This window comes from Puma concolor, chromosome D2 (genome assembly GCF_028749965.1).
Source record: "Puma concolor isolate L17-30 chromosome D2, mPumCon1.1.hap2, whole genome shotgun sequence".
Taxonomy (NCBI): domain Eukaryota; kingdom Metazoa; phylum Chordata; class Mammalia; order Carnivora; family Felidae; genus Puma; species Puma concolor.
Genome location: NC_141677.1, coordinates 54,670,670 through 54,813,573, shown reverse-complemented (window position 1 = coordinate 54,813,573; position 142,904 = coordinate 54,670,670). Strand labels below are relative to the sequence as shown.

The window sequence follows — 142,904 nt, the reverse complement described above, 5'->3', positions numbered from 1 at the left end:
ATGTGAGTAAATACTTTCCTGACACTTATCAACAGTTATGAATTATTGGTTATCATAATACCTCCCTCCCCCCCATATGTAAGCCATCCTCTCCTTCCCCAATGAGGTGTGGAGATGGCAGTGTGGACTGCCTCTGTGCATAATCCACTTTCCTCATTTCTCACTCCCCCTGTGTTAGTAGTGGAACCAGAAGCCTGAAAGAGCTCCCTGCCAGCAGGAGGCAGCCAACTTTGGCTTCTCAGGGCCCTGAAAAGATCCTGGTTTAGCCCAGGAGGCTCAGACAGGGTGGAGGAAGCACTGGACTAAGAGCCGGAGACCTGGTGTTGAGGTCCCAGTTCTGCCACAAACTAGCTGATATTATCCCTGCATCTGTTCCCCTGCCTGTGAAATGAGGATGGTCGCCAAGGTGTTCCATAAATATTATGAACATTAAATCAAAACGGTAGGCTACGTTACTGTCACATTTGATGGAAAAGAGAAATGTACCCTTGGAATAGGAAATTAATTTAAAGAAGAAAAAAAAACACAACAGTCCTTGACATTGGGATAGGGCGGTATAGTCCAAGAGGGTGGGAAGACACTTAGCTTGGAGGACACGTTGGAAAATAAACTGTGGGTCCTCTTACCATGCTGAAGTCGGCTATCCCTAGAGCTGGCACAGCTGGCCAGGGGATGTCAGTCTGCAATCCTTTCTCCTGCTCAGCTTCTTAGCGGAGAAATGTTCTTAGGAACATTTGAGCAAAGGTGTGATTATGACATAAACTCAACCTCTATGGGAGCTTGATGCATTGTCAGTTTACCCAGCCCCCCTTTCCCTCGCATCACATGCTCATGCCTATCACTTGTTTAATCTCTATAAACTCTGGAGGCGGGAGGAGGGGGGGGAGGGGGGGAGGGGGGGGTGGGCGGAGCAGCAAAGGCATGTTCATTCTTGTAGCTGATTTCGGTCTGTTTACCCAGAAGACCGTAAGCTTCATGAAGGGAGGCACCCTGCAGTGAACCCAGTGCCTGGACAGCGTTGTGCACGCAGTGTGCAAAAAGTAAGCCTTCTAGAGCCACAACGGAGCAGAGAAGCTATTCATGGTCAGGACATGCTCATCCAAAGAAATGTCACATCACATCTCAGAGTTACAATAGAGGGATCTGATCTCATCAAGGGAGTCTGGGGACAGTTCCCTGAAGAAGTAATGATTAAACTGAGTTCCCAGGTAAGGGGGAATGAAAGAGAGAGTGGGAGCATTCTAGGTAGGGCAAACAGACACAAGGGCCTGGCCTCCCCCAAGGGAGCAGTGGACACCCCTCCAGTGTTTTAGGAGTGATTTAATCTGGTTTTTGCTTCAAAAGGACCAGTAGATTATTATCATTCAGCCAGTTTTTGAGGGTATATAAATATGTTGCATTTTTACAGAAAAGGAAAAAAAAAACCTCAATCCAAGATAAGTAATGATTTTAGAATAGATTCTACTAATGTTTCACTGTCAAAGTCTCTGTAGGGAGGGAGGGAGGGAGGGAGGGAGGGAGGGAGGGAGGGAGGGAGTATATGAGAGTGTTTTTAGACTGTGACCCACGGGCAAGCCCTACTTGAAATGGTAAAAGTGTCACTTAAAAGTTGGCTGCAAGCCAGATTTTTGTAAATTGCATCCTGCTTCAAGTGCACAGTGGAAATTTGCTCCATAAAAATAATTATGTGGTAAAAATTTTATAGAGGATTGTTTTTATTCTTACCACCCATCCCCTAACTTATCTGACTTGTAAATGATGCATTTTGTAATTATAAAATAAAGACCCGGAGAACTTTCAGGAACCTTGGAGTTCTCAGATTCGATCTCCAAAATGTTATAGATGAGGAAACTGAGTTACTGAGAGGTCATTCGGACGGTTAGGAGCAGAGCCACCACTCTGTATGGGGTGACACCATCACAGATACCTGGTTAAACTGATCGATGCGGTTAAACAGGGTCATTAGCTCCCTGTGTTTCCCCGTCAAATGTATCAAATTATCAAGATTGCTTGATCAGACCTTGGCTTTGTACTCTTTAGACATGGTCAAAGAAAGTGTGAGCAGTCTTTTATTTTTGACTTGAGTAAGCCAGAAGGGCAAATGGATGAGGGAAAGAAATCATATCCATAACTTCACTTTGCCGCTATATGTATCTGGTGGCTAAGTTTGTCAGCTCAAGTGGAAAAAGGACCATGGGGAGGGGAGTGGGGACTCTAAGGACAAATTACAATGGGCATTCTGAAAAGACAGTAACTTTTTCTTTTTCTATGGCATTTAAAGCCCAGACTTGAATTCCCTATTCAATGAAAACACCCACTAACCCACTAAGATCAGGCAAAATGTTAACCCTGTCATGTAGATTGCAATTGCCTTTTAGGAAAGACAAAGTCCTGACTGAAGGATTGGATCTGAGGAGGGGGCTAGGGAGAGCAGTTTACCATGTTGAAGTCTTAGGGGGCCTGGCAAGGGGGCTCTTATTGCTGATGACACGTCCCCCTTCTCCAGGAAGCCCTGGTTGGGCTCAGAGAGTTGTGGGAATCAGGAGGATGGAGGCTTAGGAGTTTCCACAAACTCAGACACCTTTAGATAAGGTTTGATAAGCCACCTGTGGATTGCGGTGGGGACCCTGGGAGATTGGCCTAGAAAGGATGAAAGCAGAGCTGGCAGGAGGCCCAGGGGGTCTGGGAGGCCAGGCTGAGGAAGGCTCGATGCCAGGCCCAGCCTGGAGGAGTAGCTGAGTGGGTCCAGGGCTGGCTCTGCGTTTTGCCAGCCGTGTGACTACAGGCTACAATTTAAGCTTTCTAAGCTATAGTTTTCTCCTCTGTAAAATGAGGATAATAATAATATACATCACACAGAATTGTTGGCAGAATTAAATCCAGTAATGTATCCAAAGTGTTTAGTATGGGATACATGGGAAAGATTTGTCATCATCATCATCGTTGCTGCAACAGGACTTGAACTCTGAACATGTGACTCCTGATACCTGGGAAGCAAAGCTCTCAAATAAAAATGGGTTTATCTTAAGTCTGTATTCACTCTAGGAAGCAGGCACTTCTGGGCAGGATGACAGACTGTGGCCTTGCCAAGAGTCTATTTGCATAAAGCAACCAAGGATCCTCCTGGGAAAGAAAGAACTCACCAATTTGGGTGAGACTACGACATCGAAACTCAGTCCAAGGACAAGGTCCAGAGCTGGAGAAAAAGAAGGTGCTTCTAAATACGGGACAAAGATTGTTTTCAGCCTCCTGCCCTTGAACGTGTGTAAGTTAGAAGGGGTAAGAGGAATCTGCTTGGGATCCCTGTCACAGAGGGGGTTCTCTCTAGTTTAGTGGGCATCGCGGCATTGCAGGTGGGTGCTGTGAGGAACTGCAGACAGTGCTGTGGCACTGGAGATACAAGACCAACAGCGTCCCCATGCAAGTGCATAACTCAGGTATCACCAAAGTCACCGGGCTTTCCACCAGGAGCAGCTCAACACTAGTGACCCAGCAGCGGTGACAGCCCCACAGAGGAGTTGGCGGATGATCCCAGCAGGAGCCAGAGCACAGGAGAAGGGAAATGAGGATCTGGTGTGTGTTTGGGAGCATGTGTGTGACTTTCCCTGGGCATCCTCAGAAACTGGACAGGGGCTTTGTGGGGGAGCTGGAGATTCTGGGAGAGCTGATGAAAGCAGAGTGAGAGAGGAACAGCTTGTGCTGGTTCTGATTCCAGCTCTCCCATCCGGCTGGTGTGGCCTAGGAAACACGCATTATGCAAGTAAACAAATCATTATTATGAGCCTTGAAAGATGCAGCTTGGCCCTGCCTCCTTTTACAAACACTCACACATGCAAATGGTGTCAGTTCGTGCGCGCGCACGGTTGTGATGTAAAATGTTTCTTACAGTCTATGACCAAAAAGAAAAAAGAAAAAAGAAAAAGAAAGAAAGAAAGAAAATGAAAATGCTTCATTAGAGAGTGCGTAAGATCTTCACCGCCCCAGGAGTCTGTGAAATGTCGATCTCAATTTCAATAAATTCCACTTACTGATTGAGGGCAGTAAATAGACTAGTTAGAATGCCATTTCTGTTATTCACTAGCTGTGTGACCTTGGGCAAGTTGCTTAGCTTCTCTGTGCCTCACTTTCTACGTTGATAAAGTAGCAAGAATACCATCTTTGCATTGTTGATATTAAGATTAGTGACAATGCACATGGAAGGCATGTCACAAAGAAGGCATTCAGCTACTGATAGTTCTGCCAGAAAGTAGATGAGAAGTAGGCAAGGGCAGTGAGCAGAGGACCAGATTTTGAAGATTGCTTAGAAGGAGTGTGTCACTTAGGACTCTTTGGAGAAAGTGTCAGACATTGACTCTGCCAACCTTAGCATAAAAGGCCCTTATCGCCATGGTGATAGAGTGACTGGCAGAATCCAGGGAAGGGCTGTCCAAGCAGACTTCAGAATGGAGAAACTTGAGGGAGCTTCGGAATCTAGGTAGAAGGAGGTAAGGGACAAGGTCCTCAGGTGCATGCACTCTAACCAGTTCTTATCCCCATGTTCCTCCCTGAAGGAGAGAGCCCGGTGGGCTGATCTGGGGTCAGGTACCCACCCACTTGCCACAGGAAAGCAGGACACATTGGCAGCAACCCCACTCCCACCAAGAGTGGACACAGTGGCAGGGGGGTGGCACCCCAAACGAAACTTTGGTACTACTACCAGGAGCAGAGAGGATGGCTGCTGGGTAGGCAAAACCCAGGAATACTCACTACGGATGGGATGTGTGCCAGTATCTGTCTGCTAATATCATTTCCCTTGGCCCCAGCTTATCACCCCAGCCGAACTCATGATTTTTAAGAGAATGACCAGAGGACAATTCAGACAAACAGGGATAATTTCTCAAAAGACAGCTAAACTCTTGTGTCCTGACTGTGGAATTGGGGCATTTTCGATTCCTGCAGTCCATCTTTGGACAAACGGGGAGATGGAAGGCAAGAATAATGAAAGCTGACACTTAACAGAATGCATATTGTGTGCCATCTGCTGTTCAAAGCCCTTTATGTATATTAATTCATTTAATCCTCATAACAATCCAATGGGTTAGATCTTTATTAGTGTTGTTATTTCTGTTGTTATTTCCTCTCTACTTACAGATAAGGAAACTTAGGGCCAGGAGGTGAAGTAGCTTGCCCCGGGTCCTGCAGCTGGTGAGGAGTGGCACTGGGATCTGACTCTGATACCCACGGTGTTAGCCACTATCAGGTGCTGCGTCCCCAAAGGATCAGTGGGATGTGAGACACTGGGTGCTGCTTTGGAGGCCCATAGTGCCTCACTGGCTGGGTGCTTCTCCTGGACTACAGTTCCCAGCATGCAATTGGGCTATCACATTAACCCCTTCTTCACCAAAAATTCCTCACTGTCTTCGGTAAAAAAAAAAAAAAAAAAAAAAAAAAAAAAAAAAATTAATGGCAAATGTGGCAAAATCTGGTCTCCCTAAAGGATAATTATGCAATTGAGGCATGAATGCAGATGTAAGTGGGAATGACAGAGGAGAGGGTAAAATTCTAGTTTAAAATACACTCTTCATTTTTTTTTAATGTTCAAAGGAAGACACTGAAAATTACTGTGGGAAGGATCGTTTTTTAACTGAGAAATGTGTACTGCGACAATATCAATAAGGGTATTTTAAAGCACCCATTCTCAAACTTTGTTGCACTTTGCAATCACTTGGAGAATTTTTTTTAATGTTTATTTATTTATTTTCAGAGAGAGAGAGAGTGAGAGTGTAAATAGGGGAGGGGCAGAGAGAGAAGGAAAGAGAATACCACGCAGACTCCACATGGTCAATGCAGAGCCCAACACGGGGCTCGATCCCACGGATCACAAGATCATGACCTGAGCCGAAATCAAGAGTCAGATGCTCAACCAAATGAGCCACACAGGCACCTCTACTTTGAGAATTCTTTTTTTTTTTTTTTAATGTTTATTTACTTTTGAGAGAGACAGAGACAGAATGCGAGTGGGTTAGGGGCAGAGAGAGAGGGAGACACAGAATCTGAAGCAGGCTCCAGGCTCTGAGCTGTCAGCACAGAGCCCGATGCAGGGCTCAAACTCACAAACCATGAGATCATGACCAGAGCCGAAGTTGGACGCTCAATCGACTGAGCCACCCAGGTGCCCCATTCACTTTGAGAATTCTTAAAAATACTTAATGCTGGGGTCACATCCCTAGAGGTTCTTATTTAATTGGTCTGGTGTATGACCTGGACATTGAGACTTTTAAAGATCACATGAAATTCTAAAGTGCAGCAAAATTTGAGAACCTTGGTTTTGAAGATGGGAAATATTCAGGTGGGGTCATAAAGATAAATCAACATGTGACCAGCTCAAGGAAACTTGTAAGATAAAAGACAGGGAGACAGAATAGGCTCTCAAGCAGTGGTTTTTAATCCTGGCTGCATATTAGGATCATCTGGGAAATGTTTAAAAAAAAATACAGGTGGGGCGCCTGGGTGGCGCAGTCGGTTAAGCGTCCGACTTCAGCCAGGTCACGATCTCGCGGTCCGTGAGTTCGAGCCCCGCGTCAGGCTCTGGGCTGATGGCTCAGAGCCTGGAGCCTGCTTCCGATTCTGTGTCTCCCTCTCTCTCTGCTCCTCCCCCGTTCATGCTCTGTCTCTCTCTGTCCCAAAAATAAATAAACGTTAAAAAAAAAAAAAAAAAAAAAAGATTTAAAAAAAAAAAAAAATACAGGTGCCTTGGCCTTACCCCAGACTAACTGAATTAAAATCTCTGGGGATGTATTCTGGTTCCCGGGACTGTGGTTCTTAAAGTGTTCCCAGACCAGCAGCATTGGTATCACCTGAGAACTTATTAGAGATACAGATTCTCAGGCCCCACCCCAGACAAATGGAAACAGAAACTCTGGGGTGGGGCCCAGCAATTTGTGTTTTCACAAAGCTTCCAAGTGATTCCGATTCACTCTTAAGTTTTGATAACCACTGCCCTAGGATGCAGGCCCATGGAGACAGGAATCTGGTCTGACGTTTTACCGATGATCCTAACACAATGTTAGGCACAGAGAATGTGCTTTGCTTTCCATAGTCTGTTACATTAATGGCCCTCAATGAACCAGGCCTCCCAGTATTCATGCCCTTGTGCCCTCTCCTCTGGGAGCAGGACTGTCCAACAAAATCTGCAGAAGTGACACAATCGATGCCAGTTCCTGGCCAGAGTCTTAAGAACTGGCAGCTTCTGCTTTTGCACTTTTAGGAGTGCTGAGGTGCCATGTAAGTCAGGCTCCTTGTGAAGAGGTCACGTAGAGTTAGAAACCCTGAGTCTCCATAGAGAAGGAGACCCAGCCACTCCAGCATCTAGGCTGAGTTCAGCTCCCAACGGATCTGCCAGATGAATGCAGCCACAAGAGTGACTGCTGGCAAGGCCAATGGAAGAAACTCCCAGTTGAGCCTACACCAGATCAAAGAGCTGTCAGCAAATCAAATGATTTTAAGCTAGTAAGTTTTGGGTGGTTTGTTAATGCAGCAACATGAAAAATGAAACAATGCTTAAGAAACACCTGTTGAATTAACGGTGAAAGTGCTACAGGGACATGGAGCTAGAACACAGCCTCTCGCTTTTGTCAAAGGGGGAAAAACAGGAGTTAGATAGAAAGCAGGGACATAACTAGCCAGTTGGTGAAAAGGATGGCTAAGGAGGGAATTCTGAGCAGAAGTCATTAACACTGCACCCACAGCCCAGACAGCAAAGCCCGCAGGGCCTAGCCAAGAGCAGAAGAATCAAAGGTACTCAGGAGCCTGAGTGGCTCAGTCAGTTAAGCATCCAACTCTTGATAATGGCTCAGGTCGTGATCTAATGGTGGGGAGATAGAGCTCTGTGTCAGGCTCCTCGCTGGACACAGAGCCTGCTTGAGATTCTCTCTCTCTCCCTCTCTCTCTGTCCCTCCTCTGCTAGCATGCGCTCTCTCTCAAAATAAGTAAATAAACTTAAAAAAGAAAAGGTGCTAACTCTTGCTACCACACTGAATACTGATTATATAATATAATATATATATGCCACCTACTGGCTGTGGGATCATGGTTAAATCACGCAACCTCTCTCTGTCTCAGTATCTTTGTGTGAAATGAGATTAATGTTGCTTCACAGGCTTTTGCCAATGGCTGGATGAAATTGTGTCTATGAAAGCATTTCAACTCTAGTCTTTCACAAGTGTGTGGGTCTATTATGCTGCTCTAGTCATGTTTACTAAGTTGAATTCTACCCTTCCTCCCCACCTGGCTTTTATCTATTATGGCATATAGATAAAACATCTCTCCAATATTAATGCCCAGCAACAAATATTACATATTTAAAGTTACATATAACTTATATAATAATATTCTATATAACTGTATTATATATATTTGAATTATATATTAATTCTTCTCAACAGATTTGCATTAATACTATTATTACCCCATCTTACAGATAAGGAAATGTAAGATCAAATGGGTTAAGTCATTTGCCCAAAGTCATGCAGCTACTATTAAATGGAACTCAACCCATATTTGTCTAATTCCGAAATTCAAGTTTTTAAGCACACAGTAGGGCCAAACTATTCAGGAAAACTGAATAGTGACCCTGTGGGTACTCAAAGAAGAGTAACCATCTGCCATTGGTTGTAAATAAAATGTGCTATGTTAGCACATGAATGCGTCTCCCATTTTAGGATAGAAGTCCATGGAAAAATACATCTCATATTATAGCTAAAGTTGACAGGTTACATCTATTCGGTAAAACAAAGGAAACCAGTAGTTAATCTTAGGGCCAGCAATCTGTGAGGACGAGTAGTCAGAATTTAGGCATTTTGAGAAACTTAAACTAAACTTTTTAGTCCCGGAAGTGAGTTTCCTAAGTAGTCAGTTGCTTAAGAAAAAACAAGCCCAGATACAAGCCATGCCAGAACAGCTTCTTTGGCCTCTAAGTCTCCAAAATTATAGAAAAAGGGTGGGTCGTTTTTTGTTGTTGTTGTTGTTCTTGTTTTTTGAACTACTTCTTTTAAAATTCTTCTGACAGAAGCTCCAGTGTCTTCTGTAGGAAGTATCTTAAAATCACCTTTGTCAATACCAATGCTACATTGGTGTGTCAGAACCAAGGATAAGAGAGGGAGGGTCAGTGGGTTCCTAAGGTGCTTGGAACTGTTTATTGCCCCCTTTCAGTTGCTCTTCATTTATTAGTTCAATGTATACTTCTGAATATTATGCACAAGGTGTTGGGGAATGTAACGACATACAAGTCTCTGTTCTCAGCAAATCGAATGATTACCCAGACTGTAAGATGGTAGACAGCTCATTCTCCATTCTTATTCTCTCTCTGCTTCTTTGAGAGGCAGCAATAGTATTGTAGAAACTGATAGATCTGAGTTCAAATTCTGACATTGCCACCTACTGGCTGTGGGATCATGGTTAAGTCATGCAACCTCTCTCTGTCTCAGTATCTTTGTGTGAAATGAGATTAACGTTGACTTCACAGGCTTTTGCCACTGGCTGGATTAAATTGTGTCTATGACAGCATTTCATCAACTCTAGTCTTTTACAAGTGTGAGAGGTCACTATGCTGTTCTAGTCATGTTTACTACCCTTCCTCCCCAACTGGCTCTTATCTCTGAATCTTTTTCCATTTTATTTCCCTTTATTGTAAGGGTAGCCAAGATTTGTTTGAATCAGGTCTGGTAAAACAGGCAAGCATGGAAATGACTACCATGAAGGAAAGAGTTGCTATACTCACAGAAGTTGCTGTACCAACCTTGGAGTGTAAAGTACGAGGTGTGGCACACTATGTAGGGAGGCTACATGGGGAAGCACTGGGGTCAGTCAGGAGGCAGAAGGAGTGAAGGAAAATGTAGACAAGAGCCTTTATTGTGCTAGTTTGAATAATCTCAGTGGGCTTTGGGACATAGGAGCTGTCCCTGATTATCGGGTACCTGTTTCTGGGATGATTAGGGCAGGTGGATAGTGGCTCAGAGTAAGAGAGCCCAAGAGAGGAGATGGCTGGGGAGATGGATTCTGCATTAGTTGGTTTGCAGATGAAAGATATTCTTACAGATGTGTCGTTTACTACCTCTAGGAATTGGTTAACCTTGCAGGGGCAGTCCCTCCAGGGTCAGGAAGTCCCCAGATGTCAAAGCATCAGAATATAGAAGATAAAAAGACATACTTACTGTACCTTTCCAATGGCTCCTCAATAGGAAGCAACTGACTGAACTCTAAGGGATCTGAGAACACTGTGGAAGCCTGGGGAAGCTATTAGGAGTGGTGATCTGCAAGGAAGGGAGTAGGAGGGTCAGTGAATCCAGTAGGATTTTCGCCCTGGCCCTATTCAGTTTACCAAGATTCCAAACCCATCACAGAGTGAAGCCCGGGTGAATGGGATGAAAGGCAGCAAGTTGTACTGCTTAAAAAAATCCTCCTTGAAGGTGCGATCTGCAGTTTTATTTATCTTTCTATTCCCTTGATTGAATGATCATTACCTAGGAGAAACCGCTAAAATGGGCTTGTAAAGGAGAAAATGTAGTTTAGATGTGTGGGCTTGTACTTACTTTTTGCTCTTAAAAAAATGAACTCAGTTTTGTTTAATTTTTATTACCACAGTTAAGTATGCCAAGTTTATACATTTTCATAACTGTCTTCAATGTTGAGTAGAAACTGAATTAGGCATGGACTGGAGACCATTGCTTGCAGCCCCAAAGAAAGAGACCCCCTGACTCATGCTGGTGGCAGAAACCGGCCCTGCTTTCTTTCCTTGGTTAAATTTTCAGGGGAGGAAAGTTGATGTAATTGATGAGGAAGAAGAAAATGATGGTGGTGGTGATGTTGCTGACAAATAACACTGGCACCTGTTTATAATGTGCAGGCGCTGTTGTAGATGCCTTGGAACTATTGCCCAATGAGGAAACTGAGGCACAGAGGCTAGGCAGCTCACCCACATACAATAAGAAGTCCATCTGGCTTAAAACTGAGACATTCCACACTCTTGATCACTCCACAGCACTGTTGCTGTGAAGCTGTGAAGCACTTCTTGCTTCAGCATGGTTTCCTGGAACAAGGGTTGTCTCACTGTAGTCACAAGAGCAGGCAGGGACTGTGGGAGTGCAGAACCCCTGTGAGGTGATGGGTATTCAGCCCCTGTGCTCCTCTGGGTGTGTACCTGGGGCTGATCCTGGCAAAAGATGTGGCATTTGGGAAGTTTGTCTCTAAGCCGTGGTAGAAAGAGAAGAGGCCAGGATCTGGTTCTGTCTGGGATGAGCTGTATGACTTTGTGCATAGCTCTTGACATCCTGGCTCTGGTTTTCAAAGGAAGTGCTTGGTCTGGATGATCTCTAAGGATCCCGTACGTGTGAACTGCCTCTGTCAGAAAGCCTTCTGGAGGGAAGATTATCAGAAAGGCAGGGAGAGCGTTGAGCAGCTTCTTGCATGGACAGTAGTAAGTTACTCCTAGCTATTTGGTGCCCTGAGGAGTGAAAACATTGGCCTAGTTGCCTCTTGCTTCACCCTGGCTGCAACTGTTGGACGGGAGATGCCAACATCCTGAAACTCTTGGAACCTCCACACACAACGAAGAATTGTCCTGCCCCAAAGCTCCTAGCGTTCCCACTGAGAAGGAATAAAAGGAGTTCTCATAGTGGGAACATAAAAAACTTCTTTGTGCATTTTTCTGAACATTAATCAATAATCCATTAACTCAGGGACACTGAATGCTCTACATACAGAATCCAAAACAAACTGACAGATACCCTCCGGCAAGAACTGAGGAGAGGCTGTGTGGCCTTGGACAGGCATTTCGTTTCCTCATTTCCTCAGGACTCAGTTTCTCCATCTTTCTAGCACTGACATTCTATAACTTCCAAATTTCTCTCCTCAGGCAGGAGCAATACCTTGTCAAAACAGGGGCTTGAAAAGACTTTGTTTTCCTCACTTTATGTCTGGCAGATGCATATCCTTCAGTTAACCAAAATGCACATGGCGAAGTTTAAATCAAAATACAATAGCATTCTTTATGGACTATATTGACTGTAGCTAACAATGCCATATTGCATATTTGATCTTGTTCTCGTCACAAGAAACAAAAAATTTTTTGTAGCTCTATATGGTGATGGATGTTAACTAGATTTATTGTGGTGATCATTTTGCAAAACTACATACAAAGATCTCATCATTATGTTGAATACCAGAAGTTAATGTAATATAGGTCAACTGTACCTCAATTCAAAATAAAAGTATACAGAAGCTAATGATCCAAGAATATTTTTGATAAACTAGGATGTTAGCTATTTAGCATTTTCTCTAGAAATATATTGGAATTTTTCAGAGCCAAACACCAAAAACAGGGGAAGGGCATCATGGTAGGCTGCCCTTGCTACCAGCTAGACTTGCATAGCGAAAAAAACAGAAGATTGTTAGTGAATATAATGAGCATGATTCTAAGTCATGGGCAAGGTGAATGTAACTGAGCCAGAAATATGATTTGGGGTGGTACTAAGGGAAAACACTGCCTCTAGGGAGGACTTATTTATTGAAATATAAAGTTGAAAATATGATTATTCTCTCTTCTTCTCCTTCTTCTTTTTCTCCTCTTTTTCTCCTTCTTCTTCTTCATGCCTGAATCACTGCCACAAAAGTTATTAGACATTTTTTTCTTAAAAGAGACACTTCTCTACCTTTTCAAGGAGGCCATTAAGTGTTTTTTTTTGTCTGATGATTTTGGTTTAAGATTCTGAAATTAAAAGAGAAACATACAACCAGACTGCTCAGGCTTTGGAAACTTGAACTTCGTGATGTTGGATTTCAAGCTTGTTGCTTTTGCCTTATCTGTTTAGAAAGGTCCTGTTTTGTTTGGCTTTGAATTCTCATTCTGGAAGAATTATGAGCTTTCCATTGCTGCCCGTGACTTATGGCCTGTGTTACACCCATTAAGTTTGCATAGGAATGATGATACAAGAAGCTTGGAATTTAACCCCAGAAAATGGCAAGGGAATGGTTATGACCATAGGATTAGTGCCCTGCTGGTCTGGGGCAGGGAGGAGCATCAGCAGCAGGAAAGCATCAGGCTCCTGCACCAGCCCCTCTCCTGGCCACATGTGCGTCACTGTCTGTACTGTTCCTGAGGTGGACTGAGGAAGATGGAAGAGCCAATACTTGCTGGGCCAGCTGATCATCTTACCTGCCCTGCATACAAGGCATTGTCATCCTCACCCTGCAGAAGAGGAAGCACAGCTCACAGAGGCTAAGTGACTTGCCCAGGGCCACATAGTTTGGCTTCAAACTGACTTCTGTCTATTTCCAAAATGTTTATCATGTGATTCCCTATTTTTGATGTATATGAAATTATGGGCAGTTCTGGAGGCCTTGTCTATGTGAGGCAAGTGTTGTGTAGGATGTCTGTAGAGTATATGGCATTCGAGGCATGGACACGACTGAGGATGATTCAGCCCTGGCTCGGGAGGCTCTCTGGGGACACGTAGGGGAAGCCTTGGGTCATCCCAAACCAGTAGTGTGGTCTAGTGTGGTGGTTAAGGCTTCACTCCTGGCTCTGCCATTTACCAGCTGAGTAACCTTGGGAAAATTTTGGAACTTTCTTATCCTTTTCTCATCTGTAAAATGGAGATACCAGTACTCCTGTCACAGGATTGCTATGAAGAGGAAATGAGATACTGTAAGAAGGTGCTTAGCACATAGCAAACTATTATTATTCTGATGTCTCCCGCTATCCCAGGTACCCTTATGAGAGCATCCCTCCTGAACCTGTCAGAATGACTGAAGGGAAAAACCAGGCCTGACCCAGGGAGGAGAACAGAGTGGAAAGGCTGCCTTCCCAACACAGACTATACCCTCAAGCCCAGACCTCTGTTACAGTGCCCTCATTCTAGTCTGAGGGTAAATCACAGAACCTTGAAGAAACACAATCCAGAGGTGGCATTTCCTTCCATCCTCAGCCTGAAGAGCAGCCAGATTTCAGAAGGGCTCTCAAATGACAGCATCAGCACCCTGAGATGATTGTTAAGGTCTTTCCAGGAAAACAACACTGAAGTGAGTTGTGACGGACACAAGCCTTGCTTAAGTGGAGTGCCCATCGGCTGACATTTGACTATAATCGTGCCACTCAGATTAGATTGCTGGATTGTTTTTTGTTTTTGTTTTTTTTTACTCTAAACAAATGAATCTCATTTCTTACTCAGCATGTTGTCTAAGTTCACTCATTCAACACATGTGTGCTAAGTGTGTTTTCCATGTGAGGCACAGCACAGCACTGGACATTCAGCACAGGGCAAGCTCCATAGAGCTGCTACCTTTGAGCATCATGTAGTCTAGAGGAGGACACGAGAATTAAACAAGAGGAAGCACAGTGTGGGAGAAGGCTGTGTCAGGGGACAATCAGGTTGGCGGAGCAGCGATAGCAGCACCGAGTCCTGACTAAAGTGTCAGGAAAGTTTAAACTAAACCTGAAAGGCCCCATCTCTATTTCAGCCCACGCTGGCAGCCTCCTCAAGGTCCCCAGATTCCCTGTGGATGTCAGATGGCTCAGTAGTAGAGAGTATCCCACTGTAGTCCTTCTGCTCCCAAAGATCTGGGAAATGTCTTCTCTCCTTTGCCTCTGAATCCTCCCCCAAATGGCGAAGGCTTCTGAGAAATGGTTTCTAGGGTAAACCAGGGAACATTGAATATAATGTGAAACAAGAAAAAAAAAGTACAAGAAGAAAAAGGTTTTATGCCTCTGTAGGGAAGGAAAAACTTTCTCCTCTACTTTCTTATGTTCTGTACCTGAGTCCTGCAAATTAAACTGATGAAAGGCAGATTGACAAGAGATTTTTAAAAACAGGATTTAATTACACACTTGTGCACAAGAGTTCACAAACAGATGTGACTTAAGGAGGTGTAAGAATTTGGGACTTGTATGTCATCTTAACAAAGGGTGATACTGTTGGGGGAGAAAGGGGAGACAAAGGAAGAGGGGCTTGGGGCTTCTGGAATGTGGGTAAATTATGAGAAGGGTCTAGGAAATGTATGGTAAATAAGACTTGGTTTAGTAAGGTTTGTTATGCAGATAAGTTTCTCTCAGGTGATAAGAATTGTCTCAGTAGTTCTTTTCCTGGTACTGGAGAGAAAGGCATGCTCACAAATGAAAATTTACATTACATTTACAAAGGGAAATGTGTGTTTTGCTTTTAGACAAGAAGTGAAAGGGCAAAGGCTAAATGCTTTCAGCTCAAAACAAACCTTATTTCAAAATGGCATTTTTTGGGTGACATACTCTTATCCCTTTCACTGGGCCCTGTGTGAGTATAGAGCATTGTGCTAACAACTATTTATAAATAAACAGTTATTGCTATATCATTTATTTCTGTTTGTAAATAAAGTTATTGTTATATCATTTATTTCTCATTACAACTCTCTGAGGTAGGTGTTGTTATGCCCATTGTTATATCATTTATTTCTGTTTATAAATAAACAGTTATTGTTATATCATTTATTGCTCATTACAACTCTCTGAGGTAGGTGTTGTTATGCCCATTTTTCAAGTAAGGAAACAGGCTAGAGAGGTGAAATAAATAGGTTGTAGAGCGAGCCAACAGCAGAGCTAGGATTTGAGTCCAGGAAAATGATAAAATTAATTGATCCTTTTTTAGTAAAGACAAATTTTTGCAGGAGTGAAGGTGGGAAACACCATTGTTCCTCAAAAGGGGCATTTAAAAAGAATCAAGAAATGGATCCTTGGCAGGAATTGTAAATCCTCCAACACCTTGTGGTGCTGGCCAAGGAGGATCTCGATGAACATGAGCTGAGTAAAGCAGAGGGAAGACATGGAGATGAGAGTAAGAGAACGAGGGAAGCCCCTCAATTAGTATCTCCCAATGCATCAGGACCCACCCAGGCTCTTCTCTCACCAATCCCAGTCACAGGCCAGCTGCCCACACCCTCTTCTCTTGCATTGTCCTGCTCCCAGGAATTTGGAGAGCTTGGTGGCTGGTTTCCATCAGTCTCTCTGGCCCCCAAAATCCTGATTCTCAGAGCACTCGATAAATACAGTACTTTAAAGCATTAGCTTTAAACATCAGTGTTCAAGAAGCACAATAATCTACCAGCAGCAGCAGAAGTCGATTCTCTCCACAGGCAGAGTAAACCTGAAGTTGGTTTTCATCCTTTATTGGTTGCCTTCTCTCCTTCTCTCCTTGCCATACACTGACAGGTCCCTTCATCCTGGGTTTGCTGTTTTATCTCACTGTGTCAGCCAGTAGGAAGTTATCTGATGGGATACAGTGTATGAGTGACACTAAGTGGTTCCTCCAAGGCCATTTGTATCAGAATAGGGGACAGATGCTTTAACCCAGTGGCTTTTAGACTGTACTTCTTGGGCTTTGCATCTACTTCCCTGAGCTTTCTCTCTCCCTGTCTCTCATTCCCATAAATACACTTTGACCAGAACCACTCCACTTATACACTAAGATTCGGGTGAGATTTCATTTGAATGAGAAATTCCTTAGGAGATGCACCGAACCCAAAGAAGCGAAGCTTTAATAATGTCAGAGGCAGTTGTGGTGGGGTCGAAAGAACTCTGAAGCCACTGAGCATATGAAGTGTCCCCTTTCTGCCCTTTACCAGCTGTGTGATCTTGTGCAAATCTCTTGATTTTGTGGAGCCTTGGGGTCCATACTTATACCCCTAACTTGCAGGAGAATTGGGAGCATTAAAGAGATCGTGCAAAGTGACATGTTTGTGAAAGGTTGTTATGAACCACTGGTCAGGCATTGCTGATGCAATGGAGGAGATGTCTGGGGGCCACAGGAGGAACCCCTGGAGCTCCTCAAATCATGCTAAGTGGCCACCTAGTCACACAACTATTGATTTAGTACCCTGAATTCCTTGAAGTCGTCAGAATTCCTTTTGCCACCCATCTGGTTCTCCAGTTTCTAATCACAATCTGGAAGTTTTGTGAAAACTCAGCAGGAACAGTTTTTATGGACTGTTTTCTCCAGTGGAGCAGATTGTGCTGCTTCTCCAGGTTAGCCTTCAAACTATTTGAACTCTCAGCCCGGTAGCCTTCATACGGAAAGGCAGGGAAAGCAGAACGGAGCGGTGATGAATGGTGCCAATTGGACTGCCTCATGCCTCTGACTCATTTCAGAACCATTATCATGTCAACAGAAGCATCTCCTCTATCCTCATAGTTTTTGCAAGGAAATGCTATTAGTAAAGCGAAGTCCAGAAAGAAGTATTGCATTGACATTTTGATCAGGCTTAAAGACAGAGCAGAAATAGACATCCAGATATGCCTTGGTCACTGGCTCAAAGGGAAGAAATAGCATTAGAAAAATGGGAAGGGAAAGTCTACGTACCTAAAGTAGGGTAAATATCACATAATAACAAATAGCTATTACTTACTAAACATTTGCTATGTTCTTGACATTATGCTTGACATTATGCTTGTGAATAAGTTAACTTGTTTGATCTAGGACTGCTGTATAAGTCAGGGTAAGCTAGCCATAACAAACATTCCCTGAAGTTCAGTGACTTCACATATGCAGGTTGACTGCTTATTCATATCCCACCCTCCCCAGGACCTTGGACTCCTCCACTGGACTCTGCCTCCCACCAGCAGACGAAGGGAGAGGGAGAGAGTGCACGTGGGGAGGTTCTCAAGCAAGGTTTCTTCAAGGCTAGGCCTGGATGTGGCATGTAGCCCTTCTGCCCACATTCCATTGGTCAGAATTCAATCACATGTTCCTTCAGCAGAAGAAAAGGGAGATAAGATTTGGTGAATACATAATGTCTGCCAGAATAACCATTGTACCCTTTCTCAAAGATTCTTTAAGACTCCCTTGTTTAATAGCCTCTGCTGTGATATGGCTACAGGGACATCTACCATATTTTAGACTTGGAGACAGCGAATTAAACTCTACACCACTACCTCCATGTCCCACTGAACAGTGGTGGCCCCAGTATGTCACCTGATGCCTCATTTCCCTATTCGGTGTTCCAGGCATGTAGAACTGTGAATATCCCCATAAACTTACCCTGTTCTCCAGGCCTTCCCACTCGTTGCTCCGTAAGCCCAGTTGGGTCTAGAATCACTGGTGTGGGGTCTAGACATTGGGAATTTATTTTAAAGCTCCCTAGGTAGTTCTACTTTACAGCCAGGGAAGAGGACCAATGAAAGGATTGGTCTAAGCCAATCATGGCTAATCACACTCTCTTTGGCCAGATCAACAAATGAATATACTCCTTACCAATCTAGATTGGTAGGATTTTGAGGAGTCCACTCTCATAACCAGGATTATTTCTCTGATTGTCCTAGACTGACTTGGATATCTTTTCAAGGGTCTTTAACACCTTTAAACTATTTCTATCATAGAGCTAATTAGTCCATGTTATGCTTTAGACCGACATGGGCAATGTTACCCCAAATGTTGGGAAGACTGTCTAATCCCAATATGCTGTTGTAGTTCTTTATGGCCTCCCTGGAACCACCACTGATTTTCAGGATGCTGAAATGATGGCGGTAGGTTCTAGTTTTTGCCCCAAGTCTAAAATGTGGTACAAATAGCACCTTTTAAGGTATCTTTGCATTCCAAGGAAAGAATGAATGCTTCTTTAAATCTTGACACTTCTCTATTCCACCCACCCTTGCAATTGAAGAGCCCCAAAATGGCCCTTCCTTTCTATGGCATCTCCTACCTCCCTACCCTTGTATGAATTCTGTGTCCAGACAAATGAAGGTTCCTTGAGGTGGAGACCACCCAGCTCCTCACCAAGGAGAAGGCCCAGACTCCCCGTGGGCAGCCCCTGTGAGGTGCAGGTGCCTAGGCAGCTCCCTGCCATGGCACAATCATGTACATAGGACTCACAGATTTCAAACCTAGCTACCAAACTGGCACCCACTATGATGAACACGTAGAGGAAAGAGATGACAGTGTGAATGGAAAATGCTACTGTGAATTCTGGCCAGGTACAGTGCCTTCATCAAGCCATCAGTTGTGACAGTGGGGGACTTCCCTGAGGAAGACTATGGGCTGGATGAGGTGTGCTGCCCCAAAAAAGGCATCCCCCTGCTCCAGCTCCTAACTTGTGCACTTCTTGCCCCTCCCTGTGTGTGCCCATGGCCCTCTTCCCTGACTTCATTTTTATTTTATTCACCTTGCCCTTGCAAAATGCCATTGCATTTTGAGAGCTGTGCATTAAATTTGCTAGAAACCTGAGGGAAAACAAAAAACAAAAAAAAACGACTCTGTCTTTGGAGATACTGTTTGCTCTCCTAGTATGCCTTTCTCCTCTTTTCCTTTCTATCCTTGATGGTCTGCTCAGCTGTTACCTTCTTGAACTCAGACTCAGGGTTTCCAGGCTCTGCAGGGGAAAGACTAGTCAAGACAGCTGGACCTGCTGATCTGGCCACCCAGGTACCATGGACATGTCTTAGGGACAAACTGGCTGTGTGTGTGTGTGTATGTGTATGTATGTATGTATGTATGTATGTATGTATGTATGTGTAAACCAGCAAGTGATATAACACTGCAATCACTGACTTGTTTGGTGCAGATGTTCCAAGGGTGGGCATTGTCCCAGAGAGAGAGAGACACCATCTCCCCACAGTCCCTAAAAATCTCTCAGGATTGTCAATGGCTGTCTGTCTTGGTAGTGAAGACCACTATATCTTTAAAAAAAAAAAAAAAAAAGGCTCATTCTATACAACTTCCTTTCTTTTGCACCAATGTAAATCTGTTCCAACAGCAGATGGCAGAGCCCTTTAGTAGAATGACCAGACTTTCTGTTTTCTTCTTCAGTGAGGCAATATTAGCTAATTAACAATTAATAGGTTGACCACTTTGGACTATGTACTCCTGGAGCTCTTGCTCTTAGTGATGGGATGAGCACACCAGTAAGACTAGGATGGACCCTTGACCAAGAGTAAGACTTTGGAATCATTATGTTTTTCCTTTATTAAAGTATAATTGCCATATGGCATTGTATTAGTTTCAGGTGCACAATATAATGATTCACTTTGTGCACATTGGGAAATGAATACCATAGTCAGACTAGTTCCATCCGTCACCATGCGGAGCTACGAAATTGTTATGGTCTGAGCCCTAACACAAATGTGAACCAAAGGCAGAGGAAACAAGAGTACCCATACATTGCTGAAATAAAGCACCTTTAATTTGAGACCGTATTTTCTTCCTCACATCTCTGATGTGCTGAACTCATTGAATGAATGTGCCCTGAGGGATTGTTAAGCGCTGGGTACTCCTGCCACCTCTGGGTCCTCCTGGCAGATCCCTGCCCTCAAGGAGCTGCTTGCTTGCAGCTGGAAGTTCTTGTTCCATTCTCAGAATCGCTCTTTTGTGCGTGTCTGGCTATGTTAGAGGGACTTCAAAAGCAGCTTTAACGTTTCCCCCCTGGAGAGCAGAGCACTAGTAATCAGTATGGGAAGAAAGGAATGGACACTTTGGTATCCATGAACTGAAGGGTTAATGTCTTGGTTTCTCCATGTGAAAAGTAGTCAGCTTCCTGATTCCATACTGTTGAGGGTGACCTTTTTTCTCTCTTGGAAACGATTTAATGCGGAGCATCTATTGGTGGGCTGCAAGTACGAAGAATTCTCAGGATCATGTGTTTAATTTCCCCTTGAAATCAATTCACATTTATTAAGTGTTTTTTTATATACGAGGCACGGAGTAAGGTGCTTCGTATACATTATCTCATTTAGTCTCCCGTAAGCCTCCCAATCTCCTGCGAGTGAGACATCATTAGCCAGCTTTTACAGAGAAGATAAAAGGGGAAGAGGAAATGGTAGCTCAGGGCTCTGAAAGGTGCTAATTCACTTCCAGGGGATGAATATGCTTGCTGTCTAGTTTCTATTCGATGGATTTCAATAAGCGTGTTTAATATTAATACCTGCCTCTCATTTGCATAATCTTTTCAACTTTTCAAAGAACTGTCATCTCTTTCATATGTTGTTTGATGCTCTTGCTAGCTCTGCCCTGATAACAGTCTAGAACTACTTGATGGCGTCTCTTTTCAAGCCTGAATCTCTGCAGAGAAACTTGCTTTTGAAGCCAATAGAAACCTTGCTCCCAGAAACCAAATCCACATCTTCATTTGCAGGGTCTCCCTGGGGTGGCATAGTGTGCTGCTTTGTACAAGCAGCATACGTGAGCACTCATACTGGAGCTGATTGCTATGGTTACATCTGCCCCCAACATTCTAAAAAACTCTAGATTTTAGAAATTTAAGTGCCTTTACTACCCTGCCTTTGTCTGGTTCTTCCTGCCACTCGGTTTGCCCCAGTTAATGATAGCCAAAGCAAATAGAAAGAAAGAAAAAGAAGAGAAAAGCACATTTGTGTGCTTGTGCACTGAGGTGCATTTATTCTCAAAAAACCCAGAAACCAGCCTAAATGAAGCCGGGAGGGGATGACGGGAGATGAAACACAAAGCAGGTGCTTGCTTAATTGCTGCAGCTGGTGTCAAGCGTTTGGCATAATTTTTCTCTTCATTTTGTTGGCACTGGTGCTCATTTAACTTTTTAGCTGAAGCATTGGAGAAGAGTCTAGGAACCCACTCTGTTCTTAGTTTTACAGAAAAGCAAGCAAAGCAGTTTTCTGAAGTAAACACAATCCTGAGGACTTTTATTTTATTTTATTTTATTTTGGCTTCAAAACAACTCATTGATTATAGAAAGGGAAATTGGCTTTAATGCAGTTTGACATCTTATTTGATCCTGCCCAATTTGCCATGGGTCAAATTTTTCATTCGTGTCCAAAGACTTGATTCAACTGTTCGGACCCATCTGTACGATATGGATTTCAGAACTTTATGTGTGAGCCCAATGCTTCCTAAGGTGTTTTCTTTGGAAAAACAAGTTGTTAAACTCTCCAGTTAATGTGGCATATTCATTTTGCTGTTTGGCTTTTCTTCTTTCCATGGTGAAGGGACATGTCACAAAAATATTGGCTGCAAGTTTTTTATACACTGTTATTCCACAAATGTTTATAAAGCATAAACGCCATGCCCAAACCCTTTGAAGAATAAACAGTGTGCCAAAAACAATACAAAGAATCATGAGGCATGCAAAGATAAGGTCTTTTCCTTTCAGCAGATTGGGTCACAGAAGGAAAGGGAAACAAGGACAAGGAATAACATAACGCAGTTCCGAGGGAAGTAACAGTCACATGCCAAAGAAAAGCACATGTAGACCAGTTCTTTTTTGTTTTTAAGTTTATTTATTTATTTATTTATTTATTTATTTTGAGAGAGAGAGCATGAGGGGGAGAGAGGCAGAGTGAGAGAATCCCAAGCAGGCTCTGCACTGTCAGAGTCGAGCCCCATGCAGGGCACAAACCCACAAATTGAGATCGTGACCTGAGCGGAAACCAAGAGTCAGACCCCTATCCGACGGAACCACCCAGGCGCCTCTGGACTGGTTACTTCTGATGGCAGGTCTAACTTAAAGGAAGAAATTCTTCATTTTTCTCTTCCTTGAAGCAATTCAACTTAAAGAATGCTATCCAATTACTGCATTTAAGGTGATATTTGGATTTCTACACATTTACCATAACTTTTTCCACCTTCTATTGATTTTAATCTGTATATATACGATGCGTATTTGTATATTTTATGTATAAATACATAATTACATTTTACATAAATGTATTTCTATTACATACCATCTGTCTATATGATTAGTACAGTTTTGAACTGAAAAGTTTTTTTTTTTCTTTTGGAACTTTATTTCTGGTTGCATTTCAGGGATGGGGAAAGACAAGTGGTCGTTCAGAGGGGGCTTTAAGAGACCTGGGTTCAGTCTTGTTTTCTCCTTCGCCACTCAAGTTCTAGGTCCCTGAGGGATTAGCCTGGAAACTTGACCTTTCAGTCCTCATGTTAGCATGACGCCTCCTGTGGTCCTGGACAAAGCCAGCGGCTGTGCATGGAGCGAAGGAGACTGGAAGCTCGAGGGAGCATCAGAGGTGCCAGAAGTGGAAGTGGGAAAGGAAGTGCGGGATTTGGGGGAGACGTTCCAGTGCCTCTCTGCTCTGTCAGCTTCCGCCTTAAGTACGACAGTATTTGTAGAAGGCCACGAGGTCAGGGCCACTTGCAGTTTGTGGTGTGGGTGATTCCTTGTAACTACCAGTGGGTATAGCCCTGGCTCTGGAAGGTGTGGAGCATGGCATAGCAAAAAGTCTCTGAAAGATCTACAGGGTAGCTAACGTCTGTGCTGAGTGGTGTCCAGAAAGCCTTGAAGGCAAATAAAATGAGTTCTGAGGAACGGACAGAAGGAAATTGGGGAAAGTGTGGAGAGAGGAATGCCATGGCTCTCTGTGGTTCTTTCTTAATTTGACAGCCAGCAATCTGTCCAGGCTGTAACTAAACACATGCCTAGAGGTTACTGCTGATCCCTCAGTGATCTCCTTGCTTCAGACTCTTCCTGCCCAGGTCACACGTCACTGCCTTTCCTCAGATGCTCCACTCCCCATGTGCCTTCCTAAGCCATGATTTATCATGTGTCCCTGTTACCTGTCACATCTCGTCTCAACTTTTTAGCTCAGGGTTTGGTATTTTAGCTCAGGAAGCATGGTATTAAAATGGGAGCCTAGCTTTTGCCTCAGCCTTTGCAGCTCTCAAGCTGTCTGACTCTGGACATGTTGTTCAACTTCCCTTGCCTTCATTTACCTTATCTATAAAATGACTGGGGACTGAGGTCTCCAAATATAAATAATTTCCTAGAACTCCTCGTTCAACATGACCGCCCTGGTCTCACACATTTTCCAGGAGTTCCGAGATTCAGATACGCTGGCCCGCACTCCCAATAGAATCTATACTCAGCTATCCCCCATCACTTCTCAGCCTTTTGGCTAAGATCAAGTGTAAAAATGTCATCCCCATCCTATTATTCTCTGTAACATTCCTCTACTACAGACAAGTGGGTGGCCTCAAGGACTCTGACGCAACTTAAATGATTCCATCCTATCTGCTCTGGCTCTGAGTCACTGCTACTGAGGGAAAGCAGCTCCTGGTCCCTGCACCACCCCATGACTGTCAACTCCCAGATTAAAGCCCATCTTATCCAGAGGCCCTCTCTGACTAGTCATACCAATGGCCCAGCTTCTATGGTGGCAAGTTTAATAGCTCTATCTTTGGATCTAGTGGCCTTTGGCAACCTATGTTAAAATTCCAATCATCCCCGCCCCCCCCCCCCCCCCCCCCGCAAAGTGCTTTTTTAAAAAACGTAATTGTCATTATATATATGAACACTATTGTAGGCTTTCCCCCCCCCTTTGTATCATAGATATTTTCTCTCATTTTCTCATAATCTGCACAAGGTGTTAATAAATGCCTTGGGGCTCTGTCAACCCTTCCCCTAATGTTGGGCAATTAAGTGTTTAGTTTTCCCATATTATAAATATGTTGCTTTTGAATATTTTGAATTATTTTTTTAGTCACCTCAGATGTGTTGTTATTGTAGGACAGAAATGTTCTTACCTGCTTATAGCATCTTGTGGTTTGGAAACCCTTGCATATATCTTATCAAATCTTTAGCACCCTCCTATGATAGTTGTCTCAGCCTCCTTCCCTGCTCCTTCAGCCTCCGCTTGTGCCCTCTGCCACCTCCATACTCAGCAGATGGCTTGCACAGGGCACGACATAACTTTGTCTCAAAGATCCCTACCTCTTCAACTCTTGCCTAAGCCAGTGGTTCTCAAGCTTCAGGTACATTGGAATTGCCTGGAGGGCTTGTTAAGGCAAAGATTGCCCCATCCTCCAGAATTTCTGATATAGTAGGTCTGTGATGGAGCAGGAAAACTACATTTCTAACCAGTTCCTGGTGGGACTGATGCTGCTGGACTAGGGTTCACACTTGCTAAACTCCTGTTATAATTCTTTCTTCTGATGTCAGGGGAAATGGTATAGCTTCTCTAACTAGTACCCGCCCAACTACCCATCCTCTGAACCTCCTTCTAATCTTCTCTGAGACTGGGCTCTTCTTCTTGTTTTCTTCTAGTGCCTCCTATATTTGTGCCATTGAACTGTCCTTACCTCATCCTTCAAGCACCCTCCCATCACCACTCTTCCAATAGTAACCTTTCTCTCACCAACATCACCCAGTTCTGACTACCAAGCCAACTGTCTTTCCTTCTGTTGCACATTTATCCGAACTTGAACCTGATCTTCACCTACTACTTCTACTTCTTATCCATGTATTTGCTTTCTAAGTACCAGAAATTTCCCAGGGCACCTGGGTGGCTCAGTTGGTTAAGTGTCTGACTTCGGCTTGGGTCATGATCTCGCAGCTCATGTGTTCAAGCCCTGGGGACTATGTGCTGACAGCTCAGAGCCTGGAGCCTGCTTTGGATTCTGTGTTTCCATCTCTTTCTGCCCCTCCCCCACTCACGCTCTGTCTCTCTGTCTCTCTCAAAAATAAATAAATATTTAAAAAATTAAAAAATTTAAAAGTACCAGAAATTTCCCAAGCTGCTCTATTGAGACTATCTGGAAAATTGAAAATCACCCTTCTTCCCAAATATAGCGGCCTTTCTTTATTAGGTACCCATAGCAGTTGATATTCATTGAATTCCAACGGCATTCCAGGCATTGCGCTAAGCACTGAAATATGTAAGCTATATATATAAATATAATCTCATTGTGAAGATCATCCTCAGATCCACCCTATGAAGCTCGTATTATTTTACAGATTAAAAATACTAGGCTCTGAGGGGTGCTCTGAGAGGTGCTCAGTTGGTAAGCATCCGACTTCAGCTTAGGTCATGATCTCACGGTTCGTGAGTTCAAGCCCCGCATCAGGCTCTGTGCTGACAGCTCAGAGCCTGGAGCCTGCTTCAGATTCTGTGTCTCCCTCTCTCTCTGCTCCTCCCCCACTCACACTCTGTCTGTCTCTCAAAAATAAATAAACATTAAAAAATAAAAAAAAAATACTAGGCTCTGAGAAGTTCAACAACTTGCCCAACAGCTTAAGGGAAGAAACCAGAATCCAACCCAGTTCTGATTCCACATCCCATGTATTACATATTACTCCAGAACATGCATCAGAATCCCCGAGCACCTGTTAAAATGCCAATTCCAGGTTCTAGTGCCAGAGGTTCCAAACAAGGTGTGGCTGAGACCTTAGGAATCTGAATTCTTAATCATGCCCCAAATGATTCTGATATGAGTGTTCCCAGAACCACATACATTTTGAGAAACAGTCCCTCTGTATTGACATAATTGGCCACTTCCTTTCTTTAAACATTTCCTTTGGTTGCTATGATACAACATTTTTTTCTGGTTCTCTGGGCTCTCTGAGTGTGTTGTTCTCCATCTCCTTCTTCCTCTCCTGCCCGGATCAGTGGCCCCAGATTCTGCCCTCCGCCTTCTCCTCCCTCTGCTGTCTGTCCCCATGAGCCCATCCACCTGCAGCACTCCAACTCAGGCAGATGGTTCCCCACCCAGCCATTCTGGTGCCAACATCCTGGTGAGAGTCATGGAGCAGCATGAAATGATTTTGGAACAGCAATGAACTATTGCCCAGGCTCTGGATAAAACTGTGAGGCAGATGATACGTCGATTTGGGTGCCCCATCACCCCACATCACCCTTGGGTCTTTCCTCTTGCCCCTAAGGGCCCTGTGCTTTGCAGGTTTGTAATCCAATCAGTTCAGCAAAAAGCCGATCATGTTACACAGTCACACTAACGTGTTAATTCTGCCGCCTATTTGCATTTTTAAAGTCTTTTATCTTTTTATGTGGGTTCAACCGTTGTTCACAAGTGGAAGACATTTCAGGCTTCACTTAGCAGATGGGGGTAGTTCAGAGGGAAACTGGGTCAGAGGAGGAAGGAGGGCAAGCTGGTTTGGGAGGGACCCTTCTCTTTGGCATTTTTGGAAGCTTAGACTCAAAGGCAGCCAGTAACACCATTGGCTGGGGTGGTGGTGGGGGGTGGGGTGGGGCAGGACTTGGCCTTTCTTGCCTCCTGAACACCCCGGCAGGGATAAGCAATAACTGAGCTGCTTGCAGGCCCATCCCTAGAAGCACAGAGGGTGAAGACAGACTGTAGCGTTGGCTGCTCTGCTGGCTTCCTGCCACCGTCCACACTCGGAGTAGCTGCTCCTCTTCATCTGTCAAGTCTCAGCTTAAATGTTCTCTTCAGAGCGGCCGCCCTGACCGCCCTACTTACCCAGGCCCCGCTTGGTGATTCTGTGTTGGCAGCTATTTTCCTTCATTGCATTTATCAGTTTGTAATTATTTTATTTGTTTATTTACTATTCTTCCTGTTCCCATTTGGATAGTAAGGCTCGAAAGGACTGAGATCAGTCTGCTTGATCCCCACTGTGCTCATAGCATAATGCCGGCTCAGAGTAGATATTAAGTATTTGTAGCAGGAATGGCTGGATAGCTGCACCTTCCCCACCTGGCACCCAGTGAGTAGTCTCTGAGCTCCAATAACTGTCCCCAGTAGCCGTGCCAGGGCTGAAAGACTCGAGGCAAGCTGAGAGCCGCTGGTTCAACATACTGGTGAGATAGTGGTGATAGGGGTGCTCTGAGAGTGGCATCAGGAAAAATTATGAAAGACTTTGAAATAGGCATTAAAAAGTTACTAGGTGCCCTGTCTAGCACCCTATTGAATTACTGGGACTTTCATCGTCTTTGAACTCTTTTACAACTATTTAGGTTGTATAAAACGGATAGCAATACAAATGATTTTTGTCACTAGAGATGCGAATGAATTTTGTCTGGTGGAAGTGCAACTGATTATTGCCCTTGGATATTGACCAGTTTTGCATCTATTCATAAGTTCATTTTAGCTTTCCTGATTGCCTTTATGCATGGATTCTTTGAATTCTTCTTTGAACTGATGGTAAATTCTTGCTGGTTTCCTCATAAAATAGGTAAATAAAATCTCTGATACGTGTTTTTATATTTGTACGAGAGTCATGATTTTGGCTTTTTAGAAAATTATCTTTTTAAATTGGACTTGTCAAAATCACCTTTTGTGGATTAAAGGATACCATCAAGAAAGCAAAAAGACAGTGTATAAAATGGGAGAAAATATGTGTGAATCATACACCTGATAAGAAATTAATATCTGGGGGTGCCTGGGTGGCTCAGTCAGTTAAGCATCTGACTCTTGATTTCGGCTCAGGTCATGATCCTATGGTTTGTGGGATTCAGCTCTGCATCAGACTCTGTGCTGACAGTATAGAAGCTACTTGGGATTCTTTCTCCCTCTCTCCCTGCCCCTCCCCATCTCACACATGTGTGCACACTTGTCTCTCTCTCTCTCAAAATAAATAAATAACCATTGGAAAAAAAGACATTAATATCTGGAATCTATAGAAACTAAAACTCAACAACAGAAAAAACTAAACAACCCAATTCAAAAGTAGGCAAAGGACTTGAATAGACAGTTCTCCAAAGAAGATATAAAAATGCCCAATATGCACATGAAAAGGTGCTCAATATCATTAGTCATTAGAGGGGCGCCTGGGTGGCGCAGTTGGTTAAGTGTCCGACTTCAGCCAGGTCACGATCTCGCGGTCCGTGAGCTCGAGCCCCGCGTCAGGCTCTGGGCTGATGGCTCAGAGCCTGGAGCCTGTTTCCGATTCTGTGTCTCCCTCTCTCTCTGCCCCTCCCCCGTTCATGCTCTGTCTCTCTCTGTCCCAAAAAAATAAATAAACGTTGAAAAAAAAAATTTATAAAAAAAAAAATATCATTAGTCATTAGAGAAATAAAATCAAAACTATAATGAGCTACCTCTTCATGCCCACTAGGATGGCCATCATAATAATTTTCTAAAATAACATGTATTGATGAGGATGTGGAGGAGGTAGGAATGTAAAATGGTTGCTGCTATGGAAAACAGTTTGGTGGTTTCTCAAAAGGCTAAACATAAAACTCCCTTATGACCCAGCAATTCTACTTCTCTATGTATATCAAAAGAATTGAAAGCAGGGACTTGAATAGGTATTCGTACACCAATGTTCATGCCACCCTTATTCACAATAGCCAAAAGGTCTAAACAATCCACATATTGGTCAACAGATGAATGAATGAACAAAACGTAATATATATGCAATGAGTATTATGCAGCCATTAAAAGTATATAAACTGGGCCACATCAGCAAATAGATGGACCTCTGAGCATGGCAGTGTCTGATATTGCAGGTAGTGAAGAACACCCAGCCTTAGCCTCGCAGAACACCAGGAGCCTGAGAAGGCATAGAGTCTGGGGAAGAGGGAAAACAGAGTGTGGTGTTGCAGAAGCCAAGGCAGACTAGCGACCTTACCCTTGACATCTAGTAACTAACTCACTGTCCAGTGACTGGGGGCCACATTGGCCACGGTCTAATTCTTGTCATGTAAGAGGGCATCATCACCCAGTAGAGTAATACGTCTGGTCATAAAGAGAACCTTGTCGGTCACACACTTTATTTTCAGAAATTATGCTAAACAGTATAGCCTGCATAAGGTCATTGTCTAATAGAAAACAAATCAGGATGTAGTTAGGAGAGACTTTTTTTTTTATTCAAAGATTATTACAAAGGAGGAAAGGGACTATTGCAACAGAGAGAACCTGCAAGTGTCTCAGAGGTCAGGGCAAATAAATATCTTTTTTTGAAAGGCATGAACAAGGCTGGAAAGAACTGAGTGTGGGGAAATGGAGTGAAAGGCTGGCATGATCAGATGGTAGATCAGAGACGATTTTATGCTAAAAGGCCAGTCCGTTCTCAGGAGGGGCTCAATGCTGGCTCATGCTGCAGGTGGGCCAAAGTTCAGGGACTTGGAAAAAGGAAAGAAGCTTAACCAAAGTTTGGTTAACAAGCATTGAGTTCTAATTGATCAGTGGAGTAAGCAGTTCAGCTCATCATTTCTGAGGCAAAGAATGGGAATTTGGAAGGTCTGGGTGTAACTTTGTCATAGGTTAAACAGGGGTCATCGGAGGCTTATCTAAGTCATATGGGAAAGAGTCATTCTTTGCAGTAAACTGTTTTCCAGAACACAAAAATGAGGGGATTTCTGGGGCACCTGGGTGGCTCAGTCAATTAAGCATCCAACTCTTGATTTGAGTTCAGGTCATGATCGCAGGTCAGGAGATAGAGCTCCACATGGGACTCCATGCTCAGCGTGGAGCCTGCTTAAGACTCTCTCTTCCTCTCCCTCTGCTCCTCCCCGACTCTCCTTCTCTCTCTCTCTCTCTCTCTCAAAAAAACAAACAAACAAACAAACAAGCCAAAAACAAAAATGAGGGGTTCCTTTAATCATCACTATTTTCTAGGAGCAAAGAGCTCAGGTAAAATTCAACATTGTCAGCATGCTCTGGGATGTGAGTTCCATCTCCCCAATCTGAGGGTCACACTGATCCTCTCAGCCAGCATAGATATTCCTGCTCAGGAATTTAGGGACCACCCTTTGCTGTGGCCCAAGCTGGAACCCCTTCAAGCCCCCTTTCCTGAGTGTTTAGTTAAGGCTTTTGATTCCTCCCTTGAAAGAGTCCTCCTGCTTGACATGCCAGGAACACATCTTATCCCCAAGACTTACCTCCAAGATAGCCTCATAACCTTTTCTTCCAGACCACTGGCTCCAAAATGCCGTTCTGAGGATAATGGACCACTCCTTGGAAATTTGCTTCCTATGGGCTGAATGCCGTTCACAGAAGTGTTTTGCTCCAAGTGATGTTTTGCTTTGATTTTCAAACTTGAATTCGATGCCAATATTAAAAATCCGAATATTGAATCTAAAAATCCAGATTTCCAACTTCTCAAGAAAAATGGGGTGCTCTAGCAATTCTGGCCTGCATCTCTATTGTATGTTTCCTACAGTATTTAACAGAATTCCTGACAATAAACTGTGCCATTGAAAAAGTTCTATTTATGGATCCAAATATTACTTTGGGTGCTGTTGCTTTTTTTAAAGCCCTAGTCAGGAGAAGCATGAGCTCTCCACTTCCTGTTTACCATTGCTCCTCTGAACCTGTTCAGTCGTTTATATTATTGTGTATGTTTAAGTGTTTCCATTTCCTACCACCAATGATCACTTTCAGTACCAGGACACCCAGTCAAAGAGGTTTTACTTTCAGAGAATATGTTAATTAAGGCATCATTTTGGAAAATTTCTTACTATTTACATATGATTGCCTGCCCACATAATAATGCTGACATGTATCCTTAACCATCCAGTAGACCTACTTCACTGGACATTTCACTTGATGTACTAACATGCTGTCTACATGATCAACTTGTGTCCATACACTGAAATCATACGATTCGATCAACTCGTACTTAGTTCTTGCTTACACCTTACGAAGAGAAAGAGGCTGTTGGGGGTCACTGGTGAATGTGGGAGGTCTAGGAGGACATACTTCCCCTTCTTTTGGATGCAAAGTTAGTCCGATTTGTAGATAGAGTTAAACCTGTGGTTTAAGCATTTGGAACATAAACATCAAGTCCTCTGTCTCCTAAGCATTTCCAGTCTTCCTATTCTTAGGACTAGAGGCCCCTCCCTGGCGCTTCCACAGCCTTTTGGGTTTATTCCTATCACTGCCCACAGCGCTGTACTCTAATGATCTGTTTCTGTGTCTGTGCCTCATGGAGAGCTTGAACCTTGATGGGGGAATTATGTATTTTCCGTGATTATAGGTCCCAGGCCTAGCCAGCTGTTGAGGCAGAATGCAGAGATACGACACCCATCCACCTTCATTATTATAGTGAGTCTCTCCACTTCACACGTTCCTGAGTGAGGCATGAAATCTTTATACCCATAGATATTATATGACAAAAAATAAGTGCACCAGTTTTCCGGTGACATTTAGTGTTCCTGGTGTCTGCTTCTCATCTCGTCTGATCTGGTGTCTCCCTATCTGTTAATCACAAGCCTCCTTATCCACGACTGCCTCAGGGAGGGGTTTTATAGACATCCTGTCTCTGTTCTTGCCTCCTGGGAGCAGGCCTCAAAATGACAATCAATTCATCTGGTAATTGATATATTGCTCAGTCTCTCCGCTTCACTTCCATCCAACCACAGTGTTCATGCTCTGGCAGTTTCCTTCGGGCATTTACACAAGCAAGTGACCGACCTTTGACCAGCTTGCAAAAGATACCTATTGGACTGTGTCTCTGTTCATGGACTGAGCTCTACTTAGGGAGGCTGTACAGCTGCCTTCTGCCAGATCCTGACTTAGAAATGTACGGTAAATACAGGCTGACCTTGCCAAGGGATCTAAGCCTGGGTTCTTTCAGTCCTTTGGGTACTGACTAGAGTCTTTCTCAGCACTTACAAAGCTCCCCCTCCATGATCCACCCCTCTCCCCCAGTTGCTCCCATCTCAGTGCCTAGGAAATCTGTCTTTGACTATCTAGCATTTATATGACATGATTTCTGGGACCCCAGGAAATCCCACCTATCTGCTCCCCAACCTGTTCTATTGTGCCTGACATTGCTTTGATCACCAATACTTGCATTTACCCATTGGAGTCAAAGTTTTTAAAAACCTCTGGGAGTAGTTAAATTTTTTAAATGTAAACTTTTTATTGAAGTATAACATTCATACAGAAAGGTACACAAACCATAGGTGTAAATGAACCACTATGGTTCAAGAATGCAAGGATCAAGAAACAGAATATTGCTGTCTCCCCAGAAGCCCTCCCCACCATGGCCTTGTGTCCCCTTCACCTCCCCTTCACCCACCAGGGAAACCATTATCCTGACTCATAAACAGATTACTTTTGCTTTTGTTCTTTATATAAAGATTGTGTTCTATGTATTCTTTTTGCACAGACTGATGAGGGACACAAAGGCGAAAGAAATGTGCCTTAAATTAAATCTCCTTACAGCTTTGTAGCCCACTGATAGACACCTGAAACAGAAAGCGTGACCTTGCTCAAGGAACTCCTGGTTGTCTTACTGCCTTAATGTTTATGTTTTGTTAAAAACTAAAAGTAACCTTACCTGAACAGCAGCTAGCCCCTCAAGGTCCTGAAAGCCTTGCTTCCAAAATTCCTTAGAAACTTACTTTATCTCTATCTCCCCTCCCTCCACCAACTTAAATATATATAATCAGTCACTCCTCACAACCCCAGTGCAGCTCTTTCTGCCCACGAGTTCTGTCCCCATGCTTTAATAAGATCACCTTTTTGCACCAAAAAGTCTCGCAAACCCCACTTCAAATTTCATCATATACAAAGTTTCTTCTGCTCAGCATTATATTTACGAGATCCACCTAAGCTGTTGTGTATAGTTGTAGTTTATTCACTTGTATTGTTCTGTAGTCTTCCATTGTGGGAATAAACTATAACTTATTGAACTGTTCCATTGCTGAGGGACATTTGGGTTGCTTCCAGTTTTTTCCTTATAAATAGCACTGTTATTTATAACTAGTGTCTTCTAGTTCAGGTCTTTCAATGAACATATGTACACTTTTCTGTTGAAAATACGCTGAGGAATGGAATATATGAGACGTAGGATATATTCATCAGCACTAGATCTGTCTTTTCTGTTTAGCCATTCTGGTGGATGTGGAATGGTATACCTCCTGTTCTTAATTCCCATTTCTCTGATAACTGGTAAAGATGAGCACTTTGTTTGATATGCATTGGCCATTTGGGTATCCGATTTTGTTAATTGTTCAAGTCTTTTTGCTAAATTTTCTATTAGCTTTCTGGCTTTTACTTAACGATTTTTAAAGTTCTTCATATAACCTGATAATTTGTTGACCGTGCATACTGCAATATTTTTTCCCACCCCATGAATCAACTTTTCATTTTAATCATCTTTTAAATGCACAGAAACCTTTGTTTTATTTATTATTAATTGGTTGATTAATTAATTAATTAATTTAAAGTTTATGTATTTTGAGAGAGAGAAAGCACGTGTATGCGTGCAGGGGAGGGGCAGAGAGAGGGAGAAAGAATCCCAAGCAGGCCCTGGGCTGAGTACAGAGCCCCACATGGGGTTTCAATCCCAGGACAGGGAGATCATGACCTGAGCTGATATCAAGAGTCGAACGCTTAACCAACTGAGCCAATCAGGTGCCCCTATTTATTTATTTAGTTTTAAAGATTTATTAAGTAATCTCTATACTCAATGTGGAGCCCGAACCCACAACCCTGAAATTAAGAGTTGCTCACTCCACTGACTGAGCCAGGCAGGCATCCCTAAACAGAAGTCTTTAATTAATTTATTTTTTCCTTAATGGTTAGCCCCTTGTGCGTCCTGTCTAGGAAATTTTTTTCTGCCCTAAGGAAGATATGAAATATCATGAAGTTGTTTTCCTGTTTTCTCTGAAACTGATTTTTTTTTTTTGCCATATTATTCGATTGACCCATTACTACTTATTGAAGAGTCCATACTTAAAACTATGCCATTAATCATGGGATTATATATGTGTGGGTTTGTTTCTGGGCTATCTTCAAGAAGCAGTTAAATGTTAAGCTTATTCTCGAGAAAGAATGCTTGTAATCTGATTGTTTCCCCAAGTAGCATTTATTATGTACTCATTGTGAATTAGACATGATGCTAAGCATGTAGCTGCCTCATTTCATTTTAAACCTCATTAACCCCCTAGGAGATAGCTGCTATTTTAATCTCCATTTGGTAGATGAAGAAATTAAGACTCAGAGATTAAATAATTTGCCCAAGATCTCCCAGCTAGTAAGTGGAAGAAAATCTGGCTGACTCTGAAATGTGGCTCTTTACTACGAGCAGCGTAGAGCGGGGAGGGTAGGCAATAAGAGTATGTATGTTGAGAGTGAAGGGTGATGGTAACGGGGAGGCGTGACACCAACTTCCCTCACTCCACCACATACTTATCATAGTATTTTGTTGCTTTGTTTGACTTACATGGCACTGGTGCACATTTAGATGTTCACATTCATTGAAATAACACATTTTATAGATTAGGAACCATAGGTTTATGCCATTTACTATGTACTTGGCATATGATAGAGTATATTGTTCTTTAAGGATTTTATTTGTTAAGTAATCTCTACACCCAATGTGGGACTCAAGTCACAACCCTGAGATCAAGAGTTACATGCTCTACTGACTGAGCCAGCCAGGCGCCCCCCATAAAATATACTGTTGTCATTACACTATGTATTCTTTCTTGATTAGTAGTCAACCTTTGAGAGGAAGGAGTGACTTTTACATATTTGTAACCCTGTAACTAGAATAGTGCTCTGCCCAGAGCAAACAGTTAATAAATATTTGTGTTTTTAGAGTTGTTGAGCTGTGATTGCAAACTTGAGATTTTCTGTTCAGGGAGGTTTTCTATCCTGTATAAATTGTATTTAGTTCAGATCATGTGTTCTATCCCTAACATATATTTCCTATTTTTTCTCTTTCAATAGCTGTTGCCTCAAAGGGAAAAATGCAAATCTTTGACAGAATGGTCTGGAAGCAACAGTTCTGAAATTCTTAAAATGTTAGAACCAGGAGCTACTTCCCACACAATGAATGAGTTAAAAAGAGAGAGAAACTGACAGAGAAAGACACAGAGACACAGAGAAAATTGAGTCTTGTGGAGAGACAAGCACTCCAAGTTCTAGACCTTCACCAGGTCTGTGGCTTTAAGTTCTGTGCTTTTATTTCTCAGGTGCAAAATGGGGCTTATTTTAAGAATAAAATGAAGCAACAGACAAAATGGACAAAAACATACCAAGAATAGTTGAAAAATGCTATTAAATGTCAAATACTGTGGGCGGGGGGGGGGGGCACCTGGGTGGCTCAGTCGGCTGAGCCTCTGACTTTTGGTTTTGGCTGAGGTCATGATCTCAAGGTTCATTAGCTTGAGCCCTGCATGGGGCTCTGTGCTGAGAGCACAGAGCCTGCTTGGGATCTCTCTCCCTCTCTTTTTGCCCCTCCCCTGTTTGCTTTCTCTCTTTCTCTCTCTGTCTCTCTCATAATGAACAAACATTAAAAATTAAAATAAATGTCAAATATCGGTAGAAAGTAAATTGAATATAAGGTACAGGTGTGCTTGGTTTTAATAATAAAAGAACTAAATATAGATTTTAGATATTTACTAAAAAAGGAACTGCTTGACAAAGTAACTCAATATAGTATAATGTTAAATTGTGAGGCTACCTATTGCTTTACATTTTTTGAATAAATGTTTTTATTGCGGTATAATCTGTATTTTGAAATAATCGAATTTACAGTAATTTAACTTACAGATTTTTGAGATCACATTCACTGCATTGAGTAAAAAAAGATCTACAATTTACTCTCAGGAATAGAAGGGGGCCTTGAATATCATTATCTTCTGTTTAGTGCAAAAGATGTAAAAATGATATGTATGTTAAGTGCCAAGGTTTTCTCTAAAATGGGCCCGCTGTAAAAGTCAGTGGCGTGCCAGTTCGATTCAACAAATATTTAATTAGAGCTTGTGATTTCCAAGGAACTGTGTTGGGTGCTAAGAGGAAGCAAAGATGAAAAGCATCAATCAGTTAGCTGGAGGGAGACAAGACGTGAACCCAGTAACTGGTCTGCAAAGCAGAATGGGGCATCATAACGTAGAAAAGGTAAAACACAGGGAGAACCTGGTGGAGCTCAAATAATTTAAATTTTCCTGCCTACGTTTTTGTCTTTTTCTTCTTTTGAAAAGGAAATATTTTAGATTCCTTTTCACGTGTGCCAGGTGGTTGCGGAGAATCTGCGACCCTGTGAAATCTCCCCTATTCCCTGTTCTTCCTTTGCTCCCATATTCCATGAGCTCCTCTGCCGCCAGTACTGGAATGGCATGTATTGTGTGGGTGGTGAAACGATGGAAAGTTATTTTTGTTTTAATTATGAGAACTGTTTTATGGAGGGAGGAGGAGAGGCAGATCGGAGACAGACGCTTCAGCGGGGATGCTCCGAGGAGGCGTTACTAAGGTTACTAGAAAGAGGACGGCAGGTGATATACAGGCAGGATTTTTTTTCTAAAACAAAATATTTTCAAACGGGCGTGGGCGTAGTGCGAGCAGTACCACACGACATTAAAAGCTGCGCTCGCGAGGGGAAGGAGGCCGAGGAAAAAAACTAACGGTTCCGACTGTGGAAAGTAGATAGCCTTTGCCTACTCTCCCGGCCCTGGTTGCCGCTGCCTTTGTTTCCCGGGGCTGTTCTGGCTGTAGCACGAGGTCGGCGCGCCCGAGGACGGTGTCATTTAAGTGTGACACGCGGCCGAGTCGGACCGGAAGCGGCGCCCAATCGGGACCCGTAGAAAGAGGCGGGGAGCGGGCGGCGGCGGCCTTCGCTGCGGGGAGGCTGCGCGGCGGGGGCGAACCGGACTGGCCCTGCAGCGGCTCGCTCAGGCCGTGCGTAGTCGCTGCAGCCACCGGGAGAGGGGAAGCGATTCCCGCGGGCGTACTTGGCCGAGCAGGGAGGAGCGAAGGGGTGTGTGATAAGGGCCTTGAGTGTATTTGGGGCTGGCTAGAAGGACCTCCAGAATTGTTCCTCATATGCTACTCGTTGATTATCTTTTGGTGGTTTTTTTGGTTCTAGAGAACACCCGGCGTCTGCCGTCTCGAATTTCTCTCGGCCCTTGTCATTTGATTCGTTACCCGAAGTGAGTGAGAGCTTTTCAGTGCAACCACTGATTTGAGATGAGTATGGGATGGATGAAGCCGCCAGAGGGGGGAAAATGGGAGAGGGGGAGCAACGGTAGGAGGCGGTGTCGCGGGCTGTGGGGTCAAGATGACATTAGACTCTGTTCTAAAACTCTTTATATGCTGTACCACATTTAACGTACAGTCCTATGAGATAGGAGACCGGCGCTCTTATTAGCCTCGTTTCATAGAAGGGGGAAAGAGGGAACTGAGGCTCAGAGAGGTTAAGGAACATGCAGAACAAGAGACATGAAAAGTTCAGAGCCAGGATTTGCACTCTGGTAGGTTGATGCCAGAAATACATCTCTAAGCTCCACACAATAGTTGACCCCCATCAAGATGTTTGGAAAATGAGGACATAAAGGGTGAGAAGTTGCTGAGACGTGGTAAGACAGCTGAAGCAAGGAGTTGACATGATAAAGGGTGGGAGATCCAGGTGATGACAGATGTTAAGGGAGGATAGAGTTGGAACTGTGGCCTTCTAACCTTTACCTCCAACCTTGGCTAGCACCTTCCTCTTTAGAATTTTGTGGGACAGAGAAGAGAGGTTTTCACTCACACACCTAAGTTTGAAAATGGAATCATAAAAATTCACAAATATGTAAGATTTAAGGTTTACATGATGTAGACACCTTATTTAGCAGATGAAGCCCAAAGAGATAAAGTAATTTATTCAAGGTAGCCAGGACTAGAAAGGTATCTTGTCTTAGGTCCAGTGCAGTAAAGTTTAGGGAGTTGTTTCCTTTTTGTCCTGCTGCACTTGTAATAGTGAATATTAAAGTTTAAAAATTTCGATATATCATTTGACCTGGACTAATTCCTTGTAGCCATATGAATTGAGTATGACCTCAAAAGTCAAATAATCCACTGATTCCCCATTAATGTGTGTTCCAAATTCAATGTAATGCTGAAACCAGAGGCTTCTTCAAGTACAACTGAGTGACAATTGAGATCTTCCTGGATTTCTAAGAATTTCAGTTAAAAAATGAATTGGAACAAGATAAAGTTTACTAGACCAAAGGGCAAGGTTGTTTACTTTGAAGGAACTAGGAAATCTCAACATATGTTGTAAAAAGGCAAGTTTTAATGAATTGATAGTGTACTCTTCACAAATAGAGTAAGTCTAATGGAATATAATAATCAGTGGTAGCATATTCCGTAAAGGCAAATTGGAGTAGTTGAAATCGTGGGCTTAAGAGTCAAGTAGATCAGCTTAGCCACTTATTTGCTCTGTGACTGATTTACTTAACTTTGTCTTTGATTTCTTCATCTGTAAAGTGGAGATCATAGTTCCTAATTTGTGGAATTAGAAGCAGTGTTTGTTAAGGACCTACCATAATGTCTGGAACAAAGTTGGTGATAAATACACTGAATCAAAGGTGAAGCATCGCTGAATCTTGTGTGCAGTCACATGGCAGGTTCTATAAAAAGAACCTCGTTTTCAGTGAAGAGGTCAAAGAGTAGCTTCCCTGGTTGGCTTAATAGTAATTAAGGTGGAAAATGTTGATTGATTCATTTTCTGAAGGGTAAGTCTGTTACTTCAAAGTGAATGAAAATTTTAGTTGGCTGGTGAACAGTGATATACCCACCATGATCCTTTACAGTTACTACAGCTTTTAAAGATAACTTATTTTTGAACTGTTTCCTGAACTATGAGCAATTTAGGTTCTAGGTAACTGACTTTATACTTCTTTACAGATGCATGGTCATGGGGGCTATGACTCTGATTTTAGTGATGATGAACACTGTGGTGAATCTAACAAAAGGAAAAAAAGGTAAGTAATTTTTTATCGATCTGTGTTTCAGATCCTTTCCAGGTTGAGATGACGTATAAATAATACTGAAAGTTTCTGGATTATGTTTACATGTGAAGACAACAATGCTCTACTCAATGAATTTTTGTTCATTAAACTATAATGAATTGACTCGAGAATTTGAGAACAGTTATGTGAAAAATAAGAAAATGATGTTTATGCTGTGAAGAGATTTATGGAAGTGGAGGTGGGGGAAAAAGGAGACCAAACAAAACTTAGATTTCTCTGTTGCATCTATTTTTCATGCAACTGTTAAGGTCTTTTTACTTGTGAATGTCATAGCTAAGTACGGGCTTAGTTGGAGGTCCCTTTGCAAGTACTTGACCTCAAAATGAAGTTCATGTGGAGGGTGAGACTGTGCAGTTTTATGGTTTTGTGAATGAGCAGACTAAGTGTTTAAGTGAAGGAGCTCATGGAAGTTTTTATTGAATTGGAAGGGACAAGAACTGTCAGCAAATAAAGCCTATGCTTTATGAGGACTCTGCATCCGGTGATATTGCTGTGTTTAGGTGCATTGTTTTCAGCTTTCAGTGGTTAGAAATTGATTTCAACTGTTAACTTAGAAGTGATTGACTGATCTATATTAACCAAACTTATAAAAGTTGTTTTACTATTTCACACCGAGAGCAATATGTAAGGCATAGTGAATGGAACCGAACATTTTTGTTGGGTTCAGTATTCATGGGTGACCAAAAGAATAGAAATGATTATAACAAATTATGTTGTATGGTTCTTTATGTTTTAAAGATTTTTCACTTAAAAGTATTACTTTGTAAGTATAGAACTTGAGCAAATCTAGCTGAATAGTCTGTACTCTTCAGTTATATCTATCTTTATAACTAGGGCTGATCATCTATAGTCTATTATATCATTTATAATCAACCCTTATTCTTTTTTATATTATTGGTTACCAAAAGCATCAGTATCTCTACAAACAGGAAAATTGTGGCGCAAAGAGATTAAGTAGCTTAATCTCATTTAAGATTAAGATGGTGAAAAAAAAAAAGATAGTGAATGACAGAGCCCAAATTTGGATCCACGAATGTAGGTGGTCTAACATCAGAACCCATGCATTTGTTTGTTTCACCTTCTCCATTTTCTAAGTATTAAATAAAGTTAAGATATTAATTAAGTGATTTAAGGAGACCTAAAATGTCTCATTAAAGATCAGTGAGTCATTTTTAAGTTTAGACTTGAAATTTTAAAACATGTTCCAATTAGGAAAATAAAAAGAAACAAGAAACACCCTTTAAGAAAAATGAACTCTTTTAATAATTTTTCTTCTTCATAAACCAGGACAGTTGAAGATGATTTACTGCTCAAAAAGCCATTTCAGAAAGAAAAACATGGAAAGGTGGCCCATAAACAAGTTGCCGCAGAATTGCTGGATAGGTGTGTACTTCAGTGTAATTGTCCTTTTTTGGTTTAAGATGTTTTTGTAAACTCAGGGACTTGGGGGATTTAATTGTATTAATTAGAATATAGAAATTTGAATTTGCTTAAAATTTGTCTTAACAGGGAAGAAGCAAAAAATAGAAGGTTTCATCTGATAGCTATGGATGCTGTATCCTTTTTATACTTCTAGATTTTTATAACAAATAGAATATTTTTAAATCTACTTTTCTATTTCATAAAATCTTGTGAAGTCAGATAGACCTATATTATGTTTTTAAAGGTAAATGTTTATTGATGTGCAATCTTGTCATTTATACTTTTGAGTACAGTTCTCTTTTATTGATACATAAGAAAGATTTAGAGACAAAAATAATAAGACGTATTAGTAATGATCTATAAATAAGTTTATAAAATAGTCCATGAACTTGCAAATATTTTTCCAACCTGTTTTTGTCTGGCTCTCAAAATTTCTCATTTTAATACTGTTCTTATCTTTAATCTCATTTTAACTCTTATTCTCTTACTACCTGGTTCTTGGCTATGGAAGTTCTTTATGTGTCTAAAGGTAGATCTGTCTGTGGACTGTCCTCAGGCCTGTAGTTGCTTCAACTCTTAGGCATGACTTGGGGCTGTCTTTAAGCTCTTTCTTGCTTCCCTATTATAGTCATGTCTCACCTCAACTTTTTGGTAAGACTGTGGCTTATTACACTAACTGCTACCACTATCCATCCATACTACTGTTTGGAATATTGGGAGAATGAAAGAGAGGTCAAGCAAGACCTGAAGTATTTCTGGATGTTTATTACTACGGGCAGGATTAAGAGGAGACCATGGCAATTAGGTACATCCCCTATCTATTGACGTCTCTTTCATTTTGTTATCATTCCTAATCCTTTTCTATAAGTTATAGAAATCCTCTTATCACCGATTTATTTATTCCTCTTATCTTCTAATCCAATATCTCACCTTTCCCATGGATTTATTCTCATCTGCCACTTGTTCCTTTAACATTTCGGCATCTATTATGCCTTCGGTGACACCACTCTTTTGGGGGTATTGGGGCATCTAGTTACAGCCTGGTAAGAGTGAAGGTGTAGGTCCCTTTTTTGGCATTGGTGGAGGTAGGGCCACAGTTATTTCTAGAATTTTTGGCTGGAGTAGAGTAAGCGTTGTCTAAAGCTATCTGTCTTGTTAGGCTTCCTCTCTCTTTGTTATTCAGAGAGAACAGGCTTTTGTTGGGACTTTCCTTGTCTGTGCTTGTTGACATTTCCAGGTTGCCAGCTTCTTCACTTCCAATTCTGAGTTCATGAGGCAAAAAGAAAACCTGGGGAACTTACCGCCGTGTCAAACCATGGGTCTTGAACTCCCTAGCTATTAATGGATTCTCCTCCTCACTTTTAGGGTCTTTTTATATTTGTTTTAGATATAATTTCCAAGGTTTTTAGTTGTTCTTAATGAGAAAAATAGGGAGAAGTACAACTTTGCTCCATCTTCCTGGAAGCAAAGTCCCACTCAGCACCTGTTTTTATAAATAAAGTTTTATTGGCACATACCTGTGTTCTTTCATTGAGGTGCTATCTGTGCCTATTTTCATGCTAAAATGGCAGAGCCAAACAGTTGTGACAAAGACACGTTTACAGGTGACAAAGAGACCATTTACAGAAAAAATTTGAAATAGACCAAAAGCTGGAAAACCCAAATCTCTGGATGTCTGGATTTTCTCTTTTTTCTTTTCTGGAAGGTTAACTGCTTTATTGCCAGTATCATATTCTGATTCAATATTCTATCAGAACACATTGTAATGAATTAGGTCATTATTTATCTTTGATATAATAGGATGTAGTCAGACAGTATTATGAATGAGGTTAATTTTATTTGCATATTCAGCTCTGGAGAAAATACCTTTGAGCTTTTTAAAACAAGTAAAACGGTCATATATCTTGTTATATTGTGTTAAAAATAAACATGACTGAATTCTTTAAATATTAAAATAAATATAAAAAAATAACATTGTTTTTGAAAGCTTAATGTTAGGATTTAATATTACAAAAGTTGTATCTTCTATTTTAGAGGCTTTGTCATTACTGGAATAACTAGATCTTATAGTGATAAGAGTTAAATTGTATTCCATATCTTTAATTTTGGACACTATAATTTATTTTTCATAGTATTCTGTTAAAATAAATATTGATGTGAGGCTGTATGTATTTCAGCAATAGGAACAAGAAGTTTTCCTTCTTCCCAGTTGGAGATAGTATTTTATCACAAGAGTAGTATATGCTTGAAAAATGTTCAAAACAATATAAACAGTATTCAGTAGAAAGCCCTTCTATGCTACAGTGTTGACTCAACAGTTTAATATTTACCCTTTCAGATATTTTTAATTCATAAACATACATAGTATGTATTTACATATTTAAAAAACTAAGTAGATTCATACTGTTTGTCTCTACTTACTAGTATGTCATGGACACAGAACAACTCCTGAACAAATAAAATCCTTAATTTTTTGCATTTCAGTATCAAAGGCATACAAAGTTTGTAAATGACTATATTTTGTACTATGGTGGCAAAAAAGAAGACTTCAGGCGATTGGGGTAAGTGTCATGAAGTTTACATAGAATGGGAGGAAGATATGGATGTCTTTAAAGACCCACAGCTACTGTGTCTTCTGATTCTGCTCTCCATTCCAGTTTCCTTATCATATCCTGAAATGGAGAGGCTATCCATAACTTTGGGCTAAGTAGCTCATCATGAAGCCCATTATCTGGCAATAGGCCTCAGGTAGCCTGCAGAGCCGGATCTGCCTCAAGCAGTAACAGGATATGTGAGGAATACTCCGATGCCTGATTATGCAGTAATTTTTTTTTTTTTTTTGGTAAGGATTTTTGAGGTCATTAACTTTTTAGACCTCAGTGTTTGGGATTGCTTTTTTTTTTTTTTTTTTTTTAATTTTTTTTTTCAACATTTATTTATTTTTGGGACAGAGAGAGACAGAGCATGAATGGGGGAGGGGCGGAGAGAGAGGGAGACACAGAATCAGAAACAGGCTCCAGGCTCTGAGGCATCAGCCCAGAGCCTGACGCAGGGCTGGAACTCACGACCGCGAGATCGTGACCTGGCTGAAGTCGGACGCTTAACCGACTGCGCCACCCAGGCGCCCCGGGATTGCTTTTTAAAAGGTAGCGCAAACAGGAAAAGAAACAAAAACAAAAAGCAACTCCTCCCTGTAGTTGAGGCTCTTCTATCAGAGCCTCTTCATGGTGTGTGTTTTCTTTCTCTGACTTAATAATTTTCTGAGTTTGATAAAGTGCTAAAAAACTTTGTATTATCTCATCTACCTCATATTTATCTCCCCTCTCACTTTAGTCTGTATTCCCCAACAATCCCTTGTTCTGCCCCCAAACTGTTAACACGTTTTTTTTTAAGTTTATTTATTTATTTATTTTGAGAGAGAGAGTGGGGGAGGAGCAGAGAGAGAAAGGAGAGAAAGAATGCCAAGCAGGCTCTGCACCGTCAGCACAGAGCCTAACACAGGGCTCAGTCTCACGAACGTGAGATCATGATCTGAGCCAAAATCAAGAATTGAATGCTTAACTGACTGAGCCACCCAGACACCCCCAAACTGTTAGCATCTTAAAAATATCATCCCCTCTCTTCTGTTCTGCCGTTACTCAGTCTTTCTAGGAAGCTGTAGTAAAATGAGGTATGGAAAACTCTTCCATTTTTTAAATTTGATCTCTGTGGCATGGTGTTACTGATGTTTTAGATTCTAAAACTTACTTTCACTCATTTTTCCTTATCCAATTAGTGTTTATTTAGATTTCTCAAACTATCTTTGGTAATTTAGCACCATTTGTATAATTGAAACCAGTACTAGAGACGGATAAATGCCTTATTCATTTAACTTGTTTGTGTAGCAGCCCTCTTTATCAGTGTCTTTTGAAAAAACTGAAATCATTTTTATAAGTTTATGAACATATATACATATTCACACATAAAACTATCTTTATCTTCATGTATTTGTACTCAGCTATTAAAAAATCTCACAGAACTGTTTAACCTCCTAAATTTGACAAATTTTGTGTTTATATTAAATTGAAATAGTTTTATTTTCCAGGGAAAATGACAAGACAGACATGGATGTTATACGAGAAAATCATAGATTCCTATGGAATGAGGAGGATGAAATGGACATGAATTGGTAATTTTTGCCATCCAACACATAATACATAAACTGCTTTAGTCCTGTCTGTCCTGCTTGCTTCCTGTTTTCTTACCCTGTCACCTGTCCAGGTCATTCAGCCCCTGCGTGCAGGAGTTCTGAGTGGAAGACATAAAAACATGCCTTGGAGTAGTATTATGTTTGGTTTGGTTCTTTTGGTAATTTTTAGCAGTTTTTACTGACTTGTCATTGCTTGACTTTGTCTTGAAAATATAGTTTATTACATTTTTAGTGTATCGTTTGTTGTTCCATAATGTGCTTATTTTTAAAATATCTTGGGAAAAAGTAATACCTGAAATGCAAACATAACAAAAGACAAAAAGTGAGGAGTAAGGCTCCCCTTCTCTGACTGGCAGCCTTGCAGTTGCCCTCCCTGAGAGAGCCACTATAAATAGTTAATATTCAGGTATTCTATGCACATGTAAGGAATAGGCCTCTTTTAAAACATTAATATTTATATCATATGTGTTATTTATTGACATTGCTTCCAAGTAGTAAACTGTGGTTGGATTTCTAAATGCAAAAGATTTATATATTTTTTATGGATCTAGGGAGAAGAAACTTGCAAAGAAATACTATGATAAATTATTCAAGGAATACTGCATAGCAGATCTCAGTAGATACAAAGAAAATAAGGTATGCCTTGCAAGTATTTATAGAAGGTTCTTATTTAAGTACAGTATTATTACTATCATTATTATTATTATTATTGTTATTATCATGCCCCACATTATTCTTTTAAAGGTGCTAATTCAAGTCTAGGTTGAATTAGTCCTGCATCTATGAAGAGTCATTTGGACCGTTTAACCTCTACAGCTATGAAATTTACAAAGGGTCTCTTAGTCAAGGGTCTCTTAGTCAAGCTTTGTGAACTGAGGCATGAATAGTCTAAGATTAAACACAAGTGGCTACTGGATCCTGTTTCATCCTGACTCTGGCCTAGAGCCTCTACTGATTATAATGAATGATTTGACACTGCAGAATGATGTCTTGTCTCACAGATGATGTTTGAAATTGATAGACTTTTTTTTTTCAAATAAATTACCATCTGTAAAGAGGCAGATGCACATCTTCTTTTATATAAATGTCTATTCTAGTAGAATTAAATCTTACCAATGCTAATTAGTAATGGCAGATTTCTGTTCTCACTGCATCTTACTCTAGTTGATATTAAAGTGATTTTTATTCCTATCTCAAATTTCACATTTGTAACTAGAGAAGGTGACCCAGGAACAGATGATGTCAGTTTGAAATGGGTTGGTGGGGGGTGGGGGGGAGGGAATGTTGCATAAATCTGTATGTTTTGGCTAGTGTGCATTTGTATTAAGAAAGATAATCTATTTAAAAAGTTGTTTTAGATTTATTTATTATACGAATTTCTTTTTCATTTAAATAATTAAATCTCAGAATCATGATTGGTTTAATTTTTTTTTTTCAGTAGTGGCTTTAATATGTGAGTTGCTTCACAGTATTCTTATAGCTAATAGTATCTGTTTTTACAAACCCTTGGGTTTTGTTTACAAACCCATGCATGTCATGTATCCCAAAGATTTCCCCAGTTTCTTAGGAACTAGCTCTCCTGTCTGTACTAGTTATTGATCACATTAAATCCAAAAGGCATCACAGCAATTGGAGTTACTCAACTGCAAGTTGAGTATGAAATATAAATCTTTCTAAAAGCACATAATAAAGCAGCTTTTTCAATGCTGACTCATCTGTTGATTGTTTTTCAGTATTTATTAAGGACTGGGCAAGGTGTTGTGGATTAAAATGTGACTGCCCTTCAAAAAAACCTAATTGAGGGGAGAAAGTGTACATAAATCAATGTTAAATATTTGTATTCTCCATTTAAAAAACACAGTATATTACTAGAAATCATGCTTGAAAGAGGATAATCTTGAAATAAATTATATTTTCCTATTAGAACATGATGAGTAGTTAGATATGAGGGTAAATCCAAGTAAGAAATCAGAAATAGGAAATCTGGAGGGAGACAGATGTGTTGTTTTTTTTTAAAGACTTCATTTTTTAGGGGCAGTTTTAAGTTTACAGCAAAATAAAGGGGGAAGGTACAGAGATTTCCCATATACTCCTCACCCCATACACAGGGGGATCTTTTCTAGGAGGAAAGATGACTTTTTTTGGCATACCACATTTGAGGTTCTGGAAAATGTTAAAAGAGTAGTGCCTTTGATTTCCTTACTAGGATGCATTTTCTTATAGTTTTATTTATACAAAGACAGTGTTTTATTGATTTTTAAAAAATCAGCTCCTAGCTCAGTGCCTAATATATATAATAGATGGGGTATTTTTAGTGAACTCTAGCTTTTGTCCCACACACCTATTCCCTTCCTTATTACTTCTTCCCTTTCATCATTGAGAATTTGGTTGGATCATTGCATCAGGATTAGATTCAGCTGGAAGGACTGAAGCACTCCTACATAACACTGGCTTAAATGAGATAGAAGTTTATTTTTCTCCTACATAGGAATCCAAGTGGATGGTCACAGACTTTGTGTTTTCAGGAAGTTAGGATCTGTCTGTCTTATTACTTGCATATGTGATCTCTTTATGCTAGTGGGTAGAGTAAGAGGCAGTGGCTCAGCACCAAATCCTTAATAACTAACTAACTAGTAGGACATACTGTATTTGTTACATTTTTTATCCCCCTATAAGATTGTAACCTTCCTGATGACAGACAGTGTTTTTAAAAAAATTTTTTTAAATGTTTGTTTACTTTTGAGGCAGAGACAGAGTGTGAGTTGGGGAGGGGCAAAGAGAGAGGGAGACAAAGAGTCCGAAGCAGGCTCCAGGCTCTGAGCCATCAGCACAGAGCCCAATGAGGGGCTTGAACTTACAAACCGTGAGGTCATGACCTGAGCTGAAGTCGGACACTGAACCGACCGAGCCACCCAGGCACCCCTGACAGACATTTTAATAATCATTTTATATCTTCAGCAGAGTTCCAGGCCCAGTAAGTAGTTGCTTAATAATTATTGAATAGATTGGGACACCTGGGTGGCTCAGTCGGTTAAGCGTCCAACTTCAGCTCAGGTCATGATCTCACGGTTTGTGAGTTCAAGCCCCATGTCAGGCTCTATGCTGTCAGCTCAGAGCATGGAGCCTGCTTCGGATTGTGTGTCTCCTTCTCTCTCTGCCCCTCCCCCACTTGTGCTCTGTCTTTCTCTGTCTCTCAAAAATAAATAAATGTAAAAAAAATTTTTTTTTTAAATAATTATTGAATAGATTAATGAATGGAAGAAAAAGTTGGGAAACTTATTTTCATTTGACTGTGCTTCAGTGGACATCCTAACATATATGTTTTATGACAAGCAATCCTCACATACATGTATGGACTTAAGAGTAGAATTAAACAGACTTATTTTGAATGCTTTATTTTTTTCCTAGACTGGAGAGATTTTTTTTTTGGGGGGGGATTTTAATGAGAATATTTTCAAATATTTTGAGCTTTCATTTGCATTTAAAATACAAAATTGCCTGATTCAAGTAATAGGTGATTAAAAAAAATAGGCAAAGTTAAACAGGCATTGAACACTTCATCTGAATTATCTTAATACAACAACCTATAATATTGGGGTCTTTATTCATACAAAGGAAATAGACTGAGAAGTTAAGAAACTTTCCAAGGTCACAGAGCTAGTTAGTGAATGGTAGAACTTACATTGGGTCTGTATGATTCTAGAGCTGAGCTTTTAACCATTACAGTAAACTGAATAGAAAACTAAATAATTTACTATAATTTCAGGAAATTAACATGTGAATATGAAAGATCTTAAAAAGGCAGTGGAGAAAAAACATTTTTTAGCTAAAATACAAAGGTATATTTAGGAATCTGGAGGGAAGTTTAATACCTTTCCACTTTAGGGTCCAGAGGGTCCCATTTCTCTTTCTTGTTCATTACTTTGCCATTGCAGTGAGGAAAGAGCCATTCATGAATGAATGGTTGTGGTTGTGTTCTAATAAAACTTTATATGTAAAACAGGCAGCAGGCCTGTGAGCCATAGTTGCTAACCCTTGGGGTAGTATGTACCAGGTACTATTCTAAGTACTTTATGTGTACTATTCCTATTTAAACCTCTTAAAACCAAAGAAGAAAGAACTGTGTTATCTCTGCATTACGTATGAGGAAACTGAGGCACAAGAATATTTAATACCTTGTCCAGTTATAACCTGTTAAGTGGTGGGGCTAAGACCTAAAACCTGGATAATTCAACTCTTTTGCACTATAGTATATTGCTTCTTTACTGTACTATAATCTCTTTTTTTTCTGTCAATGTCATAAAATAATATATATATTTTTTATTAAAGGAGGCATCTTGTGGCCTAGCACCTGTACCTTTTAATAAGTAGTTTAAAAGTAAAGATTGTTCAAGGGGCACCTGGATGGCTTAGTTGATTAAGCATCCGACTTCTGCTCGGGTCATGATCTTGCAGTCTGAGTTCGAGCCCCGCATCGGGCTCTGTGCTGACAGCTTAGAGCCTGGAGCCTGCTTCAAATTCTGTGTCTCCCTGTCTCTCTGCTCCTCCCCAGCTCATGCTCTCTCTCCTTCAAAAACAAATAAAAACATTAAAAAAAATTTTTTTTAAAGTAAAGATTGTTCCTTAGCATTGTTCAAATATATCTTTAAATAACTGGAATCCTATATGGAGAAAAAAAAGCTATCATGTTTAAAATTAAGTTTGCTTTTTTTTAACTCTTTATTTTAATCACTTGTTGCTCATTACAAGTGCACTCCCCATCATATGTTTCATCTACCCACCCCACCTCCCTGCTGGTAACCATCAGTTCTCTATAGTTAAGAGTCTCTTGGTTTCTCTCTCTTTCTCACTTTCTCTCACTCTTTCTCTCTTCCCTTTATCTGTTTTGTTTCTTTTTTTTTTTTTTTTTAATTTTTTTTTTTTTCAACGTTTATTTATTTTTGGGACAGAGAGAGACAGAGCATGAACGGGGGAGGGGCAGAGAGAGAGGGAGACACAGAATCGGAAACAGGCTCCAGGCTCTGAGCCATCAGCCCAGAGCCCGACGCGGGGCTCGAACTCACGGACCGCGAGATCGTGACCTGGCTGAAGTCGGACGCTTAACCGACTGTGCCACCCAGGCGCCCCTGTTTTGTTTCTTAAGTTCCACATGAGTGAAATCATATGGTATTTGTCTTTCTCTGACTGACTTATTTCACTTAGCATAGTAGTCTCTAGCTCCATCCATATCATTGCAAATGGCAAGACTCCATTCTTATTTATGGATGAATAATATTCTATTGTGTGTGTATGTGTGTGTGTGTGTGTGTGTGTGTGTGTGTGTGTGTGTGTACTTTTATATAACACATCTTCTTTATCCATTCATCAATCTATGGACACTTGAGCTGCTTCCATATTTTGGCTGTTGTAAATAGTGGTGCATAGGGGTGCATGTATCCCTTTGAATTAGTGTTTTTGTATCTTTGGGTAAATACCGAGTAGTGTTATTGCTGGATCTTAAGGCTGTTCTATCTTTAACTTTCTGAGGAACCTCCATACTGTTTTCCAGAGTGGCTGCACCAGTTTGCATTCCCACCAACAGTGCAGGAGGGTTCCTTTTTCTCTACATCCTTGCCAACCCTTGTTGTTTCTTATGGTTTTTTATTTTAGCTATATTGATAAGTGCGAGGTAATATCTCATTGTAGTTTTGATTTGCATTTCCCTGATGATAAGTGATGATGAGCATCTTTTCATATGTCTGTTGGCCATCTGTATGTCTTCTTTGGAAAAATATCTGTTCATGTCTTTTGCCCATTTTTAATTGAATTATTTGTTTTTGGAGTGTGGAGTTGTATAAGTTCTTTGTTTTTTGGACTAACCCTTTATTAGATCTGTCGTTTGCAGATATCTTCCCCATTCCACAGATTGCCTTTTAGTTTTGTTGATTGTTTCCTTCACTGTGGAGAAACTTTTTATTCTGATGTACTCCCAATAGTTTTTTGCTTTTGTTTCCTTTGCCTCAAGGGACCTATCAAGAAAAAGTTGTTGTAGCCAATGCCAGAGAAATTATTCCCATTGCTGTTTTCTAGGATTTGTATGGTTTCAGGTCTCACATTTAAGTCTTTAATCCATTTTGAATTTATTCTTGTGTATGGTATAGGAAGTAGTCCAGTTTAATTCTTTTGCTTGTTGCTGTCCAGTTTTCCCAGTACCATTCATTTGTTGAAGAGATTGACTTTTTCCCATTGGGTATTCTTTCCCACTTTGTCAGAGATTAATTGACCTTACAATTGTGGGGTTATTTCTGGATTTTCTATTCTGTTCCATTGATCTATGTGTCTGTTTTTGTGCCAGTACCATAATGTTTTGACTACTACAGCTTTGTAATGTAACTTGAAGTCCAGAGTTGTGATGCCTCCAGGTTTGCTTTTCTTTTTCAAGATTGCTTTGGCTACTCATGGTCTTTGTGGTTCCATACAAATTTTAGTGTTATTTGTTCTAGTTCTGTGAAAAATGTTGTTGGTATTTTGATAGAGATTGCCTTCAGTGTGTAGATTGCTTTGGGTAGTACAGACATTTTGACAATATTTGTTCTTCCAGTCCATGAGTGTGGGATGTCTTTCCACGTCTTTGTGTCCTCTTCAGTTTCTTTCATCAGTGTTTTACGGTTTATGGAGTACAGGTCTTTCACCTGTGTCTATTTGGTTAGGTTTGTTCCTAGGTATCTTATTATTTTTGGTGCAATTGTAAATAAGATAGTTTCTTAATTTCTCTTTCTACTGCTTCATTATTGGTGTACAGAAATACAACTGATTTCTGTACGTTGATTTTGTACTCTGCAACTTTACTGAATTTGTTTATCAGTTCTGGCAGTTCTTTGGTGGAGTCTTTCAGTTTTCTATATGTAGTATCGTGTCATCTGTAAATAGTGAAAGTTTTAATTTTTTTCTTACTGATTTGGGTGCCTTTTATTTCTTTCTGTTGTCTGCGGTACTATGTTGAATAAAAGTAGTGAGAGTGAACACTCTTGTCTTATTCCTGACCTTAGTTAGGGGAAAGGCTCTCAGTTTTTCCCCACTGAGAATGATGTTAGCTTTGGGTTTTTCATATATGGCCCTTACTGTGTTGAGATATGTTCCCTCTAAACCTACTATTTTTGAGGGTTTTTTTATCATGAACGGATGTTATACTTTGTCAAATGCTTTTTCTGCATCTATTGAAATGATCATATAGTTCTTATCCTTTCTCTTATTGATGTGATACATCATGTTGTTTGATTTGCAAATATTGAACCACTATTGACACCCAGGAATAAATCCCACTTGATTGTAGTGAATGATTTTTTAAAATGTATTGTTGGATTTGTTTTGGTAGTATTTTTGTTGAGTATTTTTGCATCAGTGTTCATGAGAGATGTTGGCCTGTAGTTTTCTTTTTTTGGTGGTGTCTTTATCTGGTTTTGGTATCAGGGTAATGCTGACCTTATAGGGTGAATTTGAAAGTGTTCCTTTTTGTATTCTATGCAATAGTTTGAGAAGAGTAGGTATTAACTCTTCTTTAAATGTTTGGTAAAATTCACCTGTGAAGCCATCTGGTCCTGGACTTCTGTTTGTTTGGAGTTTTTTTGATTACTGAATCAATTTCTTTGCTGGTTATCAGTCTGTTCAAATTTTCTATTTCCTTCAGCTTCAGTTTTGGTAATTTATATGTTTCTGGGAATTTATTCATTTTTTCTAGGTTGCCTAGTTTGTTGGCATATAGTTTTTCATCATTATTTGTATTTCTGTGGTGTTGGTTGTTATTTCTCTTCTCTCATTTGTGATTTTATTGATTTGGGTCCTTTCTCTCAGTTTGGCTGGAGATTTATTAATTTTATTGATTTTTTTCCCAAGAACCTGCTCCTGGTTTCATTGATCTGTTCTATTATTTTTTTTAGTTTCTATATCATTTCTGCTCTAATCCTATTATTTCCTTCTTCTGCTAGTTTTATGTTTTATTTGTTATTTTTCTAGCTCCTTTAGGTACAAGGTTAGGTTATTTATTTGAGATTTTTCTTGCTTCTTGAAGTAGGCCTGTATTGCTATAATCTTCCCCCTTCGAACCGCTTTTGCTGCATCACAAAGGTTTTATTTATTTTATTTTTAAATGTTTATTTATTTATTTTGAGAAAGAGCAAGCAAGCAAGGGAGGTGCAGAGAGAGGGGGAGAGAGAGAATCCCAAGCAGGCTCGAACCCACCAACAGTGAGATCATGATCTGAGCTGAAACCAAGAGTAGGACAATTAGCTGACTGAGCCACCCAGGTGCCCCATTTTGTTTTTTTATAAAGGTTTTTAAACTGTTGTGTTTTTATTTCATTTGTTTCCATATACTTTTTTCATTACTTTTATTTCCTGGTTGGCTCATTCATTGTTTAGTAGCATGTTATTTAACTTCCATGTATTTGTGGTCTTTCCAGAATTTTTCTGGTGGTTCACATCTAGTTTCATAGCATTATGGTCAGAAAAGATACATGGTATATGACTTTGATCTTCATGAATTTATTGAAGCTTGTTTTGTGGCGTAATACATGATCTATCCTGGAGAATGTTACACATGCACTTGAAAAGAATATGTTCTGCTATTTTAGGATGCAGTGTTCTGAATATATCTGAATATTTATCTGTCAAATCCATCTGTTCCAATGTGTCATTTGAAGCCATTGTTTCCTTACTGATTTTCTGTTTAGATGATCTGTCCATTGATGTAAGTGGGGTATTAAAGTCTCCTACTGTTACTTATTACTGTATTATTATTGATTAGTTCCTTTATGTTTGTTATTAACTGTTTTATGTATTTGAGTGCTTTCATGTTGGGTGCATAAATATTTACAATTGTCATATCTTCTTCTTGGATTGTCCTCTTTATTCATATATAGTGTCCTTCTTTGTCTGTTGTTACAGTCTTTGTTTAAAATTTTTTTTTTTTAATGTTTATTTTTGAGAGAGACAGAGACAGAATGAGAGTGGGTTAGGGGCAGAGAGAGAGGGAGACACAGAATCCAAAGCAGGCTCCAGGCTCCGAGCTGTCAGCATAGAGCCTGATGTGGGGCTCGAACTGAGGAGCTGTGAGATCATGACCTGAGCTGAAGTCGGACACTCAACTGACTGAGCCACCCAGGTGCCCCAACAGTCTTTGTTTTAAAGTCTGTTTTTTCTGATATAAGTATTGCTACTCCGGCTTTCTTTTGACATCATTTGCATGATAAATGTTTCTCCATCCTCTCACCTCTCACATCCTCTCACATTCTCAAAGCATGTGTCTTTAGGTCTAAAATAGTCTCTTGTAGGCAACATATAGATGGGTCTTGATTTTCTATTCATTCTGTCACCCTATGTCTTTTGATTGGAGTATTTAGTTCATTTACATTCAGTGTAATTATTGATAGATATGTATTTATTGCTATTTTATTACTCATTTTGTGGTTGTTTCTTTTGTCTGATCCTTTCTCATCTTTCATAAATGGTTTGCTGGTTTTCTTTAGTGGGATAGTTGGATTTCTTTCTCTTTATTCTTTGCATATTTAATGGTAGTTTCATTTGTGGTTACCATTAGCTTTATGTATAACATCTTTTATATATTGCGGTCTCTAGTAAGTTCATGGTTTAAGTTTGAATCCATTTTTCACTCCTCTTCTCCCTATGTTTTAGGTATATAGTGTCATATTTTACATAGTTCTTTAAGCCTTCAGGTTGATTTCTGGGGTATTTAGGATAATTGATAGTTATCTAGTAGTATTCATTGGACAAGGTGAGCCTAAGGTCCTCCTATTCCCCTACCATCTTCCCCTCCTGGTGAATTAAATTTGCTTTTTATGTTGGTAAATATCATTATTTCAGTTACTGGCTCTGTGTTTAGATGTACATACAATTTAAATAATGTTTAAATTTATCCTAACATAAATGTAATTCTTTTCTCATTAGTTTGGATTTAGGTGGCGAGTAGAAAAAGAAGTAATTTCAGGAAAAGGTAATTCCTTTTTGAAATTTTACTTTTTAATAGGATGAGGTTATTTTGTTATACTATTGAATTGAAGTCATTTGGTAAGATTATTCCTGATTTATACAATAAATGCTTATCTATAAAAGTAAAATTACAGACCATGTATTTGTGATACATTAGCAAATGTCAAAATATAATGCTTTAAAGATTTTTCCCTCTAGAATTTTTGCTTTTAGAACATTTGATAAGAGTATAAGTAGAAAATGTTTATTTTTTTACAAAACTTTTAAAGTTTATTTATTTTGAGAGATAGAGTGCTTGAGCAGGAAAGAGGCAGAGAGGTGGAGGGGGGGGAGAGAGAGAAAGAGAGAGAGAGAGAGGGAGAGAGAGAATGCCAAGCAGACTCCACACTGTTAGTGCTGTGTCCAATGTGGGGCTCGAACCCATGAACCGTGAGATCGTGACCTGAATTCACATCAAGAGTTGGACACTTAACTGAGCCACCCAGGCACCCCAAAAACGTTTAAAGAGTTAAAGGAAACTAGTAAAGGATGAATACTTGAGTTTTTATTAACTTTTGGAAGAATGATTTGGTATTATTGTATTTCAGTCTAATCACATTTTGAAAGTAGAGATTAACTATCACTTTCAACCTAATGGAATTTTTGGATAGGCTAGTTCTTATTTTGGGATATCATTGAGATTGAGACCAAATATTTAGTCTTACAGCAAAAGATCAAACATTTGGGAGGCAGTTATTAAATGCTTTTTTAATGCATTGTTGTAATCTACTCATAAGTCTCTGAAAAATTAATATCTTTATCCTATTTCATGCTGTAAAGTTACCTCTTTTTTGATAATTGCATTTCAAACTGTTAATGCTTCTGAAAACTGCATAGGAGCATTTAGGAAATCATTTTAAACTAATAACTTAAAAACTTTAAAAATAAAGGTTGCATTTTAGAATGATTAAACTTTGACGCCATCCCTGTGGATCATTTCCATCTTCCATAAATTCAATGTCTGTGTGAAGTGTAAAACTGGATATGCAATAAAACAAAATTAAAGAGTAGGACTTTTTTTTTCTTTAGATAAAGGATCAGCCCTGAAGATACTCTAAAGGAGAAGGAAAAAGAATAAGTTTAAAGCTATTTTTAACTTTTCTTAGTATTACATTTTAGTTTATGTTTTTACCTAAACAATGAGAAATTTTGAAATGTTTCACAGTTTTAAAATTTTGTACTTGTATTAAATGGAATTTTCACGTGATGGTAAGTAATGCTACTTTTAAAAAATTAAAGGGCATTCTCTAAACTAATATAAGTGAAAAAAGGATTGGTTGGTGAGAGAAAGCTATTGCTATGATTTAGAATTATAATTTGGTTGCCATTTTAACAATAGAGCCATTACTAAACATGCATACATTTCATAATGTTTTCACTTGGAATGAGTGAAAAATGCCAATTTAGAAAAGTTACAGGTTCTTTGGACTGATAATTTTCAAAATCCATTTTGATAATTTCTTTTTAATGAAAAGTTTAGATTTGTTCCTGTTGGTGCAGATTATTGAGATATAAATTACTTTTTTACTGTACAAATAAAAGGTTCATTCTGTGAAAGGAAATAGTAGTTGGGTAGTTCCTTTCATTTTTTCCTCTTGGATTGTCAGTATCAGTCCTGTTATGCAGAATGTTTTCATACACAGCAGATATGATGTGTTGATTTTAGAGTCAAGTAACTCTAAAACATAGAACATTATTATTCTGCTTAGTCATTTCATCTCAGAGTGCTACCATCTAAAACGTGCTTTAAATGCCATTTTATGCTGGTATTTAAAGTAGATGGCATAATGTTAGAATTTTAATCAAGTTAAAAATTATTATTAAATATTAAAAGGGATTCGCCAACATATAAATACATGTATTATGGAAAATATATTTATTCTTTTAGGGTATTATTGAGGATACTCTTTTAGTACTTCCATTTTCCAAAGTAGAAGATTCCCTAACAGGGAGTTAGTAAAACTCTGATCTAAACAGTTTATCTGTTGAGCAAGAATTCTGTGACTGATTTTTTTTAAATACTTTCTTTAGCTCTTTGATTTAATACTTATTTACACATTTGTTGAGCATACTATAGTTATTACACTCAGTTATTTTTTAATGCTGACTTGCTAGAACTAGAATATATGTATGTTAAATTTCAGGAGTAATTCCAAATTGATATTAATATTCCAGATTAAAATTGTTTCCAACTATCGTAGCTAATATTCCTTTCTTTTTCACAGGCCAGTTTTTCTGTGGAAATAAATGTTGTGAAGAAAAAGAAGATTTGAAGAGTTGGGAAGTTAATTTTGGTTACATTGAACATGGTGAAAAGAGAAATGCACTTGTTAAATTAAGTAAGTTGATTTTAGGTGTTATATAATTGCTTTCTTCAAAGTTTATCTAATTGCTTAGATTTAAAAATATATAGGCTAATTTAAGGTTTAATTAAAAAATTTTAATGTGTCTTTCTGGAAGTGCTCTTTTTTCTGAGAGCTTCCCAAAGTGATAGATAACTTTTGAGGCTAAAATTTTTATGTGGTCACCATTATGGTGACATTTGGGTGAAACAGTTCTTTTTTTTTAAAATTTTTTTTTTTAAACGTTTATTTATTTTTGAGACAGAGAGAGACAGAGCATGAATAGGGGAAGGGCAGAGAGAGAGGGAGACACAGAATCTGAAACAGGCTCCAGGCTCTGAGCTGTCAGCACAGAGCCCGACACGGGGCTCACACTCACAGACCTCGAGATCATGACCTGAGCCGAAGTCAGACGCTTAACCGACTGAGCCACCCAGGCGCCCCTGGGTGAAACAGTTCTAATGACAGATGTAAACCGATAATTTGTAAAGTTAAGACCTCTTCCCATTAACATGAGTATGTCACCAGTGCACAATGAGATGCAGAGTATCAGAAAAGTCAGCATAAAATCTCATGTTACCTAGTAGCCATATTGTTATGGTGTGGACAATAAATACACTCTCTTTGTGTCAATAAGGAAAAAGATTTAGGTGGGCATAACTGTTTGTGACATCAGTCTTAAAATCTTGAGGTTGTACCCCAGAATACAGCAACCTCTTGTAATATGCATGTTTTAGAATCTTTCTTTCTTTCTCCCTTTTTCTTTCTTTCTTTCTCCCTTTTTCTTTTTTCTTTTCTTTTCTTTTTTCTTTTCTTTTCTTTTCTTTTCTTTTCTTTTCTTTTCTTTTCTTTTCTTTTCTTTTCTTTTCTTTTCTTTTCTTTTCTTTTCTTTTCTTTTCTTTTCTTTCTTACTAAGCTACTCTTCTGTGTCAGCTTCTTCTCCTGTCATGTTAATTACCTTACTTAAGTAAACTCCTGGCAGTTTTCTACCCACTCCATATAGAAGTCAAGAATTTCCTCATGTGCTACTTAATGCTCGCCAGTGCAGAAGTCCCTCCTGGAAGTACTCATGGGGACAATTCAGCTGGTGTGAACTGAAATTAAGTATAAGGCAAAAGAAGAGCCCACAACTGGAACTTTTTGAAATGCTCTTTTCTATTTGAAAACTCTTAGAGCACTTCAGACCAAGTGACTATACCCACACTATTGTTATTAGATACTTTTGATGTGAGACACACATTAATGCTGTGTATGAAACAGAGTTTGCTTTTAGAATAAATTGACAGCAGTTTTTTTTAAAGCAACGTTAGAATATTTTCAATTTCTCAAGCATTCTAATACCATTTTTACTGTGCATAGGCATTTTTTGAAGTGGAGAGAATCAGATTTTTTTTTCAGAGTTTTGTTTCCCCTCTTATAGTAAAGGGATATAAGGAAGAATGAGAATGTATGATATTAAAAGTAGAGTAGCACTACAGTTATTCAAATTCAGCCTTTCAGTGGTGTCACTTTTTTATTTTTATTTTTTAGGATTATGCCAAGAATGTTCCTTTAAATTAAATTTTCATCACAGGTAATATTATCTTTTGAAATGCTGTTGTTATTGTTTAGTAGTCTTGTATAGTCACTTACCTGCACTCAGTGTCAAAATGTAGATTTAAGTGGTTGATGGTTTAATTAATTGATTGTGTAGAATGTCTGGGATAGACTGTATACATATACCAGGGAACTGGAAGTTTGCCATGCCTTACTCTAGCCAAGCAGTTTTATTTTTTTATTTATTTATTTTTTTTAATTTTTTTTTTCCAACGTTTATTTATTTTTGGGACAGAGAGAGACAGAGCATGAACGGGGGAGGGGCAGAGAGAGAGAGAGACACAGAATCGGAAACAGGCTCCAGGCTCTGAGCCATCAGCCCAGAGCCCGACGCGGGGCTCGAACTCACGGACCGCGAGATCGTGACCTGGCTGAAGTCGGACGCTTAACCGACTGCGCCACCCAGGCGCCCCAAGCCAAGCAGTTTTAAATATGAAGGCCTGTGCAGGGTGATAGATATTAGAATTTTTAGTTTGGAGTCAGTGTTCAGATGCCATAATATTCTTGGAACTGTATTATAAAGCAGGTCTTCATAAAGTGATTTCATATGTCTCATTTAAACAGTGTTTTATTTGGAGTTTGTCATTCTTACAAGGGATTATATTCCTCTGTTCTCATTTCAAATGTCAAAATCAGGCTCCTGTTGAGTGAGCTAGAATGTGCCTGTCATATTCAGTGGGGGAGGAGTATCCATGTTCTGCAGTATGCAGTGTATATATAAATAAGATCATGGGCTTGGAAATCAGACTCCTGTGTATTTCTCTCAGCTTCTCCACTTACTAGTTGTCTGTTTTAGGCAAGGTACTTAAGCTCTGGGGGGCACCTGGGTGGCTCAGTTAAGCATTAAGCCTCCAGAATTGATTTTGGCTCATGTCATGATCTTATGGTTTATGAGATTGCACTAACAGTGCAGAGCCTGCTTGGGATTCTCTCTCTCTTGCTTCCCCTTCCTCTCCTCCTCCCCTCTTTCAAAATAAATAAATAAGCATTAGAAAAAAAGGTACTTAACCTCTGTAAGACTCAATTTTATCAACTCTAAAAATGAGGATGCTAAGGATACACTAGTGAAAGTGCATGTAAAGTGCTTGACATGGTGCCTGGCATATGGTAGGTCAAGCATAGAGGGGTCCCTGATATTGAGGATGTTCAGACAAAATTGGTGACCTGCCATTATTGTGATGATCACATTTCAGGGCCTGAATAAGGCCCTGAATAAGTTAAAAGTTTAACAATGAGATTCTGCAACTTTATAAAATATATATGTCAGTATATTAAAAAAAATTTTTGACGTTTATTTATTTTTGAGAGACAGAGCACGAGCAGGGGAGGGTCAGAGAGAGAGGGAGACACAGAATCCAAAGCAGGCTCCAGGCTCTGAGCTGTCAGCACAGAGCCCAATGCAGGGCTCAAACCCACGAACCATGAGATCACGACCTGGGCTAAAGTTGGACGCTTAACCGAATGATCCATCCAGGTGCCCCAGTAGATTAAATTTTAAATCAGCTATGCTATGAATGTGCTGTATCTAGTATTTTAGTTGTTAAAAATAAATATTAAATAATTAATAATTTTTAAATTATTCAAATTAGTAGAATTTCTTAGATTACTTAAATAGCCTAACCTTTATTTCCCCTCTCCATCAGTGATACCAGAGGGGTTTTTTTTACCTTGACTTTCGAGCTTCATTTCAAAATTGAAATGATTCTTATGAAAGGCAGAAAGTGATGATTGCCTTAAAAAGTATTATAGCATTTGGTAGAAGTACCTTAATTTGGAAGGTCTGATGAGTAAATTTCTTGAAACTAATCCCCTGTTGTCTCTTCATTCTCCTTCTCGGTCCTAATTTCAGCATTATCACCTTTTCCTATCTAGTGTTTCCTTTCTTAACCAGTTAAAATCAATTGCTTGCCAGCCATGGTACCAACAGCCTTGTAAACATGGCCTAGAAGAGATAAAGCTACAGCAGTAAAAGGACAAATGGTCTAAAGTAGACATTTGAGTTAAAGTAAGCCCCTCCATCCTCATTCCTTTATGCCTTTACTGTATTCCTTTTCTCTTAGCAGAAGAATTTTCTATTTACAGATGATTTGGAACTGTTAGAGTGTTTCTTCTTGTTTTGTGTGTTTTTTCAAAGTATAGGTAGATAGGAATTATGTGGAGGGAAATGACATTTGTTTTTCTAATTTAAAAAATGGCTAAATGATAGAAAACAAGTAGGAAATGAGGAAACTATGATTTATATTTACTAAGGTTTGTATACAGAACTTACAAAAAATAATTTGTCTTAGAGTTTTAGGCTTCCTTCAAAATTGTCTCAATTAATATACTAGCCTGAAATATTTACAGACTCATTTAAGGGTTCCTTATGTAAATTACATTGTAAAAATATGTACTTTAACTGATTTGACTGTTTTGCTCATTGGTTCTTATTTTTCATAAAGGTCAGTTGAAAAAGTTAACTTTAGTTTTATATTGTTCAACATAAAGGAGAAAAGAAGTCAAGTCAAAAAAAAGAAAGGATAAATCCAAAAAAGATCATGAAGAGTCATCACATAAAAAATCCAGATCATCTTCTGTAGAAGAGACGTCTCAGAAAAAAGCAAAAGGTAAAAGGGAATTCAAATATAATACCTACTCACATTTTTAAACATGAAATGTAATCTGCTGTATGTATCAAATGTAGAATTTAATTGGTGAATGTATTTAGATTTCTGTTTTATAGTGGATGAAAGGAAACTGGTTGGGGAATTTAGATAGGAATTTATAGTAATTTACAGGAGTTTCAAAAACAAGTATGGTTTTAATTCATTTTGGGCAGACAGTAATAATGTTGCAAATAGCATTCTCCTTCCTGACTTTGTCTCTTAGACACCTGTTACCTTGGGCAAGTTCCTGAGCTTTTTGAGTTTTACTTTCCTCATGTAAGTAGGGACGATGTGAATAACGGGCTTCTGTGCTGTTTGAGCTTATTGTGGAGAATCAAATAAGAATGTGAGAGGCACTTTGAACATTGTAAAACAGTACATAATCTATAAGTCAGTATAAAATTATGACACTGTGATTTCAATTACCTTGGCCTGTGTGATTTTCTTACTAGCTTATGAGCTTCTTGAAATCATAGAGCTTGATATATATGTGTCCTCAGAACCTAGCATGGTGCTGTTCACATACACTTAGTAAATAATTGTTAAATTCAAATCCATCAATCACTTACTTCTTCCTCAGTAGTCCTTAGGCTCTCTAAGCCTTAATTTCTTCATGTGTAAAATTGTCATGATGGTAGTACCTAGATTATAGGATTGTTCAGAAGTTCAAATGAGATAATGCATATAAGCTGTTAGCACAGTGCTTGGTGCATAGTTAGCTATTATGAAGGTTATTGCTAGTTTATTTTTCAGTCCATAATAGAGTAAACTGGCTATAACTTAGAGTGAATTGAACTTAAATTATGTGGTTAATGGAAGATTACATTAGATTCAGCCAAATGTTAACATAATACTTGGACAGGAGAGGGCTCCCTTGCTCCAGCTATGAAGATTATTAATAGGTTTCATTCTTACATGTATTTTTTTTCTCATGAATCATAACATTTTCAAGCGTATACTATCACCAACTTACAGAGTTGGTGAAATTGATAGATGGTGAGAAGAAAATACTGTTCTGGGGTTTATTGAGAAATGGTATTTGAAGCAGAATTCCTTTTTGTGTCTATCTCAGTCATTTCCAAACTCCAAAATAAATGTTAATAAATGTGAAAATCCTGTTTGTGTTTAAAAAATTGTTTTAAAAATATTTAATGTATCATACTTGAGTTTTGTTAAATTCATTATTATAGTATATAATATTGTATTCACATCATAGTATGATACCATGTTAATCACTATGTATTCCAAATTAAAGAAGAACTAATCCCTACCTTATAAAAACTTGTTTAGTACATTCAAAGCAGACAGTCAGATAGCTGGATACTCAGGATCAAGTATGGGGTTGGAACGCTCGGATTACACATAGATATGCGTGTGATCTTCCTTACAGATGTTTTTCCTGTAGTGTTCCATGTTTTAGTAGATGACATCTCTGTCAGCCTAAAAACTAGTATCATATCTGGAACTTATCCTTGATGCCTTCTTTCTTCTCATTATTTATGTTTAATTTGTTACCAGATCCTGTCAGTTTTACCCCAAGAGTGTATATTTCTCAAGTTCTCTCTACTCTAGTTCAAACCACCATGTTTTCTCATCTAGACCACTGCTGTATTATCCTCACTAGCTCTGCCACTATCTTGCCATCCCTCCTGCCCTCCCCTTAATCCATTCTCCATAAAGCAGTGATTTCCTATTTTTCTTAGGATATAATCAAAACCTGCATAAAACCCAGAGGCTTTATATGATCCAGCATACAAAACTTGTGGTTCTCACCATGCTTCACCTCACTTTCATACTCCACTTTCACAGCCTTTCAGTTTCTAGACAATGCCAAACTTCTTTCCATTGAGAGGCTACATAGATGCTGCTTCCTCTCTTTCTAACCCCTCCCCCCACCACCAGATGCCATCCTAACTCATCCTCCAGGTCTAAGCTTAAATGTCACTTCCTTAGGGATCCTTTCCTGATTCCATCCCTGACCATGAATTTAAATTAATACTTCTAATTATAATACCATCAACATTATAGACCTGGAACTTTTCTCATTACATATATGACAGTTATATAAAAGCCCCAGAAGGCAAGGGTTCTGTCTGCTGTGTTCATTGCTGTATCCCAGCACCCCACTAGCACATGTAAGGTGTAAGAAAGAAAGAATGAGAAAATGAAAGACTTTGAAGATTGTTTTGGGACAACTTCAGGGAAAGAGAACCAAGGCAGAGTAGAATTGAGAGATGTGTTTCGTATTTAGTCTTTATTCAGAGCCCCTGATAGCATAAAATATAGTTACTTTTTTTCAACCTCTGTGGAATAGAGCAGAAAATTACAGCATTTTAGCAAACTTAGGAAAACCATGTGGAACTCTGCAATATCTTTGTATCTGGGATCATCTGGAACTAGCTTGATTTTTATGTGATACTTTATAGCCAGACCACCTTAATTTGGCCCAAACTTGCATAATAATAAATGCTTAATATCTCAGCCTCATTTTGAACTGTTGACAAAACTTCTTCAAAACAATCTACTTTCTTGATTTTCTTCCTGTCTTTCTGGCCTTTCCTCCACCTCTTGATTATAGGTCCTCCTCAGTCATACCCTTAGGTGTTGGGGTTGCCTAGGGCTCTTACATGATTTATCTTCTTTCTCTATGTTCTCCCTTTGTGGTCCCATTGATTCCCGTAGTGTCAGATTACTATCATACAAAATGTTAAGTAAGTGGATAGATGGATGGATAATTGGATAGCTAGATGGTTGAGTCAATGGATAGAGAAAAAAATCTAAAAGAGATCCATAGCTTGACTTTGAGGACCAGTCTGCTTTGGCAGGTCTGAGCAGAACATGGTACTTAGGTAGAGTGTCTTGGCAGAAAGTTGAAGATATTACCCCTCCCCCACTACCAGTCAATCCCTAAGCTCACTTTCTTGGGAAGGCCTTTCCTGGCACCCTTCACCCCACTCCTCCAAGCAAGGTTAGGTCCCTATTAAACATTTCAGTAGCACCATGCACTTCTCCTTTGGACATACATATCACCCTTGGAATAATGTGTTTTCTGTTAAGGAAGGGGCCATGTAACTTATTTAATTCTTTATCCAATTTCTAAGCACAGTGCTTTCTCCATATACTAGGTGTTCAATAAATGTTAGGGGAGTGAGTAAATCGGTGAAACAGTTCTCAACGTTGAAGGGAACATCAGAGATCCCAGCCCTGGGATCATGAGCAAAAAGATACTCTGTGGTTTTCTTTTCAAAATATGGTCCTTTGGTATTGTCATCTCTTGGGAGCATGTTAGAAATGCACAGTCTCGGACCCTTCCTGATCTCCTGAATTACAAGTACACTTAAGTTCCGGGATGATTCATAGCCGCCATAAAGTTTGAGATGTACTGCTCTATATCAGGTACTTGTTCTGCTTTTACTTTGACACCTTCAGGGAAGAACTGCCCAAAATATTCTTTTACATTTCAGTTAGTTGTAATTGTTAGCAGATTTCTCCTTAACTAATTTAGCCCAAACCTACAATTTCTTACCTTTGGTTCCAGTTATGTCCTTAGGCCTCCAAAGTAAGCTAACCTCTTTTTGTACCTATAGACATTTGGAACCTGGTACTGTGTTCCTCATATGACAGAGAAGAATTATTTCATTTGTCACCAGCTTAGCTATGTTTTTATTTGCTTTCTGATAAGTAGGAAATAGGAGTGAAGAAACAATAACCTAAAAAAGAAAAGAAAAGAAACAATAACCTAAAGTGGTTACCACAGTCCAGGCCTTGGCTTCCTGTGGAGTCTTTACCCTGTGGTTGTGACACCCTCTTCATTGGGCCTGAAAGGGGCTATTTATGCATCAGCTTTGGCTTATGAGATCTTTGATCCAAGGAGGTTAGAGGGATTGTTGCTCTCCATCTGTTATCTGTCATTTTCTGATTTATCAGTCTTCAGAATTATTTCCCCTCTGGTCTTACTGCAAAAGATTCTATAGAGTTATGATTTTTAAAAATTGTGCTAGTAGATTTTTAGTACTTTTTGCTTTCTGTTTCCCTCACTGGATGACTATTGTAGAAATGAAAATGTTTGTTTTATGTAGTAATATTTTGTGTGAATTTTAGTTACTAAGAATTCTCATCTGTATATGAAAAAGTATTGTGAAAACTGAGTATTTGTAAACTGCTTTCAAATGTTGAACATCTCTATTGATAAAATATGATTATGTTGCAGCTAATCTGCGAGGGTTTTTTTTTTTTTTGCAACATGAATTCATGTTTTTTGTTTTTTTTTTTAAAGGTGTTTATTATTTTTTTAAGCTTTGTGCTGTATATTTCAGGCATAAAATACCTCTACCTAAAAGACTCTAACATTTTAATTAGAGAGATAAGTCTGAGAAACATGAAAGATTAGAAGACAGTAAGGTGCTTTTCTGTAAGAGTTTAAAGTAAACCAGGCTCTTGGGAAGAATTCTGGTCACAGGTATAACTGTTACACTGTTGCAGAATGATTTTTAAAAAAGCAATGCTGTTTTCTTTTCAGGGCATTCATCCTCAAAGAAATCAGAAAATTCTGTGAACAGTAAGTATTTAGCACTTCTTTATTTAACACAAATATATAGATTCAAGTGATTTGCAGTTTGGGTTTCCCATCAGTTGTGACTTGCTCATATGTATATTATTTTTTGGTTTTGTACTATGTGAGAAAAATCATAGAAGAAGTGCTAGAAGTGTATGATTTTTCCCCCAGTTTTAAACATTTTAAAGTTTCTTATTTTAAAATGGAAGAGCATAAAATTTTGTTCAGTAAATATAATGGATACACACTTTGATTTCACAGCATGGAATATGAAGGAAGAAAAACAGATGAGGTTGGAATGGAAAAAGAATTGGGAAAGTAGATTAAGACTTAAGAAATGTCACTTATAGGGGCACCTGGGTGGCTCAGTCAGTTAAGCGTTCCACTTTGGCTCAGGTCATGATCTCACGGTTTGTGAATTCAAGCCCTGCGTCAGGCTCTGTGCTGACAGCTCAGAACCTGGAGCCTGCTTCGGGTTCTGTGTCTCCCTCTCTCTCTGCCCCTTTCCCTCTCACGCTCTCTCTCTCTCAAAAATAAACAAACATTAAAAAAAAAAAGTCACTTACATTGTACGAGACTGAATTATCTCCGTTATCTTGTGGTTTTGACTGATCAGGTGAAATGTGTGGTTTGTGTATGGAAAGTAGAATTTGGCAGCTGGTTACTACTGATTCGTTTTTTAATAAGTACAGTGGTTTTCACCAAATTGTATCAAACCAGATTGGATTTCATTGAATATTTGCCACAAATTTTATTGTTCTTTCCCCACAACATTCCAAAAAACATTCAAATGACTTACAGATATATATACAATAAAATAAGATTTTTAAAAGTGATATCAGAATAATGGAAAAACAAGATAGAATAGCAAAATAAAGCTAGACACATGTTTACCAAAAAGCCCTGCATAATTGCAAAGGTAGATCACACATTTGTCACTCTTCTTCCATACAACCAAACCAAATAAGGAAGCCACCAGTAGAATGATTAATTGTACCCATATAATCACACACAGTGTGTTCATCTTTTTCTAGGCTGAGTTCTGAGAGTGAGTAGACTCTCCTATAGATTCATAAAAGGGGCGTCCATCTGTGATGTAACAAACAGTAGACTTGCATCTCAGTAGTAATACAGTGTCAAATTTCTTAAAAGACATTGCAGTAGGGTTAGTGTAGTTCAATAGCATATCTAATTCATTTAGGCCTATTTTATAGAAATTCAGAAATTTGAGACTTGTAGGCTTAGAAATTTATAAACTTAAGAGTTAAGTTTTTTCTGATTTAAAGTAATACATATTACTGTGACAAAATCAGTAAAAGTAATTACTCCAAATCCCGCCTTTCAAATAGAAATATTACTAGTATTTTAATTCTTTTTTTTTTTAAAGTTTATTTCTTTATTTTTGAGAGAGAGAGAGAGAGTGAGCAGCAGAGGGGCAGAGAGGGAGAGAGAGAATTCCAGGTGGGGCTCCACGCTCTCAATGCAGAACCTGACACGGGGCTCGAACTCACAAACTGTGAGATGATGACCTGAGCAGAAATCAAGACTCAGATGCTTGAGTCTTGGCAGGCTGAGCCACCCAGGCACCCCTTAATATAATTCTGAAGGAGAATTTTTTTTTTTTTTTTAAATTTTTTTTTTCAACGTTTTTATTTATTTTTGGGACAGAGAGAGACAGAGCATGAACGGGGGAGGGGCAGAGAGAGAGGGAGACACAGAATCGGAAACAGGCTCCAGGCTCCGAGCCACCAGCCCAGAGCCCGACGCGGGGCTCGAACTCACGGACCGCGAGATCGTGACCTGGCTGAAGTCGGACACTTAACCGACTGCGCCACCCAGGCGCCCCTGAAGGAGAATTTTTAAGTGGCCAGTAATCAGAAATTTTGCACTGGGAAAAATAGAAGATATTTACTGTTTAAACATTTAATGGAGAGGGAAGTGTCAGTGGAGGCATTCCTCTAGTTTAGGAATACAACATACATCTTATAAATTAGTTTGCTGATACCTGTTTTGTTTTCAGCATATTTGAAGTGTCCTAAAGCACTGATCTTTGTTTCTACCCACATAAATCCTCATTGATGTGTAGCCCCTTTTCCTAAATTAGGTAAAGTATAGTAACAGTTTCTAGAACGTAGCCAGGCTTGATACTGAAAGACTTCTGCTATCTGGGGAGGAAGTAGTGTGTATATATCTATATCTATATATCTATATATCTATATCTATATTTATGTATACATATACATGTATATGTCTATATAGAGAGATATATAGATATATGGGACATATATATATCTCTCTATATATAGATATATATAGATTTATACATACACACACACACATATGTATATATACACACACACACACTATCTTTCATTTTCACTTGGATAATGTTTAGTTACTTTTACTGCTATTTAATATATGGATTATTAAAACCAAATCCATGAAGAAAAACCCAATTTCTCTGGGGAAAAAGAATTTTAACTTGCATTTGTTGATTATTTATTCTGTCAGCCACAATGGCAAGTGGTTTAGTTGTGTTACCTCATTTAATCTTAATAATGGGCATATAATAGCCCATTTTGCAGACAGAAGAACCAAGACCCAGAGATTTTACATAAATTGCCTAAGATCTAGTTGTTGTTTAATAGCAGATCTGGGATTAAACCCAGACTTATAACTCTACAAAGTCTACGCCCTTTTACCTGTATCATCAATAACTATTCATCAGTGAATCAAATGTAAGTCCACTCTTTATACCCCAATTTTGGCAGATACATTCCACAAATCTATATTAAATGATTTGATCTGTGTCTTAGTTCTATCTGTAAAATGGATATAAAGAAACTTAACTTTGTTTTTTTATTATCAGAGCCAAATGAGACAATATACATGTAAAGCATGTGTCCAACACAAAGTTAACTTCTTGATAACCTATAGCTATTATTGTTGTTCAGGAAAAGAAAGAAAACCAGACATTAAACAGATTCTGTGTTTTGTTCTCTAAAATCGATCAAATCAAAAGTTAAGTCTATAAAAGTTTGACCTATCCATTATGTTATCATAAGTGGAGACTTGCCACTTCTTCAGTAAGCCCAAGTTATTTAGTTATCATAATATCCAGAAGAACCAAGATGACAGATCTGTTTTCATTATTCAGACATATAGGGAAAATTGTATGCAGTTTGTACCACATTCTAAAAGGAACATTGAAAACCAAGAGATTTTCTCATTGAGAGAACTTGAAATTGTCATAGGAAGAAGGTTGAAGGAACTATACATGTTTAGTTTGGAGAAAAGTGAAGGGTTGGGAGAGAAGGGATAAGGAGTTAGACATGGAAACTGTAGATGTTTGTAAAACTGCTTTTGTGTAGACTTATTTTTGGTGAGTATTTGACAGAACTAGAGTCTATGGATAAAAATTGCCCAGAGACAGATTTTTGCCTTAATTTAAGGAAAAACTTCTCAATTAGAAATATCTGAAGAAAGCAATGGGGGAATGGGCTGCTTCAGGAAGTAGTGAGGTGTTTAAGCATAGATTGGACAGCCACTTGTTTGGGGAGATACTGCAGTAAGAGATTGGATCATTGGATAACACCTAGATTAAAGACCTCTAAGATCCCATACAGAGAGTCAGTGATTTATATTTTGATACTCACTTGGTAATAACGGCTGCGTAGATTTGACACTGATACAAGAGTACCATTTTGTATTGCCTGTTCTCTTGTTATTTCCTTAGCAGTGCCCCTTCCACCTCGGGCAGGCTGTATCAGTTACCATAGGAATGGTTTCTAGTTACTGCCACTCTCAGGGAACTAGAATATTATAGATTCACAGGGTTGCACTTAAAGGTCATATAGTCCAGTCTTCTGGATTTGATTCTCTAATAATATTTGGTCACTTTTTTAGCTTGTGATCTTTCAAAGAAAGTTATTTTATAATACTCTAAACTGATTTGCTCTTTTAGCAAAAAACTGGATTGTCTGGTATCATAAAACTGGTATAGGAAAGCTGGCCTATGGGAAGTACTCGACAGGGAAATTAGCTGCCCATTTTCAAAGTCCTTGTAGGTTTTGTTCTCTGACATCATTAACAGGGTAACACTGTAGTGTTAACTGTTAGGCCTGACTGGTTTTTCTGTGCTTTCTTTATCTCATGTTAGTGAGTTTTCATAAAAATAAAAAATAAGAGTAGAAGACTTTTATTCTCTTTTCTCTCATATTTGGTTTGGGACACTGGCAGTTTCAGTGCTGGTTGTAATTGAGTGGGAATCTTGTTCCCAAGGCTTTATAATTTTGTCATCTTTATTGTCTTTGTATGTAGATCATTAAAAGTACAACCCCTTTCCCCCCCCCCCTTTTTTTTTTTTTTTACCATTTTTGTCAGAATTTGTGCCAGAATAGATTTCAGTTAGAACCGAAGTTCAGATATACATATTGATTCATGGATCAAAGTCCAGCAGGTAAAAGGCTAAAACCACTGTGGCAGATCAATGCTGTTTTATTTTTGTGTGTTAACTAAGGGACATTCTGTATTGACAGGCCAAATTTGTGTCAGTTCATTTTAAGACCAACTTATTGGAGAGGAACTATTTGTTTGCTATTAAAATTACTTTACAACATATACTTTTATTGTATTTTTCAGTATTTGATAATTTTTAGTTCACCAATATAGGGGGATTTACAAGAAACATGTCTATTTTGTTATATTTTAAAAATAGAGTATATTCATTGTTTTGATTGATTTTTAAGGCAATACATGATCACTGTTTAAAATATAAAATATTTGGGGAGCACCTGGGTGGCTCAGTCGGTTAAGCGTCCGACTCCAGCTTGGGTCTTGATCTCACAGCTCGTGGGTTCAAGCCCTGTGTCAGGCTCTGTGCTGACAGCTCGGAGCCTGGGGCCTGCTTCCGATTCTGTGTCTCCCTCTCTCTCTGCCCCTGCCCTGTTCATGCTCTGACATTCTGTCTCCCTCAAAAATAAATAAACATTTAAAAAAAAATTTTTTTTAATATAAAATATTCGGAAATGCTTAAAGTAGAAAGTATCCCAGGCCCACAGGTAATGTAATGACTGTTAAGTTTCGTTGGACCTTACAAACTTACAGTATATGTAACTACAAATTGGATTATACCATGCATGCTTTCTGTAACTTTTAAGAAACTTGATATAGCACAGATGTTTTTCCATGGTCATACATATAGATATACTAAGGTTTTTTTTAAAAGTTGTATAGTATTAATTTAACCAATCCTTAATCCCTAACTGGTGAGGATATAGGTTGTTTTCTTTTGTTGTTATAATGAACATCTTTGTACATGTATCTCAGGTGCTTATTTATTCTAAGTAAATAGTTAAATTCTTAAAAGCAGCATTGCTGGTCAAAGTGTATGTACATTTTAAACTGATCTATATTGCTAGATTTTCCTCAAGAAAAAGGTTTATAGAAATTTTACTCCAGCAATGTATTAGTATGCTTGTTTCTTTGAAACAGCTTCTTCTAATTAATTTAATCAGCATTAATTTTTAAGAGTGTCTGACAATATTTTTTCATAATTTAACTAACTTGTCCTACACACTAGTTCAATTCTTCAGGTCATGATCCTAATGTAAATAAACTCTCTACAAAATTCTTAACCTGCGTGTCCTTTGTATGCTGATAGAAAGAAGAAACTAAAGCGAAGACAATTATATTTCAAGAGATCATTCCTTTATAAGAGTTAATATTGGAATCACTACTTTAACTCAGTGTAACTTAGGGAAATTTCCCTTGAGACTTTCCTTGGTCTTTTTGCTGAGACTCTGGTATATCTCAGCTTATTTATTTATTTTTAAAAAGAATGTTATTGGTCTGGAAGAGTGAATTACATATTCAGAGCCACAAACGTTGAAGCTAAATTGCAGTTAACTCTGAAGTTAATTAATTGCATTGGTGGGTAGTTCAAAACATGTTTTAAATAAAACACATTTTAAAAATCTCTTTTAAATGAACAGGAAATTCTGATGAAGATGAAGGTACTTCAGAATCTGAACTTTGGAAGGGCCCCCTACCAGAGACAGATGAAAAATCACAGTGAGTCCTGATATTAACAGATAATGCATACCCTTTACATCAGTTAGGAAGCTGCAGCCACAGCCATTCTTGATAACAATTAATGAAAAAGCTCAGCATCATGAATGTCTGTTTAATTCCAAGGACTCTCTAGTCTGGTAAGATCAGAGTTTAATTCTAGTCATTGCTTATGGCCATAGACAGCTAACTTGTCCAGCTTCCTCTCTGTCAGTAAATTTTTCTTCAGCTCACCTTGACAGATGGCCCTCTGGTCTTTGCTTAGAATCCATCAGAGAAGGGTTGTTTACTAGTTCCAGAGCAGCCTATTCATGATATTCTGATTATCATAAACCTGTACAGGGGAGCTCCTTGAAGATACGGATGGGTAAATTTCCAACAGCCACCTTAGCGCCCAAAGACAGATAATTCAGTGTGTACGTTGTTATCTGCTTTGGGTTGGAAGAGCTATCTGGGTATGGGCTGGGATGTTATCAGCTCTTGTCATATACTGGGAAGTTCAGCACCAGAGCTTTCTCTCCTAAAAGAGGGTAAAATAATACCTACTGCATAGAATTTATTGTGAAGATTTAATGAAATAAAGAATGTAAAGCACTTTGTGCCATACCTACAAATCTAAGCGCTCAATAAATTTTAATCCCATTTTGTTAGTCTTTAGGCATGTTGGTTCTTAATGGAAAAACAATGAACGAATCATTATTCACTAATTTAAGCTGATTACAAAACATCTTGCCAATTATGATATGTTCCCAGTGTAATAGAATTCAAGTGTATTGGAAAGAGTTTTTGTTAAATAAGATTACTTTTATTCTGTGACCTTAACTTTTTTTTCCAGCCAAATAAACAATTGCTACATGTAAAAGTTATTGCTATAAATAAAATATTGCTATCCTAGTCAAACTATTGACTAAACTTTCAACCGTGTAACTTCCCTTTGAAGAGCTTTATAGCTGAAAGTGATTAGGCTAGGTCTTAGGATCAGCTCACCTTTTTAGGCAATGAAGATACTTGAGTAAATCCTAAGAAGGCTTTCATAATCCAGAACTCTTTGTGACCTCATAAATACTTGACATTGATCAAGTACTCAACATCTAACTCTAACAGAGATTCAGCTAATTTCCCATATTTAAGTTTTGACTACAATTTGTAAATTTTTACTGCATTTTGCTGTCATGCTGGGGAAAAAGGGACAACAGCGATGGGGAGTGCCAAATTGCAGATAATTCTTAAATCAACTTTAGCTGATTCTGTTTTTTTTTTTTTTTTTTTTTATTAATTCGAACATGGTGTAATAGCTTTTTGCATTCACAAGTATTTAAAATCAAATGATGAAGGCCCATTGTGAATCCCTGATCTAGAAGAACTTTTCTGAAGAGACTGGTAGACTGGTGACTTTCCAGTTTGATTGCCTGTCTCAGAAAGAAAAAAGCAGATGTGTATACATTTAATCCTCATAGCACCTCTGTGAGGAAATATAACATCCTCTATTGCACAGATAAGGAGACTGAGCCCAGAGAAGTTAAGTAACCTGCTGTTACTAGCTAGTAAGTGACCGAACTGGAACTTAAATACCATCTGACTTGAAAACCTGTACATTTTCCTTCATCACTCTGGTTCCAAACATTAATTTTGTACTTGACAGTTTTCATAGTATTTTAACAATTTAATATCTCCTTTCAGACTTCAATTCTTTGTGTTAGACATGATTTTTACAGCTACAAATATATATTGACTATTCTCAGAGCAATAAAAACCTATAGCCTAAGCAGATTTTTCCCATTCCTAAGAGCAAGGCATGTATTTTGCTGAAAATAGTTTTCTTTTTCATTCATTTCTTGATCAGACTATAATTTGAAATGAGAATGAACAGAGAAACTATAAAGTCAACCAAAAAAGTAAAGAGAAGCAATAACATTTTATAAAGTATGCACTTTAAAGTAAAATCTTAGGTAATAAATACATTTAGGGGGAGGTGGCTACATATGAAACACTTTATATTTAATCAGTCTGGGTATAATTATGATTATTCAAAAAGTTAAGAATTATTTGATGGCTGAATCATGAAATACATTGATATATAGAAGAATCAGCAAATTACATTGAGTGAAAATATTTTATTTTCATTAAATTTTATGTCATTTATTTCATTTTATTTTCATTAATTATTTCACCTAATAATTTCTTTTCTGTTGGTTTTAATCAATATGTATACTTTTTCTTTTAAATAGAGAAGAGGAATTTGATGACTATTTTCAAGATTTATTTCTGTGAGATGGAAGAGAGAAGCCTACGTTCCTTAATGTGAAAGTGCACTTTGAAACTCTCCACAACAATGTCATCTACAGGTTGCAGCTTGAGTGGTTTATCTTTGGAAATAAAAATCCAACTACTGTCAGGATGTCAGCTGCTTTGAAAGTTTTTCAGTTCCATTGGTGACATGTTTCCCTTTCCCTTCTGTGTCTTTTCAGTTGCTTATATACAGCCGCTCCGCCCACAGCTCCTCAAGGGTGAAGCTAGTACACTGTACAGAGAGTCTGTTGTTCCTGTAATTTGTAGTTTTTGTTGTTTTACTCATTCATATTTATCTTCCCTTGCCTCAGTTAGTTTAAATTATTAGAATTATTGGTATCTCACAAAAAATTATAAAATAGAGTAAGTATGTCTCTCCAGCTTCTATTTATTTACTTTCCTTTCATCCACTGGCACCCTCTTTTTAAGCACCTGCTTTCCCATCACCACCTGTTTCTAGCTGCCTTTTTTTTTGCTTACCTTTCTCTTGCTTTCTTCTCCCCTATACTACTTAAGGGAGTTTGTTATAATCAAAGTTGACTTCCCAGTGTGTGAGCAGTTTATTATAAAGTAAGTTAATACTATTGGGGGAGGGGGGCAAATGAGGTCCCAGAAGTCAAACCAGTAGATTAGGTTAAAAGTTGACTCGGGGCACCTGGGTGGCGCAGTCGGTTAAGCATCCGACTTCGGCTCAGGTCACGATCTCGCGGTCCGTGAGTTCGAGCCCCGCATCGGGCTCTGGGCAGATGGCTCAGAGCCTGGAGCCTGCTTCCGATTCTGTGTCTCCCTCTCTCTCTGCCCCTCCCCCATTCATGCTCTGTCTCTCTCTGTCTCGAAAATAAAATAAACGTTAAAAAAAAAAAAATTAAAAATAAATAAATAAAAGTTGACTCTCCCAACAGAGCAATTCTCCAGTAAGATAATTGAGCTGAGTAATAGTAGGTGCTAGAACTTGTCCCAGATATAGTCATGCAAATATGGGTGTACTTCCATGCCAAGATATATTATAAAATGTAAATCTTACTTTGAGGATCATACCCCTCACAGTCACTGGATGTGCTTTAGGAGATCTAAGCACTCCTAGAATCTGTGTAAACTGTGATTGTGTGTATTTTGGGGGGAAAAGGGTCTATAGTTTTCATCAAATTTTCACATGGATGTGTTGATATTTTTAAAAAAAGGTTTTAACCCATTTTTATAGAGCAAGAGCCGAAAGATGGAGGAGAAGATGCATGATTTGGTGAAGAGAGAGGACCTGTAGAAAGTGATCTAATAGCATGTCAATTATTTTGTTGAAGATACACCTTTTTTTTTTTAAGTTTATTTATTTATTTAGAGAGAGCGTGAACCGGGGAGGGACAGGGAGAGAGGAAGAACAGGAATCCCAAGCAGTCTCTGCGCAATCAGCACAGCCTGACACGGGGCTTGGGGCTCAATCCCATGAACCTTGAGATCATGACCTGAGCGAGATCAAGAGTCAGATGCTTAATTAGAGCCACCCAGGTGCCCTGAAGATATACTATTTTAAATGACATTTAAACATGGAATGATTGGTATTCAATTGCAGAATAAGTAGTTTAGTATCTTTTTTTTTTTTTTTTAACATTTTTGAGAGAGCTTGAGTGAGGGAGGGTGGGGGGCCGGGGGGGGGGGGGGGGCACAGAATCTGAAGCAGGCTCCAGGCTCTGAGCTGTCAGCACAGAGCCCAACATGGGGCTCGAACCCACGAACCATGAGATCATGACCTGAGCCAAAGTTGGACACTGAACAGTCTGAGCAGCCCAGGCGTCCCTAGTGCCTTATTTTTAAATGGTTATCATCAGAGATTTTCCTTTTATTAAACAGTTCTTATTCATTGTATTTGTCAGACTTCTATATGTGAGGCATTATGCTGGATATTGCTACAAAGGAACTATCTACAAAATAATTATGCAGTCATTTCTAAACTATCAAAAAACGGTAAATCAGTATTGGTTTAGTAATATTGAATATTGTTTTCATACCCCCTCTTAAAGAAACTGTGTTTTTTTAATATCTCACTACTTATAGTGAATAAAAAGGAACCTTGATTCCTGAGGAAAAAGTGTTGAAATGTTCAGCAGCAAACTGAAATTAGGAAATATGTAGCTAAAACATTTTTATGATAAAAATATATTCATAGTTTGGCGATCATCAGAAAATAAAATTCCTGTAAAATTAAATGATGACTAGAAAAACTAAAGACTTTTTTTTTTTTTAAACACATTTTTTAATTTTTTTTTTTCAATGTTTATTTATTTTTGGGACAGAGAGAGACAGAGCATGAACGGGGGAGGGGCAGAGAGAGAGGGAGACACAGAATTGGAACCAGGCTCCAGGCTCTGAGCCATCAGCCCAGAGCCTGACGCGGGGCTCGAACTCACGCACCGCGAGATCGTGACCTGGCTGAAGTCGGACGCTTAACCGACTGCGCCACCCAGGCGCCCCAAGACTTTTTAAAAATAGATCCACATATTTGGTATTGCAAGTGTGGTTTATGGACATGAGGTTCATTTATAAATTCAGATCATATAATCACAATACTTAATCTGTTCATACATAATGGAAGTCATATTTTTAAGGTGTCTTTGAAAAGGCCTCAAGATGATGAGTTTAAAGATTAATTCTCCAGCAGACCTGTCTCACATTTGGCTCTAGTGCAGTCAGTTTTCAGTGGACCACTGGTTTGGGATATGAAGTTATGCTTTCTTCTACTAGCTCTTAAGCAAAGTTCCTATTTTTGCAGACCTTCAATGGCGGCACATCTTTGCTCCTCAGTTTGCTTTCTAGTGAATAAGGAGGGGAAGTTGTTTGAGCTGATATTTTGTTGTCAAAAATTACATAAAGGAAGAGTTTCTTAGGCAGTTTCTAAAATAATCATAAAAGTGGACTTTGAAAATTATTGTAAGTAATGGAAATCAGGTATACGTGTATTACCTACTCAAGGTGACGAGTTTAATAGACAACACTCATTCGGGTGTATATATTCAATGAGTTTTTTACCCTCTAAATATATTTTTTTAACTTTTGGGCACTCCTCATTTATACCTGTTTGTTATGACATTTATTCAAAATATTATTCATTCATATTTACTGAGCACCTACCTTGTACCAGGCACTACTCTAGGTGCCAGGATAGACTTAGGAACAAAACAGACAAAAATAGACAAAAATCTTTTCCTCTCACAGACCTCACATTTTAGTGTGAGAGTAGCAATCCTAGGATTCTAAATCTTAACATTTTTTAAATTGTCCTTAGTTTCTCTTGAGAAACCAATATTTAGAATGCCTAGTACATAGCTATAGTAATCATTTTTTAAAAATAATCTCTGTTGAAGATTGTCACAGACTGTTATAACTGTCTCTGTTACAGATTTGCCAAAAGTGGGTGTGATGTTCACCTTTCCATTGTCAAGGATAAAAAGTGGAAATAGATGATAAGCATTTCAGATAGAATAACATTTGATGTCCTTTTATTTTCTAAATAGTATTTACAGGCATTATAAATTCTATACTGTATTTACTCTTACCTTAAGACACGTTGATGAGAGATTTTTAGTTTAGGAAGGAATTTGAGGTATGAATTACAATTATTAATGTTATGGGCTGAATTATGTCCCCCCCCCCCCCATTCATGTTGAAATTCAAACCCCCAGTACCTCAGAATGTGATTCTATTTGGAGACGGTATTTAAAGAGGTAATTAAGGTAAATGGAGATCATATGAATGGGCCCTAATCCAATATGACTGTGTCCTTATAAAAAGGAGATTAGGATGCAGACACACAAGATGGAAGACTTTGTGAGGATACAGGGAGAAGATGACCATCTACAAGCCAAGTGGGGAGAGGCCTCACAAGAAACCAATACTGCCAACACCTTGGTTTTGGACTTGGAGCCTCCAGAACTGTGAGAAATTTCTGTTCGAGCCACTCAGTCTGGTATTTTGTTACGGTAGCCCTAGCAAATGAATACTATTAATAAGGACCTTTAAAAAAAGAATTGGTGACTGGTTTCAGGATTGTATATTTTTAATTTAAAGCAAATTGGCACCAAAAATGCACTTGTTTCCGTCTTGTGTTTTCCACTTCTGTTGAACTTTATTTTACCCTCGGGGTTTCATGCTAGCAATAGGTTTTCTTTTGATGGTCACAAGGGTAGTTTATCTGAAGATCCTTTTACTCTCTTAGTTCGTGGTTTGCTGAATGAAATTCGCAGAAGTTCTTTTGCATGTTTTCTGTTTTTCTTCAGAAGTAGAAACAATATTTGAAATTTAGACCAGTTGGATTATATTACAACATTAGACATGTTTTGGACTTTTTGTCATCACTGCCACCTCCTGAATCTTCTGTGGCTAGCAAAAAGAAAAACAGTAGTATTGGGAATCAGTGGACCCAGAGTATTTGTCTTCTAACCCTCTCATGACCAACTTAATAGCCTAATTAATAGTTTTAACTTATAACAAGTACCAGTGGTTTGATCATTTAAAAACTTGAAATCACATTCAGGGTTGGTCCTTTTGAAAAAGAGAATCTAATAAATGATTAACCAATTAACATCTGGTTCTCAAGGAAACCACTGATCTGCACAATCTGGGAGTCTAAGTTGTTACTTTGTGCCAGGTACTAATGTTGCCTGAGAGTACAAAATTATGTTCTTGGGTCACAGAGACTTCTCAGGGTAGCAGGAAAAAAAATTCAAAAGGAATTTTTATGCAAATAAAGTATAATAGATCCATATCCAATATACTGAATACTAAAAGAAAATGTCAGGAGACACTTAACCTGATATCCTGTTCTTCATAAAATTGAGATAAGGATTAAATTTACTTGTACTAGGAAATACCTTTGCTTTTCACTTGGATAGTAAAATTTACCACTTCTGTTATCTTTTTGAAGTGCAAATCAAATCTTATTCTTTTCCCATTTAAATCCTTTTAATGATTCCCCCTTGCTCCTGTAGAGGACAAATCCTCAAGCAAGGCCTTTAAGGCCACACTTTCCTGCAGAACTGTCTTACCAGTTCCCCAGACTCCAGTTACACCCGTTTAAGTTCTACAGTTGCATCAGGCTTATTTCCACCTCAAGGCCTCTGTTGTCACTTCCTCCCCAACCCCACCTCCTTTCTTTGCTTAGCCAAAGCCTGCTGTCTTCAGAATTTAGCTTAAGCATCCTTCTTCTGGAAAGACTTCCCATGTGGTAGTTATAGATAGATAATCAATTGTTCACTTATTGGTTTAATGTCTAGCTCCCCTACCAGGTGGTAAGCTCTGTGAGATAAGGACCCCAACTTTCCCCAGGCCCTGCCTAAACACGGGGCCTTATACAGAGCAGATGCCCAATAAATACATTGCTGAATGGATATCCAGAAGTCATAAACTCCTACTTTTATTGTGTTGAAGGACCTCCTTAACCTTTTAAGCAAAATATTTTCTCCCTCTATGAATTTTTAAAAATACCACTAAACACAGTAGAATCATCTAAAAGGTATGTTGTATCTTTTGTTTTACAAGGCTCTTCCAGACACAGATGATTTCTTTGCTAAACAGAATTTCTTACAAAATCTTTTGAGTGCTGTCAAGACAGAATACAAAATCATGATGTTAGCATTCCAATTTCAAGATGACATTTGAGTCATGTGATAAACTCATAGTTGATCCCAAGCATCTTAACAGTGGTTTCCTGAAGATACTGTTAAACCGAACAGAGTGACTTTAGGAGTAGAAACTTCATTGGGAAAAACAGCACAATATGGGAACATTCGAGGCATAGTCTCAAGTCACCCCATTCAGCTGTCCAGCTTTACTTCCATGTAGGGCTTCCTTAAGTCTGGAAGGGAGGCTGGAGATAAATCTTCTCATTACATACACAAGAATTTTGAGCTCAGAGAGGTGAAGCAAATTGCCCAAAGCCTTATAGCTAATGCATAACGTTAGGACTAAAGTTGTTTTCTCACCTAACCCTGATCCCACTGGTTCCATGACTCTTGTATTTCTAAAAACTCAGTATTCTGTGGATGTACCCAGGAGCCACCTACTAGAGTGGATAAAGAAGCCTAGCCCCAACCCCTACTTCAACTGGACCAGTCAATTCCTCCTGGAATTATTCATAAGATCTTGTTTTGGGGGAGGAAAAATCTCTCAAAAGCACTAATCAACTTATTATAATTACTGGGAAAGCAAGTCTCCTGTTTGCATTTACTTTTTATGGTTTTGTCAGTTGAAATTAAGCTCAGCCTGACTTCTGGCTACTTTACAATGAGCAAAAACAGATACCATCTAGGGGTGCCTGGGTGGCTCAGTTGGTTGAGAGTCCGACTTTGGCTCGGGTCATGATCTCACAGTTTGTGGGTTCAAGCCCCGCGTCGGGCTCTGTGCTGACAGCTCGGAGCCTGGAGCCTGCTTTGGATTCTGTGTCTCCCTCTCTCTGCCCCTCCCCTGCTTGCCCTTTGTCTCTCTCTCTCTCTCTCTCTCAAAACAAACATAAAAAAAAAAAAAAAAAAACAGATTCCATCTAACCTTTTGCAGCCATGTTTCCTTCTTCCTGCTTTTTTGTCTCCTCTTCAATTACCTTCATCTTTGCATCATATTCATCAGCTAGGGATTTCCATTCTACTCTGTTGTTCTGAAGACCAGTCAGCATTGGTGTGATTTCTTTGTGAAACCGTGAGAACTCCTAGCGAGAATTTCAGGTCAGAAACATAGTCATAGTTGATTTTCAGTACTTTTCATATGCAGAAAAGGAACTGTAAGGAATTATTACAGTGCTCAGAGCTGCTAGGATGAGCCTAACTCAGGGCCTTGGGAACAGGAAAGACAGGTGCTGTTTGCTAAGTACGTCTGGGTCTGTTCAGTGTGCTCACTTCTAAATTCTCTTAGTTTTTATTCCACCCCTGAATGAGAGATTAGGATAATTCCTCAAGCTACTTTGGAGAAACAAGGACACCCCTAATGGCTTTCCATGTGGGAGACTCAATTTTGGTAACAGTTTGAAAGAAAAACCCTAGTCCAGCTGATTATACATTTTACTCAATTCGTTTACTTACCTTGTATACAAAAGTACAAACAAAATCAATAAATCCAACTTGAAGTTTGGGTAGTTCGTCTTTTTTGTTTCTGTCCATCATAGGCTAGAAAGAGAAGTACATTCTTTAAGGATAGTTTTCTAAGACTCAGGGAACAAAAGAGACTGATTTGTATCAATAATTTGTAATAAGTAGTGTGTTTCTATGTCAAAGTCTTTACAATAGGCTGTTGCTGCAGCACAGTCCTCTCCAGATCTCCTTGTTCCCAAAATTCATTTGCAACCAGAAGTGCCACCTGCAAGTAAGAGTAAGACTCGGTTCATGAAAGTGACTTATTAGTAGAGAATTTGCATTTTATCAGTGTGAGTGACATTTCAGGATAGCGTTTATATTAATGCCTGAGGTGTTGTCACACCATATGCTCTTTGGTATTAAAAAGATGTCATCTACAGATTATATTGAAATGGCAAAGGGGAATTCCTCTTCGTGCGTCAGTGTTCTAGGCCCATTCTTGGAGTACCTGTCTCCTATTTGCTATTGCCACCACTTCTCAACAATAGAAAGGGGAGATGGGAGAATGTTTAATTCCATTACATTTTGCTTCAAGCTCTAAAGCTTCCCATGCCCTCCTTTTGTCCTGCTTCTCTCTTAGCATCTAGCATGTGTGTGCACATCCACGCACACACGCGCACACAGATTAGAACACAGCTTTACTTGACTACAGTGTGAGGACATTTGAGGGAAATTTTATATATCTTTAAAAAACCCAGTATCTATCAAGTTCAATGATTATCCACTAGCTGCCTTACATTGACATGAACCCAGCTTGCCAGGAAGAATAAGATGTGACCACCTTCTTTAAGATGCTCACAGTCTAGTAGAGACAGTTCTGTGAACTATGTGGGGAAGTGCTGTGGATCAAGAAGGGAGTAAAGAGGAGGGGAAGACGATCTGCTGAGAGAAAATTGAACATGCAGAGCTTAGAGTGTGAGGCAGTGAAGGAGAGAGAATGACAGGAAATAATGTGGTGACTGTGAGTTAAGGACAGGTGGTGACAGGCCATGTAAGCTTTGCTAGAAAGTTTGATTCTCTAGACCAGTGATGCTTATTCCTGGAGGGGTAGGGTTCCTCCAGAATGCGCTAGTGGCCCGGGCAGGTGGGGGCCAAGAGAGATTTAAGCGAAAGTAACTTTGTTTTTTCTTTTATATAAAGCGCTCTCTGTACAACTATTGGTGGGAGGTGGGGGTGGGGGGTGGACTGAAAGCTTGAAAATCTCTGGCAAGGGGGAATTTAGAAGGCTTTGAAGCATGGGAGTGGCTGAGCAGAACTCTGTAAATAATCCCAGCAGCCACTCAGAGGAAGGCTGGGCGGTTCAGGATGAGGAAGGATCACTCAGGAGGATCCCTGCCACCACAGAGCTGATGGAAGAGGGTGGAAGTCTGACCTGAGGCTGTGGCAAGGGTGACAGGCAGGAATGGGGGAGATGAACTTCAAGCAAGGCCCCAGGTTTCTGGCCGGGGTGACTGTGCAGATAAAGAATAAAGGAGAAAGAGCAGGCACGTCAGGATGGAGGAGCACCAGTGTATGGTTCGGGATTTGATGGTTCCAATGATTCTGTCTTTACTAATACAACCCACATTTATAATTGGACCCAGTGAATTCTGGCCTTTCTTCTGCTTAGGGTTTTCCCTAGATGTCACTGAGGGAAAAAGAAGCTTCTTTCATCCAGTTAATAAGAAATAAGTAGTAAACTAGTGGCTCCTGACTCCCACTCCCCAAGGTTGGCAAAGAACTTCCAGGGAGGGCACCCTTAAACATGAACTTATTACAGATGGTGCCTTGTGATAATTGACAGCACAGTGAAGAAGAGGTTGTGGGAGCAAACCACCCCTGCTAGGGGAAACCACTGATGATTCATCTTTGCCCTGTGCTGATTGATTCTACTAAAAACTCAGACATTCCCTGAATAATTTTATATAGTTCTTGCAGCTTGTTCAGTGATAAGGAATTCTTTGCAGAAAGTATTTCTTTCTAAGGTCCCTTCTCTTTGCCTTGTTCTGGGCAGAGACCAAATGACCTATCGTGTTATTGACATCTGTGAGCTCTTGAAAGCTATTTGCCTTTCTTCATTAACAGAAATCCAACAGGGAACATTTTATTTTTGTCTTAACTTCTCAAGTTTCTTTTTTCTTTTCAAATTATAAACTGATGGTTTGTTCCAGGGTAATGAAATATAGTTGTATACAAAATATATAGTCATATAATTGCTACCTATAATAAAATTCCAAGATTGCCAGAATCTTCACATTCACCCTTACATGGGACCTAGACTGCATCTGAGAATGTGACAGAAAAGTAAACGTAACTGTACTCGCCTGACTTTGTACCTCCCAGGGTTTGGTTATAGCTGACAGATCACATGCAGTCATCATCATTGCCCTTAGAAGAAAACAAAAGTTGTTAAAATAGAAAGACACAAAAAATAAGGTGTTTTTTTTTTGTTTTGTTTTGTGTGTGTGTGTGTGTTTGTTTTTTGTTTTTTGCCAAAAGAGGAATAAAATTATGACTACTCACATTATAACCTCTTTTTTGGTTGGATCAATGGTTACATATTTGACGGCCTCTTCCTCGGTTTCCATTTTTTCACAGGCATCAACAATTTTTTGAAACATGGTTCTCTTCCTAAAAAAGATACAGCTGTGCAACGATTATAGCATATAAGACCAGAGATTTAAAAAAGTATCTTTAATATGTGCTTCTCAGAGTTAAAGTTCCCACTTTGCATCAGATGTTTACATAGTGGATCTAAAGGGTCTGGGAATAAGAGACTAAATGGCTGCTAACCGTTGGCACAGAAAGGGTTTAAGACAGGAAAACCACCAGCCACAGAAAGGGAAAAAATTGGTAAGTTTGAATACATTAAAGCTAAAAGATACATGTGACAAAAGAGATCATAACATAAACATAAAGGCCACAGGCTGTGATGAGACGTAATGCATAAAAGCAACAAAAAAATCAGAACCTAAAATACATGAAAAGATACTCAACTTCACTGGTAAACAAGAAAATACAAATTTGAACATCAATAAGAAGCCATCTCACTGTCAAATTAACAAGATAAATAAGTGTGTGCAGATCAAAAGTAGTCCAGAGAAGAGGTAACAGGAACTCTTGCACACCGCTGGTGGGAGTTTAAAGTACTCAGGAGTGCAGTTTTGCAATGCAGTATAAAACTTAAGATTTGCAAATCTTGTCGCAATCCCACTTCTAGGTACGCACTTCAGAGAAACTCTCACGTGTACAAGGACATACGATGTGGTATTGTCAACAATAACGAAAAGTAGGAAATGATCTAAATGTCCATGAATAGAAGAACGGCTAAATTAATTATGGCATGTTCATAAAGCTGAATATACAGTTCAAATGAATGAACTGGATCTTCATTTACCACCAAGGTAAATCTTTAAAACATATTGCATGAAAAAGCAAGTTGCGGAAAAGTATGTACAGGATGAAACCATTTATGGAAAATTTTAAAACACACGTAACAATACCATATGAAAACATGGATGGAAAGGACAGATACACAGCATCAGGATGATGATGACTGTGAGGGGAAAGGGAGGGGTTTTTCATGGTAGAGTGGGTTCGGATGCCTCGATTGCATTTTTTTTTCCTTAAAAAAAAAAAAGACCTCAGGTGTGGCAAAATCTTAGCATTTGTTGAATCTGGGTCATGGATATTTGGATATCAATTATATTCTTTCAAGTATCTGTCTTCATCTTTGAACTATTAAATAGTTTTTTAATTAAGAAGGATCAGAGAGGCACAATTTGATACTACCCATCTAAGTCATTAAATAGTTGGATATTATAACTAGTTCACCTTGTCCTAATCCATTTTGCCAAGCAACTCTATAGTTCACTGACAAAATGGGCAGAAGCTGGGAGTACCTGGTCTCCTTGGTCATTTCTGTAGTGCTCTGCTGTACATAACTCAGAATTATGTGAGTTTGGTTAACGTGCATCCGTATGATCAAGGTTTTTTAGCTCCGAGTCTCCAGCAGAATCAAATGTCTGAGCCTGCAACTCTAAATACCAGACTCTGGACCATGATGACTCCACCAGACCAAAATGCTCCTCAAAGGCTTTGCTGCATCACCCTTCTGGCAGGTACCCCAACTTCACCGTGCATTCCTCAAACTTCTTCAATAACAAACTAATCAACAGCAGGGATTAGTTTTTTTAAATATATTTTCAGATGTCTAGTAAACTCACTATCAGTACCTTGAAGGTATTCTACTGATGTTCCAAAAGGAAAATGAATAACTGTTTGTGTGAATAAGTGCCTTTTGACTTGAATGCAGTGGATCATTTATGTGAGGCAGAAACACATAGTGTAGGGGCGTTCTGTACTTACTTGAAGTATAAAGCCAGGTCAGTTGCTATTATTGCAACTTCAAACAAATGAATAACTGTTTCAAACTGGCGTTTATTTAGGTTCTGGAAGATGTTTAAACTCTGTAAGATAAAAATTCACAATAAAGTGCAATCATTAATTTGTCTTGGTTCAACAAATAAGCCAAACTATGTTTAACAAAATAAAGATTATTGGCACAGAGAGATGAAAAACTAGGTCTTTCTCTCATGTTTTTTGTTTTCAGCTTTCTCTTGGATTAAATTACCACTCTACTTTGAGTAAAGTAATTTAAACTATAAAAGTAGATACTATTAGCAAATATTCATATAAGCAGTGTATAAGTTTGGGGAGTAAATAAAAGTGTTTTCTCCCAGGATCACTTAAAAATATAACAGTAGACTTAAATTTTGCTTGTATTAACTGAGGAGATTTAATAAAGAATATGTGGTACATCCAGTTGTTAGACATGCTGAATTATCCACCGGATAATTTTTGAGTAATCACAGAAGTTGCTGGATGACTTCAGAAACTATAAATTATACTAGTACTCATGTATATATGGGAAAAGATAATGAAATCTCTCAAGTTGTTCTTAAAATATTTTCTTGCAATTATATTTTACAAACAACTAGACCTTTCTTCAGAGAGTTTCCCAGTAATAATCTCTTCACATATGGATCAGCTTAATAGTGTGATAGAAAATGAGAGTAAATTTGGCAGTGTGTGCGTGTATATATATATGTGTATGTATATATATATGTATATGTATATGTGTATATATATGTATATGTGTGTGTGTGTGTGTGTGTGTGTGTATATATACATATAATGTTTTTTATTTATTTTTGAGAGACAGAGCAAGAGTGGGGGGAGGGGCAGAAAGAGAGAGAGAGAGACACAGAATCCGAAGCAGGCTCCAGGCTCTGAGCTGTCAGCCCAGAGCCTGACGTGGGGCTCAAACCCACAAACCGTGAGATCATGACCTGAGCCAAAGTCGAACACTTAACTGAGTCACCCAGGGCACCCCTTGGCAGTGGTTTTTAAAAGGTTTCATATTCCAATATGTATCCTTTTGATGATTACATTATTTTAAGCAACAAACTACACCGAATAACCACTGATAATATGGAAGCCTAGTTAATAGCAGTGTAATAATATGTATTATTTGAAAAAGGTCTCATATTCCAAATAAATCACTTTAGGCATACAGGCCAAAGGACAGATGTATAGTAGTTTTGCCACATGAAGTTGATAGTCATGAAATACATACATATACCCGAATTGCATTCTTGTCTTTTTTTCCTCACTCATTTTGACAGTCATCTAAAAACATGGACAAGTCTCCAAACTGAAAACCTGTCTTAATTCTATACTCTTTTTATTTTCTCTTTTTTTTCTTTCATATCTAAGGATCATAAAAGAAGAGCTTCTACGTGGTTTTTTCCTTTTTTAAGTTCATTTATTTTGAGAGAGCGTGAGCACACGAGCATGGGAGGGGCAGAGAGAGCTGGAGAGAGAGAGACTCCCAAGCAGGCTCCTCACAGTCAGCACAGAGCCTGACACGGGGTGGGGGGGCTTGATCCCATGAACCGTGAGATCATGACCTAAGCCAAAATCAAGACCTGGACACTTAAGTGACCAAGCTACCCAGAGGCCCCTAAGTGATTTCTTTTTAACCTATAGATACAGATTCATATTAAAAATCCTGCTCTGATTTATATTAGTTGGTAGAAAGCTCTTGACCAAATTTGTGGCCCATCTCTTATCCCTTTCACTGTACACATTTTGGGCCTTTACTATGGCCTCGTCTTAGTTTTATTTTTCCAGTAACCCTATTTTATTTTTTATTTTTTAGCCTGATATGTATTTTCGAAAGCTCCAATAAAACCTTTTGGGAACAAATTGAGTAACATACACACATATACACATGCCTTTTTTTTTTTTTTTTTTTTTTAAGTAAGCTAAGGCAGAGCCAGTGATCAGAGCAGGAAAGATGATCAACACCAAGACATCAGATGACGTTACTAAAATATGAAGAATTAAGTATCAGATGAGAATCTATGCAGAAAAAACAAGTCACATGTAAGGCAAAAAGATTGGCCATATATACCTCTTCAGGGCAACACTTCAATGCCAAAAGACAGTGAAGCAACGTCCTCCAATTTCTGAGAATAAGTGTGACACAAGACTATATGTCCAGTCAAACTGATCTTCAAAAACAAATGTAACAAACAGGTATTCTTTTTTAAGCATGTACTTAGATTAGCCTCTCTTAGAAAAACTACCATTTGACAAAAGTCTAGCCCATCAAGAGGTGAGTGAAAATAAGATACACAGGAATGGAGAAACCATAATAAAAGGATTGATTGTAAGTATTGGGCCCATTTAAATATAGAATTACGAATAAACAATTGTGTTAGAGCTAGAGAATATTATGCTAAGCGAAATAAGTCAGTCAGAGAAAGACAAATACCATATGATCTCATTCATATGCGGAATTTAAGAAACAAAACACATGAGCAAAGGGGAAAGAGAGAGGGAGAAAGAGACAAACCAAGAAACAGACTCTTAACTACAGAGAACAAACTGATGGTTAACAGAAGGGATGTGGGCTGGGGGACGGATTAAATATGTGATGGGGATTAAGGAGTGCACATGTGATGAGCACTTGGTGATGTATGGAAGTGATGAATCACTGTATTGTAAACCTGAAACATATAACACTGTGAACTAACTGGAACTTAAATAAAAACTAAAAAAAAAAAAAAAGGTTAGGGGTGCCTAGGTGGCTTAGTCGGTTAAGTGTCTGACTTCAGCTCAGGTCATGATCTCACACAGTTCATGGGTTTGAGCCCCATCTTAGGCTCTGTGCTGACAGCTCAGAGCCTGGAGCCTGCTTCAGATTCTGTGTCTCCCTCTCTTTTTGCTCCTCCCCCTGCTCACAACATCTCTCTCTCTTTCTCAGAAAATAAACATTAAAAATTTTTTTTTAAAGGATAAACAACTCTGGAAATTATTGAGCAACATATGAATTTATAAATATATAATGGTAAAAAATACTAATGATAATAAGTACCTTACAAAATGGAGGTGAAGATGTTGGAAGCAGCATTTTAATTGTTTCATGTTTCATAGCAGTGAGTTAGTAGACAATATAAAGTTAATACATATAGTCTAAAAATATCAAACATCTAAATGCTGAGCTATGGCTTTTCACAATTTTTCATAAGTCCTCTGTTGTTCATTTTAGAGGGTTCTTTAAGAACTAGTATCTCTTGGGGCACCTGGATGGCTCAGTTGAGCGTCTGACTTTGGCTCAGGTCATGATCTCATGGTTCATGAGTTTGACCCCTGCGTTGGGCTCTGTGCTGACAGCTCAGATCCAGGAGCCTGCTTCAGATTCTGTGGTCTCCTCTCTTTCCTCCCCTCCCCCACTCAGGCTCTGTCTCTCTCTCAAAAATGAATAAACATTTTTTAAAAATCTTTAAAAAAAAACCACTAATATTTCTTGTGATAAAGACACAGTATCTAAAGTTCTGCAATCACATTTCTAAAATGTTTCTTCCATTAAATTTAAATAGAATTACACAAAAATAAATGGAAAACTACTCAACAATGAAAAGGATTGAATCGCTGGTGTATACAATACTAATCTCAGAATTATTACTTTGCATGAAAGAAGACAGCACAAAAGAGTACCTGTATAATTGTGTCTATATAAAATCTACAAAATCTAAACTATAGTGACTAAAAGCATTTCAATGGTTGCCTAGGGCTGGGAGCAGAGAGAGGCCTGCACTGCAAATGGGCATGAGGAGTGGTTTGGGGTCATAGGAATATTTTATGTCTTGATTGTGGTAGTGGTGTCCTAAGTATATAAAATTGTATAAACTCATATAATTGTACACACTGAAAGGATGCAGTTTATTGTACATGTATCATACTTCAATAAAGCTGATTTTAAAAACATAACTCTGGGGGTGCCTGCGTGGCTCAGTCAGTTGAGTGCCTGACTTCGGTTCAGGTCATGATCTCACCATTGGACCCCCAAGTCGGGCTCTGTGCTGACAGCTCAGAGCCTGGAGCTGCTTCAGGTTCTGGGTCTCCCTCTTTCTCTGCCCCTCCCCTGCTCTCTCTCTCTCTCTGACTCTAAAATAAAGAAACATTTAAAAAAATAACTCTCTGGGGCACCTGGGTGGTTCAGTCAGTTAAGAGTCCAACTTCGGCTCGGGTCATGACCTCACAGTTTGTGAGTTCGAGTCCTGCATCAGGCTCTGTGCTGACAGCTCAGAGGCTGGAGCCTGCTTTGAGTTCTGTTTCTCTCTCTCTCTCTGTCCCTCCCTTGCTCATTCTCTGTCTCCCTGTCTCTCTCTCAAATATAAACATTAAAAAAATTTTTTAAATAAAAACCAGAACTCTGACTTTAAAAAAAAGCTTGAATACTATGATCCCATCTTTCTAAAATTGTTTCTCTCCATCCTGCCTGCATACCTTCACAGGGTGGCTGATTACAGTTCATTAGGTGTTAATGAAATAGCTATTTTTGAGTTATAGAATTTGAAATGAATTTTTTATATTTATTTTTAAATTTTTCCCTGTCATTGAGATTTAATAGTGAGCAAGTGTAATTTTTACAACCAGTATTATTAATTTTGAAAACATAGAAACGTATAACATTCTATTTGTTTTCCTGAGGATTGTGCTGAAAACCTGAGGTAGGGACAGGTGCACCACCACAAGAGAAGGGACCATGTCCCAGCTCATTCTGGCGGGGCCCCCACTTGCTCAGCTGGTTTCACTAGCTCACAGAGAGTCTATGTTCTCTCCTACTATTACAACAGCAGTAAACATATAAATTCCCAGTAGTACATCCAAATAGGTAGGAATGACTCCAATTCATCCTGATTAGAGCTTCCTGGTGAGGTGAGGCAGGAGAACATATAGGCTATTCTAGTCTTCAGTGTGGTACCTGTGACACCCGTGGAGGAGACTGCTAACGTGTTCATGACTCACTGTGACCATACACTGGATATTTCATTGCTTCTTCACTCCTTTTATAAGATGGGGTTGGTATGAAAAAGCATAAAGAGGATTATCACAAACTCTGTCAAGTGTTTGGAATAATAACAGGGATCTGTTATTTATGCTGAGCCATTTGTGTTGTCATTTCTACAATACATTGTAGCATTAAGATGTATGCTCTTTCTAATCTGACTAGCGAGCTTTCCATCTATTCCCTCAGGGGAAAGGGTTGACTGCTGTCTGCTTTGGAATGCTGGTGGTTCTTAACCCTCAGAACGGTGAATCCCAATCTACTGGGATATAATGACATTTTAAGGCAAAGCTTCATAATATACAAAACAAAATACCAAAATTGTTATCTAAATCATGAGGATTTCCCTTATTTAAATGCTTTTAATGCAAATATTTTCTTTATACAAAAAAAGTAAATAAAAGAGCAACATTGTTTCCCAAAGTGTAAAAAGAACATTTGATGGCTAAAAATTTTTTTTTTTTTTTTTTTAGCGTTCCATTTGCCTGCTCATAAAAATCTCTGTGATTGCATTGCCTGGTGACTCTATTTACAGGCCTTCTAAGTCTGCAATTAGCAGGTTGGATAGCATGGTAGACAAGTCCTTGCCAAGGTGGTATGGATTACCGAGATGCAGTATGCCTTTTGAGAAAGAATAATAAGCCTTTATACAGCCATCAAAACCAGTTCAGACTCCAGAGTAAATAACATTTAAAAAATTAGGATGGAAAGCCACAAGTCCATTATAAACCCTTAAATCCCAGAAAGGAAAAACATAGGAGTACTGAGTACCACCCAAACATTTGTTTGAACTCACGACACTGAGGTCAAGACCTGAGCTGAGATCAAGAGTCGGACACTTAACAGACTGAGCCCCCAGGCGCTCCTTGGCTGAAGTTTTTAAATATATTTTGCTTTAGTAGGTAAATGTAAAATTAAATAATAAATTATATTTGACAGTACCTGTTTACGATGTCACATAATCAGTGACACCACTGATTATGGAAAGTGGAGAAAATTCTTACTCTAAAATGTAAGATTGTCCCAACCAGTAAGAAAAAGACTCATAAAAAATTAAATAATAGCAATTTACTCTTATCTTCCCAAACTACTTTCAATTCCACTCCTTTTAATTTTCATAGAACAGATATTACCATCATTTTTATGTTATAAACCCTACTGCAGGGAGAGGCTCTGGCTATCCACCAGAATTATTAGCAGTCTTATTAAAATGCAGATTCCCGGGCCAGAATCCCTGAGAACCCCATCAGTAAGTGTGAAATAAAGCCCAGGGTCTGTTTTTAACAGCCTGAGTACACTTGCCTGGTGAATTCTGATGCACTTGTCCGGGTCCCTCTCTCTGGGCGTGGCATCAATCACAGGTGATAACAACACTCAAGTATTGGGGTGCCTGGGTGGTGCAGTCGGTTAAGTGTCCAACTCTTGATTTCAGCTCAAGTCATGATCTCACAGTTTGTGAGATCCAGCCCCATGTTGGGCTCTGGCCTGTCAGCTCAGAGCCTGCTTGGGATTCTCTCTCTCTCTCTCTCTCTCTGCCCCTCCCTCGCTCTCACGCGCTCTCTCTCTCTCTCAAAAATAAATAAATAAACTTTAAAAACAAACAAAACACAGTCAAGTACATTTTTTTCTTTTTCCAACTTTTGGCCTGATCTCTCTGCCTTACAAGTTTCCCCACTTGGCTTCTCATTACTTGGGAAAATGTAGTGTTATCTCTGAATTTAGACATATTTCTGTATGTTCCTTCCCTGAGACTTTAATAAAATGTTATCACAGAAACAGAAAAGCTCCACTCCCAGAGGGCTTATTTCTCCTGAGCATGTGTGATTCTAAACAAGGTCTCTGCTATGACAAAATTGTTCCCCTCCATCTAATAAAGCCTCATTTAATTAGTTTTGGTTTGGAACTTTCTCAAGAGATTTTTTTTTTAAGTCTCACTAGATTATATCCACAACTTTTCCACAAGCCTATATACCCCTTAAGTAAAAGTGTTAAAAGGAAGAATGATTGCTACCTATGGAATGTTCGTAGTACCTGACGTGTGCAAATCCAAGTGAATTCAAGACCACGCCCAAGCCACTTCCAGCCCAAAGCTGTCGGTGACCCCGCCCCTCTGCTCTCCTATGCCACGCCCACTCCTGAATGTGGCCTCTCCCTGTCTCTCTGATGCCAGTTGTCTGTCCCTGTCTTGTATCCTGATTTCATGCTTGCCTCCACTACCAAAGCTTGCCTTCCTCAAAGATACGGACAATTCCTCACAGTGCGTGCCCCATGAATAAGAAAATCACTGGCTACCTAGCCTCGTTTCCCCTTTCCATGGATATACACGTTAGGGTGCACAGAGCCCTCTCACGTCCACCGTAAGCTTTTGCTTCTCTCTCCACAGACCCGCTGAGATTTTGCGACTTTCTATGCCTCGTTTCTATCTCAGCTCCTTCTAACTTGGTTGCTCAAAAACTGTTGCAAAATAGCTATTTCTAGCAATTGACCTCAAAGAGAGTATAGACTGCCAACTGCCACGACTCAAGGCCATCCTCTTTCTAAGCATCTTCCGTGGGTTGGTGCTTTGATCCAGAGCTTCTGGCTGCCCCTGGGAAAGCCTCACGTACCTCATCCTGCAGTAGAGTCTTACTGTACTCCAGGTGGTGCCTCTCCAGAATGGAAGATCCATGAAGCTTTGCTAATGGAGATGTGGATCTAGGAGGAAGAGGATATACCATAATTTTAAAGACTACACATATGCCCATAGAGAATAGAGTCTTTACCCTCTGAGGATGTTTTCCATTTCTCCTTTCTCCCTGTCCTCTAATGGCTGTGAAATGGTCGAAAGTAACATATTGGAATAGATTTTTTAGGCTTAGAACACGAGAATACACTGTTAACAAATTCTTTAAAAAACCTAATTTGTTGAATGCATAAAATGACTGAATTATTTAAATTAGGAAGTTTGGTTCATCCACTGCATCTTTCAGTTTAAAATCTTTAGGTTCCCTGGAGCTTATGGTAGTGGCCTATGACTTCCAGAACATGTAACAAGTCTGTTGAAGCCCCATCGACCATTTGCATGGAAAATGTTTATTAAGAATTTCCAGGAACCAAAATAAAAATGATTGTAAAGCAATCATTTCTTTCCTCCTCAAAGACAGGGACACAGAGTTTAAGTTAAAGTTCCCATTTGTTTTTTGTTTTGTTTTGTTTTTGAGACAGAGAGAGAGAAAGAGGGAGAGCCTGGGAGGGGCCGAGAGAGGGGGACAGAGGATCCCAAGCTGGCTCCTCACAGACTGCAGTGGGTCCAATGCAGGGCTCGAACTCACGAACCATGAGATCGTGACCCCAGCCAAAGTCTGATGCTCAACTGACTGAGCCACCCAAGTGTCCCTTGAAGTTCCCACTTGTTAATGATTAGGTCACAGCTTTATATAAGTGGGGACCTCAGTCTTTGATGCCTTGTCTTTCTTCAAGTCTTCCTGTTTAAGGAATGGGAAGCACCTGAAGATAAAAAGGTAGAAAGAGGAAGTGATGGAGAGAGGCTAAGGTCAAAGGCCTACACAGATAATGTGAAGACTTTGCTATAGAAATACAGAGTGAATAAATAATTTGAAGGGAGGAAGAAATCAGAAATACGGGTGGGAGCCTTAGTAGAGAAGTTTCATCTTATTTCAGCAAGAACAGAACTTTAGGGAGTAGAGGAGACAGTAACAGGTCACGAACAAGTCTGGTAAACCAAATGCTCCAGTTAGGGAACAATCAGACTATGCCTGAGCAATATTATAATTGATCATAATTTTAGCACATACATACATACTCTGTGTCAGCACTGGAGATTAAAAAAAAAAAAAAATCAAAGCTTGATTCCAGTCAGAAAAGAGTAGTATCTTTAATTCCTTTATTTTTATTTATTTATTTATTTTTTAACGTTTATTTATTTTTGGGACAGAGAGAGACAGAGCATGAACGGGGGAGGGGCAGAGAGAGAGGGAGACACAGAATCGGAAACAGGCTCCAGGCTCTGAGCCATCAGCCCAGAGCCCGACGCGGGGCTCGAACTCACGGACCACGAGATCGTGACCTGAGCCGAAGTCGGCCGCCTAACCGACTGCGCCACCCAGGCGCCCCTAATTCCTTTAGTTTTAAAAATACCAGTCAAAAAAGGTTTCTGGGAGTTAGAGATACACCCAGTCTCAAAATAACACCTCACAGATTACTTAATACAAAGGAGAAAATGTACCTTTACATAAAGAGATCTCCTGGATATCACCCATAAATAATTTAACTAAACCTCATAAATAATGGGACAAATTGCTCTCATGGGCCTCCTGAAGAGCTGAGAAGGGCACAACATCATCAATGTAGAGTTCCTGCCAAAAATGTTTACTCTGGGCGTAAACTGAGCCTGGGTGGCTCAGTTGGTTAAGCGTGTGACTCTCGATTTTGGCTCAGGTCATGATCTCGCGGTCCGTGAGTTCGAGCCCCACGTCGGGCTCTGTGCTGACAGCTTGGAGCCTGGAGCCTGCTTTGGATTCTGTCTCCCTATCTCTCTGCACCTCCCCTGTTCACGCTCTGTCTCTCCCTCTCTCTCAAAAATAAATAAACATTTAAAAATTTTTAAAAAATAAAGCAAATTTCAGAGAAGTTATTAAAAGTTTCAATGGGATATTGAGGGGAAAAAATGTTTAAATCACACCATCCGTCAAGAATTCTCTGTATTTTGGATGTCTGGCAACAGTAAGCTTCAAGTATGGAAAATAGCCAGTGTAGACTGTGATACTATCCAGGCACTCAGGGAGAAAATAACCAAAGGAGAGAAACTCAAGCAACAGAGATTATGGTATGGCTTGACTATTGAACCTATCAGTTTCCCTGGAACATTCCCCCAGAATGATTTTTGAAAATTAGAACTCCAGCAAGGGGCAGTGTTGGTAAAGAAGCACTAAGGGGTTCTTTTACGGTAGACTAGTAACATCCCAATTTCCTGAAGAAATTTGAGGATTGTAGTACGGGGGAACACCACTGTCAGTATCCCCTGGAGAATTCTGAGGTAGCGGAGGAGACGATTAAAGACTGGATCCAAGTAAATTTTACCTTAAAATGTAAGAAGAAGAAAATGGCACAATCTGTAGATGACAGAACAGGAAGATTGACCTTTATCTCTGAAACAGTTTAAACTGTTTTGGAGTTTGTGAGCGCTTACAGAATAATCACAAGGAGATTCCAGAGGTTTACAAGGAGAAAATGATGCCAAGTTGATGTTATGGCACCTTCTGTGACAGGGCTGGTGGGAGCGGAAAGCCAGGACCTCATGTGTCTGGATTTCAGCCAGGTAATTGACAGGACACCTCAAGATATCTTCGGTACAAGCCAGAACAGCAGAGCTCAATGAGCATACTTAATTGGCTGTCTTCAACCCTGGGGGTACGTTTCCAGCCCTGGGCCCCGAAACAAGACCCTTGCTCTTGTCCTGATGCATAACATTATCAGAGACTTGAATGAATATTGATGGAAATCATGAGTAACTTTCCAATGACAGAAAACTGGAAAAAAACAGATAATCCACTGGCTGACAGAGCGTGACAAATGAAGACTTCAAATAAGAGTGGAATAAAGAATCAAATTAAGAAGATGAAATTTAATGAAGATTAAATATAAACCACTTCAGGTCCTATCTGGATTACTGTGTTAAATTCCAAGACCTGCATTTAAAGAATGACATAAAAACACCAGACAGGATTCACAGAAGAATAACAAATAAAATTACATGTGTGGAAACTGTTATATACGAAATGATTCAAGTAACCTGCTGTGTTCAACCAGGAAAGGCTGGGGGAAGTGATAATTCTCCTTAATATGAAGGAATGACCTGTGGTTGAGAAATTACATATATTCTAGCAGCTCCAGAGACCTGAACCAGGACAAACAGATGTTCTCGGGAGACCGATTTCAGTTCAGTATCATGAAAAACGTCCAACCGTTAGAATCATCTACAAATAGAACTGTCTGCCCCGTGGGCCATTATGGGAAAAAAATCATATGTGGACTCAAGGAAATGGGGAAGGAGGCAGTAGAGAGGAGAGGTCTGCGTTGAATGGGGGATGAGATAAATTCTAAAATTCTTTGTATTTTTGTCCCAATAACATCCTGTATTTCTTCAGGAACAGGATGGGGGAGAGTAAAAAGGCAGAAAGACAAGAGGGGTGAGAAACTAAACAAGGAAAGGGGGTAAAATGAAGAAAGAAATCCGTAAGCTTAGAAATGAGGGAAGCAGAAAACAAACTGGCTAGCAAAGTGAAGTGAACACAGGAGCACAAGAGAACTGGAGGGAATAATAGAAATGTGAAAATGGCCAGGTTTTTAGGGCATTGTCAGAGGGTAGGCTAGGGCTGGGGGATAAGGATGGAAACCAGAACCAAGAGGGCCAGACATGTTGGAGACAAGAAATCAGACCAAGGGCACAAGGAAGTGGACTCCAGCCGGGAAGTGGAGTCATCTCTGTCCCTGCTGCTTCAAGTCACCCTAGGCAGTGACCTGATTTGTAGCCATCAATGTGAGAATAATAATACTGTTTTATTCAACCTTGTAGTGAACTGCTTTTGCCAATGTAATGTCTCCATGTTTTTGTGGGCTCCTGAGCGGCCTCCAGAACAATAAGGATGTGAAGAGACTCATTGAGCATCACTACTGAAGGACAGTGAGCAGAAAGACCGTGTTTGATCACAACGGTGCAGTGGAGCTACCAGAACCAGGAGCACATCTGTGCTCAGGTGCCTGCGGTGGGGAAACCCGTGCACGGGTCCCAGGCCTTCCACGGCCACATATTCCTGCTGTCCGGTCTACGGAGAGAAATGCTGGGAGAAGTTCAGCGTGCCCCCCCCCCCCCGCCAGCTGACAGCCAGGGGGACCCACACAGACTCTGAATGCCGGACCAGAGCAGAGACCTCAAATGTGGCTGCATCCTTCCTACAAACTGGAGGCCAGACACCACATCCAATGTGGCTGCTTCCTTTCATGTAAGGCAAATTGGACTTCACCTTTTGGAGCTTGTTTCTTCATCAGTAAAAGGTGGAGTGCAGCAAAGATTAAATGAGACGATGAGTGTCAAGTTCTTAGCCTGGGTCAGCTCACGATAGGGGCTATAAATGTGAGCTCCTTTGGAGCTGAATTGGCTAATGCACCAGTGATCCGAGGAGAGGAAGGGGACCCGGCGACTGTCAGGAGACTTGTGTGCGAGGTACAGAATAGCCAACGTGGGCCCGAGTCTCTCGGGAGGAAGACATCCCTTGCCCGAAACCAGAGTGCCATTCCTCTTTTCAAGGCAAAGCCCCATAGGTGAGAAGTCACTGCTCACGATGTGCTTTTCACTCACTGAACACATTTTTCTTAAGCACCTACTATGTAGTTTCGTCTACATGTGATTTCATTTGATTCCCACAAGTCTTTGCGGGTAGATATTGTGCCCATTCTACCGTTAAGAAATTGAGTCTCAAATAGACGAAGGGATGTGCCCCAAGCTGCCTCAACCAGGAAGTGGTTGGACCCCACAAGCCCAGACTCCAAAGCTTGTTGTCTCTAGAATACCTAGTGCCTCCGGTAGCTAGTGTGTCAGAGGTGAGGATACAGTATCTAAGGCACACAGGGCATCCTAAAAGCCATTATCAAGGAGCAAGGCTGGCCATGGGCATTGCTGATGAATTTTGAAGGGTGTCAGTGACATAATAATAATACTTACTACTCATTTACTGCCAAGAGGCTACCATGATGTTCATTTGTTCATTTCATCTTTACAACGACCTTACCTATTAGGTACCATTATTATAACTCTTATTTTCCAGGCGAGGAAGTCGAGGCTTACAAAGTTTAAATGACTTGTGAACCCAAATCTGTCTGAGCTGAGAACCTGCACCCTTACTGTTTGCACGTTGTCGGGGCAGGAGAATAAGGTGCAAACCAGCTGAAGGACAGCTGGGGAGCAGCAGAGAAGCCAGGGGAAGGGAGGGGAGTGAGCCCAGGAAGAAACGCCCCCTGGCTTAAGCTGGGGGCTACACAGGTGTATACAAGTGTAAGCCCAAGGCCTGTGCACTTTCATATACGAATCTGATACTCTGGCTAATCAAGTTGAAGAAAGGAGGAGTGAAGGCATTTACAGGCAGAGCAGGGCATGCCTGGAAGTGGAAACCCAAGGGCAAGGGGGCTGCAGGGCTGCAAGCTTCCCGGGAGAAAGCAGACATTATCATGAGGCTGAAGCTCAGAAAGAACAGAACATGGCCCTGAGAGTCCTAAATGTGATGAAGAGTTGCTGACAGGGCCAAGGGACAGAGACAAGTTCTCTTCTCCCCCGAGGTGCCTTCAAACATCATCAGTATATCACTTACTTCATCTGATACAAATTATTGGTGCCTCTGTGGTCAATGTCATGGCAGAAAGCAGCAGCGAGCATGGCAAAGGCTTCAAGATCCGTATAGTATTTCTTTAGTCTCCCTGTCTAAAAGAATATATGTATATACATTTACTTAGATAAATACACCTCCGAACAAGTGCAGTGAAGCCTGCCTGCAAAGGAGAAGACGGCCTGTCGTGTTTTTAGACCAAGTTGGCTTAATTTCTTGCATATTGCAGCTCCTTCTGGGCAATTACAAAACCCAGCAGGTAACCAAATTTTCCTTTAAAGAGGTAAGTATGTGAATGTCAAGGTGATAATCCAGCCCCATGCCCAGGGATACCCATGTTCCCTGGCATCATCCACAGGGAAGTTTGGGATTTACAGGATTGTGTCCACGAATCCAAAATTACTGACCTAAAATGGTGGACCGTATCCACTTCTCATCATGCCTAAGAGGGAAATGTGTGGGTTGACAATTATTTACAGCTCTCTGCACCTACCATCAGCAAGGTAAACATGGTCTGCCCCACATTGAACCCGTGCCTCCAGTTGTGGTAAGTGATGGACCGGTACCCTTTTCTCACGGTGTACATCCACCTGGTAAGAACCTGTCACCCAAAGAAGACAACACCGTTCAGACTTTGGAATAGAATTCTAAAGGTTACAAGGTCTGTGACAATCTTATCTAAAAAGATAGGTTGGTCTTGTTGACAGGGTTTAAGCTGATATATTTACAAAGTTAATAATAATTGAAAATCCTAACTGAAGTTAATCTTTTGAACCACGGGACACATTAGCGAGTACAGCAACAGAATCACACAGTATTTTAAATTAAATGCGATCTGACCTCTACGGGTACTTTGAATTTCTCCACCACGTTTATTTCAAAGAAGAGTCGCAGCCCACACCTAATCAACTCGTGCTCTGTGATGGGGAAGTCACTGAAGCGGAATTCGTACAGGTCCACCATCTGTGGGTCTGGCAAGTCCTCTTTCTGTTGGGACAAGGACAGATGGTTTCAGGTTACATGCATCTTCTTTCCCTTTGGTCTCACACATCCAGCCCTGGGCGTAAAACAAAATTACCACGAAAGGATACCGCACGCAACCCCACTGAGCCTCAGTGGGACCGGCTCTGGGGGATGCGGTTTACGTGTGTTATTATCCTCACAACAAACCTGCACAATTATCCCCATTTCCAGATGGTGACACTGAGACTCAGCTATATTAAGAAACTTTCTGAGTTTCAATTCCAAATCCATCTCCAGTGGCTGTTTTCTTTCTTTGCTGCTAAATGAAATGTTTAGTTGCAGCAGCCTTACCCGTTTTCAGTACTCGACTTTATTTTCCTATTCAAGAAATGTTTAGTAAATAGTATGCGATCACTTAATTCATTTCTATTGTATTCTTTTTTTTTTTTTAGTTTTTATTTTACATATATTTATTTTTGAGAGACAGAGTGTGAGCAGGGGAGGGGCAGAGAGAGAGGGAGACACAGAATCAGAAGCAGGCTCCAGACTTCTAGCTGTCAGCACAGAGCCCGATGCAGGGCTTGAACCCACGAACCGTGAGATCGTGACCTGAGCCGAAGTCGGACGCTTAACCGACTGAGCCACTCAGGCGCCCCTTTTTCTATCGTACTCTTTACATGCTCAATAGACTGTGGGCACCACAGTGTGGGAGCACACGTGTCTTATTTGCTGCGGTAGCCCAGAGTTGGCAGGGCCTGTCCCAGACAGGTGCTTGGGACATGTCTGTGGACTGAATGAACAAATGCTCTGTGGTGCTCTGGTACACCTGCAGACACCTCACTTACCCCCACACCTTGTTAGGATTTAGGACTGTAGATAGGTTAGAGAGTGAACTCAGCACATGAGTATTGACATGGCTGAGGAAACAAAATTATGGATCTTGCCCTTAAAGAACGCGGTCTATTGAAATGGTTATACAGTACAGATCATTGAAAAGTGAGAGCTTAGAATACTCACAGAGCATAACATCCAGGGCCCAGGGCTGGGGGAGAAATTGAAGGCAGGTTGGAAGTGGGATTGAAGAAGGAGAGATTCAGGAAGCATGTGAGTTCATATGATTTGTTGGAAGGCAGGGAGGAGGAAATCCCAGGGGAGGAGAGAAAGCGCCAGGAGGGAGAAGTTAGCAAGAGCTATGTGGGTCCACGTACAGGAGCAATTCAGTGCATTGGGTATTTACTGAGCCCGTGCTGAGTCCTGTGCACTGTGCTAAGGCCATGTCCCTCAGCAAGTTTAAGGTCTCCCAGGGGATAGTTCACGTTCTACTCTATGCAGATTTCAATACCAAATGGTATATGGTTGTTTTAAGTAAAATTATGGATTTTCATCCCCTAACCCCTGAGTCGGAGTTGACTTCTCACACCCTTGTCCTTCTCTCTGTTCCCCAGGTCTCCCAGTGACCTCCTGTGATCCCCTCTCATCAGTCTACTCTTGGACTGGTCACTTTAGGCAGAGACTTTTTTTTCTTTTTCCCTGAAAAGCAACGGTTTGGAGCCAGGAGACTAGTGTTCAGTTCTGGGTTCAGATTAGCTACATCTCCCAGACTGAACTAGCCTGTGAAATGGGAACAATAACAGTAACATTGTTGTTTTCATTGTCTAGCAATGCCAATTTCATCTGCAAGTGCCACAGAGAATTAAGGAGGATTCAATTCACAAAACTTTTCTCTATTTCTCACAGGACCCTGCTATGTCCTTGGCTACTCCTTGTCATTTTCTTTCTCTCTCCAAACCTTCCCGGCTTCCTTGCCCATGTGAGTTCTTCTGTTTCTTTCATTCATTTATTGTTTATTCATTTAACAAACACTTACTGGTTCCTATGTGTGTTGTAGCCATTATGGATGAATAAAGTAGACATTATCATTGCTCCTGAAACATGCATTCTCACAGAGAGGCAGACAATAAGCACATCTTTTAAAAATCAGAGTAAGAGAAGGTTCATGGGCTGGGGTGGAGAAAACTCCATGCCACACAGACTCCCCACTAGAGGCTGTCTCAGTCTTACAGTTTGGAGAGTGAAGATAAAATGTGAAAGTGCTTTTTAATGCTTTTAGGCTCAGTCACACTAAAGTGTAAATGTGCATTTTAGCAGGAAACGAAGGAAGAGGTTAGCGGAAGAATGACTCCCAGATCTCATTTGCAGTAACAGGCAATCCAATAAGATAGTAGTTTAGTACAAAGATGATAGGTTTTGAAGAACAGCCATTTAAAACTCTGTGACACAGAGAGTTTGTAAGAACAAGGGCTTTTGGTTAGTCCGCTAAGTGGGAATTCTGGGCACCCCAAGGCCAGTTTTCACCTCCCTGAGGAATCACACAGTTAAGCTGCTACCCCAACTCGGCCATGAAATGGCTCTGATGGCCACCTGTGTTGAGGCTGGTTTGCTCTGTCTGTTCCCAGAAGGGTCCCCCTGGGCCCCTGAGCAGGCCACTTCACGGGGTACCAGGCGGTCATGCTGCCCCGCCTTCCCGCTGGGCCTCAGGGCTCCTCCCCTGTGCTCCCTGGGGCTCTGCTACACCAGCTGGCCTGGGGTTCTCTAAGACAATGTGCTCGCTTGTGTCTCCAGGCCCCCGTTCTGTACCGTCTTGCTTCCCCTTCTCACCTCCAGCCACCCCCAAAACCCTTATCTGCAACTCCTGCTTTCCCATCAAGCCTCATTGCCACGGCTATTGTCTCATATTCGACCGCCGTCTGTGAGCAGAATCAGGCCCTTGGCCTCCCCGGGGCCGTTGGTGCCCACAGTCTATGAACTCGTCCATCTGGGGCAGTGTCACTGTTTGTATTTTATCTCCCCAGTAAATGGGGCCTCTTGAACCAGATAAGACCAGACCACACTACCTTTTGTCCTCAGGATGCAGCGCAGCTCCTTGTATTATAGTACCTCTCGATAACTACTGCATGAATGAGAAAAAACTGAATTAAGGATGAGTGACGAAGGTCCTTCTTTGGGAAATCCTCTCCAGATCTACGGCGTGGCGATCGCGAGCTGCAGGGCCTCCTGATTTGTCTTGGAAAGGAGGGAAGGTAGGGGGATTTCTTTCCTCATCAGCGCACCCCTACCCCAGTCCTCCTCATAAAACAAAACTGCAGTTGGCATCCTGACACTGTAGAAATTCTCTAGTTCTCCACCTAATGGACGAAGGTCCTTACATTGAAGAAGCAACAAAATGGGCAAAGAACCAGTAGCTTTACAAGGAAGTGGACTGTTTTGAATGTAAAATCTGCTCCAGGCTTGTCCCAAATCATTACTGCATAAAACTGAGGAACTCAAAACACAATCAAATATTGCCGAGTTCTCCAAAAGTCATGCGTTTCCCCTTGCCATGATTGCATCTTCACTGCAAACATTCTTGCTGTGTAACTAATTAATCGGCTATAAGGTAATTTTTGCCATAAAAATAAAATCACAAAAAAAATGAGAGGGACATTCATTAAAAAGGATGTAACATAAAACATGTAACATTATGTAACATCTTTATGTAACATAAAAAAATGAATAACACAATAAAAGAGACCTTATTGTAAAATTTTTTTAAAAATTTGAATATATTTAGAATGTATAGTGTAGATTCATGGCAGTACTGTGTCAATAACTGATTTCATTCTGTGGATTGAACCTCAGTGCTTGTCTTCAAAGTCTTTCATTTAGAGTATTACACTCTTTTTTTTTTTTTCTTGTTGATTTGTCTCCTCCTTTGGCATCACACTTTCTTTCTTTCACTAAAATTTCTTCCTTTGTTAAGAGAGGCATCAGTTTCCAAATACTAGGTTGCATATTTGCAACAGAGCTCTGTATTGTGCTGTGAAAGCCTTCTACACCGTTGTTTGCTCCCGGCAGATTGTCCCGTGTCTGCTGATAGACGTTCCTAAGTTCTATGGGGAATGTGGAGGAAATGCTAAGGTTGTAATGCGTTTGTAACTGAGCTTTGGCCATTATGACTGGCATGTTACCGTTGTCTAGTACAGCCTGGTGCGCAGTCTGGCTTCACATTCTACTCCACACTTCCAGTGAGTTTATCACTGTATTTTCTATCAAGTCCGTATACGGAGTTGTCATCACCCCCTACTTTAAGACCACCCCGTGTACTTGTCACAGCATAGACCACTATGAGGGCTAGCTGAGGTTCATACAGACCATTATGAGGGCTAGCTAAGGTTTATATAGACAATTGTGAGGGTTAGCTGAGGTTTACATAATATAAAGACGAGAGTTTTACTGATAACTAGCTTCAGTAGATTAACTCTGCTGAAGGCAGTCAATTCATCAATGAAGAAAGCAAACCAAACTGTCAAAAGACTTTTCTTTTTTACAGAAAAACTGCCTTACAGATCACTTAGTTATGTGGCAAAAATATTTGCCACGAAATGGTTGTGGCAAAGATGTCTACAGCAAAGAAGTTTCGGGCAAAACTACGTAGAACCAAATATAGGATTAATAACAGGAAGAGAAGTTATTTCAACCATTTCAACTGGTGGCAACAAGAGGAAAGAACCACATTCCTCCCAGTTCCAGAAAACAGAAGCGAGTGCTGGCAGAGGACAATTGTGCCTTGAAGGGTCTTTGTTCTACTGTAATTCTGTCATGTCTTCCGGGGTGACCACAGTGTCATCCAAAACTATCAAAATAAACGAGGCCACGACATGCCTAGAATCTGTGCCTGCGTTCCTTTACGCAGAAGCCTAGTTTTTGATTCTCTATTATCTTTATGGATTGGACTGTAGGGGGCACGAGGAGGAAAAAAATGCAGAGAACTAAAAGGTCACTCTTTATAAGAAACCTCTTTTCTTTTTAGCCTTTAAAGGTGACAGAGAAGGGGAAACTCTTACATGAGAAATGAGAACATGTATCCTAATATATTTTATTTAAGCGGCGTTAAGGATAGAAGTAAAACACTTACCAAAATTGTGACAAGTTGTTTTTCTTCACAGTCTTCAATTACATCTATATTTAACTTCTCTTTAATTTTCTAAAATGTAAAAGCAATTGAAGTGTGAAATTCCCATAAAGTAAATTTCTATCTGACTCCTCTACTCTCAAAATCAGTTTAAATGTATTTAAAATATGCTGTAATGAGTTCTTTGCAAAGATGTATTCTAGGTACAAAAAAGACCTATAGCATTGATTATGAAGAATTTTCTCCAAAAAAAATAATGTAATGAATTTTTTTTTATTTCCTGAAAATGTAACAGTGGCTGTCAGAGAGAGAGAAGGGGAGACAGAGAGAGAGAGAGAGAGAGAGAGAAGTGGGTTATTTATATGTAGGCAAGAAAGAGAGAAAAATGAGTGGCTTATATTTGTTTTTCTATTAGTTTATGGAAATTTCTCTTCATCCTCCTCAGGTTTTCTCATTTTTAACATCTCAACTGTCAAATAAAATTTCTCTTAATCCTCAAGCAACTCAGCAAAACCAAGACCAGAAAAAACAAAACCCACCCCAAGAAAACTACACCTACACACACACTCTGAAAACCAGGGAAATAAAAGGAATAGAGATAGGGGATGTGTGATATTTTCCCTTCATTTGGTGGTGATTAGAACACTGTTAATAAATATCTATCTACTTGCTTCCCCATCATCCATGATATTGGTCTTGGCCACATTTGGCCAATGAGAATTTTAGTGAATGTGCCATGAGGGAAGACTTGAAATGAGCTTGCACAGTTTGGCTTGCTCTCTTGCACCTATGACCTCACCATAAGAAGAGCATTTATCAAGTGGCTTCTGGGCAAGAAGGATGAGGTATGCATAGAGCAAACCAAACTCACAGCTTAGAGCCAAGCCCAACTAGAAATCAGTTGAAGACTAGTCAACCCACCAATGCATGAGTGAAAAAATAGATGTTTAATGTTGTATACCACTGAGATGTTATGGTTGTTATACATGGCAATGTATATGGCAATAACTGACTGATACACTTCCCTTCCTGGAAATATTTTTTCCTTGCTAACGTACTTGGATCTAGATGTCACTCCTCCAGCTCCTACAGACCCAGGAGTTGAGTTGTTGTTGTTGTTTAAGCAAAGTGCTATTCCAACCAAGCAGCCAAGAAGTCCAATAAGGCTCTGTGTCCACTGGGCCACCCAGGTCCGCAGCCCCCACCCCACCCCCCACCAATCTCCTTGTCTCCTCCTCCTTAGCCTAGGACTAAACCTATTCTCATTTGTCAGACCTCTAAGTAATTAGGCGAATTCCAGGAGCTGTGCTTAGATGCCACCTAATGTCCACAGGACTGAATTTCCCACTTACCAGAATAGACTTGACTTCATCAGGAGTAGCTTTGGTCTGGCTCATGAGCATTTCCTGAGCTATATCCTTTCTGTTTTCTAGCTTATTCATTTTATCATAGGTGTCAGTATTTAAAAGAGACCATCCAAGAAATTGTGTGAGAGTCTGAAATGGATAAAATGTGATTCAATTCTCTAAAACTGAAAAACTGATTTGGAGGCAACCATCTACATTCTTTCCTCTCAATCAATCTCCCTTCTACCATCAACAATTCAGCTTCGTATTTCAATCTAAGAACAAAAACGTACTAATAATCAGCCCCAGACAATGAAATTGGCTAATCCCTTGCTTTTCAAAGTGCACCAGGCACCGTGAATATTTTATTAGAGCAAAAGAATTACAATATCCAGTAGAATAAAGCACAGCCTGAAACTCAGAGGATTGAGGGTGACAGCAAGAAACGTAAGGAATAGAAGGGGTGGGGAAAGGAGATAGAAAATTTCTGTCCAGTTGCCTAATATTGTAAAGAATTTTGATTAAGCCAAAGTTCAAGCTCTGGAAGAAAATGTTGCAGTTTACAGAAGCCAGGAAACAGAAATGACACAATAACCACATATTGACCGCAAACATATGTGACTCATGCCTTAATGGCCCTTCAAAAATATCACTCCAGAATAACAAATAATTGCGCCACCTCTATTGTTTCATGAATTTCATTTGTCTCCATTAGTTTATCATTGCACTTACCTCAGTAATGTGTTCATCATATTCATCAAAAGGTTTTCCATCTTTCCTATTGTAAAATGTAGCTACTCCCACAATATCTTCTTTCTTGTTGACAATAGGCAGGGATAAGACATTTTTAATGACCCAGCCAGTTTCATCTACAGGTCCTTTCTACAAACAGGAAGGACATTTAGATTATTTTCTTAACTTTTAATTTTGAAATACCTATAGATTCACAGGATGTTGCAAAAGAAATGTATAGGGAAGCCGCAGGTACCCTTCACCCAGTTTCCCCAGAGGTAACAGCTTGTGTAACTGTAGTGCACCATCAAATCCAGGAAATAGATACTGATACAATCCATGGATCTCAGTCAGATTTCACTAGGTTTATGTGTACTTATTGTGTGTGTGTGCATGCGTGTGTGTATTTCTATGCAAGCTCATCACATGTGTACATATGTGCTCCCACCACTAGGATCAAGATAGAGGACTAATGGAGCATCACAGGCTTCCCTGAACTACTACCCTGTCGTAGCTACCTTCCCCCAACTCTGGTTATCTTTAAGGAAGAATAATCTAATCTCTATGTGAGCTGCACAATTCCTACACTGGGTCAGAAATTAGCTGGGACTATAGAGCCATAAAAGTGGTCTAGGCCATTTGATGCAGTGTACTGGAACCAAGTGTCTACACTGTAACAACCCTAACGGCTTCTCTTTTGCCCACCGCTATAAGGATCGGAAGCCTCAGTGTTCCCCATTCACTTTTTCTGTCCCCCAACACCTGCTTAACTAATTCCTTATATTAAATTCTCTCTGTTGAAATACCTAGTGTGGTTTCTGTGTTCCTGACGGATCCATCAAAACCGTCTTTTGTGTTCCCCTGTGATGTGCCAGGACCTGGGCTAGTTGCTGGGGCTACTAACCACAGGCCCTAATCTCAGGTTGATAACATTCTAGTGGGGGGATACAGACACAGAAGTTTAGGAGCATTTCTCAAAGTGTGGCGTAAGGTCAACGTGCAAGACTTTTTTTCTTTTTTTTCAAGCTTGTGTCATAATTTGAGGATGTGCATCTTAAATAAGCTCCCCGGGTAGCTCTTCTGCTTCCTTCAGCACAGTGAGCCGTCCCCAGAGGCCCAGGCTGGCCTGCCTCTCCTGTGAAGCTTTCTCTCACCTTTTCCACCCATACGGAACTTTTCTTTTTCAGAATTCTAACAGCACTTTTAGCCTGGAGCACACAAGGTAGCAGTTTAGATGATTTCCAAATGCTTCGGAGTTGTTGATTTTTGTCTGTGAGGCTATTTCCTAATCCTGTGGAAGAGCATTTCCTACACTGTTGGCTTCCATGTAAGTGAGGGGCCGGTGTTGGGCATATGACAGGTGCTCAATAAACAACTGCTTATTAGTTGGCGAGCTCGTCTTTATACTTGGAATGAAAAGCAGAGAAACCAAGCCTCAACTTGTTGTGTCCTGACATTCAAAGCTTTGGGGAAAAAGATTTGAGTGGTTCTCAAAATCTTTATCCTCGGAGCCATGCATGGCTGCCCCCAAATATCAGAGCAGAGTCCGGGCTCTCCCGGGCCAGCTCCCCCACCTCCCTGTTCCTACAAGGATTGCTTAGGGTCAGACACTTTAGAAAGTGCTTGCCCCCTTGCTCCTTCCTGTGTACTCTTCCCCGGCACCAGACTGCCATAAATGTAGGGGTCAGGGCCAGCACAGCATGGTCACAGTGAGGCTTTGGCTGCAAGGAGGGAGGAACAGGAGCAAACGCGCCATATGGTGTTTGTGTGTTTTCCACATCAGTGAGCAGAGGGACGAACAAGGAGATCCGAGGGAAACCTTCCAGGAAACAAAGCAGGCGCCCGTAGGTTTCCCCAGGCCCGGCTTGCGTCTGCTGCTGCTCGCACACCCCCCTCGCCCGAGGAGGAAGCCTGTCCAGCAGGCATAGCTGGGGCTCTGTGTGTGTGTGTCTGTGTGACAGACAGGAAGACACTGGTGGCTCTCTATTCCTGACTGGAACTAGGGCTCTAAGTGGATGTTTGTGACAATAGGGACACAGAACACGGACCAGAAGGCAGAAAGGGAGGGGCCGCAGAGATAGATGCGAGTTTCTCCCCAGCAGTCACGTGGGGAGGGGGTGGCAGAGGGGACAGGTAGGGAGGGGGATCCCAGGATGCTGCAGGAGGAAAGATAAGACCAAGAGTCTGACAGCAGGAGAGGCCCCCGAGGACCCGATAAATAGTTTTTCTTTTCTAATAAGCTGCAGGGAAGGGCCTGGGAAAACCAAAAAGGGCTGAATCCAGGTGGTAGACCTTGTGCAGCTGATCACTCCTGCAAAGAACACTTAGTGAGCACCTATGATGTGCCAGGTGCTGTCTGAAGCACTGAGTGACCAGGAGTGGGAGGGCATGGAGAAGGGCAGGGTCCCCCCGCTTCCCTGCCCAGTGCTGGGGTGATAAACACCCTGTCTCCTCTCATCCCCCTGCACCTCCCACCTCTTCTCCCTTCCCTGAAGAATCTGCTACTTGGTTGGTGACCCTGGTCCCTCCAGGGTGAATGGGACGTAAGCCTTGTGCGTGCCTCCCGGCCACCTGAGCACAAGGCAGACCCTGAGGATGGGGGAGGGGGCAGCAGTGATAGGAGGCCTGGTGGAGGGCAGAGTTACCTGAAAGGTGAAGTACTCATCTGCGGGGGCGTTCAGCATGTTACATATCTGTAAAGCAAGAGGACATGAAAGTCCTGAAACATCGTGCGGAGGGGGGACCACCAACCCACAGAGCAGTGTAAGAAAGGATGCATTTGAGGCGAGGGTTTCTTCTGTGGCTCTCCATGGTTTGCAGGCAAATTATTCACACTGAGCCACGGCTGGGCCAAATTTGCTAACAACACATTGAGGTTCTCTTCTGCTAATTAAGTCACTGTGTGACATTTAGCACAATCTCTGCTTCTGCCTACTCTTCCCAGCCTCTAAGGATTCTTCTTCCAAATTCAAAACTTTTAGCTGTTCAGACCAAGGAGTGGAGGAAGCTGAGGAGAAGGTCATTCTGCTGGGGCAGGGATGACAGAGATTCTGGGAAGGTTCTATTCCCTTCCTTCCTCCCTCCTTCCCTCCTTCCCTCCCTTTCTCCCTCCCTGGCCCAAGGTCAAGGATTTGCCAAGGGATTTGCCCAGGGCAGGACCGAGTCAAGGCACCCAGGGCTCTTGAGTCATAGAGTGCACCACGATATTACAGCAGCCCCCACCCTGCCCCGCCCAGGAATGCATTGTTCTGGCTGGGTCTGCTGAAATGTTTGAAATCATCCTCTAGGCTAGTGGTTCCCAGCCAGGGTGGTGTAGAGCATCTGATGGGTAGAGGGCAGTGATGCTGCTGAACATCGTACAGTGCACGGGATAGTTCCCCACAAGGAATTGTCTGGCCCCAAATGTCAATAATGTCAAATTGGAGAAAATCCTGTGCTAGACACAAAATATGTTTTTAGTAAGTCCTGCCTCTTGTAAGTGCATATGATAGGGTGATACCTTTGGGAGTGAAAGGGAGGACTATTGATAACTCAAGCACAACAGGTGTGCGTGGAAGCTGGCCCAGGCAAACTGGATGTATGTTCACCCTAATCATAATTAGAGTCCCAGGAAATGGCTCAAGCTCAATTCTCTGGAAATCACTTTGGGAATGCCAATTTGCCTAATGAGCAATTTTGTGAGAAATACCTTAAACTAGATTTACAACAGTTTGCCGCCAGTCTTGGGCTCTCAGAGAGCAGGGATGGGGCCCAGGGAAGAAGCTCCAATGTGGAAGGCAGCAGTGAAGCATGTGCAGTGGGTCTGTGATAGAACCAAAACCTGGCGGAAAATCCTCCCCTGCTTTGGGAATCAATCCCTTGGCACGTTGGTAATATGGCAAGTTGATGACTTGGCAAATTAACCATTCAATGAACTGGCTTTTGACACAATCGTTTACTCCAAGCTGATTTTTGGGGAAACCCTGTTTCCCTAGAAAACTGCCTAGGTGGCCTGCAAGGAAACAAAGGATGGGGGTCAATGGTCGAGCAATCTGGTTAGGTACAGACGCTGAAAAGTTGTGGTATCTGTGGACTCAGGAATGAATTGGAATGTTTTCGTCATTACTACTAAGTCAGGAGTAACATTTAAAAAACACTCCAATTATTTTGGAGTGATTTTGAAAACATGGTATTTGTTAGTGTAAAGTGCTGTTTATTCCTAAAAGAAATAAAATTGTTTTTTCTCTTCGTTTTCTTTTCTTCCCCTTTGGCATGTCTCTACCTAGAAAAAGGGATCATGTCACCTGTGTGAGGCCACCTGGTCCTGTACCCAGTGACCCCAGGGTTTAGGCCTCCTGGAAACCCCAAAGCAAAGCACCCTGACATAAGAACATCCTGCAGTCACATCTGGAATTTTCCTTACTCTGCTACTGTTCCAAACCCAGCAACTTTCACACTAAGCAGAGGCAAATTTGTGACAGTGAAAGAAAACGGGAGCTAACCTAGGTTTTATTTCTCCTTCCCTCTGACCCTCGAGTGACTCTATTAGTCACTGTAATTCACATGCCCATTTACTAAATAATGAAGATGAATGAACACTGCTCAAAACACAAGGACAACGCTAAAGCGAAATCAAATATGCAAATATGCAAGTAAGTGCTATAAATACATTACAGAAACTTGGATTCATAACGGGGACGATAGGAAAATGCCAACACTAAGAAATGTTGGAAGCATTGAACTCTCGCAGGGAGGAATCTTGGTGCCAAAAGATGACACAGATGGTGGAGAAGCCCAACAAGGGAGAGAAATCAGCCACGAGAAGGAAGGAAAGCATGGCTGAGGCAGAGTGGGAAAAATATGATGACTCTGGTTCTCTGGCCTGGAGACCTGTGGGACCTACCAGAGACCTCTTGCTTGTTGTCTGCCTATATCTTGACCTCTCTTAGCCAGACCTGGCCTGCTATCTGTCCATCCCATCCCATCCCACCCCACGAGATAGACCGGGGCAAAGATCTTCACTTACTTTATCAACCCACTACATTTTGCATTGCAATCAGTGGCAAAGTTCCCCATTTATTCATTTTTCTCTCTTGTCAGTAATTTCCCATGCTTCACAAGTCTTGACCAAGGTAACTGTACTTGAGATCAAATTAAACCTAACATGAATCATGGTCACAGACTTCTAAAGGTTGTCTGAAATTTGCATGGCTAACAGAATAAGAAGTTGGGGGAATGGATGAATCTTTCTTACAACAACTAAATATTTTTGTGTAATCTGGAAGTCTCCAGTCAACCTACTTTCAACTGCCAAGATGCCTCTCCCCCACGTCCTGTGTGGGCATCTCACATGTGTGTGCATTTTACTTTCATAACTGCTCCCACCCCTTAGTTGATAAGGGCTTCATCCAGTATTATTCAAGGTTTAAATGTGTTCGATGACTTACAAATCCATTTTCAGCAACATAGGTCGGCAACCCACTAACGAGAGTCCAGTGGTCTGCAGGAGGTGTCCTTGAGGAAGATTAGAAGAAAGAAAATCATTGTCATACAGAGAAGAAATGCACTGTGCGCGAAAACAAAATGGCAACTTCCTGGCTGCTGAGGACAGTACTCACGGGATCACTTTGATCTCTTCTTTTCCATGTAAAATGTAATCGATGATTTTATAAAAGATGACTTCCTAAGAGGAAAGAGATTATGAGAGTGATCTCATTTCCCAAAGAAAACACTTCTTATAGGCGAGCTTATACTTTAAAACTCATTTAAATGGTACCTTACATTCTAACCACATTGCTCTGCATAACTACCACCAAATTACTCATGTCCTGATTACAAGCTTGCAACACAACTAGAAAATACTATTGGCTATTTACCTACATGAACAAGCCTGTTAAGCTAAATTTTAAAAGTTGAGTTTATCCAAACAGCTTTCACGGGAATCTTGTTTTACTTTTAGCTGATCCCTTTCTACTGTCCAGAAATACCTGACTACTAACTTCAGTGGAACAAACCATGTAATTTCTCAACCTCAGTCAATGTTTTCTCTTCCCCACTGTATAATGAACATTTCCCACCTTCCAAGCTGGAAGGGACTTGAGAACGAATCTCTCTACTTCTTTGGGCAGATGAAAACCCCAAGGCCTGGACACATTCTATCCCAGTACCTTCACTTCCCTGTGTGTTTGGGAACACGGTGGTGAGACATCGTTCCTGCCCTCTGAAGCTTGTGTCAAGGGGGACACAACTATCCGACCGTTGCCTGGAGTCTCGAGTCCAGCAGGTGTGAAGGAGGGCCTGGGCATAGTGCACTTAAAAAGCTGGGCAGGTGGCTCTGATGTGTCCCTCCCTATTGAGATCTATTGATTCGCTAAGCCCGGCTTCACAGAAAAGGAAATTGAGAGGTTAAACAATGAGTTAAGGCAAGGAGCACCTAGCTGGCTAGGGAAGACCTGGGACTTGAACCTCAAACTCCTTGTCCAGTGTTCTTTCTACTACTCTGAGGTCCCCCAGAAACTTACAGGACTAGAATCCAGGGCTTCTCAGGCCAGCACTCTCCTGTCCTCCCTACTGGTTTTGGCACCCTGTACCATGCACAGATATCACTGAGGAAGATGTTTGCACTTACTCTGCCATCTGGTGTCTTTGGACCTTTATAAGGCTCGACTTCTCCAAGTTTGATTGGCCACTCATCATAGAATTCCTGGAAGCAATTATATTTAAACATATTAAACAAACTGTTCCACGACCTACTATATCTTCTATGAGTTTCATGGCTTTGCATATTTTATTTACTTATTTATTTTATAAATCCAGAATTTTAGAGCTGGAAAAGACCTACGATTTCCAGTAATATCGCTTACGAACTTGTGAATGTGAACAAGTCACTCAAGCGTTTTCATCTGTAAAACAGGGATAATAATAGAGTTTATGCTATAGGGTTGTGGTGAGCGTTAATGAACAATACGTGCAGAGCACTTGCCCTGACACATAGTCAAAGGGAGTCAATAGCCAGTGGCTCTTTTACAGATAAATAAACTAAATCTAAATAGGTTAAGAGGCTTGGCCAAGGTCATGCAGCACGACCAACAGTGTGGCCACCTTACCCAACATCTGTTCTCTCCCTCTTCCTCTCTAACAGACCCTGATTTTATTTAGGTGCCAGGTGGTCATTTTTCTCAGGGAACATGGGCTTGTACATATGGGCCCTGGGTGGCCCATATGAGATGCCTGGGATTAGTCTGAGGGCAGGCACATGGCCCAGTTGTGGACAGTGAAGAAGGGGGAGAAATCTGCCAAGGCGCTTCTGGGGAAGGGTGCTCCTCACATCACATGAAAGGTGATGAAGGTGACATTTACAGGAAAAGCCTCCCAGTTTGGTCCTGTCCATGTGCCATGCCTTGAGCTATAACAGCCATCTTGCCACCCCAAGAGGAGACCTTGCCACCATGCTGAAGGCGGCAGAGACCCTGCCGTGGGAAAACAGGAAGCCCCTGGGGCCTTGATGACCGTGCTGAGTTCTCAATGAACCAGACCTAGAACTGCCCTTCTTCTGCCCTTCTTCTGCCCTTCTTCTTCCAGGAAGAACTTGGGACTTCTTGTTAAATGAGATAATAACTGTCTTATTGTTAAAGATGCTTTTAGCTGGGTCTGATGTTACGTGTAGCCAAAAGCACCCTAACCCAAATACACTCAACTACAAAGTCCCAGAGCCAGGATCAGAACCCAGCTCTCCTGACACTTGGTCCTGTGTTTATCCACTTAGAACAATTACTCTGAAAAAAATAACTTCAATTCACAAGGAGAATAAGAAACAGAAACAAGACAGTGTTCATTACTTATGCTGAGCTAGGAGAGCTCCAACGGAATGAATGAAACAAGATGAGAAATGAACATTATACATTGTGTGTGAATATTATCCATTTTTTAATGGATCACTGTCTTGTATAGACGATTTGAGGTGAGACAAAAATGTATGGAAGAATGAGGACCTTCTCCTTGGTCATGTCCAGCAGTCCGACGGAGTAGCGTTCACAGTTCAGATATGTTCTAATTGTGTAGAACGCTTTGTGAAATTGCCGCTCAACATCTGTGAGCTCTTCAAATACTTTATTGGCGGACCACATAAGGATCTGAAAGGATGAATTAAAGAGAAAACAGAACAAAATACAGTGAAGACATGGGACCACATAAGGATCTGAAAGGATGAATTAAAGAGAAAACAACAAAATACAGTGAAGACATGGAGCATTAGCCAAAAGAAAGGAGAAGGTGTCTCAGACAAAAAGAACACATATCAGTAAACAATGCAATTTCATTTTTGAACGTGTACCTGTCTGACAAAATACTCAGATGCAAGGGTGTGGGTTTATGAAAGTGGTAACTCATGATTGGTCCCCGTGCCCGAGCGTTTTGGCTTCAAAGGGCAAGTGACCTAAAATTGGAGGCAGAGGCAGTTTTGGGGGAGAGGGTCCAGTATTGGGGGCCCTCTGGCTCGTGCTGGCAGTTAAGGGGAGAAAGCCACAGGCCTTGTTCCATGCATCTTGAGCTACCCAGAGGTAACCTTACCTGGACAGTTGGATGGGAAGGGATGTGGAAGCCCTCCATCCCCACCACTCTCCCCCACATTGTACTGATGAAGAAACTGAGGTTCAGAGAGCAGCCTGGACTCAGGTGCCCTGGTTACCAATGTTGTTCTTTATGCTTCTGGCTCAAGGAGGCAACAGACTTCAGAAGAGTGATTTGCTCCTCAAATTAAGGACTTCAATATGTAGCAGGCACCGCTAAGAGCTTCATGTTACAAACTCATATAATGATCATTTGATAGTTACAACAAGCATGTAGGGTAGGTTACTCTAATTATAGCCAACCCACAGAAGAAACCATGGCTACCCGGGATAAAGACTGAAGAAAGGCAAGCCAGTGGTACCTACAGACGGAGAGGCAGGGAAGGGGGGTGGGAGGCAGGAGCAGACCACGAGAAGACAACTGGGACTAAAGTTTGGGAATCTGCTCCGTGTGGCTTAAACCCCCATGAGAGATAGGAGGGGTCTGAGCTTGTTGCCTCTGGGTCCCTCTGTCAGAACAGGTCGGCATGGAGTGATTAATGTCACCTTCCTGTTACCTGGCTTCTCCGGGATTCAACACTGTACAGGTACTGGGTGTGATGAAGTTTTAGGATGACAGAAACAAAGCTGAGGTATTTGGAAAAGACCTATGGAAGGCAGAGAAAACCGAATCAGGTATGATATCTTTCTCTCGTTAAACAGCAAATCAGTTTCCCAAGCCTCTGACTCGATGCCCAGGGTTAGTGTTACCTCCTCGTCCTCTTTGGAAAACTCAGATGCATTTACTTTGTTAACTGCCATAACCACAGCAAGAACCTCCTTGCCTATCATGATTGGTGTTGCCAGCAGGTTCTTTGTGACATAGCCGGTTTGTTTGTCCATGAAGTCAGAAAAATGGCTGTTCTGAAAGACACAGTCACATGTTTGCCACAGCAGCACAGAACCACGCAGTGTAGATCCGGGAATGGCAGCAGACCACTCTCTCTAGTCCAAACCGTACAGACAACCGGGGCCCCGGCACAGTGGTCCCACACACACCCCCATCCCATGATTGCACAGAATGAACTCACCGGTCTCAGGACGAGCATCTCCCACCTGAGCTATGGCCTCTCTAGGCGAGGCTGAGGTTGGGCCAGGAGAAAAGAGGTGATGTCACGGCAAAGTGGAAAGTGAAGTGCTATGAGGAAGCAAGGTTACAACGGACAGAAAGTGTGCTGGGAAGGAGCTCACAGCTGGGATTACAGGTATAGGCCACCGAGCTCTTCTTTCTAATTATGACAATAAAATGTGCACTTGGAATCAGACAACAACCAGTATATCATAACACAAAGAAAAAGATTAATACTCTCCACCTGATTCTAATCTCACCAACTTGAGAGGACCAGTGTTAACTGCTTAGTATGTTTCCTTGTGTACCTTTCCCTAATGTTTGGACAAAAGATTTTCTTTTTCCCTTTTCATAAAGTTTTCTTTTCGAATTTACGCATGACATTCGTCACATAACAATATTTTGTGGACTTCCCTCCAGACCAGTGCATATGGATGTGAATTTACCCTCTAGAGTCTTGTACAATAGCGCAGTGTGGGAGCCCCGTGGTCCACTCGACCATTCTGTACTGACTTAGCCTGTTTATAGTTTTCCCCACTACAAACAACGTTGTGCTAATCATGCTTGCTTTCGTTTTTATGCGATGGATTCCCCAAAGTGGAAATCCCTTTTGCTGGATCCACAGGTGTATGTGGTTTTTATTTACACAGATTACTTTCATAACAAGTTGGAAATCTTACTTCCACTGGTCATGTGTGAGAGGACCACTCTCTTGCCAGCACGAGATGCTTACTAGTTTTTAATGTTCTACCAACCTAATGTCTTTCATGCATTTTTTTTTTTTAATTTCTCTCTTTGGGAGAGACGAAGAGGATCTTCCCAGATACAAGCCTCATGCAGTAGACGCAAGAGATGATTCTAATACCCTCACCATGGGAAGGGCACAGTGATGAGTATGAAGAGGCCCATAAATGGAAGAGCGTCAGAGGATCAAGGATAGTCGTTCATATCAGCTGTAAGTTAGAGGATCACGCACTCTAGATGGGTGTAGACTCAGCCTTTCGTGGCTCATACTATCTCTCCTTTGAACCTTCAATTGAACCTTCAACTGAACCTTCAATTGAACCGAACTTTCAGGCTGACTCCGAGACTCACAGGCCAAAATTAATGTGGTTTTCCTTTCAAAGGTTGTATTATTTTCATTTCCCTGTGTTGATGGTGCTTCTAAGAACAGCACAAACCCCTAGAGGCTGGACTCTGTTCAGTTTCCCAAATTAAAAAGGTGGGAGTCCTCTGGTGTGAGACTTCTGGGCCGGAATCTACCAGGGAACAGGGCCACTTGGTCAACAGAAGTCACAGCTCAGCTCAGAGCAGTAGACCTGGGCTGTGCCTCACAACCACCTGCAGATAAATGTGGAGCTGCAGACCCACCGAGTCCTAACCTCCTAAAACAGAATCAATCTCCCCCAGGAATCTGTACTTTCAGTGGGTGATTCACTCCTGTGGAGGATCCCTTAGAAGCAGTGAGATGCCAAAGGAGTCAAATGCAGCTCCTTATCCCAGATCTCTTTTCTACCTTTCCTACCGTGGACCCACACAAACCAGCTATTTACTTGGGCTCTGGAGTCAGAGTACCCTGGCTGAACGCAGGCCTCAGTTTGCCAGCTGTGTGATCCTGGGAAGGCTACTTAGCCTTTGTGAAAACAGGAACACTGATACTGTGAACTGTCCAGAGTTCCTGACACATAGAACAACGCAGGATGGGTAGAGCACTTAGAAAAGTCTCTGACACATAATCGATGGTCAAAAATTACTGGGAAGAGACACCTGGGACTTCATTGGGCCTCCCTGGATGAGAAGTAGTTCTCTCTTGTGATTACCGTTCTGCCTCATTTACACACCGATCTCGGCCACTAAATGAATAATCAAAATACCAGACACACGCACCAGGGGATGATGGAGTCAGGCAGTGTTTCTTTGCAAACACACTTCACTCTGCAGGTTCAAACCTTGATGCTATTTTATCCTAGATTCTTTTTTTTTTTTTTTTTAATTTTTTTCAACGTTTTTTATTTATTTTTGGGACAGAGAGAGACAGAGCATGAACGGGGGAGGGGCAGAGAGAGAGGGAGACACAGAATCAGAAACAGGCTCCAGGCTCTGAGCCATCAGCCCAGAGCCCGACGCGGGGCTCGAACTTACGGACCGCGAGATCATGACCTGGCTGAAGTCGGACGCTTAACCGACTGCGCCACCCAGGCGCCCCTATCCTAGATTCTAAACACAAGGAAATATTCTTAAGTTTAATCGGCTGTTTTGAGAAAATGACTTACAAGTTTCAAAATGTAATGCTTGCTTATTATTGTATCTGAAAGCCCTAGATAAAACCAGCCATCAGATTACACGGTAGGCGAGGTGAGGCTTTCCGGTTCACCAGCTCAAACAGGCCCCAGTGAGGTATGCTTGAGTAATTCCTGTATTTCTTGGATTCACAAACTCCCCCTGATGGCCCTTCAAAGAAGCCACTGAAGGCAACTGGAGAAATTATGTAGAGCAGCAGACTTACTGTGTCCCTCATCCAATCTTCCCGTTGTTAGATTCTGATGAAACACCATTATCCCTTGAGACCAGGAGCCAGAAAGAGAGAAGAGAAGGAATACAGAGGAGAGAAGTACGGCAGCTATAGGCAACCTGTTAATTATTGAAAACTTAGGGCTTCTCCATGGCTTTCTTTTAAACCACATTCAGAATGAAAGCCACCCATAGAGTTGATCAGCAGTTTGCCCAACAGAGAAAGAAATCATTAACCTGAGGAGGATATCTCTCAGTTTCCTATTATTAAAAGTTTTCCTGTCTTTAACCTGTTTTAAAAACAGGCAATAATCATTGACCCTTTTTTGGCCACCTAAACACAGACCCCGAAAGCCCGTTGGCATAAATATAGTATTATCGTAGTTGTAGTTTATTGAGTACCTACTAGGAACCAGGCACTTTACGTACATTGAATCTGTATATTTATTTGCCTCTATGTCTCAGGTGCAGAAAAGCAATCTATCACACAATTACTTGGTCTCAGGCCTGCACCTGCTCTGGGGTCGGGCTCTCACCCTACACCACGTGGCTTCCCTGCTATCACTTTCATGGATCCCCCAAGGTCAGGGCATCTGGCTTTACCTCTTTTTCTAGGTGTGACAAGTCCTTCCCTCACGTGTGCCAACACTGTCAACCAGAGAGAAGCCATGTGTGGTCAGTGGTGTGGTGAAAGAGGGAGACCTCAGAAGACCCAAGTTATGGTCCCAGACCCGTCACATGCTGCCTAATTGCCATTGAGAAGATTCTTACATATACAGGATGGAAATAAAAACATGGCCCCTCCTTCCTTACAGGGTCTTTGTCAGAATCAAATAGATTACAAATGTGAAAATGCCTAGAAATTGTCAGATACAAAGAAACAGTAAAGAATTAGCAGAAATTTCATTAAAACATTGGTTTCCATCTTTCCCTTTGCAGATTTTACCACAGTTGATTAAAGTCTGGCAAAATTGCAGGCATGTGTGGTAGGGGGAGGGTAGAAAGATCATTGGACACAGAGTGGGGACACCTCATCTAGTCCAGCCCTTCTCACTCACTGACCATACCATGGACTGTAGGAAAGACGCAGCCTCAGCTTCCTCTTCCCAAGGAAGAAGTCAGCTCCAGACTGCCGGAGCCCCTTCCGTCTGGTATCCCATGCTTGCCTTGGAATCCACTTTTCCCTCCTGCATCTGCTCACCCAACACACCAGTGGTTTTCAATATTGACTGCATTTTAGAATCGCCTGGGGAGCTTTTAAAAAATACTATTGCCTGCATCCCAACCCCTGAGAGTCTGGTGTATTGGTCTATTAAGTCTTGCATGGTATTTTTTTTAAAGCTCCCAATTCGATTTCAATGTGCATTCAGAGTTGAAAAGCACTATTCTGGCAACCATGAGAAAAAATGCTTAGAAGCAGTAGAAATGGAAAGCAAACGAGCTGAGCAGGGTGTCTGTCTTCAACATATACTTCTCTGTTCTGCCCATAACAACCAGGAGTCCTTAGGTAGAAAAAAAAAAAAAAAAAGGAAAAACACGACTCCTGCCCATCTCCACCTCCATTACCGTCCTGTTCATGCAGCGCTGCTCACCATGGACAGCAACAGACCAAGGCTGCCTGATCTGTTAAGTAGCTCTCTGCTATTATTCTCTTCTCAGCATGTGGAACTAGGCTCATTAATAAAGCATTACAACAGAAATCATTTTACCTGTCTCTTTAAGCAAGTTTTTTTCCAGAAAAAAAAAACAAAAACAAACTTGCATGTCACTTTAAGTTTGAAGTCCTAGTAATTTTGGAGATGGTGGAGACTGGCAAGAAGCATATTCCCGTGAGAAAGCCTCAGGGTGAGTGGGCATAGCCTCCTAATTGGTGTCAAGAGAATTTTGCTGAAAGGGTGCAAATTGTTTTAGTCACTGAAGCGGGGGCAGTCAGCCCCAGAAGCTTAGACCAGCTTGAACTTACGGAAGGGAGGGATCAGAAAGGACTGAGGGACTCTGTGCTATCTGATGGCAACCCTTGCACCTAAGGGCTGTGGCGTGGTTGTTTGCAGAGTGTTGCTAATGTTTGACGACTTCTGTGCTTTCTGGATCCATGCGGCTGTCCCCCTGTAATCAGCTTCAGGAGGCAGGAAGGGGATTATCCTCCTGTGACCAGCTGCCCCCATTCACGACCCAACAAACCTTGGCACAGAAAGCAGAGAGATTTTAGGGACCACTTCCCCATCAATTCCCTTCCATCATAAGCTACTGCTTCCCTTTGGTTAGCAGCAAATCATACTAATGGGGCGTGCGTATAGAAAAAAAGCAGGAGAAAGTACAGGCTGGTACCTGTGGTTATTGATGAGCAGAACAATTATGAGTGATTTATATTTCCTCCCTTTTGTTTATTTGTATTTTATAATCTTTTTAAAATGAATAAGCACTGGTTGCAAGAAAAGTGATTTTTTTTGTTTGTGTGTTTGTTTTTAAAAGCACGTAACAATGCCTTGTGTTTGTGCGGGACGCTGTGGGTCTTCAGGGGCAAACTACATGACTGGAGTGGATTCTTTTTTTTTTTTTTTTTTTTTTTGAAGTTTAAGTAATCTCTACACCCAACATGGAGCCCAAACTCACCACCCGGAGATCAAGAGTCACACACTCCCTGGACTGAGCCAGCCAGGCGCCCCTGGAGTTGATTCTGAGTAGAGCTGAGTTATAGGGGGTTGGGATGGTCAATTGCACTTATCACCCAAATTTACACTTTTCACAATCCAAATGTGAACATCAAACTTTCAAATGGTATTATTTTTTCTTTCTGCACATCTGGTCTGTAGGTGAAAGTGTTCACTTGTGAGCCAGTCCATCCCAGAGCACAGAGTGACCTGAAAAGGTTGTGAGTGAGAGGTGTGTATGTGTGTGTGTGGGGGGGGGGGGGGGGGGTGCAGTTCACAAGTCTCAGCATGGAGGAGCTTGCTGATCTCCCAATAGCACCGCTGTGCCGCGCTGTTCAGAAGGAAAGTTCCCAGAGCAGGGAGGAGATGCAAGGAGCACCCGTGGAATGCACCAGGCCCAGGTAAGTTTGCCTGACAAAATGCAAAACATTACAAAGGACACACACTAAAAACTTACTCATTGTTTATCTGAAACTCAACCTGAACTGGGCATCTTGTATTTTTATTTGCTAAATCTGGCAACCCTTGGCCTGGCGGATCCTCTCCCCACTGTTCCTACTCAGGTTATAGCCAAACCCACGCTACAAGGGTGGCCCTCGGCGCCCGGCTCTCTCTCCATTGCTTCCTCCCCTCAGCCCCGCCAAGACGTCCGATGGGCCCCACCGTCATAAAGCCACCTACCTTGTGCACGTCTGGGACATTAACGGCTTTCTTCGTGTGAGCAACCCAACCCACTATCCCAATTTCCAACGGGAACACGACTTCTCTGTCGGGGCCCACCAGGTTGTCCTCAAACCTGGAGGTGGGGGTGACGTCGAACAGCCGGGAGGCCACCTCAGGCGTGCCGTTGCGAGCCCGGCAGGCGAACAGGCTGCAGCGGTCGGCCTGCAGCAGCTGCGCCAACTTCTGCAGGGCCCCGTGCACCGCGGGCTCGGCGCCGCGGGCCTCCTCCTGCACCGCCCGCAGCAGCTCGGCGCACAGGGCCCACTCATCCGCCGGCGACAGCGCCCCGCTCGGGCCGGGGGCTTCCGCCAGCCTCTTGGCGAAGTACTCCTTGGCAAACTGAGGGTTGTCCTCCAGGTATTTCTCCACGGCCTCTTGGCTGATCTCGCCCATGGTGTGGTTCGCTTTGCTTCTCTGCTCTCTTTCAGGAAGGGACACCCTCAGAGCACCGCCTGGGACCCAGTGCCAGCGAGGAGATACATCCTGGCAATGGCACCTCACAAGATCCCCCAAAGATGGAACAGAACGGTTGCTCGCTTGGAAGAGCTTTCAAAAACTGCCGGTAACTCTTGGGCTGTGACAGAAGGTCTGGCTTAGAGTAGGATTCGGAAGCACAGGATTAAAGAGTTCTTCGGGACACGAAATCCCTAAGCATTATTAGCTCATAAGTCCTCGGAGAATCCTCAGAACATCTCAGATCAGCCAGGCAAGTGGCAAGTCGAAGTGATTCTTCCAGAAAAATAACGGAACGCGAGCCGCCATCCGCAGCAAGAAGAATCATCGATAATATATCCATTAATGATATTACATTAGCATCGATTGACAATTTGACTCATTTTTTCCATGACAGCTATATGAAGTGAGACTATTAGACCTTGGAAGTGTCTCCTTATTTGTACAGCAACTTTAATGAGCACGTAGGGGAGATAGAAGCATTTAGCATCCATGCAACATAAAATGGAATATTAATCTTTCCTTCTCCTAAAAGTCCTATGATCAAACAAGTTGCCTGGCCTACTTTCTCTAAAACCTTCACCTCTCAATTCCCCTCATTTAAAAGCTTGACCTCGGTAGTGTTGTAAGGGAACAAACCTTAATCTTATTCTAGAAAGGTGAACACGGCAAAACATTTGCCTGGGATCCAAGCCTAATCAAGCCACAACTTAAGCAATAATCCTTGTCAACAGACATGATTGTAAAAAGCAGCCCATGCAGCTGCTAACTGGGTTTTCCTGCCATGCATATTAGTGTGGATTTTGTTTTGAATAGTAATGGCCAGACTCGTGCATTTTTGCTCCGAGACACAGTCTGTTAAATCTAGCGGATAAAACCTGTCTTGTCGGTTGCTTGGATCTCCAGCATCTCGGGGGAGGGGGTGGGGTGTGGGGGGTGGGGTTGTGCGTGGAAAAACACGTAGTACTACTTAGTTTGGCTTAATGTTCAGTTTATTAAACTTTTACATCCATTAAGCACACTTTCCCAAATATTTAAACACTGTTATACAACTAATAAGTCAAACAACATATTTCATGAACTGATTTCCTTGAATTTTCTTTTTTTCTTTTTAGAGAGAGAGAGAAAGAGAGAGAACTCATCACAAGGAGGGGAGGGGGCAGAGGGAGAGAGAGAATCTTAAGAAGCCTCCACGCCCAGGTTGGAGCCTGACTCGGGACTTAATCTCACAACCCTGGGATCATGACCTGAGCTGAAACCAAGAGTTGGATTCTCAACTGACTGAGCCACCCAGCCGCCCCCAATTTCCTTGAATACTTAAATGCTGATTTCAAAGGTAGCCAAGGTCTTTTAAGCATTTAAAAAAAACTATAAACTTTGTAACAGGTTCTCTTGAGTGAGCCCCCATGTTACAGTGACTCTAGAAGTTACCGTTAGACCCACATTTAAGTCTACTTCAAAGATAGCAACCCTGTGCGTTTCATTTACTGTGCTAAACTTAAAGCTTACCTTGATAGAGTGATAACAGTCTTACCAAAAAAGGAAAACACATCCACTGAGGTCACAGGTTCTACGTCAGGAAATGAGAGGGTCCTGGTTGGAACATGGTTTTCGCAGAAGAACCCAACTCAGACTGGCACTTGTTGAGCTATTGGCTTCTCATGGACTTCACTTGCTACCTCGAGGGGCCCTGCAGAGCACACACCTTCTGTCCTCCTCTGCCTAGTCTCAGGAGAGTCGTCCTCAGAGTGCTGTTTACTTCAACATCCTATTAGCATCTCATTATAATCAGAGTAATGCAGGGGTTTACCTCTGAAGAGAAAGGAGCTGAGTCAGCCCGCCCCTCTCATGGGACCATCACCTTCTCACAGTTTGGACACTTCCTACTGAAAGAGCAGACCTAGGCTGGCCGACTAGTAACTATGTCCCCGACATGGCCTCAGAAAGAAGTTCCCGCTCAAACCTCAGGCCACGCCTCCTCCCCTTGAGTAACTTATGTTTTCTAAGAAAGCAGGCTATCAATTGATGCATTCTTCCAAAGTCTAAGGTGGGAGGAAGGGGAGTGTGAGAGGCATGGAAAATGTGAGTAGAAGAGGGAGGGCTTCTTTCAGGTAGGGGCCAGAGGCAGGAGCCCTCAACCCTGTCCAGGCTTAGAATGACCTGGGAGCATTTTTACCCCTCCCCAAACCAATTAAATCAGAGTCTCTGGGGATGGTGTTTGGTGCTAGGTATTTATATAGCACAGCAAGGCTGACAGCCAATGGTTAATAGGTGACCAGTGAGAAACGTTCTGTATACACTGAGGCCAAACATGTTAGAGACCCTCAGACACAGTGGTTCTTAAACTTCAGATGCATCAGAATCTCCTGGAAGACATGTTCAAACATAGATTGCTGAGCCCCACCCCCAGAGTTTCTGATTCAGTGGGTATGTGACCACGAGGCCCAACATTTGCATTTTTAACAAGTTCCAGGTGACGCTGATAATTGCTGATCTGGGACCACACCTTGGCAGCCATTGTTCTATCCTCCCCCAGCCAATTGGCTGAGGCCACGACCCTTCCCCAGCCAATCGGCTAAGGCCATGATCCCTATAAAACCTTTGTGCTCTTGAAACCCGCTCGCTCTCTCCCGTATCTCACTGCTGTGTCGGGGCAGGTAGGGGATGGAGCTCGAGCTAGCTCGAATAAAGGCTCTTTGCTTTTGCATCAGACTTGGCTCCCTGGTGGTCTTTGGGAATCACAGATTCTGGGCATAACACTACCTAGTTCTTTTGTGTGCCTATGGCACAGCTCCAACTTTTACCAAAAGTATGTTGTGTACTCACAGTTCCCTAGTTCCATCCTTCCCTCATAAGCAGAGAGGAAAAAACACATATCTATATTCCATATGCAGATACATACTTAATAGGAAAAACGAAATACCCACAGATGTTAACATTCCTCTACTTATAAAAATAAAAATTAATTTAAAAATGAAACACATTCTATTATTGCTACCATTCTTTATTTTTGCTTTTATAATTACTCCTGATTTGTGATTTGCTCATTCTTTCAACATGTCTATTGATTGTCCATCACAAGCCACCATATTAGCCTCCGTGGTAGAGACTTCATGTTCCCCCTCTTCTTATTCTCTCCTCCTCCTCGTTATATGAGGTTATTCTTTCCTGCCCTCCTCCCCTATAGGGCCACGTGATCAACTTTGCCTATGGGTTGTGGGCAGAAATGTCTCTTTCAGGTAAGAACAATTAATTGCCAGCTTAGGACCCTCTACTCTCCATTTTCCTGCTGCCACATCAGTTCCAGCTGGAGGGGCCTCCTGATTCCAAGTGAGGATGTCCTGGAACAGAGCCTCCTGCTGACCTGAGATGGGACGTGTATGTAGCATGAGTGAAAAATAAACCTTTTTTGTTTTTAGCTCTGAGAGATGAGGGCTATTTGTTACTGCAGCACATCCAAATCAATCCTGACTGTTACACTTCTACTCAGGGGGGATGCAGGCAACAAGTAAGTCTTGATCCCAATTTCACACACTCTTGTGGTATAATACGGGAGTTAAAAGTAATACATAAAGAGTTGTAAGACATGGAACAGAGCATGATAAATGCCAGAAATGAGGTACGTACGTACGGCTATGAGAGTTCAGAAAAGGGATTAATGGGTGGAGATGGGGAGGAAATCAAGTGTGTTCCAGATGGTAGTCACAACAGGAGCAATAGCATGGGATGTAGAGTAACGGGGAAGAGTGAGAGCTGAATATGAAAAGGCAGGTTGGGCTCAGATTACAGGAGTCTCAGAGATGAGGCTGAGGATTTTGAACCCTGGTAAGTTTGGGGGGCAGGAAAAAACATTATGAGGGTACTTTTCCACAAATCTAATCTAGTAGTGCTTAGAAAGATGAGGTGGAGGAAAGAAATACTGGACATAGGGATACAGATTAAGCAGCTTTATTGCATTTTGTTCATTATCAAATACTCTAAAAATGTGTATAGGCTTTGACCCTGCAATTCTGCTTTTATGAATTTATCTTGCAAAAATAATTAAGATTGTATGTGATTAATGTTGTGACAAGGGTGTTCATGAAAAGTACAAATATAAAAGATCAAAAATAGATATTCAACAATAGGAGTTTGAGTAAGTAAATGGCATTGTATCCACAGAACAGAAACTACATTTATTAATAACCCTACTGTAAAGGCCTGTTTATTGATATGAAGAAGTATTTACGATATGTAGTAAACTGCAAGATAGTTTTGCCATACAATTCCACTTATATACACATACATGGAGGTGTGTATACCAGCATGGTAACGGTGATTATTTCAAAGCGATGGGATTTATCACATTAAACTTCTTTTTTTTGCCTATATGATTTTTCTCAAGTGTCTATAATGAACATATATAATTTGTGTAATAAATTCATGCTTTCGTAGAGTTAAAAAAAATTTTTTTAATGTTTACTTGGTTTTGAGAGAAAGCAAGAGTGTGAGCAGGGAGGGACAGAGAGAGAGACACAGAATCCAAAACAGGCTCCAGGCTCTGAGTGGTCAGCATAGATCCCAACATGGGACTGAAACTCACAAACCACGAGATCATGACCTAGGCCAAAGTCTGAGGCTTAGCCAACTGAGCCACCCAGGCACCCCAAAAAACAAAATTTTTAAGGTTATTTTCATAGGCTATGGGTGAGGTTGCTTGGGAATGAAAAACTGTGAGACCAATTCTAGGCATCAATTGACAAGAGCAGGCAATTGTTTAAGTTAGAAAAAGCAAGTGAGGGGCACCTGAAGGGCTGTCAGTTAAATGTCCGACTCTTGATTTCAGCTCAGGTCATGATCTCACAGTTCGTGAGATCGAGCCCCGTGTTGGGCTCTGTGCTGACAATGCAGAGCCTGCTTGGGTTTCTCTCTCTCCCTCTCTCTCTGCCCTTCCCTTCCCCCCAACTCAAAATAAGTAAACTTAAGAAAAAAGCAAGCAAGGAAAGAGGGGTCACTGGGGACTACTTTGAGTACTGCATGGCATTTTATACAAAGTTTTTTTTTAAGGGAAATTCTGAAAGCCTGCCTATCTCTCTCCTCCTGTCTTTGACCAAGTCCTATTGTCTCCACTGCCCTTCTTGGTCAGGGTGGTTCCTGCAGAGTCCCTGGCCAGTGCTGACAAGAACTTTGTGTTACTTATTGGCTGCTCAGTACAAGGCACTGAAAAAAACAAATGTAAGAAAATAACAATATTTTTTTAAATCACCAAACATACTACTTAGAATGAATTAAAAAATTTTTTAAATGCTTATTTTATTTTTGAGGCGGGGGGAGGGGCAGACAGAGAGCGAATCCCAAGCAGGCTCTGCACTGTCAGCACAAAGCCTGATGTGGGGCTCGAACTCACAAGCGGTGAGATCATGACATGAGCCGAAATCAAGAGTCAGACACTTAACTGACTGAGCCACGCAGGCACCCCTGAGGTTTTAATACTACACAATACTTGTCGACTTTGTTGAACTTCACTGTTTAATTTTTATGTCAACATTTCTAAGATATTACAGACATTAATTATCATTTATTTAGATAAAACATCTCTGAAGCAGCAACTAGGTCAATGTGAAAGCAACATTCCACTTACTCAGAATAATTTTAGAAATATAAGCCGCAAGGTATTGACAATAAAAAAGTGATCATAAGAATAGCTAACATTACAATATATAATCGGTGCCAGGTACTCTTCTAAGACCCTTACATATATTAACTCATTTAATTCTTACAAGAACTTAAGGAGGTAGGTACTGTGATTGTCTGTATTTTACAGGCGAGAAATTGAAGCACAGAGAAATTAAGTTAACTAGCTCAAGGTCACACAGCTAGTAAGGACAGTGACCTAACCCCAAACTGCCAGTTTAAATAGGATTAAATGAAAAAGTGTACCCACTGGTACACAAGACATCATACTAGCTGCTGTAGGGGAATATACAAAGACACTTCCTTTAAGGAATTACACACACACACACACACACACACACATATATATGAAAATGTTATTAAACACCAATTTAAAAAAAGTTAAATAAAAATTCCAGGAACTCTTTTAAAAGCCTACAGATGTACAAAAGAATGGTTTCACTTCCTTAAACTTTCTGCTTAACAAGTTTGCGTTTCTCAGTAGTATACTATACTAATAAACAGATGTAATACTTCTATTGTTGCTAACATTTTCTACTGCAGTTGACTTATTTCTACAGGAAGCAGTGCTTATATAATAGCCAAATCATATGCACATGAGATTGAAGCACCCACACAAAACTAGCAACAATACCCTGGATTAACCAAGTACGTTTCAGATCATTATACTGAATACACTCTTCAGTTCCACCTCAGCCAGGTTCTCTGTTCCCACTATTGGTCATCACCAAAAGGCACCCCCCAAAGGCAGGGATTTCAGTTACATCCTGGCAGCCAAGTGCAAAGGGCTCCTTTCACCTTACACATCTGCTCACAGGAATCTCTGTACACACCGAATTGATGGGTGGGACCAGGTGTCTCAGGAATAATTCACTTGGTGGGATCCATGTTATTTTCACCTAAATTGAGGACACTGACTGAGGACTTTGTAACCACTGAAAAGAAACCTGTTGAAAAAATCAGTTTGACCCTTTGCACCTGAAAAAGTTGGCCGAATAAGTAATCTTTTCATTTTCCCACCAATTATTTTGGCATCTTTTAAATGTAGTCGGAAGATAAATGCTACCCAATTTCCTTGTTTTTCATTTTCCTTGGCCTTTCTGTCAGGATGTGGATGTAAATGTCAGTTTGCATGAAATGGAGTTGGTTTGAAATGCTTAATTGTTACGAGGGTAAGGACATAAAGTTCTTTGCCTTAGCTTTTCTTTCAATTATGGTAAAACATCTTTCCATATTTCCTAGGAGCTAGTGACTTGCTTGTTGCTGTATTCATTAAGGTTACACTATTCTGTTACAGGTAAACCCCCCAAATCTCAGCAGCTTAACCCAACGGAAGTTTATTTTTCATTCACAAAAAGTTAGTCACTGGTGGGGTCCCGGGTTGTGGCGTCTCTGCCAGCTGGCAGATGAGGGAAGAGAGACGGCACGGATGATTGGACAGGCAGCTTTTACAAGCCCTGTCTGGGACTGACACACAGCACTTTTGTCCACATTCCATCCACCAGACTTAGGCATGTGGCTTTATGGAGCTACAGGAAGTGGGGAGGTGCCTTCTGGCAAAAAAGTCTCTTCTCCACAACTCTCCACCATGGAAGAGGAATGCACATTTTTTGCTGGAAGACTAGCTCGCACCTCTGCGATAAGCGCTGAATCCTGAGAAATTATACTGTAGAAAGAATGACCTCTGGCCAAGTCTTTTTAAATAAATCTTTTATGAAGCCTACCTAAAGTGATTCATTTCAATAAAACAAATGAAGTCAAGGTCTGTTAAGTGAGTACCTACTAAGTGAAAGTCTCTTAATAAATCTCATGGAAAAGTTGGGGGAGGGGCAGATACCAAGATGAAAGCCTCATGGTCTGCCTTTTCCATGAAGTATGGCAGCAAATGAACTTTTGTGTATATCATCTATGATCCATAATTTAAAACATAACTTTACTTCCGGGGGGAGGGAGAAAAATGTTTGTAATGAGAGTATTTGTTTTGTTTTCTGATTGAACATTTTCACTCTAGGAAACTTTGGAAAGTACAAAAAGGTACAAATCAAAAAACAAAACCAAAACAACCTTCAAATGTCCTTATTCCTATCACACAGAGGTAATCACCATGAACATCTTTTCCTGTTTTTATTATATAGATACACGTATATTTGAAAAAAATTACTTTATGAGGACAAATTTCAAAGTACCGATGTTAAAAACATCAGTTGACCTGTATTCACCTATTTGCAGTCAGGAAGAAATTTGAGAGAGAATGCCAAAATAAACTGTTTTTCTTTGCTGGTATCTGGGACACCAAGGTTCATGACAGATCAATAAAAGAGAGAGAGGAGAAGGAACAGTTACAGCACCTTTACACATCTAACACATGAAAAAAACATGTTGCAGAAACAATCACCATACAGTGCGCTGAAATTCCCTGCATTTATTCAGCACGTAGCGTGTGCAAGGACCGCCAGCACATGTTCTAGGGGAAACAGATGAAAGGGATGCGGTTCCCGGGAGAACTTTTCTGGTAGTAATAACCATCCAAGGGCAGTTACACTCGGCCAAGAGCTCTCCCTCCATCACTGGACCTGTTGGAGAAGAAGCTGGAAGGGCTTGACTCTGGAATGTTGAGGAGGGGGTCCAAGCACTGATTGGACAGGAGAAAGATGCCCAAAAATCATTTCCCACCCAGGGTGCACATACACTGCCACGTGTACCTCCCCCCACATGGGCCCTGCAGGGGCAGCTCTTATTTGAGCTATTTGGGATGATTCGTCCTGTGATAAAACTGGCCTAACCAGAATATCTCCTAAGTAGCCGGTTGGCCAGAACAGGGCTTTCCTCCCTCTGGGGCAGTAAGGAGTTAAATGCATCATCATTGGCTCTCCAGAGACACCCTAAAGAGTCAAGTTGGGGGAGGAGGCAGGGATGGAGGGCAAGGTGGCAGGTGGAAGCAGAGAACCAGGCAGGTGGATGTCCAGAGAGTTCTAGGAAGGCGCCTGCTTCTTCGACACACCACTAACTCTCATTCAATCAAATGCTGCATCCTCTGACTTCTTTGACCAATGCGAGGAACGCTAACTTTGAAAGATACGACAAAAACATGGTCAGTAAATGGTACCATCAGGTAGGCAAAATAGCGTAACGAATCACAGCATTTTGCCTCAATTGACCATAGAATTTTGTTCGCCTCCCAGCTCCTGTCCACTCTTCAGCGAACCCACCTTAGGTATTTTGAAGACAAAACAAAATTCCACTATGGCTTTGAAATAAAATTGCATCATAAACAATTGGTAGACGTGTTTCAAAGCGGTTTGAGCGAAGTGCCACAGAGTAAGTAGGCGACCACCGAGGTTGCTCAAGTATTTCCTGCTCTGACCAGGGTTCGTTTCTGGAGAATATTTAACAGGGAGGATTTTAATGCTTCTAAAGATGTTGAAACTAAAGAACAAATATTGACCCAGAAAGTACCACAACTCTCCCGAAAGAGAGTAAAATACGTCCTTTATAAAATGAAAAGCTCCTTGGCCGAAATATCCCCAACCCCCTGCACAACTGGCCGTCGGAGGTTAGAGAGGCCAATCTGGCACGGGCCCGGGGCGCGGGCGCCGAGGCACCGGCCAGCATCCCGGGGTCCCCCCTCCCCCTGGGAGAGGCCACGGTCTTCCCGCCAGGCCGACCTGCGCCTGCAGCCAGAGCCACCGGGCCCCGAGGCCACCCCAGGCCGCAGCTGGCGGTCGCTGGCACGAGTGCCGGGTGACCAGGCCAGGGCTTGTATCCGCGGCTCGGCCGAGGCCACCCCGCGCGGCAGCTCTACCGCCCGCGGCGGCCCCGGAGGTGAGGCTCCCGCCCAAAGGGACCCTCCCTGCCCCGGGCGGCGGTGAGTCAGGTCGCGTTATGCAAGTGCTGGCCGGCCGGCCCGGCGCCTCCCCTCGGTCTTTCACCCCCGGCCGTTACGAAAGCGCGACCCCCCCTCCCGCCGGGGCTATAAAGCGCCCGGGCGGCCCCTGCGGCGCGCTCGTCTCCCTGGCTCCACGCGCACCACGCCGCCACCAGGCTTGCGCGCAGCTCCGGGCGGTGAGCGGCGGCGGGGCGGGGGCCGGGGGCTGCGAGCCGGCCGGGGGTCGCCGGCTGGCGGGCGGACAGGGCCGGGGGTCGCGGGCGGGGGTGGCGGGCAGGGCCCGGGGGTCGCGGGCGGGCGCTCACGGCGCGCGGTACCCGCAGGACGGACTTCTGGGCACGATGGCGTGGGTGTGGGCGCTGGTGCTTCTGGCCGCGCTGGGCAGCGCCCGGGCGGAACGCGACTGCCGGGTGAGCAGCTTCCGAGTGAAGGAGAACTTCGACAAGGCTCGGGTAGGTATCTGCCGGGCGGTCCCCGGTGCCCCGCGTTCTCCCTTCCCGGAGGCCGGCCCTGCACGCAGAGCCTCCAAACCCCGCACTCGCCTCTTTCGCAGTTCTCCGGGACCTGGTACGCCATGGCCAAGAAGGACCCCGAGGGCCTCTTTCTGCAGGACAACATCGTCGCCGAGTTCTCTGTGGATGAGAATGGCCAGATGAGCGCCACGGCCAAGGGCCGAGTCCGTCTTTTGAAGTCAGAGCCTCCCTCAGCCCCCCATCTCCAGCTGAGCACCCAACCCTGACTAGGGAGGGCGGGGGGGGGGGGGGGGGGGGTGGGGGGGGGTAGCCTCCGGGTGGGATGGTGGGAGGAAGCCCTTTGTTGGCCTGGCTCAGGATCTCTTTGGCTTTTGCAGTAATTGGGACGTGTGCGCAGACATGGTGGGCACCTTCACAGACACTGAGGACTCTGCTAAGTTCAAGATGAAGTATTGGGGCGTAGCGTCCTTTCTCCAGAAAGGAAGTGAGTAGTCAGTTCAGTAGGACCATCTCAGGGGATGGGGGGTCATACCTGGCCAGATAGCCGAGTTTCTTCTTCGGCCGCACCCTTGGAAAGAATGGTCTGTAAGTGGCAGGAACCCTGAGCAGGGCCTGAGGTTGGGGAGGTGAGATTGGGACTGACCAGGCCCCCTCCCTGCCCACTTTCCCTACCTCCAGCTTAGAAAACCTGGCCCAAGCTCAAAAGGACTTTGGGCTTGTTAGGTGACCTCCTTCTGCCATTTTCCTATCCAGCCACTGTGCCAAGGTGTGTAGCCTTCTCCATGCTCAGACTTCCCACCTCCCCAAGACCCATCCCACCTCACCATTCACCCTGGTTTTGTATTTCCTCCATTTCATTGGGCTGAATCCCTGAGACAGCTTGATTACTTGGGGCCCCAGCAGAGGCTGGGAGACCTTTATCCAAGGATGTGGGGAGCACTGTGCATAGGGTTGGCTGACTCCAGGGTGCCCTGCCTGCAGATGCTGAGATTCTGAGCCAGGCACAGTGTTCTGGGTGGCACTGATCTCTCTGCTTTCTCCCAAGCACCAAAACTCAGATGGGGGACAGACAGGGTGTTGAAGACTCAGAAAAACATCCTAAAATCTAGGCTGATCATAAGAACACAACATTTACCTGCCTTTTTGACTTTCTTTCCATTTCTCTTAAATTTCACATCTGGAAGCCATTTGGTACCCAGGAAATAATGCAGGCCAAGGGGGACATATCATGGGATCTTAGGGAGTTACCCCTACAAAGGGGGTTCAATATACAGATGAATAAACTGAGACCAAGAGAAAGTATTGATTTGCCCACGGTCATACAAGTTTGTGGGAGCCAGTGTCAAAAGCCAGGGATTCCAACTCCCAGGTAAGTAGTAAAAAAGTATTTTAAATAATGCAGCAAAACTTTCTAGAGTGATTCATTTAGTGTGAAAGATATGCGTTTCTGGTAATGAATTACAAAAATCAATACTGGGGGTACAAGATTACTAATTTTTAGTAAACGTGAACACATAATGCTCTGTTGCATTTTGAGATCCACTCTGGAAAGAACTAGGATTCTGCTGGTAGTGCATTTGGGAAGAGTGGGAGAGAATCCGATGAGGAGGTGTTGCCTCTTGTGTCCTACCCCCTCCTTTGCTACCAAACCAGATTAGTCTTGCTTTTACCTCTGGTAGGTTGAGATTCTACCTAGGATTTCATCTGGAGGCAAAAACACAAAAACAAAAAAAACTTAAAATCTTTAAAGCGATGGCTATAGATATTCAGTGAGATGACTACAATATGGAAGGCTCGGAATTCAGTTCCTTATGAGATTCCCTTTCAGGAAAGAAGCAGTGCTGGATAGTGGTCAAGCATGCAGGGTTTAAATTTTTTTTTTTTAACGTGTATTTATTTTTGAGACAGAGAGACAGAGCATGAACAGGGGAGGGGCAGAGAGAGAGGGAGACACAGAAGAGGGAGGGAAGCAGGCTCCAGGCTCTGAGCCATCAGCCCAGAGCCCGACGTGGGGCTCGAACTCACAGACCGTGAGATCATGACCTGAGCTGAAGTCGGACGCTTAACCGACTGAGCCACCCAGACGCCCCGAGCCTGCAGGGTTTAAAAGTTAGACTGCCTGAGTTCAAATCCTAACTCGACCCACTACCTGTGGGAACTCAAGTGTGTTCCTTATCTTGTCAGTGCCTCAGTTTCCTCCTCTACAAAAGGAGGTGATCATAGCCCTTGCCTCATGGAGTTGTCTTCTGTGGATGCAGTGAGTTGACCTGCAGAAAGTTAGAAAAATGCCTGAGATGTGTGTTCTCTGCAAGTGTAGATTATTAGTGCTTCGTTTTCTCCCCAGGCATGAGTTATATTTCATCTTCTGGGCACGGGATGGGAGGTCCCACAGAGACCATCAGTTCAAGCCTCTCATTTTACAAGTGAAGAAACTGAGGTATCTTTTAGAGAAGTGACTAGCCCAGGGCCACGTGGCTACTTAGTGGCACTTAGTGATACCTCTTTGCTCAGGGCATGAGCTGCCCCAGTGTTTTCTAAGTGTCCCACAGACCGTATGATTTGTTGTTTCTACCTTCCTGTTTCTACCTTCCATGCTTTGGGGCCTGGGGAGGTGGGGGGGCTTTTACAAACTCTACCATCTCTCCTTGTGCCAATTTCTTTCTTCCTTGATCTTGGTCTGGTATTAAACCCTGACTTGGTCAGGAGGGTCTGAAGCCTCAGAGAGTGACCTGCGTTCTTAGTCTCTCCCCCTCTTCACATGCTGCATTTCACCAAACAGATGTGTTTAAAACGAGGTACACTTATGCAGAGAAAATAGCTCAGGAACAAAGGCTCGCTAAATTTGTTGTCATGTTATTTTAAAAATAAATGCAGTAAATCTCTCAAGTTGAATATTAAGTGTCAGTGTCAGCAGACTCTAACACGGCTTGCTGCCCCAGCCTTGGGCGTGCTCTATCCTGGCCTCCTTCTGCCCCAGCTCTGCCAGCAGCAAACAGGACGTCTCAGGGGTTAAGGAATGCCATCATCAGCCGATCTCGGTGGAATGTAGGCTTTACCATTGACTAGCCTCTCTGAACTTTGATTTCCTTAACAGAAATGGGGATAAAGAATAGTTCCTATTTCATAAGATTGTTGGAAGGACAAATTAAGGTAATGCATGAAAAATGCTTAACCTGATGCATAATGAGTGCTCAGAAAATATCAGCTTTGGTCATTATTGTTTCGGACCATTCCTGAAAGACCTGGACAAAGACTCTCCTTTGTCTGTCTTCCAGATAAAGTCTGTCACTCTGCTGGTAAAGGAGCCTGTGCAGGCTACATAGCAATGTTATGTACATCAGTTCTTGAAACCTGGGTCCCCAGACTACCTACGTCTGGATCAGCTGGGTGCTTGTTAAAAGTGCAGACTTGTGAGCTCAAACCCAGACTTTCTGAATCAGAAACTCTTGGGGTCGGGCCCCAGAGTTGGCAGTTTTGGTATGGTCCTTAGGTATGCTCCTTCTGCACAGTGAAGTTTGAGAAACTGCTCTAGATAATTCAATCCAAAGATTATCTTTGCTTACTCAGGTTTCAAGGTCTCAGACTCCATTCACTTTGTCAGGGCCTGCTGGACTTTGGTGGGGGGTGGGGGGGCAATTAGAAATAGCATCACACCCACCATCCGGCTCTACTGGACTATTAGACCGAGAACTGGAGGGAGCTTTTCACCTGTGTGTTCACTTTCGATGATGGGAGGACACAGGTGTAGGATGCTGAAGGGACCTGTTCCTGGCTCACTGCACTGAGCAACAGATCTGCAAGGGAACCAGGTCACCGAGACAGCTCCGTCTACTGAGTGTTTTCTTTGTTTTTTGGACTGGCATTTAGTTAAAACCTCTAAACCCGTCCATGTGGGTACAGTATAGAGGCAGCTGTGGGGGCTCCTGGCCATATGGCCGCTGCCTTGATCACTCTCCCTCCCCAGCTCTGTTGCATGCAGACAGCTACTATCCAGAAATGTCTGGGGGATTCTGGCTCTACAGGGTGACCCACCCCCAGCTGCTGGGAGGGCGGAGGCTGGAGGACCAAGTTTATTCTTTCAAGTGGCGCTCAGGCAGTTCATCTCTTGCCTTAGGAGGGAGAATCTGGCAAGGATTGTTAGGATTTAAATTCTTCTTCTTTGAACTATTTAGCCAAAAAGAACCTGGAGATAAACCAAACCAACTTAGGCCTTTTTTTAAAAAAAAAAGTCAAGAACAGTAGTCAATTTTCTTAAAACCAAGCATTGAAAACTATTTAGTTCTTAAGTCAGAATTCACATTCTGGCAACAATCTTGGAAAAACAAAATTAAGCTGCAGATTTGCTGAGCTGACAGCTGCCTCGATCTCGAATTGGGGCAGCATTTCAAAGGAGAGCACATTTGTGTCTGAGGGGTTGGCCGCTGGGGCACCTCTGACAGACACACTGAGCCCCATCACCAGGGAAGAAATGACTTCATTTGCAGAGGAAGAAGACTTTGCCCAGAGGCTGGGGAGCCAGTGAGGGAAGGCCCTGGTCAGGGTGAGGCCCAGCAGGCGGCCCCATGGCTTCTGTTCCCGGCCCAGCTCCTGTGTCTGGGCACCCTCAGCTGTGGCCTCGGACCCTGTCCCGTGGGAAAGTCTGGAGGTACAGCAGTGGCTCACTGTTCCTCCTGGAGAGCCTGGAGTGAGCTGAACTGTGGGTCTGGATTCACACTGAAGCTGTCCTGCAGGTCTGGATTCACACTGTCCTGTGGGTCTGGATTCACACTGAAGCCCTCTTCAGCTGGCACTCTCAGGGTTCTCCGAGCCGAGAGGCACACCCTGAGGTGGCTTAGGTGGGTAGTAGAGGTCCCCCTATGCTTTCTGAGGCCGGGGGACCCAGGTTCCTCTGCATTCCTCTCATATGGAACCAACATAGAACAGGGACCATCACCTGCTTCACGGCTTGGGCAGGAAGGAGGTGGAGACACAGAGGCTTTTTGTTTCTTGTTTCTTGTCCCCTCTTTCCCCAAGTTACCTACTGCCTGGAATTAATGTGGTGTAGATGTTAGGCCTGTGGGCTCCAGCTCTGTCCTGCTCTTTGTGATCTTGGGTAAATTATTTAGTTTCTCTGTACCTCAGTTTCCTCATCTGTAAAATAGGAATAACAGTGTGGACTTTTGGGTAGACGGGAGGAATAGTTGTTTACACAGTGACTGATGCATAATTAATTGCTCAGAAAGTCCTAGCCATGGCTACATGTTAATGAGAATGTTAAATTAAGTAGAGATGTGGCACTTTTTAAAAAAGTTTTTAAAATTTTGTTCCTTTTTAAAAAGTTTATTTAGGTATCTTGAGAGAGAGAGAGCATGCCCGTGCACACAGGAGAGGCAGAGAGAGGGAGAGACAGAATCCCAAGCAGGCTCTGAGCTGTCAGCATGGAGCCCAGCACAGGGCTTGATCCCATGAACTGTGAGATCATGATCTGAACTGAAATCAAGAGTTGGATGCTTAACCAACTGAGCCACCCAGGCACCCTGGAGATGTGGCACTTTTTACCAAATATAAGGTATTCAGGTAAACCTCAATATTCATTGTTGTTTCCCCAGTCCAAATCTCTCAAACATACATTCTTATTAATGTTATTTCTTATCCTGCCTTTGTTGACATTTATACCACTTTGTGTACACTTCTTCATGGCTTATTACCTCCCAGCCTTAGGGCTAAACAAAATCTAAATTCTTGAAGGGCTCAGCTCTGCCTCTGTCAGGGGAGATCTGAAAAATACAAGCTTCTAAGAATGAATATGTGATGTCAGAGGGTGGGCACCTTGTGTCCTCAACACAAAAATTACTCTCTTTTGCCAGCATGAAGAAGCATGTCAGGTTTCTAAGCCAGAATTAGGGTGAAGCAGAAAAGCCGTGAAGGGGATCATCAGAATGGCATCCTCCAGTGGATCGGGGGGCAGCAGGGCAGCGAGAAGACATCAGCCACAAAGGCACAGACATTGTTAGAAAATGGATGGAGAAGACACCAGTAGAAAGGTCTATTTTGTGGTTTTCGATGGGCCCACATTCTCTGTGGTTCTTTGGATAGATACAATCACATTTATTGTCAGGGTGGGAGATAATCGTTGAAGTGAACGCGGCCCCCCACGCCCTCAACTCTAGGGTTCTTTTCTGCAAAGGAGAACAAAGGCTTTCTCATTTTCCCAGCTTTGTAAAAGCCATCAGAATTCTCTGTAGTCTCCTGTTTCCTAATGAAATAAAACCAGTTTCAGGAAGTCACCAGTTCCTTGAGCCTGCTCGTCAGTTTCCCTGGCACCTGAGTTGGCTGAGGGAGCGGCACTGGCAGTGTGGCTTTCTGGCTTGCAGATGATGACCACTGGATCATCGACACCGACTATGACACCTACGCGGTGCAGTACTCCTGCCGTCTCCTGAACCTTGACGGCACCTGCGCTGACAGCTACTCCTTCGTGTTTGCCCGCGACCCCAACGGCCTTCCCCCGGACGTGCAGAAAATCGTGCGGCAGAGACAGGATGAGCTGTGCCTGGCCAGGCAGTACAGGCTGATCGTTCACAACGGTGAGTGGGTGAGGGTCAGGGCACCGCACACTCTCCTGAGGGGTCAGTGGGCAGTGAGTTTGGGCCACAGGCCAGTGAAATACGGTGCTTCTGCCAGCGAGAGAAAACGGAGTCTCAGGAGCTCTGTTGGGCCCAGTTTGGTCCTTCTTGACCAGATCTTTCACTGGCCTTATCATGGGGCTGTTTCAGGAGGGATGGGCAAAAGCCCTTTTCCAAAACCCTGGCACTTTTAATTAAATCAAACTGCAGAGGACAGGCTCTTCCTTTATATCTGCTACCCTAGGCCTAGTCTGTGTGGCTACACTGCCCAAAAAACCATTTTGACAAAATTAACATTGTTTAGGGAGTCAGTAGCCCCAGTGAAGAGCCGGGCAGCAAATAATGGCCATTGCTGCCAAAGTTAAAGAGAGGGGTGCCTGGATGGCTCCGTTGGCTAAGCATCCGACTTCAGCTCAGGTCGTGATCTCAAGGCTCGTGAGTTTGAGCCCTGCGTCGGGGTCTGTGCTGACAGCTCAGAGCCTGGAGCCTGCTTCGGATTCTGTGTCTCCCTCTTTCTCTGTCCCTTCCCCACTCACACTCTGCCTCTCTCTCTCTCTCTCTCTCTCTCAAAAATAAATAAAAACAATTCTTTTATAAGTTAAAGAGAGACCTCGCCATAGCAAGTTTGAAACAGAACCATTTCAACAAATGCTCTTTTTCTCATATGGAACTAGAGTGCCATGAAATTGACTAGCTGGTTTTCCTCACTTATGTTTTTTGAGATTCCCCAGAACAATCGTTGAATCTTTTTATAGATGTTACTCTTATCTGATCTTTTTTTTTTAGCATATGTGCTGCCTAAGCGAGCACTACCCCTGTCTGATCTTGCTTTAAAAACCAGTAACATTTTGGAGGAAAGTGTGCAGTCTATTTTGAAATGACACTCACTCCCACGGGAAACTGAGTTTCAAAATCCAAATAGGGTAATGTTAACATGTAGAAAAAGAGAACAGAACTGAACTCCTCCATCAGTCATCTAACTAGCTGGCCCATGCCACACCAAACAGATATGAACCTAAACCAAACACATTAAAAAATAAGATTTTGATGCTCTACCCTGGGGGCAGCCTAAATGGAGGGTGCGCAAAGGATCTCACCACAGCCAGGCCCCACACCAAGCCCTTTCCCTGAATTATGTCACTTAATCCTCAGAGACACCTCATGAAGTAGATACTCTCATGATCCACATTCTACAGATGAGAAAACTCAGGCTATGAAAGATTACACCCGTTGCCCCAAACCTCCCACAGGTAATTGAGTTGGATGCAAACCATGGTTGTTCTGTGACCCCGACCCTCCTTGTAGAACCGCCTGCTGACACATGACAGAGGACATGGTGGACATTCTATAGAACCACCCACAGAGTGACTGAGGCCAGGCTGATTTGGCCTCCGCTTACTGAGATAGGAGGATATGCTCCCAATCCTTTGAAATGCAGTGAGGCGGGGCACCTGGGTGGCTCAGTCAGTTAAGCCTTCAACTTTGGCTCAGGTCATGATCTCATGGTTGTTGAGTTTGAGCCCCATGTTGAGCCCTGTGCTGACAGCTGGGAGGCTGGAGCTTCTTCAGATTCTGTGTCTCCCTCTCTCTCTCTGCCCCTCCCTAACTTGCACTCTGTCTCTCTCTCTCTCTCAAAAAAAAAACAAAAAAACCCACTAAAAATTTTTTTAAAGAAAAGATTCAGTGAGGCAATTTAAGGCACGTAAAAGGAAAACTTTAAAACAGCAGCTCCTATGCTGTCGCCTCTCTCTTGCCCCCGGAGAAATTCAAAGGATTTCAGAAAGCCTTAAGGATGCCAATGAATTACAGATGAATTACTGCCACGTCTAGCTGTAACCCTACAAGAAACATTTGAATAAAGCTGAGCCCTAAGGCCATCCTGACATACCCCATGTACCTTTAACATTGGGTCCAACTTTCTGTCATTGACTTTGTTTTCTGTATTTCAGGTTACTGTGATGGCAAATCAGAACAAAACATTTTGTAGCAACGTGGAGTTTCATTGGAAAAGTTCCCATTAACTCACTCAGCCTTCAACTCTGTCTTACCTTAGGAGTTTAGTTTCCCTGCTCTGCTCCCCTCCCCTCAGCCAACATGGAACCTTAGTACACATAAAAATATATGCGGTGATAAGTGAATCTGCACTCGTATGAATGTCTGCCTTCCTGGAGTGTCCTAAGGAATCGTTTGAGGCTTAGGATTCCAGACTTTGATTTATTAAAATATAGTCACCGGTTTGCTGTGATCTGGGTTTTTATTTGTGTTGTGTCTGTGTCAAAGTGAGAAGTCCTGCAGATGGTTGGGTACGGTGTGCTTTAATATACCAGGAGGGGCTCTTGTCTCCCAGCTCTTCATGACTTTTGGCCTGTTCTAGTGCCCAATCTCCATTATTAATGACTGTGGCTTCTCCTGACTTCCTGAAAAAAACGGGTTTCCCCATTAAGTGAGAAAGGCCTTAACTACTAGCCTGGCCAAGGCACTGAGGCCAAAAGAGGTGAGTGTTGGTAGGCCAGGCCAGCGAGCCCAAGGCCTCAATGTACCCAAGGTTCATGAGGTAGGTAGGATGGTGGGCTCACCACCAACCCTTCATTATTTCTAGCACTTAATTTACTTCTTTTTATTATTTTTTTTTAATGTTTACTTATTATTGAGAGAGAGAAAGAGCACGAGCAGGGAAGGGGCAGAGAGAGGAGGAGACACAGAATCCAAAGCAGGCTCCAGGCTCAGAGCTGTCAGCACAGAGCCTGATGCAGGGCTCATACCCACAAACTGCGAGATCGTGACCTGAAGCGAAGTCAGATGCTTAACCGACTGAGTCACCCAGGTGCTGCTTAATTTAGTTCTTATTT

General features: G+C 41.4%; 3 protein-coding genes and 2 long non-coding RNA genes across 8 annotated transcripts; 3 read left to right on the top strand and 2 right to left on the bottom strand.

Annotated features, from left to right (window-relative positions):
- The first annotated feature begins 36,489 nt into the window (after positions 1 to 36,489).
- Positions 36,490 to 74,653, top strand: LOC112854662 (protein FRA10AC1). 3 transcript variants are annotated; one of them, XM_086680399.1, is made up of 15 exons: positions 36,490 to 36,524; positions 37,489 to 37,552; positions 39,291 to 39,367; positions 40,703 to 40,798; positions 40,925 to 40,970; positions 43,322 to 43,398; positions 44,922 to 45,005; positions 45,578 to 45,662; positions 54,968 to 55,013; positions 57,274 to 57,387; positions 58,921 to 58,963; positions 61,474 to 61,592; positions 66,151 to 66,189; positions 72,180 to 72,258; positions 74,484 to 74,653. In XM_086680399.1, exons 3-15 carry the CDS (start codon positions 39,291 to 39,293, stop codon positions 74,524 to 74,526), a joined length of 948 nt encoding a protein of 315 aa, XP_086536525.1. In that variant the 5' UTR covers positions 36,490 to 36,524; positions 37,489 to 37,552; the 3' UTR covers positions 74,527 to 74,653. The 3 variants fall into 3 exon arrangements, with proteins under 3 accessions (XP_086536525.1, XP_086536523.1, XP_025774001.1); XM_086680397.1 differs by lacking the exon at positions 36,490 to 36,524 and adding an exon at positions 37,215 to 37,301; XM_025918216.2 differs by lacking the exon at positions 36,490 to 36,524 and adding an exon at positions 37,222 to 37,380.
- Positions 74,654 to 78,018: 3,365 nt separating this feature from the next.
- Positions 78,019 to 123,580, bottom strand: PDE6C (phosphodiesterase 6C). Of its 2 annotated transcripts, none has more exons than XM_086680396.1 (22): positions 122,924 to 123,580; positions 116,723 to 116,875; positions 116,530 to 116,619; positions 115,397 to 115,537; positions 114,034 to 114,108; positions 113,024 to 113,088; positions 112,853 to 112,919; positions 110,072 to 110,119; positions 107,427 to 107,576; positions 106,701 to 106,844; positions 105,352 to 105,420; positions 100,275 to 100,421; positions 99,928 to 100,035; positions 99,420 to 99,529; positions 93,663 to 93,750; positions 86,004 to 86,104; positions 84,159 to 84,281; positions 83,960 to 84,023; positions 81,805 to 81,879; positions 81,606 to 81,689; positions 81,079 to 81,235; positions 78,019 to 78,915 (listed from the first exon to the last, which is right to left on the bottom strand). In XM_086680396.1, exons 1-22 carry the CDS (start codon positions 123,356 to 123,358, stop codon positions 78,854 to 78,856), a joined length of 2,556 nt encoding a protein of 851 aa, XP_086536522.1. In that variant the 5' UTR covers positions 123,359 to 123,580; the 3' UTR covers positions 78,019 to 78,853. The 2 variants fall into 2 exon arrangements, with proteins under 2 accessions (XP_086536522.1, XP_025774234.1); XM_025918449.2 differs by having other exon boundaries at positions 84,159 to 84,266; positions 122,924 to 123,579.
- Positions 123,581 to 131,201: 7,621 nt separating this feature from the next.
- On the bottom strand, positions 131,202 to 133,136 carry LOC147576086 (uncharacterized). The gene is made up of 2 exons (XR_015241744.1): positions 132,301 to 133,136; positions 131,202 to 132,157 (listed from the first exon to the last, which is right to left on the bottom strand). It is a non-coding gene; the product is annotated as an uncharacterized LOC147576086 (long non-coding RNA).
- Positions 132,998 to 142,300, top strand: RBP4 (retinol binding protein 4). Its single transcript, XM_086680395.1, has 6 exons — positions 132,998 to 133,153; positions 133,301 to 133,429; positions 133,531 to 133,667; positions 133,828 to 133,934; positions 139,804 to 140,016; positions 142,005 to 142,300. Exons 2-6 carry the CDS (start codon positions 133,319 to 133,321, stop codon positions 142,040 to 142,042), a joined length of 606 nt encoding a protein of 201 aa, XP_086536521.1. The 5' UTR covers positions 132,998 to 133,153; positions 133,301 to 133,318; the 3' UTR covers positions 142,043 to 142,300.
- LOC147576085 (uncharacterized) lies at positions 135,422 to 139,716 on the top strand. The gene is made up of 2 exons (XR_015241743.1): positions 135,422 to 138,150; positions 138,181 to 139,716. It is a non-coding gene; the product is annotated as an uncharacterized LOC147576085 (long non-coding RNA).
- Positions 142,301 to 142,904: the final 604 nt, after the last annotated feature.

Coding starts and splice junctions, on each gene's coding strand:
- PDE6C (XM_086680396.1), bottom strand. CDS start 123,358: ATGGGCGAGATCAGCCAAGAGGCCGTGGAGAAATACCTGGAGGACAAC. Junction 86,105..93,662: donor AGACTCTACTGCAGGATGAG/GTACGTGAGGCT, acceptor TTTATCTTACAG/AGTTTAAACATCTTCCAGAA. Junction 81,690..81,804: donor TGCTGCAGCAACAGCCTATT/GTAAAGACTTTG, acceptor TTCTCTTTCTAG/CCTATGATGGACAGAAACAA.
- RBP4 (XM_086680395.1), top strand. CDS start 133,319: ATGGCGTGGGTGTGGGCGCTGGTGCTTCTGGCCGCGCTGGGCAGCGCC. Junction 133,430..133,530: donor AGAACTTCGACAAGGCTCGG/GTAGGTATCTGC, acceptor CCTCTTTCGCAG/TTCTCCGGGACCTGGTACGC. Junction 133,935..139,803: donor GTCCTTTCTCCAGAAAGGAA/GTGAGTAGTCAG, acceptor TCTGGCTTGCAG/ATGATGACCACTGGATCATC.
- LOC112854662 (XM_086680399.1), top strand. CDS start 39,291: ATGCATGGTCATGGGGGCTATGACTCTGATTTTAGTGATGATGAACAC. Junction 61,593..66,150: donor GTCTCAGAAAAAAGCAAAAG/GTAAAAGGGAAT, acceptor TTTTCTTTTCAG/GGCATTCATCCTCAAAGAAA. Junction 72,259..74,483: donor GAGACAGATGAAAAATCACA/GTGAGTCCTGAT, acceptor TCTTTTAAATAG/AGAAGAGGAATTTGATGACT.